The sequence below is a fragment of the Morchella sextelata genome (assembly GCF_020137385.1).
Source record: "Morchella sextelata strain SCLS chromosome Unknown scls_4, whole genome shotgun sequence".
Taxonomy (NCBI): domain Eukaryota; kingdom Fungi; phylum Ascomycota; class Pezizomycetes; order Pezizales; family Morchellaceae; genus Morchella; species Morchella sextelata.
The window spans coordinates 118135-247760 of NW_025408619.1; the positions used below are offsets into that span (position 1 = coordinate 118135).

Sequence of the window (129626 nt, forward strand, 5' to 3'; positions counted from 1 at the left end):
GCGGGGGAGCTGTTCGCTCAATCGCGTTTTAGTCCCTATATTTCTACCACAGAAGCCACGTGCGCCACACCATTTACGTGGAAGAACTATGGCCGAATAATAGATTGCAGGGATGGACCATAATCTAATCATTGCAGGAGAGGATCTAGGACCAGAACCCCGGTACAATTTAAAGACAAAACAAAAAGGGGGTGGATCTCACCGGCCTAGCTTCACTTATGCAGACTTCTAGCTGTTGATTGTCAGATCTAGGAGTAGTAAAGTCCAGACTCCCTTTCAGTAACACTTAGGTTCGATCATTTGAAAAGTTTTCTAGGACGGCAAATGCAAGGATATGTAGAGTACTTAGTTTACAGTACCTACTCGCAGCAGGTAACAAGTACCCGAAAATGCACGTCCTAATCTGCAATTTCCATTGGAGTAGAAGTCAAAAATACACCAAAAACTTGCAGCTGCATATTCGGGTACTTCATGCCTGTCGCGAGTACATTAACCTACTCCACTCTAGAGTATCCGCACAGGGGCGAACCAGTGGTAGTAAGTTAGCATATCTATCTCCAATCCACTAGCAGAGTTTATTTTGACCTACCACCAGAAACCAGGGAACTACAGAGTGACAGATGTACGTTTCTCACTAGAGTATTCGCGGACAGACATGCATTTCTTCTCCAGAACTCAACCCACACTGTCGGGCATAGCATCAAACCTTCCGCCAACCTGCAGCGTCAGTTATCCGCGTTCAATAAACTAGTCGAAAGCACCGAACAAGACAGAACACCCTACATACCATAAAAACTCGACAATAATGAACGGGGCCAGGCTGGAATACTGTACTATCACTGGTTGAGATCATGGAAATTTACTCTTTTGGCGGTTGTGATTGAGAACGCCGTGTTCACCCTGCAGTCAGTCGTTTTTGCGGCACTCTACTAAACTCTAGACTTATCAACTATAGCTGAGTATTTGCATTTACTCTACGTCATACCATGCATACGAAGGCCAGACCCTGCCTGCACTACAAAAAGCATTCAAAACCCACATGCCAAGACTATCCTGCAACTCCCTCCCTCCCGTGCACAACGCAACACAACTCCCGACAATCATGATGCATATGCACCGGGAGGATATACTATATTGATGATCCTGTATACATACATACTCTGTTTTACTCCTGAGTACTCTAGGTAGGTTTTGACCCCCATTGCTTTTAATCGGGATGTCAGCTAGTAGGGAACGTGAAGATATCGATGGAAGTCCCACTCCCCTGGAATTGGGGCTGGTTCTTATACTACTACCCAAAAGGAGTGATATAGCTCACAAATCATTAGGCATCTGGAAGGAGGATGGTAATTACGCAAATCAGAGTATTGTACGGTCTAGAGTATTTGCCTGGGTATGCATAATATCATGTTAGATGCGAATCTACATGTAGTTTTGAACCTTTGTCTCATCCATTTGCAACATAACCAAGCTGTGCGTCGTGGGCTTGCTGATGGTCATTTGCTAGGATGTCTTATTAGGGTAGATCGGTAACGGCATTGTGGATCCGCTATCCCAAAGTACTGGCCGCCAGAACGCCCCTTCACCACTACTGGCGCGTAATTCCCTCCTAAAGAGCAACCGTCATGAGACCTCTGCTTCCAATCAAGATGGTCCTTTTGAAAGAGAAAAGAATACCGGCTTTATTTCTTCGAAAATGGAGGAGTGAGAGCGAGTGATGAGCTGTGGTATAGAGTCAGGGTTAGGGTTACCAATAACTTTCTCAAATAAATCGGTGTCCTGACTTGTGTGCGTGGAAGCTCGGAAAACTCAGAGCTAGCTAGCTAAGGAATTCTCGGGCTTACCAATTACTGGCTGGTAGCATTGGCACTAGAGGAGAAAACCTCTTGGGTAAAACTCAGGGGGTTGAAATAGCGATAAGGACGCACGAACGTCGGCAATGGGCATCGAGTGTAGGACTAGGGCACACAAGGTAAAGAAATGTCCTAACGAGAAGCTTCTATGACAGCCAGGACAAGGGCTAGGCAGGAAGAAGAGCAGCAGATGGTATGACCCCCGGGACAATACATACATTCTCACCCCGGTCTACAGAAAGGAGGCTCTAGGGTTTAGCCCGACGCTCTGGGTTTCTCATCCTACCTAGCCCACAGATGTATATGCATACCATGTACTCTGCAGGCGCGATTGCAATTTGCAATGATTGTTCATGACTGCTACTTCGACCGCTAATCGTACTGCTAACAAAACCAGCGCCGTAGATTCTCATATTTCTTCTGGGACATCGAGAGCACGGACTAGTAACCCTTTCTATTGGAGCCAGCGGGAAAGGGTGTTTGACATAGTGAAATCTAGAAGATCTGTCTAGATCCGATATCGTGATCATTGGCTGGCTTGTCTCAGAACACGCATCGGTTCTCGATCCAGAGACCGTTTTTCTGGCAGGACAGATCGGCCGGGCCAGAGATGAATTTTTTTTTTTGGATATCTGAATGAATGCCCTCCTCCCCCCCCCCCCCCCCCACCTCCTTTCAGTCGATCATGCCCAGCATAATCGGAACTCTTCACGGAAAGGCAATTTATCTTCATATCTACATCTTGAGAAAAAAGAAATTGAGAAAAAAAAGGAGAGAAGCGGGAGTAAAACAAAAATAAAGAGATTATAATACGTACTAGCCGTACCGTGTGGTGCCATATTACCACTGCTACCACTACTATTACTGTTGCTACAATTGCAATGTCACTCCTCAAATTCTCACTTCTACAACTTCCTAACGAACTCATTCTCATAATAAGCCAACACCTAAACGCCAACGACCTGAATTCTCTTTTCAAAACGAACCGTCGTCTAGCAGAAATACTGTCCCTTCAGCTCGAAAATCTCCGGGACAATCTCCTCAGCCAAATAGCAAAACAGGATGGCAAAACTGGACTCTGCTCCGCAGTAGAGCGCAAAAACGAAGCACTCGTAAGGCTCGTATTGAAGAAATTGGCCGTCGATATCAATGAGAAAATTGATATCCGTGGCCGCACAACACTTCACTGGGCCGCAGGGAATGGGCATTCGGAGCTTGTAGAGCTGCTTCTTGAGCGGGGGGCTGATATCGCTGCTCAGACAATCAATGGATCTACGCCGCTCCACAAGGCGGTTTCTAATGATGGAATTGTCAGGATTCTCTTAAATAGGGGAGCTGATATCGCTGCTCGGAGTGGGTGGGGGTCGACACCACTCAATGCGGCGGCTGTGAGTGGGAACGAGCAGACAGTAAAACTGTTGTTGGAGTTTGGGTCAGAGGTGAATACTGAGACTTTGGTTGGGGAAACACCGCTTCATACGGCGGCGTTTCATGGATATGAATCGATAGCAGCGTACGTATATATCTATCATCTGAATTCACAATTAATACACCCACACATCTTGTGACCGGTCATGCTTACCGCAATTGCAGAATATTGCTGGAATATGGCGCCGATATTCATGCTAGGACGCGGGTGGGCCATACACCACTTCACCAGGCTATCCGTGGACATAATCCACGTGAATCTCTGGTGAAGACACTTCTTGAAAAGGGCGTTGACGTTAACGCCCAAACGTATAACGAGGAGACCGCCCTCCACTTCGCAGCAGGTGCCAAGCACGCCGCAATAGTCAAGGCACTCATTGATGCCGGTGCCAATATAACAGCTGTAGACTCACCCGGAAATACCACACTTCATTGGGCAGCCAGGCAAGGTGATATTGAGATTATGAGTATGTTGCTGGAAAACCATATTGACATAAACACCCCCACAATACCCCCGCGCAGAGTGGGACAAAAATCTCAAGAAGCAACATATCAAACAGTACTTCACCTTACAGCTATGAAAGCAGCTCCGTTCCATGACGAACAATGGGTAACCTTCCTCCTTGACCGAGACGCCGACATCACCGCTGTAGACAGTTACGGAATGACGGCACTTCATTACGCATCACAGACGGGGAACAAGGCTATGGTCACCTTACTTCTAGAGAGGGGAGCGAGCGTTTTTGCCCGGTCTAATGATAAACGTACGGCGCTCCATGTCGCAGCAATGGGAGGTCATACCGAAATCGCGAGACTGCTGCTGGATTATGACGCAGATATTGACGCTGTGGAATCAAAGAAGAGGAGGACACCTCTGGCACTGGCCGTAAAGGGTGGTCACGAGGGAACAGTGAGGTTGTTTCTAGAAAGAGGTGCCGATACGGGGCTTTGTGATGTTCGGGGGGTTACGGTGTTGGGTGATGCGGCAACATTGAAATTTGAGAACATTGTCAGGATATTGCTGGAATGGCGCGATGTCTCGCAATACTGACTCGATATCTTATTTGATGGTTATATGAGCGACATGATTTTTCTTGGATAGGTGGCAGGTGGAGAGCTATATACCATGGTGGTTCATGAAGTGAGTATGGGAGTTTCGATTGGGGCTGGGGCGTATGCGCATATTTCTATCTTATTCTTCTTTGGTTGGTTATGTCCTCTGGATAAAGAAAAGCTTTTGTTATTCTATCTTATTTTATTGCTATTACTACTATTACTAGCTAGTCACTCTACCGTCGCTGGAATGGCCGGTCGGGGGTTTTAATTCATAATCTTTTGTCTCTCTTAAGCTTTTCTGAAACCGGCATCTGAGTGCGGTGATCCACGGCCGATCCAAAAAGCAATGATCGATATCAAATGGGGTGGCAGGCACGTCATGTCAGCACGATCTTCAGCTCCTACAATCTAGATCTGACGATCCAACCAACGACGGCACAAAACACATAAACCAGTCAACTCCAAACAGCCTCTATCACAGCCACCAAACTCCAGCGATGCATCACTTTGTGGAGGTGTATTGTCAACATTCATCAGCCACTGACGTACATTGTACCCTTCATATTCCTTTCTGGCTTGATCTCCGTGACATATAATCGTATGGTAACAGTCCGAGGAGCCCGAGGAGCTAGAGAAGCTAGAGAGCTTGAAGGAGTAGTGCCGGTAGCATTTGAGAAAAATGAGGTAAACTATTTCAAGGCTCGCGAAGAGGAATAGAGTGATGATGGTGAAGGAAAGTAATACCAACAAGGGGTGGAATGGGTCGCAGTTTCGGGTGAGCTGGGTAAGAAGGTTCGGAATCATTGTCAGGGTTCGATGAGGATTGCTGTAGAATTTTTTAGTTGAGATGTTTCTTAAGATATATTTCTTTGGGAGTCTTTCTTGCGCAAGGTTCTTTGCGATAAGTGGTTTTGTTTTGTTTAGGGACGTGTCTATAAAGTCAGCAGCAATAAGTGCTTCTAATAGTGTTGTTCTTGAGGTTGGTTATAAATGGGAGCTGAAGATTTCAGGCCGTGTTCTATAAGCACTTGAAAGTTGAGACTTGATGCTAGCGTAGGCTGGGACGTTAATTAATTGAGGGTATCTGTGCAAACTTGAATTGTAATTTTGATTGTGCTTTGTAGAGAGCACAGCTCGCTAGTAGTCGGAAGATGATTGAGCGGGCAAACCTGTGCAGTGTGGTGCGAGTGCTACTACATGTAGCTGTAGAGAGCACCGCTGTTACTAGCAGAGCGGGCGCTATGGTGATCAGCACATCCCACCCGCCCTGGAGCGCTTTCTTGTTACCTGGCTAGTACTCTAGTACTCACCTCGCTTGGCCTCCATCATCTGGATACCCTTTCTTAGCGTTCTCTCTTCCTCCTCCTTGACGTGCTTCACCTCCTCATGAGAACATTTTCGACAACGCTCGTAGACCTCAATGGTACGCGATGACCTCCCGTGCCTAATAGGGAAGGGTGTGCTGTCGCAGTAATGGTTAACCTTTATGTGCTCGTGCTTTGTGTGGCCACAGCTGTAGTTATTGCTACTCAACGCGTTTTGATAAATTGATTTATCCGTAGAGTTGTTTGTCTGTTTGTCTGTCTGTCTGTTTGTCTGTCTGTCTGTTTATCTGTTTATCTGTTTATCTGTTTATCTGTTTATCTGTTTATCTGTTTATCTGTTTATCTGTTTATCTGTTTATCTGTTTATCTGTTTATCTGTTTATCTGTTTCTGTTTGAATTACTGCCTTTTAGAGATGGAATTCATGTCAGAAATTCGAGGGAAGGTTCCTTTATACCAAAGCGACTTGATTTTGATTCATGTTGGAAATTGAGAACGATTGTATTTAGGATTGCATGTTCAGTACTACATGTACGTACATGTATGTATGTCCTCTGGAGACACCATGGTAGATTCTTGAGATACATACACTACACGTACTGTAGACTCTTTGAAGAGCTGCATCTACTATGTAGTCGGGTACAGCTACCTGGCAACTACATGTATGATAGGTTGAACAGTGCTCTACCAGGAGGAATTACAGGAGCAGGTTAGCTATCTAGAAAGCTTGACGAATCGATATATTTAGTACCCGAATATCTAATCAGCTGGGCCCTGACTGGCTGGGGAATAAGGTTACGGCAAAGGCTGGGAAATGATAGCCGTACATACAGTATCCGGTAGAATTATTGCGAAAGTCAGAACTAAAAGGGTGGGTTTCTTGGCCCGTGCTCACTGCAAAAATTCCTTTGAGGGCCAATGGGACTATCGGGTCACGGAAAACCCACTTTCGCATTAATTCTACCAGAATCTGTACATACTCATGTCACACCGCACACGTAGCATTGGTTACGTATGTCACAACTGTGGTCAAACAATGATCTGGCCAGCTAAACAAAAATCTTAAAAACAGATTTAGAACCCAAACGTTCTCTTCTAATGACATCTATCATCACGATCTCTACTAGCTTCTAAACATCTCGACAGCATCCAATCCCAACGCCCTTGAACGATAAGAAGAAACAGAGTGATTGGCTGTGATGGGCAATGACTAGCCATGCATTGAGAGTGAGCAACGGTCTTTACTTGATCTAGCTAGTGAGGTTCGTTCGTTATTCATCACAGTCTTCTTCGCCAACAACCGTATTTACAGCTTGTCGATGTCCCCTCCCTTGCCCTTCCTCTCAGTGCAGGTACGGTGCTTGTATATTCGTGTTGAGAAAGCGGAAGCAGATGGTTTTCATCAATGCGTGCCGTCGGACCCTTTTACTGATTTGGGCTGGTTTCTTTCTCGATCTCAGCGAGGGGAAAAGTGGAGGTGCTACTTTTCACGCAGCCAGCCAAGTATCACTCAGTCAGTCAGCACCTCTTCAAAACCTTCCGACTGAACCCCTTTTCATCCCCTCTTCAATTGTCTGCTTCAGCTCGCATGATCACAACCTTACTGGAGTAACACAACCCCCACTTCACCCGTCAGCGATCCACGATAAACGCCTACGCCCTATATACATCGACCCATATACATAATAAACATGTACCTCTGCAACCACGCTCAAACCCGGTAAACATCATGATCAGAGGTGCATATCAATTGTGCTTTGAGGATGGCAACAAATCACGAATACCCGATACGCAACACCAGTAATTCGACATCATGTGGTTTGATCAGACGAATCGCGGGGGGTGTTGTAATCTTCACGTTGGAGACAGTCAAAGGCTGGTTATTTTGATTGAATATTCGGGTTGAGGGGGCAATCAAACGGAGCATAGTAAGTCAGGCAGACATTCATCCAAAAGTGAATATTAAAGATCGTATAACAAACACATCATCACTACAGTTTGTGGAATCCTACTAGCAATTGGTTGGATATTGGGCCCGTCGTATACCTGTCACAGCTGCATGAGCCCCCTAACAGGCAGAAAAGAGGGTGCTTGGGAGAGAGGGGGCGAAACCATACCTATCATCCATCTCGATACCTTCATCATCCACTATCCTCGTCTCATAATTGGCATAAATACATGCCAGTGTCATTTTCATTTCTACTCCCTATATCAGCTCACCATCATATATCAAGGATAGCAAAAAGGCGTACTCGGGGTACGTACCATAAACTGCCAACCACTTCCCCACACACCCCCTCCCCCCGCTGCCAAACATCCACAACCACCTCTCCCCCTCTTTCCCCTCTTCTTCATTGTTCAGCCACCTCTCTGGCCTCCACACTTCCGCATCCGCCCAAAACGCCCTATGCAAACTATACGCCTGTCCTCCTACCGTCACACCGCCTGGAACACAATACTCGCCCACCATACAGCCACCATCCGTCGTCACTCTTGGCTGTGACCCCGGAATCGGCGAGTTAAGCCGCAATGTCTCCAAGACAACAGAATTGAGGAATGGCAGCGCATCAACATCCTTAAACCGCCACAGATTCTCTGCCATCTTGAGTTCATCATGAAGCCGTGCCTGTCGTTCTGGCGAGACAGAGAGATTGTACGTGGCGTAAGTCAACGCTGTAGCCGTGGTCTCGTGGCCGGCACCAATATGGTCGAGGATTTCACTTGCAGCATCGGTTCTGCCAAGTGCACTATTGCGGCGGAGCCGGTAGTAAACACAATCGTCGTCCGCTCCCTTCTCGGTCGGCATGTCTGCTTCAGCGGCGTCGCACATCTGTAGACACCACTCCTCGATCTGATCATTCGCATCATCAACCCAGCTCGGTATAATCTTCATCTTTCCGGCCGTAAGCCTTTCCACCCACCTCACCAACCCCGGGAGCTCACTCGCCCATGAAAAATAAGGGCGCCGAATCTGATACAGATCTACTAGGAACCTCTTGCGTGCAGCTTCATCGCGGACAAAGTCAGTCCCGTGTCGTTGTGTGAAGAGGTACGACGTTATAAGGTCCAAGGTGAGGGCATTGTACAGCTCGTGCACATCATGAACCTCTCGGGTATCAAGGAGTGGAGTCATTCGCTCCTCGAGAATTCTGCGCGTGTTCGCTAGAAGGGTCGGGGAAGAGGAGATCGTGCTGTTGGAGTATATATTTGCGATCAACCTCTTCCTCTGTGAGTGCTCGCGGCCATGGATGAGCGAGAACAGCGGCTTGGATCTACATTTAACTATGAGCTTCCATCTATATCTACAATTGCGACATGGGATGAAATACCCGTAGTTTGTGAAGACGTAGTACCACGGCGACTTGTCAAGGCGGGCATAGACGGACTTGACAAGAGGTGGGTCGTTAATTGAGATCTCGGTAGGCCCAAGGCGTACGACTGGTCCGTGCTTAACATGCGCAGCGTGAATAGAGCGGTTGCGCCGGCCCGTGAGTGTTCGGCTAAGGATCCAAAGACGTGTGAAAGGTGCTGTTGGGTGTGCGGACGGGATGCGACGGAGAGGGCAGCGGAGGTAAGTGTAGAGGCTGTGCAAGAGGAAGAGTACAAGCAGGATGAGAACCATTGACAGTGAGGCTAGCATATTGATTGATATTATCTAAAGTGGGAGTAGGTGTCTGTTCGGGGAGAAATTATGGCAATGATAGGCTTTGATGATTAGCTACCTTCTTAGCTAGCTAGACCTGCTTACCATAATAATAGTAAGTACTAAGAAGCGATCGGAGTCGCAATTATGGGGGGCAGTGTTTCTACCCTGTCTATCATTAATGAGTGGTCTGATGATGACCTCCTGACCTCGCATAAAACGTTTACACAGTTGCGTTGGGGGGATGAGGTTCAGAGATGCATGAGTCTTTACGCTGCTGCGTAATAGTTGATATTCCGAGATGATGGCGAGATGAAGGCCGAGGGACAAGTGGCACTGGGTTAGGGTTAATGTCTGCCTGAACTACAACCGTTCTGTGGCGTTGTCTTCCCTAGGAGCTCAACAAACAAAGGGCCCGTATTCAAACATGAAGCTGAGTGGACGGGAGCCCGAGGATCTATGTATCTAGCTATATAGCTCTTTTTTCCCAGAATATAATCGTTATCTGCTCCGAGACTCTATCTCAGGCCACTCCCCGTTATCAAGCCACAGCTGTCTTCTTATCCATGTCATGTGATCCGTCCGATACCGTGAAAGCTGCAGACTCGAATACAAAGTAGTTAGTTACCCCACAATCATACCGCATGTCTTGCATTTTAACCATGTGCTCTCGCACTCATGTACGATATGTGCACCCTGTCAGATAGGTAACGAGCTTTCCCTACTTCCCCCTCTCCGCAACTCGGTCTCAGCCCATAGATACAAGTACCGTATTCCCCCGCAACAAATTACAGCAACCCACCCTCCCTCTACATACATCACAGTCATGTATCTCTACGACATTATGTACTATAATCAACCTTCATCACCGTACCAGCACCCAGCACCCACCACCACCACCACCACCAGAGTTAGCAGGCAGCAGCCCTCCTCGCTTATCGATAAGATAGAACCAAGACCCAGATTCAATCAAGATCGGAGATCGACGATGGAACCCTAGTCAACTAGGGATAGGGTTATGAGCTGGGGGGGGGGAGGGAGGGAAGAAGGGAGGGAGGGTGGTGGGTTACCATGGTCCAGTTGAAACAAAAAGAATAAAAATATGACCAGGTAGGTGGTGTAGAGTTGCACTTATGATGACATCTGGTGGGTGGTAGTGACGTAGAGGGACTGCGGGTGAACTCTTTTTGAGATCTCAGGAACGGTTTGTAGTATGTACATGTAGGTAGAGATTATGATGTTACTGTTCTGGAAAATTTAGTGATGTATCACGTTTGATGCTGTTGATGTTGCTGCTGCTGCCGTCCACCCCCATACGTAGTGTGATAGCAGGAAATATATAATTTTTTTCTTCTCTCTCTTCAGCTACTCTGGCCCTTCCCCCGCCTCCGCTCCCCCAGCCTTATTCTATTAGATTAATTGGGAAGAAGAAAAAAAAAGTCCACTCGATGGAAGCTGTTTTTTTGGCTCGTTTAATCGTGAACCATTTACCATATCCCGATCAACACCACTCGGTATGAAACCGGGACCTCCGAAGTGAGGTTTCCGTAAGTATATCCTCTCTTGTTACCAGCTCGGACGGTAGAGTAGTGTAATAGTCTTTTTCGTATTTTTTTTTCTCCCGCCCCCGCCCAAGTTCAAATATGACTTGCTCGCTGTTCATGTTCGTGAAAAGCGCAGCTCATTCCAATATTGCTTGCTTGCCACGATAACAACCGTAGCCCCGAAGCCCCTCCTCCTCTTGCTCCCTACGCCTCCCCCCTCCCCGCCTTCACGTGGGCAAGTGAGTAATTGAGCAGTTGTTTGGTAATGGCGTTTCTGTCCATCCAGCCTGCAGCTGTGCCTTGCAAGGGTTGTCTTGCAGAGCTCCAATGAGCATTATCTTGAAGGGGCCAATGCTCCAATAATGCCCTCCTTCCCCCCCTGACAAGAAAAAAAAAAAAAAAGTGAAAGCAACAGCCAGAAAAACCATGTGTCGGTAGACGTGTTGTTGGGGAAAGGCTAGGGAGCTTAACAGCAGTACCGCGATCGGGCTTCTGAAGAATAACGATCGAACTTTCTCCGGCTCCTTCGTGAAACTTAATCTGATTAAACGTGGGTTTGTAGGTACGACACAACCCCACCCCTCTCCGTCTCGTTGTTACTGCTGCTGATGCTGCTGGTACGTTTAATTTCCGCACTTTCAATATATCCTAACGAAACCGAGCTGACTGAAAGCTGCCTGATGCCTACTGCCGTTAGTTTAGTGACATGTCGTCGAAAAGCTGTCAATTACTTTATTTTTTTTCCCATTTTTTTTTATGTCAGTTTGTCAGTTCAGGTTCCTGGTTGATTCACGATGTATTCGCATGAGATGAATCCCTTTGGTTTGGTCACGTAACTAGCTAGGCAGCACAATGATGCCAACTGTCAGAAGGTTGGAAAAGGGTTTAGTTTCAACACGATGAAAATCTGAGGTTATCCTGGTCGGGGCAGTATAAATATCCGTGACTTCTGACCCTCTGTTTATGTGGCAAAAAGAATCTCGTTTTTATCGTCGAACACTCCCCCACCTACCCCTTCGTCGTGCTAGTCCCTCTGGAAGCTGTATTAGCACACATTTAGACTTTTCCGGTATACGTATAAACCCTAGCAAGTGGACAAGTCAAGAAACCGAAAAAAAAAGAAAGAAGGGAAAGTCAAATATATCACTCGAGACCCATCATACTAGCCACGCATACTACTCGCACACACAACACACGCACCCACAAAAGGAGATTTTCCCTCCCGAGGCATCTATCTGAATCTGCCTGCCCATCGAGACCTACATTTCTTTATTAAAGTCCCTGAGCTCAGAAAAGAAATCTCAGGCCGCAGTCCAAGGGTTATCAATGTGCCGTTACACTAAAACCACCTACCATTGTGGACACCCGTTCCAGTCAAGGTCCGCTACAGATGCCAGGTGTAGAGCGAATCCACACCCACCAACTATCGAGAACACACATGAAGTCACGGCGGATACTCCCTGCCCCACATGCTATATGAGGGACAAGGAGAAGAAGTACCACCAAGTTATGGAGTGGATGGAGGGGATCCCGATCGACGATGAAAAGGGGAAGTCGTCTGGAGGCGGAAATGGAGGTGGGAGCGGTGCCAGTACTACTGAGCGGGGGTAAAGAAAAAAGCGCAATGCCAAGAAACGAAACCGGGATTTGCGAGATCTCCGTATGTGAAATGCACCATGTCGTCGTCGTTTGCTCGTCGAGCTAGCTGTGGGGAATTTCGATCTGATATAAAAATGTGAAATTAGTGCGCACGTACGGATTAGTTGAAAGGTTAGAAAAATTGGACGACGCTTATAGGGGAGGGTTCACGTTTTTGGTCAGTTTTTGTGAGGGGCTACCAATTCTTGAGGTAGGTTGGAAGTGTTTACCAATGGGAATGATTCCACGGGGCAGCTAGACAGAACCCGTTTCTGGGCGAGGGGGCTAACAGCAGGCTTATTAGAAAGGACAATTCTGAAGAAATAAACGTGAATCCCTTCAACGAAGCACCAGTTTTGATCAATAACCTGGTTGGTTGCAAGGGATTGGAATGTAGTGAATTTATTGGTTGTTTGTCGTTAAGGAGATAGTAACTTGAGTCGCGTTTTACAGTACCTCATAAAAATTGTGGGCTTATCAATTGTTGATCAGTGAAGTGTTTTTTGCAGTGGTGTGGATAAGTTGATGTTGCTCCTCGTTCGTCGTCGTCTCACATAATCCGGCCGAGTGAGCTTCCATGAACGGCCAACTTCTTGTGCGACAACGATATACCGAGAGGGGAAGTGCATCGCAGCTCATTTCAGGGCATCTCGTTTTATGCAGGGGGGAATTGTTTTTTGTTTTTTTCCCGAAGCAGCTGATTAGTGCAAAAAGCTAAGCTAGGGCGAGTTAGCAGGTTCAAGAAATTTGGGTGAAGTTGCATTAATTATCACCTTATCTTGGCAATATTAATATTATCGAATCACTCATATCGTTTGACAAGATACATTTGAGACAGCTGAGGTCATGAGATGCAAGGGCCCCTGTCGGTGGAGAACAAAAATGATAAGCTGGCTAGAATTTTAACTTCTTGTTTGGTCTATCAGCCTATACGTTACTTCAAAATATGTCTTGATAGTTAGTAGCTATAAGTAATCATCAGCAGTGGTCATTCTATGGATGTCTAGGCGGTTATACAATAATATACCTTAGAATAATTATCATGCTATATGGCTTTCTAAACGATTCTCAAAGTTCTGAATAAAGGTGTGGAAGCTTATTTGATGTCTGGAGCAGGTGGCATGATCTACCTGACTTCTAGAGTTGGCCATCACCGTGCTTGCGAAGTGAAAATAGGAATGTTAATAGATGAGGAATATCGAAGCATTGTGTGATGAACTGGTAATGAGGGGGAAAGGATATAAAGATTAATATTAGACGATCGCGAGAGGAAAGGCTATGCTAGATATTGACCGACTGCAGATCCGGAACTCAAGGCTAGCGAGATGCTACCCATGACGAAAAAGGGACGACAATTATCCGGCGCATGATCCGGGGTTTAGCTTGTGAAGACCGCACTCGGCACGGAGGATTTTCTGATTTCAAAGTGAAGATACAGACCTTGGTCCAGCATCCTTGGCGGAATTGGTACTAGTTCGGGACATCTTGTGTTCATGGCTCGGCATGCCGAGACAACACACATGAACTTTTTCCACCATAAAACTTGGGGAATATTAAAACCTTAATTCTAGTAACCACAGTCAGAATTTCCAAGTTTTACGATATCAACTACATCTAGCAAAGAGCACATCAAACAAAACAAAATTATAACTAATAAATCTTTTAGTTATTTTGTCATCATAGTGGAATAAGCCAATGTTGTAAAAAGTGATGTTTGAAATTGGTCTTGAAGCTTGTAAAATTCATAGAACATGCATATATATATAAACTACATCTAGTACGCAAAATTCAAGTGCACGTGTAGTTTTGATAAGGGTATGTCATGGCCCCTAGGTTAATTGGGGAGTGATGTAAATTGCCCGGCTAGACATGCATGGCTATATTACCAGCACCAGATCATGGATTTTAAAGAAACACCGGACCCAATTTAAATTCGCCAAATCTTATACTTCGAACTAGTATATGCTAAATATTATCATAATTCTGTATTTCTGAATACAAGGTCACCCAAACAGTCGAGTGGCTTCCTCGGGCTGGGGGAAGACACGGTTTCTTTTACAGCCTAGCTCTTCCAACCTAAATTATAAAAGACACATCATATATGAGAACGTACCCAACTAACACACCCACGCCCATTCAGTAGATTTAGCATCCCATCGCTCGTAGCTCATTCCAGACTGCTTGCCTGCAACCATTACCTGCAACCCATGAAACGACTTAAGCTTGCGCTCCATGTAGCAAGGACTACGTTGATGTGCTCTGAAATCGTCTAGACAACATCCAGACGTTGAGAAACTAATAATGCCTGTTATCCGCCAGGGCTTCAGGGCCCTCTGCTACGAGCCATGGAATAACAGGCTTCTTCTCTCTCTTTCCGGGTTTCATTCATAGGGAACCTACGCTACTCCCCAAAACTAACTGCTGGTAATATAGATATATTCTACAGCTCACACACACAGCGTATATGCTAGCGTTGAAGAAGTTGATAATATATAACTGGAATCTAGAATTCCGGAAATAAAAACATCATGAGTCTTACTCAAGTCTACTCAACCGGGGGGTTAAGCAGTTAGGCGATAATCTCTAGCAACCTCTATACTACATCTAGATAACACCCTAGGTAAGTGTTTCTCATGATTTATATAATCACTAACGGTCACTCATCCTACTTATTTACAGCTATTTTTGGACATCGATGTTGAATCCATGTACTACGCCGTCAAACCAAGTATGATACACACACATGTCTACACCTAGCAACAGATAGAACCGCGACATGGCCGAACTTTCTACGCGGGAAACGTTGTATTTCTTCACCCCCCAACGTACTGCTGCGGCGAGTGCCTACTTCTAAGGCTAAAAACAGTACAACATTACCAACTCGGTATGGTGATGGTTATCGATAAAGCTATATCTACACAGGGCACAAGGCGCGATTATGGTAATACGGTTAAAGCGTGCTTCAATATATGCGAAACCATGTTCATGAGAGTGCTTGTGCGACTGATTGGTGCGGAGTTATGCAAACACTCTACTTTAGACCGACCCCACACGCATAACTCAGCCACACAAGGATTTGTTACACTGAAGTACATACATACATACATGTAGGTAAATACCTACATCATCATAGTAGAGGTGCCTATAGTGCTATAATCTCGCTTCTAAAATAGTCGGTATTGCCGCCAACGCGACCGAAAATCTAATCGGAGCGGACTTTTCCTGACCCCCGAAATCGCAGAACTTTATAAGATAGTGCTCATGCCCACTGGTGCACTTGATGGGAGGAGTTCGTGGAATACTTGGGATCGATGCAATAGAAGAATTCAACTATTTTATTGAGAACTCCCGCGGCCGGGCCCAGTCGATCACTTCTATCCTCAGGCTTCACTCACGCCCCATCTCCCCCGAACCTTCGGCTGTCCCAGTCCCATCAATTTATCTGTATAGACACTACAATCCTCTTTCGAACTATTCTCACTCATCTAAATATCACGATCGAGATGTGTCTTACCTACATATATACCCATCGCCTGTGCGGTCACACCTATAGTGTCAAGAAACGACAATCCTTCGCCTGCTGGTTCACAGGCTCACATAAACGACCTCTACGTCTCGTCCGGACGAAAACAAGATGCGACCATTGTGCCCGTAACCCAAGAGAAATCCCGGTGATCAAGGAGAAAACAGAGGTTCGACAAAGGCCTATTCGATGGTCCGAGGTTTCATGATTCATGAACGGGAATTCGGAGGCTGGCTTGAGTACACAGTTTCGGCGCGGTCTCCAGTCCTTGAACCTGGACTCCAGGCAAGGGTGATACCCGAACTTAATACTGATCCCAGCATATTGATGTATTGCACGTTTCGGATCACGCCTGGTGTAACGGTTCGAGTTGTCGTACATGGAAGCAAGGCAGGGAAGACGGAATAATCGGGGTTGAATTATGCCCTCGACTGCATCCAGGGAACTATCAGACTCATTTAAAATATTGTTAGTAAGTAAGATATTCCTCTACTTCTACCTCATCTGTATTAACACTTTCTGATGATCATCGCAATTTTCGCAGCGGGATAATCCTTGAAATTAGTAGATTGCTAGGATTTGTATCAATTTCCGCATTCTATGGGGCACAGAGAACTATGCCTGGGACTCGAGGAATTGAATGGTCAGTTAAAGCCTTGACACAAGAAACGTGATGTACATATACTTACACCTGACAGTATTATGATTCGTAGCCCATGTACGTTATGTCACGAAGGACTGAAATCAAGTTTTCTCAACAAGAGATGCAGCAATTAGAAATGACCACGATTTCGGCGCCACAAAGAACTTTACAATGCATAACTAGTCGCCAATCGAGACGTCCCTCGTGTTTATTCAAGTAACGCAGATTGCCCAGCAATTCAAGAAACAATATAAACCCCAACTTTGGTATATCAAAACTCTTGAAATATCACACAACTTTCAAGAACGTTTTTCAACATGCGTGCTTTAATTGATTTCCACAATATATATAGTTCAATGGATTTTTATTGTATTGAATTATAACCATACTACATCGAATTGCATCTTTCTCTTTCTCCCCGCATATTCAATCACAATCATAAAATTCAAGTAAATTTAAAGCTAATAATGTATATCCACACAATTACAACATTCAACTGCGGGCACAGATCTATCGACTTCTCACCTACTACATCACATTGTGGTCTAGGCTCATCGATCTGTTCTGCAAATTCGCAAGCGCTGCCACTCAAGGAGAGAGAGAACATGGCTTGTGATGAGTGCTACTGGGCTGGGAGGGATCCCAAGGCGTTTCTTGAAATGAGAGCAGAATGTCTCCGGATCGATTCAGCCTTCGACGCCGAGGCAGAAAAGAAGAAAGAGGTAGAGGTTATAATTGATAGGATTATGGATAATGATTGGGACTCAACGTTTTTCTTTTCGACAGATCTTTAGCTTTTATCACACCACGTTTACTAGCATTTCAGTTTGTATTCCGCGGCCGGCCCAAGAAATAAAATCATTAGAAATTCAAACGTACGCGTGTACACCGATGCTTTCTAATCTTGTATAATTTCCTTTAAACCCTAACCATTAACCACATGTATCCTACCCATGTATGTGATCCTTGTAGGTTATTTCGTTCACGCCGTGGGAAATCTTATCCGAGTGACTTTGTGTGACTAACACTCAAGTCGATCACCCACTTGATACTTGTGCGTGTACTTACCAGATTAAGATACATATTTCCTTTGCCCATTGCGGTGAGTTATGCAGCTCACCAGCATGATGTTATTAACTTTAGCTTATGGCTTAAGCTGAACCCATAGCTACATGTAGTTGTTTACTCTTTGCTTTGTTGTACATGCGTACATTACCGTCAACATAGGTGAAATGATAAGGCTTGCTGTAGGCTTATCGTCCAAATAAGGCATATTTGAACGTTTTTTGACGAAAAATTGTGTCCTTAGCCTTTTCTCCATATAAGGCCTAAAATTTTGTAATCATTTGCCGAGAAAAAGGAGTATATACATCTTTAGGTCTTTGTACACATTAATTTAGTTTAAGTGTTATCAAATAAATTAAGCCTTTATACCAGATAAGTCTTTTTATCAAATAAGACACTTTCGGAAAATAAGGTTTATATAAGATTTGTAATTTCCGATTTTACTAGCATTTCATCGGCTATCCTACTTATATATTACCTCCAGCAACGAAATTTCAGTTCTCCCATAGCTTAGTGGGTAGAATGAGGTACATTCTACCTACAATGCTCTAGGTTCAAATCCTCTCTTTTGCTTTTTTGAACCACCAAGGACATAATCTTATCTGGAAAAAAGTCTTATATTAGCCTTAAAAAATGCATAAGTCTTAAAATATGGAAAAAGTCTTATTTCGAAATAAGAATTTTCACCTATAGTTATTTGCTGTAGGATTATTCATAAAAAAGCAATATATCAAATAAAAGGTTTATTTTAGGCTTATATAAGCGTATCCTGAGCCTTCCGCAAGCATTATTATTTGACCTATTTTGACGGTAAAGTATACATGCTTGCGGACAATCACATGCCAGGCTCTGAACAATACATGTAAGTACCTCCCTTTCAGTATATTACATCTACTTGGATCACGTGCTACCGTGGATAACAGAAGTGGGCATCCGAAATATATGTATGCGTAGAATGGCAAGCCTTCTACTGTATACATGTTTGCTTAGATGTGGTGATATCTTCCCGAACCCATTGCTTCGTGAATCGGCGCCACAAGGTCGTGGGCGTTAAGCGAAAGAGAATCAACAGGAGCTAAGCTTGGGCTTTCTCGTGCTGTGTGGCAGGCATTTGGTCAAAATCATGCAGTCACACGTAACACTCGTAGGGTTACGATTGATATGAAATCAGTATTGATGGCCTTGAGACAAATCACATGTTGTATCATGGTATAGAGTAAGGTGTATACGTAGGGCTAGTACCAAGCTCTCTAGTACGTCTCTAAGTAAACTTGCTTGGCAATATCCGATACTAGGACGACGACCTCGAAAACTCCGTAATCAATCGCAGGGTATTTACAGTATTCTTCAAAACACCACTTGCTGGTAATTCGCATCTTCGCTCATTTTGTACACGGTTTTCAAGGTTAAGAATGCCATCGGGGACGTTGAAAACACTTGAGCTGCATACTACAGTGTAACCTTACTAGTAGAATGTCTTTCTTTACACGTAACGGGGAAAAGGCTAACCTATAATAGATGCCACCGTTGTTGTTCTCGGCGACGTCATCGGCACCCAACGTCAACTCTCAATTTCTCTCCCCGCTCTCCCCGCTCTTGCCGATTTCCTTCTTACGTGTTTCCTGTTATGGTCAAAACTCACCTTATCTTTATCACTATCCAACAAGATGGCTCCATGGGCCATCTAAAAGGGGTTTCTGACTAAGGCTTTTGGTCCATCATGATATATTTAGAGAGTGCATTCGTGTCTCTTTTCAGCCAAAAGAAACCCAAGATTAATCGGTTTATAATAAATATCTTCAGAACAGACTGCTCGCACAGAAACGGTGATAAATCACTCGGTTTCCGAATAAACCCCCCCCCCCTCTCTTTTCCCCTGGCGCTCTAGACTTCACCGCCAGGAAGGACATCCCCCAACCCAGACGAAAGAGATCAGATGAGTTTTTTATCCTCATCATCTCATCCGAAGTGTTACTAGGCTTATAAATATGGCTCGAATCCTGTCTATTGGATCTAGGACTTTACTTTTATTTTTCCATGACGTCGGACTTTTATCCTCAGTGTAGGTCTATAGAAACCTTTACCTATCAATGAATACTTCATTGTATGTTAATATATGTCTGCAGTTCGAGTCAAATAGGCAACGGGAAATAAGCCTTGGCATATTGAACCGAGTGATATGTTATGTCTGGAAAAGCTCCTGAACAATAATTATATTTCGCCTATTTGGCCCTAACAGCACGACTTCAAGGCCGTCAAAGAATTAATTCAAAGAAGCAGACTAGATGTCATACTGTTTCAGCTTCAATATATCCCACACCCTCCTTCCCCTTGCCAGCGCTGAAACTTGAAAAAGCCACCTCCGCATCTACTTACTACACCAAACCAGGTACAATAGCCGTATTTCTTTTTTCTTCCCCGCTAACGGTATCTGTAGATTTTGTGTTGGACTAACCGATTCGTGCTATCTTTTAGAGTACCATGGTAATCAGCCTTGCATGATGCAAAGTTTTATTGGACGGACAGGAACCCGGAGACGTGGGACTGACAGTCTACTCTAAGAAGACCGCCACAAGCCTGGTATAATCCATTTCTATGGATACGTAAATAGGTAACGTAGGTACTATCTTAGCTAATTAGGCGGATAATAATCCGTGCGACTATTCTAACTTGTGGAGAAAGTAGCCTTAACCTCAAAATGTGTTCTTGTTACAAGTGACGTGTCGTTTTCTCGAAAGAAAGTACATGTAGATACAGTATCATTATAGGGTGCCTAGAATAGGCTATCCGGAGGTTTAGTTCTAAGGCATTCAGTTAGTAAGATTTTTTCTTTATGATTCCTTGCAAGGCTGCTTAACATCTCAACTGACAAGGGTACACTAAGAACTCTCTAGTCTATGAGAATTTGAAGTATTGCTGATTCGCCTCGCAATAACATATTACGTGGCCATAACAAACACCCGTCCCATCATTGATATACCCGTAGGTACTGCTGGCATGAGTGAAGAATCTCGAGATTCCATGGGGTGCAAATTTCCCGGCGCTCTGACCCTCAAAGGATCTGTACCGTGCATCGATGCAGGAAAAGTCTTAAGAGTCCCCGTGATCATGTGGTTTTAATTCGATGATGCTCCACAAGATGCAATTCCAATAGGTAAATAAGCTCATTCTATTATTACTATGAAGTGCCGGGGGATTTCTGATCGGATATTCTGTGGTCCATGGTCCTGAGTACTGTTAAATATCCGCTGTGGTACACGATACGATTTAAGCCAATGTTGTACAAGGCCGTTCTTAGACTTGGCAAATCATCCCCTGTTAAGCTATGTCTTATAATTATGAATTACACTCGAATCACAGCTCCATCACACAGAGATGACATTGCCATGCCTATCTGTAGGTGCTAACCACCTAAGACCTTTCTATACCACAGTTACAAGCTAGTAAAATCCTCCGAACCAGTTGTTTACCAGGGCTTTGAACACACTTGAAGGGGGGAGGCTCTGCAAGAGATAGATTTTAATACCAGATACGTTAAAATGGTTTATAGGTAATTAGACGGCACAGATTCTGTACCAAGGCTTTGTCAGGTCTTATGGACGTTGATCCATAAATCATTGGTAGCGGTATTTGCATACTCTATGGGTAAGCTGAGACCAGACTGTCCGTGTACCCAGTGCTCAAATCACTCCCCCTCCCCCACCTTGAGTACGATGAGGTCATTAATAGAGCAGGTAGGGTATGTAGGTTTGGAGGCTAACCCTCGGGGATTTAGATTTGCCAAAGACATAATTTCCGAGTTTCTTATCAATTCGAGATGTTCAATGATCAATGATCGGGTAACTGAGGAAGCTAAGAGGCATTCCCGTGATCGCGAGTTCATCCAGTTACGAGTTAGCCGCAGGTAATATCTGACATGCTAGAATAACTGATTGTACAAAGAATCTAGAAACCCCCGATTTGATAATGCATCAGGAAATTCTCACCGACTTCAAGTCACTTGAAACTGGGGTCCAGAGTAATTGTCAATTCGATATTAGCATGAACGCGAAACAACCCGTAAGGGAAAATACCCAATATAACTATTAATGGCGGCAACTAAGGCTATATGATTTCCTTGTATAGCATTCGTATCCATACCTTTGTACCCTGCCCCGGGAAGTGGCGTTTACGCGATAGTTTTAACCTCGATAGCTTTAGATGGCAATTTTCTCATAGTATGTAGGCTCAGTCGGCGAAATATTTAGGTCTTTATCTATCATCATCCCTATGTTTCGTAGCTAACGAGAAATGAAAAAAGGATTAAATTGGGCACAACAACCGCTCAGCAAATCCCCCTTCGATTGAACTGGACACTAGGAAACGTCGCTGTTTCTTACTATGCACAGAGCCGTAGTATGGTTACTGACACGTGGACCAACCTTTCTCCTAGTGATGAATATCTTCTGATTGCCCTTTTCGGACACTCGCCCCTCCAAGTCGTGGTTCCAGGTGGGCGGTATTGATGACTTGATCGACCGCGTGCAAAAGTGAGATTTCCATCTTTCGCTCTGGGCGAACCGTAGAGGAGGAGTGAATGAAGGAAGGCAATTGAATAGGTACGGCTCTCGGCTTTAGATCGAGTGCCAATTATCGTTTTCTGTTTAGCGGTAAGTAGGTATACCTGGCCACGAAAACGTGAGAGGGAGTGCAGCGCAGGGAAAGTTGTGGTTGAGAATTGAACACATGTTGGGACGATAAAGTACGCCATGCCCTATTCAGTCATACAAGGAAGGAAAATAAAAAAAATAAAAGTGAGAAACAATTAACAGAAATTCTTTTACAATGGCTTATTCCATGACGATCGCTGTTATTTTTTAGAGCAGAAAACGGCAAGAGAGAAAACCGTTGGGTAAGGCATGCTATTTAACGGGATTTACTGCCCCGCAGCGCTACAAGCATTCGTATGGTACATACACATACATGTAGATGTATTCATAACGTACTGCTAGAGTAGGTACATACATGTATGTACAGGATGTACTGTAGGTACATACGTACGTATACACGGACTACTCTAAACACCAACATCTTTGGCGTTTCCATGGGAAGATACATACATTCATTATACAGTGATTGCAACAGAACTCTTTAGGTACGTGTCGCGAACATAGCTCAATGCGGGGTGGTAGCGGCCAGAGCTGATTGGCGCATCTGCGTCTCTCTTCTGGTTCGGAGACGTCCACGACAACACCAGCTCATCTCGACTCGGCAACCACCATGACTGAATTGCCGTCAGCTAATAGCAATCAGCGCTGATATAATCACCACTTATAAATATCAAATCAACTAGCCCTTTTAAGGACTACAACCAAATGGCCCTTGGTCTATATCTGGGCTCTGATTGATCGAACATACATTGGATGATCCGGGACGGTGGGAATTAGTTTTTAACAGAGATTCTATTGGCTGTCAGTTAACTCGTGAGAGATATGGACAAGCCCGTACCTGAAAAAATATTCTCTTAATTTTTAGCAGACGATTCAATGGCCTTTTTCAGAGATGAGGGCAGATTCTATACGTCTTTGGAGGCATCTTGATGCAAAAACCACCCCGCATTCTGTACGATCCTTCTTTATTTTCCCTCCCACTCACATGTGTTATTTCTTATTCTTACATTGTAGATCTACTTTGTGGGGAATATGTACGGGAAGGATAGTTCAGGATGGAGTTAAGCTGGAAGTTAAAAGGTAAAAGATGACAAACATGTGGCTCGTAGATGGAATATCGCCCTATCATACGCATTGTATCACTGTATAAGTATATATGTAAGTACGTACATGTAGGTACCCGCTCACAGGCTCCTACAAGTTAAAATACGTCACGTATTAGTTAAATTAACTATTTGTTTAGTCCAGTCCCAAGCTTCGACACCTCTGGCCGTACATTTTCCATGAACATTCTTCTCGGTGGAACCAAAATATAGCTCCTTAATTGGGCCACTTGATTTTTTGTTTACTCAAGAAACGCGAATCTTTGCCTATTTGTGCGCAGTGCCCGGGTTTTACACCTTGTGTCTGTTCTTGTTATCGTTTGAGGGAAGAATCCCGCAACATGTTGATCTAACTTGCTGAATGTCCAAACATGAACTTCAGGCTCTATAGCTAGTTTTACAGGTTCTATGGTTCACGAACACTCACTCGTTCTGCATAAGTCTAGAGTATTGCGTTTTCATGGCTGAACTGACAAGAACGACATTCACTATCAGGTACCAGGGACTGGCAGGTGCAGATACGTACGTCGAATTCCAAAATAATGGAAACAAGGGGTCTTCCCTGTTGAAAAGATCCGGATAGCATATTTTGTGTCTCTAGACAAGCTCCAACAGTTCATCCAGAATTTCTGGAGTCGGAAGATGAAACAAACCGAAAAAAAAACCCTTCAAATAAAGCGCAGTCTTTTATACTGTCGCTCTTTGACAGGCAGGGGTCCAGATCAACAGCCAGGTGGATATTTGGAACCGGGCGGATCGAGAGAGGCGACGCGGTGAGGTCTTTCTTCGAAACCTCATGGCTCCAGGCCAATCGATATATTATACTAATACCAGCCAAGATCTGAGGTTATGCATCAAGGTAAATCCAAATCTGCACCGTTAATCCTTCAGGGGAAAAGAACAATTCTCTAACAACATTACCCCTTTGCTGCATACATTGCATACTTGCCTGCTTTCCTTTTCCCTTGTCATTCCTCTTGTTTGGCACCACGGTACTTTCTCAAACTTGCGTTTACTACCAGGTCAATGTATTGTTTTAGTTGTTTTCTTTTTTTCCCGCCTTAACCTAATTGACAAACTAACTAACTTCCTAGCTATGTATTATCCACCAACCCAAATGTAGTACCCACCTACCCGTTGATTTCGATCAGTGAAGGGAGAGTACGTGGTGTGAGATTAAACAGATTCGAGTAGATGAGACGATGTCTCTTACTGTGGAGTACCCGCCCAACTCGTACTTTCCAGTAGAAAGTAGCAGCCCATCGGGAGCCTTTGGAGGATGTAGTTGTAGTTGTGTGAGCTGGCAGGTCATCATATTTCAGCAAGCAGGCAAACGACGAACGAGAAATTGAGAACAAGACAACAGTACCAACCCATTGATATGTACTGGACGTCACTGCTTCCCATGGAAGCCTCGGTCGAACAATCTCTGCAGACCGAGCACCTGCGGTCCACCGTGGTAGCTTACTTACAACACAGTATCCATACCCCTTGCTCATGCAACATGCACGCCCCCACCGGGACAGGGTCCCTTACAGGTCTCGTCGACTTCATCACGCATATTTTTTTGGGAGCATACCATACCTTTCGACAGATTGCCTTTTTTTACTTTCAGCCTCCTTCCTTCTGCTTTCCTCCTCAAGATAAAAAGCATGGCGATCAAAGCTACTTTAACAGCCACTTCTTCCCCACAGTACAGACAGTATCAACAAGCAAGCAAGGCACAGAAAAACAAAGTCCATAATCAGAATTCGGTAACATATATATCAATCGCCAGCTACCCACCACCGCATCGACAGAACACCGCCAGACTCAAACACAGATTAATAAATCTCAATAACAACACATCCCTCTAGTCCAGTCCAACTGCTCCAAACTTCATCGAGATTTACTCTCGATAAAAAATCTACCACAACGTCTACCTTCAATCTAGCAACCATTACTACCCTCAATACCTACAGCATGTCCTCTCCTACCTCCCCAAGCTCTCCAAGATCGCCACAAAGTACCGGTGTATACTTCAATTCGAATCCGCTACCTTCGCCTTGGCAAAATAAGCTCAACGGTTAGCTTCAAACCCTTACCCCCCACCACGCAATTCCGAGATACATGGTTCTAACAAGCAAACTTTATAGAGCATTGCAGAATATATAGGATAAAAACCCCAGTCTGGACTGTGATGTCGGATAAACGAGGTAAATCAATCCCCCCAGTATCCCTGGCCCATCAAATCTGCAGATAACTAAAATTGCTTGATTACAACTTAGGTGGTCGAACAGCCTGGTCAAGCTCCGTCGCAATCGATACTAAAATTTTTCCCGCCCGGTACTGGTACGACGGGCAGTACCTAAACAACGCGAAGGAGGACGCCGCAGAGGTCGCATTACAGTGGGTGCAGAAGTATTTGAACTCCTCTCCATATGGACACAACTAGATCATATTGCGCCAATTCCACACCCTCACGTGTTATACTACTCCTGATCCTACTACGCTGGCTTGAATCTTTTCGCAAACCTATTATGTTGGCATTTTTTTATTTCACGACCTACCTTTACCTTACCCTTACCTTTCAGGGTGTTGTTTTCATGATGTTAGCGCGGGGTGTCTGAGTTTGGGCGGCGTGGTTAGTTAGATATGGGAGGGCAAAAATTCTTTGGGGGGGTTCTGATTCTTGATTCTTGATTTTTTTGGAGGGTATCGATTCAGTTTGTTCGTTTATTTTCATTTTCACATTGCACTCGCAAAAGATTCTTGGCGCTGGGAAAATTTTATTCGGGAGGATTTGTTTCTGTTTCTTTTCTTCTTCGTTCTGCTGTTGGCTATTATTGTTTCTTATTTCTTTCTTATTTCTTTTTACTTCTTCTTTCTGTTTACTATTATATACATCTCTGTATCATTCGACTTCGTTATTGCGTTGGGGGGGTTCTGCTAAGTCGGTTTTGTTTTTGTTTTCATGTTTCATGTTGTTTGCTTTTTTTTCCCTCCCCTCTTATTGCATGAAGATTTCTGTGCCATTATTTCAGATCACAGCTTGTTTGCTTGACTGCGAGTACTCCATAGCTATATAGATGTGCCGATTTTTAAATTTTTATTTCCACAGATATCCGTTTCAAAATTGAAGTTTGGACGTTGAAATGGGTTGAAGCATGCGGTGCCGCGGTAATGAAGCGATCTATACATTAGGTATGTGCAGTCGCCTTATAATCAAAGTGCACGTACGCTACATACATCCTTGGCCCGCCGGCAAACTGCAGGTGTGCATGCAAGCCACGATCCAGTTGCAGCTTCACCACAATTTTGGGTATTTTTGGTCTGAAACTGCATTCCTCAATGTGTTGAAGGATGTAAAACGCATGCAGTTAAATTATACTGCTCTCGTATGTTACCGAGTGATATCTTATGATCCGGTCGGAATCGCCGGCGGCAAGAGACCAGCCTCTCGGACCTGTGTTCAGTTTGGGGTAGATCGAATTGAACATGAATAGATATGCACATACATATACCCATACACATACACATACACACGCAAACCTTCCTTTAGTTGGATGTGCGTAGAATTGTCTAGGTTAGTTAATCCTAACAGTGCACAGAGAATTGGTACTCCGGGAACTCCACCATAACACCTGGACAGCAATCCTCTACATCCCAGCATTCCCCTGGTAATCAGTGGAGATCCCGCGATCGGATATCCGCGAAGTCGGGAATTGGGGCCGGCCCGTTGCTATGCTGTGCTAATCTCTGATAGGAAGGTTGTGAGCTGTTGAATATCCCGAGATCTCGGTAACCCGAATGTTTTCTCAAGAAGGAGCGCCATGTTGAGAAACACTTACTCAGACATCCCGTCTCTCTGCTGCTTTTGTCTCGTCTCTCCGCGGTCCGAATTGACAGCGAAAAGCAAGTACAAGGCAATGTAGGTATCATGGATTGCTTGCTTGTCTGTATGCAGGTACCTCAGACCAGGATTGAGAGAGAGGAGTACATACACATGTGGAGTGCTTTAGACGCCGCTCTCATACATCCCCGATCTTATCGAATTCGGTTTCCCTTGCACAAACCCGCACCCCCTAGGCGCATATGTATGTACTCGGCATGTACAAGTGGCTCTGAATCGAATAGAGTGCTCTTGAAAACCCCCTTGTGTTTCGAGCAATGCATCACATTTGTATTTATTTTTTGAGCGGGCCTGCCAGCGGAGACGAGGCAAAGAAACGTCGCTTCTGGTTGAAAAAGCAATTCTTCGGGGTAGTTTGGATGCGCGGTGTAAACAGCAAATATTCCAAAGCTTGTTACTAACTCCAAAAGGAACAGAACAATTGCCACGACATTGGAGTCGTCTGTTCTGTTGAAAATCAAATATAGCCAGCACATTTGTGATATGATGTACTGATGAGAGCCCTCATCCTCCGTTCGAGGACACCTGAGACTTTTCGGTGAAAAAATATCTGATGCTGTTTTAGATCAGCGGTCTACAGACAGGTTGGGGTTCTGGGTCTGCCGAACCAGATCGGGCGAACCGTCTTCGGCGAAAAAATTCCGAGCCTTTCGTCGTACGTAACTCTCGGTTCAACTTCCGGAAACTCCTTACTAACTCAGCCTTATGTAGCCAGACTTAATGGGCAGCCAATTATGTCCGGAAGGATCCGCAACTCCGTAGCCTATATTTGTACCTGGATTTGCGGGGTTGTACTGAAACCAAAGTTGCTGACTGTGACAAGCCTGGTCCAAGCTGTAGCAAAATGGCAATACCGTACTATCGCTTCGTTAGACGTCTATTCGTTTGGCAATACTTATTGGCGGTGTAGGGTACTGGGGCTAAGAGGCTGGCTAGGCCTAGTATCTTAATTTCTTATTGCTTGCCTGACCTCTTGTCCGGATCTACCGTGGTTTTGGCCCCCACCCGAGAGGACGTACCAGCCTACCAGTTGATGAGGATCCATAATAATTGTTCTGCCTCGAAGCGAAGACTCGGATAGTTTAGTTTTGACGTTTGAGGGATTTTCCTAATTCCGTTATCAGAGAACCTATAAACAAGTATACTGCTGTAGGGACCTACCTCCAGACCGATGAATCATGGCTATCAACTCATACTGTAGATACATATAGTATTTATTTACGTGGCCGAATGCAAGTAGTACCTTCTATTTCGTAAAAACTATATCCGTCCGACTGGTGCCCAGTATTAGTGTCCCAAGAAAGCCTATTGGGAACACTTAGCTGCCCGATATCGTCAATTCTGTATCCATATATACTGGCCTCGTGCTCATTTCATTAATAAGTACCAACTGAATGTAGTAATAGGATTGATTAGACTTTGCTTGATATGTGCTGGTAATGCATGTGGCCTGAAAATCCAAGATAATAAGGAAGATGGAGAAAAAACCAAAAGGATAACTAGGGGGTTGATGAAATTAGACAAAGTACGATGGATGATGATCATGAGGGAAAGGGGAAATTTTCATTCTCAGTCGTCTGATGTGTACGTGCATTAAAGGGTGACATCACACATATTTTTCATGGTCGAACCTTAAATTATTCCTGTTTCGTAATTAATTATAACTCTATTGTCATGCAACTCCAGCTCTGGATCCGTGTATGTGTAATTTTCTTGTGATATTATATGTAAGGATGCATAGGACCGGACACATCAATATACATAAGTAAGTACATGTATTTTGAAGGTTTCTAAGCCCAACTTGATATGTATATATTCGATCATATATTAATTTATGTAAGTAACATACATGTAGTATCAAGGGCCCGTTGATACATGTACTTACATGTACATATAATAAAATACGAGATATAGAAGTACTGTAGCGTTGCAAACCCCTCGAGGTGGGGCTTGGTTGGGATGGCCTCGAATTAAGAAGATATATATTACTCCAGTAGCTAGCAGCCTTTATGTAAATTTGGCGAAGATCAGAGGCCGAAACAAAAACGGTATGATGTAATCATGTTTCTTTTTAGAGACGTTAGATACATGTACCCTATTAGCTCCAATGTCTCATTATGAAATCGGTATTAAACTAACTAAATTTACTGCAGTACACAAATAAACCATCAAAATAAACCAAGTAGGCCTAAGCACCCGCCCTTAACGGGCAGATCAGCCCTGCACTCACCAGGGCCGCACCCGTGCCCACTACTGTTGCCAATATTCTCCCACACTCCCGCAAGCTTCCATCTCCACGCCAAACTCGTGAGCCCTTATCACCAACCTGGCAGAATGCACTTCCATCCAGAGTCTCTGCACAGTACTCCCTCGTCACTACCCTCGGCATCGCATTACTTTTTAGAGACGTGTATACCCGTCTGGCGCACACTCGGCCCATGCTACTATTTGTGTGCACTATCTCGCCCGGATTTAAAGTGGTGTCATAGATAGCGAAGGAGATTGTGAGATGGTCAGCGCGCATGATTGTAGATTCCAGGTGTTGAAGGATTCGTAAGCGCAATTGCGGTGTATGGTTATAGGGCCAAGCTTCGTCCTGGTAGTAGTCTGCAGTGAAAATGCTGTCTCTGGAGTTTTCTAACACCTTCACTATTTTAGTCTCCATGAACGGTTCGGTATCTGTATCGGATTCTTCATGATGCTGTTGTAGCTTTGTCAGCGTCTTTGCAGCATCTAGGATCTTCTGATCGTTTTCGTTGTGCTGCTTGTTTTCGTTTGTTTCCTTATTTCCAGTCCTACTAGTTTCGATCGTTATCTCCCCCGTTACCTCCGCACCCTCCACGAGGAAAGGCCACCCTCTGAAGTCTATCCTCGCCGCCAGTTTAACATCTGGCAATACAACGCCTACTCCGGCAATTTTGAATCTGCCGCACGAGAAGACCACAGGCATGACGGCCCACCCACCGATGGTATCTGCAACACCTACTTGCTGCGTAGCATCATGGATCTGGAGAGCTATATGGGTTAGAGTCTTGTCTGAGGGCTGCGGTTGCGTGAAGCCTTGGGGAAAGTGTTGGGACAGGGAAAGGCGGGCGCCAGTCGAGTGGTTGAAGTATTTCTCGAGGCCTTTGTGCACGAGAAATCCTATATCGGTATGTGATTCAGTCCCAAATCTTGAATAACAATTCCAGGGATAGTTAAGAGCATACCGTTCTTGAAATTGGTCTTTGGCACCAAGAATCTATCATCGGCCAGCATGCGTCCTCGTACACCTGATATATCTACTTAGCAACTAGATCACCTTCTTACCATTGATGAGTTCCTTACCGCTACCACTACTAGGGTTTGCATTCCTTACACGCTCTAGCAAGTTGTACGGTTGCGACATCACGATCACATTCTCTCTCGCAAGTGCTTCGCCGGCTGGGTTGTCTGGAGTCCGTGGTAGTGGCCTCTTCCCCCCAGCTTTCGGATCACCATTAGGATTCCCTTTTTCTGTACCGGAGCTATCACTGCCAGCCGGTTTTCCTGCAGTCACTTTTGGAGACCCAACCATGTAGATAAATCTCCCTGGCCTATTCTCAGAATCGGCAGGCAATATTCTCTTGAGCCTTTTTATCAGAGAAGGGTTATTGGGGTTATGGTCAATGAGGTCCCGAACTACAGCTTCTGCCATTCCGCGTTTCTGCGAAGGCGATGCTAGTTTTACCTTCTTTCTACCAGTCGGGAACGGAGTTGGTTCAACGAGCTCCTCGGCCCCTTGAGTGGGGGAGGAAGGGTTTTTGCGCTTCCGGATCGGAGACGCATGAGCGTCAGAATTGAGGCGAGGATTAGTGTGCGGTACTCTCATGGTAAATGTAGGTATGGCCCTGGCATTAGGAATTTCCTGGCGCAGTGTTTCCTTCTGTACGATCATTGGCACCTGAGTTTCTGCCTTGTCTGGAATAGCCTCCTCCTCCTTTGCTTTTGGAGCTTTAATTTTCTTCATATTTGCCATCTTTCTAACGTAATCCCCTAGGATTCTTGAGGACTCTGCCTCCACCATCGCGATATCTAGAACCCTTTTTCTTTGTATAGCCGGGGTCCTTGTGATACCATCACTCTTAGCTAGACTAGCCACTCCCGCTTCCTTGACGATGCTCTCTTGTAAATAGCTGCTTTGAGCAGCTGGAGTGACAAAAATATTGTCATTTACCAGGGAATTTTGACCCTCGCCTGGAATAGTCGCCTCTACACCAAAAAAGCCGCTTTTGTTGGTTCTAAACGCATCATAATATTCCTTTTTAGTATCCCTTTTCGGCGCTCTCTTTCGGCGCTTCCTACCAGGAGACTCAGTTGGTGTAGCCTCAATTTCGGCCATAACTGGGCGATTAACCTTCTTATCTTTAGGCTTTGGCGGATCTGACTGCGCCGCCAGCTCGGGCTCAGGAACGCTTGTTTTTGACCTGTGCTCCTCCCGTTTCTTCTTCTTTGGTTCTTCCTGTGTTCTCTGTGAAGGCACGGCTAGATACTTCAATCAGCTAGGAGGACAAGTAAGGGTTGAATTGTTGGTTAAAACATACCATCGATATCGACATTCGCCGTGCTCCTCTTGGTTATTCTGGGGACGGTACGTTTGCGTTTGGTGATTGGGTCCTTAGTCGACATATTTTCTATGCTACCACCCGATATTTCGGTAGTAGATGAATGAACAAATGAGTAGAGGGGGAGAGGTTACATTGTATACCCAGCTTCAGGAACAAAGGATTTTCAGAACAAAGGACGAAACAGATATCGTTCGACAAAGAGAGTGATAACTGCTTTGTAAGGATCTCATAGTATAGGCTATGAATCTTTGGACGAATAGCGACAATAGAATTAAAGTGGACAGGCGGGTAGAGCTTGTGTTTAATCATGAGGAATCACTCGGAGCGCCAGGGTTAGGGTTTATGGAACCAAATAGAAAAGGTTCAATGGGTTTTCGAGAGGAAATGTCCACCGTCTAGAAATATAACAGGTGGCTGGTTCGTGTGAAAAATCCAGGTATCCTGTGATTTGGCCATATTAGTACATGTCCAAACTATACGGCCCGCCCCCGCCCATATCCTCATTTAAACTGACAATACCGTTCATCTACATATTAGCCAACCACCGCTACCACTCTCCGCGAGAAAAAAAACGAAACGAATACTACCAAAAAGCTCAAGATTGCAATCGATGAAGGTAACGATTACTGCTTATTTGATAAAATCAGATATGATATGAATACTTGATACTAAAAGCAAAACAGATAAGAATATCAGAGACAACAATCAAACCAAAACCGAAAAGGAAAGAGAAGAGATTGGGACCGATCCCCCCCCAGCATAATATGCACCCTGGGCCCAGCAGATAATCCCCACAGGATACCACTGGGCCTCGTGCACGCTCATTGAATGACGACATGTACCTCTGCTTCGTCCTCAAAACCCAAGCCCAGATAAGTAAGCCAAAAATAGAATAACCAAAAATGTGCAATTTCACGATACTAACGTCAATCAGTCCCATCCCAGCCGGTACGAGCCCTTAGTACAGGTCCTCGGGATCCTCATGATCTTCGACGTCACCCCCATCCCACCTCATTCTCCGCCCCCTCGCTCTAGTTCCCTGTGGTGCATCCATCCACCTTGTCCTTCCTTCCCCATCATCAACCCTAAAAAACACTTCTTCCTCCCCAATTTCCCCCAAGACCCCCAGCAATTCTCCAACATCCCATACCCCCTCACCCACCGCTCCCCACTCCACCCCATCACCCTCTAATATCATCTCAATCAGCGCCTGTGTCTGCGCCCTCCCAATCGCTCCCGCACCACCACCACCGCGACACCTCCGGCTTCGCCGGTGCGATGCCAACTCCCGCTCAGAGAATATATACGCGTCGTGCGAGTAGTGGCAATCATTACCGAACGGGCAGAAGGGCCGGGGGCGCGTCTTAAGAGAGTCGTGGAAATAGCGGCAGGGAATTGTGGTCAGCTTGTCCAGATACCGCTGCACAATGATTTCTTTGGAAGCCGCGGTGGGAAGAATGGAGGATGGCACGATAAACTTGCTGCGGACGCGGCAGAGGGGACAGGTTTTGGAGGTCTTGTGGAGGTCATCGGGGGCACCGGGGGGAAAGGGACTGGGGGCATTATTGTTGCTGCTCCCGGAAGAGCGCCAGGAGCGGATGCACGCTATGATTATTAGTAAGTTTACTGCATTATTTTGGGACATGTGGGATATTGTTTCATGGTGAGATTCGAGGGGTTGGGGGTTTTATACTGGGTGTATCATGAGTATTATTTTTCTCATGGTTTCAGTAGAAAACCCCCAAGCCCTGTAGAGTCCCACCAGTCGACAATTTTTTTGGCCAGATGAATATATGGAGAACAAGACTAAGACACCTACAGAGACAAAACACATGATCACAATTCGTCAACAGCCCATAAGTCGATGGGACCTCAAAGCAAATGGCGCAGCATTCCTCGGTGTCCGTCTTATCGTCTTTGTCACGCCACTCAATGATCAGGACCGATACGACAAACAAAATAACCAGAACAATAATCAACGCCCGCAGACTCACCAGCGGCAGAAGCTGAACATTTCCCTTTCTCGTCCACGGCAGCAGTAGTGTTTATAACAACGTCCTCCACACCCGGCACCGCGGCGACATCGTGTGCGTACCAGCACGTGGAGCCGCGGGAGCAGTACCCCTTCAAGAAGAATCTGCATGGTACGGAGCTGGGTGGGAGGTTTACTCTCTCACCTATTTCGGGGGTGGCGCCCTTGAAGGTTGAGGCCGATGCCGATGAGGATGGAGTAAAGGGGGCGGCGGTGGGCGAGTATGGTCCTGGTTCGTCTGGCATGGTGGAAGAAGACGAACTGGAGGTATGTATGGTATGTATGGGGTGGGGGGAATAACTGTACTGAATAACTGATTGGGAGAAACACGCACAGGCAAGGCAAGGGGATTCACAGGATGGAGAAAGCAAAATCTCAAAGGGCACAGAAGACTATCAAACAGGGTCAAGCACAGGTACTATGTGAAGGATAGATTCTTGAGGTACATGTAGTTGCGTGGTGGAGTAGACAAGAAGAGGGGGGGGTATGGTGAGAGGATAAGGCGAAGGCGAAGGCGAAGAGGGTGAGTGTGAGGGAGAGGGTGAGAAGAAAGAGATAAATGGGGTCGTGTGAGATCAAGAGATCAGATCAAGAAGTAGGAAGTAGGTAGGTATCCTATCTATCTAACTATCAGTTGTTCGGCCGAGGGTAAGAAAGACATGAAGGTTAGGTACAAGTAAGTAGGTAAAGTCGCAGTAACTGGGCCAGTGCTTCTAATCAATGCGGGGGTCAACCGGACCAGGGTCGGCGAATAAGCCCGCGCTAAAGGTCACTTCGGTAAATAACACGTCCCCAGCATGTAACCACGCATAACAGGCCTTTAGCACTGTAGGTGAATTTGTTTGACTGACTGCAGTGATGCTCATCTCTTTGCTCTACTTTATTTCTCTCCTTCCTCGAATTTCCTAGTTATTGCTATTGTTATGATTATTACGGCCATCCTTTGTTTGCAGCTTCTCCCGTGTTTGCAATCAACTGCCAATATGCAGGAAAGAAAGCTGTCGGTCGGCAAGCTAGGTGTCGAGGGTTCTTTCTTTTCCCCAAGCTCTTTCGTCATCGATCTCCTCTGGGTATGATTCTAACCGCTTACAATCATGATTGTCCTAGCTTGGCCGGTCCAGTGCCTGAACCTGAATATCACAACCAACAAGTTATTAACAACCTGGATGCGCAATACCGCCGTTGTGGCTGGGGAGTACGCAATTGACCGCAACTGAGCACGTAGTATCGTCACGGATGTGCTAGGTTGCGCGATAAGGCTGCTGTTGTGTTCTTGTGGTCACGATGGGGCGCGGGAACAGGGCCGTCTACCTATTGTATTTACCTGACTGTTCAGCTCAATATGATGTCAAAGCCGCCCCTATCATGGCACGCGCACTGAATGCACTTGGAATGAATATTAGATGGCATTTCCAATCATGTCTTGTGTTTCCAGGCCCCAGGACTGACTGGCCCTGCCATAAGATTGCCTTGTACCATCATAATCAACAGGATGATATTAATACATACATGTACTCGGGGATCTCCTTGGGACAGGCAGGCAGACACATGCTGCACCGCAAATTGAGTGGAATGGTCTCATAAGAATCGGAGAGGACAAGTGTCCAGTATCACCTCACTGTTCAGCCTCAAGCAGGCAAAGCAAGCAAATGTTTCCTGATATGGACACACAAGCAACATTGGAAATGAGGCTCTATCTCATGTAGTTACTTATCTGTCTATCGCATATCTGCAAGGAGTTGCGCGAGTGATGGCCTATGATTTCCTTCTGTCAATTATCCTACTTCCCAAAACTCGCTTTGTGTAACATTCAGAGTAAAACCAGCGCTCTCTCTAGAGTACATACATGTAGTTACTCCCGTATCTTTATAGACGTGCAACAGTACGCCTAGTCGAGTCACCCAAGCGTCAAAATATATCGGACTGCACCTTGATCAATTCCTCAAACACTTCATGAATTTTGCGAAAGAATCAATTTTCAATTTTGCTTCTTTCCCAACATGGGCCCAACAACGCCGCGCCCAACACCCAAATGCGTACATACAATCAACCGACTTCGTACCACTAATATTCCCTCCCACCCAAACCCTAAAGCCAGAACAAAAAAGAAAACAATAAAAGAAAAATAAATCTTCCTTCTTACAATCCATCCTCCTCCTAAATATGCAGCTAGTTGATGAGAAAATGAGACCACGTGAGAGAAAAGGTCAAACAGACATCAAAACACGAATAGCTCAGCTCACCATAAACTGCTCAAGGTAGAAACTGTTCAGCTAGATATAGAATCAAGCGTACCAGTGTCCAAGAAGGAAAATCGTAAGAGAAAAGGTAAAATAAGTTTGCACAAGAAAGAAAGATACAAGAAAATGAACCCCCAGAAATTGATAATAGGAAAAGTGAAAAACAGCAACCAAGGAATCAGGAAACTTTTGTTCACCCACACCACCACGTTCAACAATCAATCCCCGAAACCCACAAAGACATGCCCCAAGGGAATAAAAGGAAAACAAAAAAACCAAGACAACCCATTTCTATTTCCGTTTCCAAGAGACGCCTTACTTTCAACATTGTTTACTCCTTAGCCGCATCACCCTCGGCCTTCTCGTTATCATTAGTGCTGGCGTTAGCTTCAGCGGGAGCGTCCTCCTCCTTGCGGGCCTTCACGTATTCATCATAAACACTAAGAGCCTCGTCAACCTTGGCACGAAGAGCAGGTTCATCATCAAGACTGCGAGAACGGTTAGCTATAAATACATTGGAAATCAGAATCAGGGGTAACAAACAGTGCAAGCAACTCCATGTTATCCATTTCCAACAACATTCCAGTGATCTTTCCGGCGAGATCGGGGTGCTGCTTTTGAATCTTGGGGTACAGCGCCTCTCCGAGCAACTGCTTCTGATCCTGGTGACTGCGAGAAGCGAACATGTTGACGTCAATTGAAGATACCTGGGGAAGAGCCGCCTGTGAAGCGGGGATTGGCTGGCGAACAGCCTGCTGAGGAGGAGCATTGGCGCGAGGAGCACCACGACCAGCAGAAGCAGGTCCACGGGGACTCATTCCCATAGGCATTCCCTGTGGAGGAACACCCTGCATGCCGGCAGGAGGAATTCCACCACGTCCACGACCAGTGGCGGAAACTTGCGCCTGAGGAGCCATGGCCTGAGGATTAGGGTAAGGAGGGAAACCAGGGCCGCCACCAGGAACCATGGTAGGAGGAGGGCCGTACATTCCCTGAGGAGGCATGCCCTGAGGCATGGGCTGAGGGCCACGACCACCATTAGGAGGGAAGTTACCACCTTGAGGACCCCTACCGCCCGGACCACCCTGTGGCATACCCTGTGGCATCATGCCGGGCTGAGGAGGGAATGGCATACCACGGCCACCACCGGGAGGAAGGAAACCAGGCTGCTGACCGGGTCCGTAGAACATTGGAGCGCTCATATATCCTGCAGTGGGTCCCATTCCAGCAGCGGCAGCCTGCTGCTGCATCCTGATGTGGTTTCTAGCCTGGATGCTAGCCTCAAGCTATATAGGTTATCAATAAAATGCTCGTAAGATAAGGAGACGCGTTCACAACATACCTGACTCTTCCTGACATCCTTCCTCTGGGCCAAAGCAACGTACAAAGGCTTACCATTCACCATTCTTTGGTTCATTTCGGTGACAGCCTTGCTAGCCTCCTCTGGGCTAGAGAAGCAAACGAACCCGAAACCCTTGCTCTTTCCGAGCCTCTTCTTCTTATCTTCACCTTCCTTCTCCTCAGCCTCTGCCTCCTCACGGGGAAGCTCATCACGCATAACCTTAGCGGAGGTGATAGTTCCGTAAGGGGTGAACTCCTGGCGGAGACGCTCATCATCAATGTCATCGTCAAGGTTCTTGATATACCTGTATACTTGTTAATACGGGAAATGCCTCGAACAGGAGGTACCTTGGACTTACAAGTTAACGCCCTGGTACTTGCTAGCCTTCTCCACGCGGGCAGCCTCGTACTGCTTCCTCAATTCCTCTTCGCGTTCATACTTCTTCTGAGCCCTCGAGACGTACAAAGTCTGACCCTTGAAGTCACTTTCATGAAGCTTCTCAACGGCCTCGTTCGCGTGACCATGCTCCTGGAAGTTAACAAACCCGAATCCCTTGCTGGCGCCAGTTTCCGGGTCCCTGGTGAGGCTTGCAGAGGTAATAGGCCCGAAAGCCTCGAACAAATCCCTGAACTCTTGGTCGGTGCACTCGAGATCAACGTTCTTAACATAAACGTTGGTGAAGTTGGCCTTCATCTCATCAAATTTACTGAGACGATCCTTCTTTGGGATGTGATGACCGACAAACACCTTCTTCTCGTTAAGCAACATGCCATTGACATGCTTGATGGCATTGTTAGCAGCCTCGGCAGTCTCGTAGTGCACAAACCCATATCCACGAGAATTACCGAATTCGTCCTGAGCGACCTTGCAAGAAAGAATGTTTCCGAAGGCAGCAAAGGTATCGTGAAGAGCCTTGTTGTCAATTGCGGTATCAAGGTTCTTGATGAAAACGTTGCCCTGGCCAGTCTTGCGAAGGGCAGGGTCACGCTGGGACCACATGATACGGCAAGGACGGCCCTTAATCAAAGTGTAATTGAGCTCTTCAAGAGCACGCTCACCATCGGCGGTGTTGTTGTAGTTGACGTATGAGTACCCGAGAGAGCGGCGGGTGACAGCGTCGCGGCAGACACGGATAGACGCAACGCTTCCGATGGAGGAGAAAAGCTCGAAGAGCATGGCCTCGGTAACAGAGGGGTCAAGTTCCCCAACGTAGAGGGAGGCGGAGGTGTGCCCGGCATGGGTGGTAGCGCTGGGAGCGGCGCTGGAAGAGCCATTGTTGTCGCTGTCAGAGGCAGGGTCGTTGGCCGGGGAAGAACCATTGACGGGCTGCTCAATCTGCTCCTGAGGAGGAGGGGTGATAGCGGTGGCTTCGGTAGACATTTTTATGTGATGCTATCTTGGATGTCAGCTTAAGAACGTGGGAGCAAGGAAATATATAAGTGGGAAAATAGCGTAACAAACATTTATAGTCTTGAAAAGTTTTTCTTTTTTCCGGATTTTTTTTTATATTTCCTTTGGTTCGATTCTGTTTGTAAAATACCAGCAGCAAGGCAGGATAGAAATAGTCAGCCAAAATGATCTCAGTCACTCTCAAAAATAGACCACAACGCTTGATTTTTGAGGCGAAACGTGCACAAGAAGCGAGATAAGCGGAATGGAGGGGCAAGGGGTGAGTGAGGTTATGAACGTGAAAAAAGAATCGTAAGATCGTGGAAACCCACCAACAAAGACGACCACTAGTAGTATTGGTGAACTGTAGCAGAACTGCTTTGTTTGTGCCTTGCAGGTGAGCGAAAGGAAAGAGGGTATAGATGGAGGAGGGGTGAAAATTGATGTGGTGGGGTAACTTTTCAAGCGTTCCAAGGACAAGCCTAGTAAAGGGAGCGAAAAGAAAAAAAAAATTTATTCGCGGGGGTGTGTGGTTGGATGAAATTTGTGAGCTAACAGAATGCGAACCAACCTTGGATGTATCGAGAGAAAAGGACCTTTTTTTGTTTTTAAAAATGCCAGGAAGGGTTTTCGGATTGTTTTCAAGTTTTTTTATGATTGGATTGGTTTTATGGGGAAAGAAGAACGGTGTCGTGGAGGTTGATCCAAGACGAAGTTGCGGAAGTTGATGAGCTCTGATGGGAGAAGGGGAAGGAGAAAGGAGAAGAGAAGAAGGGAGGAGGAAAATATTTTGAGGAGACGTGTGCGAGAGGGCAGGGCCCTGCACAGTAATTGAATGCAGCTTGCAAGGTGACGGAGAGGCGATGGCTGATACCATACTACGTAGCTTCTACTGCTGCTTCTGCTGTCTCTTCTTCTCTCCTGATGCCACTTCTTTTTCCACACAGTTCTTTACCTATTCGCTCAGTGCATACTATTCTAAATTACTCCCAAAGACCTGGCATACCTTCCCTTTGATTCTGCAGAGAATGGCTGCCGGTCCTCTTTCTTGCCTTTGATGGTTTGAATTTGCATACCTAGGTTCCCTTGGTTGGCTGATTGATGACTACGTGCGTAACCGACCGCTGACTGCTGCTGACTTGTGCAGCACCCACCCGTGCCGCCACCTCGTGGCAACCCCGAATGATTTCAGCCACACCGCACAGATGATCTGTCAAGGTCACAGACTCACAGTCACAAGGGGCACCTTGTAGCCCCTATTCCCCTTTTGATCAATCAAAAGGGCATTGTGCCTACACATATCGTGCCAGAAACAAGCTTTTTAATCAGATTGCTCTGTTATCTATGAGATGGACATCCAGGGCTGTATATTATTAAATCTAGTAATCACTTTCGTAGACTACTAGTGTCGCAAACCCACACGAATTCAAATGTTGAGGATAGAGAATCGTTGAGCATTCTTTAAGAAGCTTCAACAACGTGACAACACGTCATTCGGCATAGACACTGAACGGCCAGTTCAGACTGCGTTCACTTGGCACGCCTACGTGCAGGTTCGGCTATTTTCTCGGTTTGAAGGGGTGTTACAAGTGGCAGTTAACTACGGTTGATAACTCTGCCAGCGGCGACGAGATAAAAGTGCAGATCTTTTTCAAAGAGCACAAGCTCTCACTCGGAGTAAGCTGCACTTTTGTACTTTGTATATTTCCTTATTGAAATAGAAATCCGGTCACTTCCATAACCTCAAATAGTATAAATTACATGTAGTGCCCCACAAATTCAACATACTAAAAATACTATAATTGCAATGAATACAGTCCATATAATCATCTTGTTTGGTTAAGCGCGATCTTACTGAGCTGCAGGAGCTCGGATTTCGGGATCTGATAATCTACGAACTCTCATGCTTCATCATGGATCATCACGGAAGAAATTTATATAATTATGTAAAGCGAAGAAATAGGGAATTCAATGTTTATGTTCGAAGCTTAAGCAGTTGAACATAATAGAGCGTATTTACTAACCGTCAATTCTGACAATTGGCGCTTCGCCACTCTCCAAAGTGGCGTCCACAAGTGTCATTTTGCGGCTTGTGCATTTCATATCCTTATGAAGGGGAAGTTTCAATTTTGCATTTTACAACCGTCAATTTCGAAGTGTCAATTGTCAAAAATGACACTCAGTAAATACGCTCTAATATAACCTATTGGGATTAAATTTAGATTGGAGTTACATAATCGAATCAGCTCGGCTGGGCTACTTATACAACCTAAGTTTTTACTATTTATTAAATAGTACATAAGTATTATAGGAGACTGGGAAAAGGGGATGGGACTGAAAAAACAGGGAGTTGAGTTCCGAGTGATGGGTCATGACTGAACACATGCTCCATCGTCTGGATACATGTAGTATATGTTAAGCTATATGGACACATAGCCCTGGATTAATACATGTACTGTATGTGATAAGAGCAGCCATGCTGGTGGTATCAGGTACATAATACACTTATGATCGCGCGCGATCAACACATTACTATATGTATGTGGGAGTCTATGGATGAATAGTCTTGCACTGGGAGAAGCAGTTGGTTCGCCGTTCGACACACTACTTAATTCCTAGTATCTAAGTGCGTATTCAAAGCTGTACACACAGGCAATCACTCGTATGGATATTTATATTCACAGCCAAAAAATATTCCGGGCACCCAAAGGTAAATGAAGAGAAACGTGACCAGTCGTTATGATCAATAAATTTACTTTTGATTTAGTTCCAAACTTATCTTTACCATATACCGGCCCCAACTTAATCCTACACATGGCTCTGTCAATTTTATAGAAGAATATACAAGAGTTCCCACGCCCCGACAGAAGCCCAAACAAACCCCAAGAGATACCTACACGCCCGCTAGTTGTATGGGAATCTCCTCGTGTTCTTCTTAGATTGCCTCCTGCCATCAACAACAACGTTCGCTCTCGACTGGATAGCAGTCCTGTGCACTTGGTTTCTCTTGTCCCACGCGGCGCTCCTTCCCTCTACGACAGCAATGATCTCATCGGCAAACCTCTCCGCCAACCCACTCCTGTCCTGTTTCTTATCCGCAGCGGCCACAATCCATTCCAATGCCATCCTTCTCCTCTGCCTAATATTCAATGGGCTCGGAATCATATCCTTCGCTCCTCCTGCTCCCTTGACAGAGATAATCTTCATGAGCGGAGCGACAGAGTCAATGGCAGTTTGAAGATACAGAAGGGGGTCAGATGGGAGGGTCGAGAGAGGAGGTGTTCCTGGAATGAGGGGGGTGTATATGACAGATGGCTTGGGCGCGGGCTTAGTACGCAGGATGGAGAGGACATGGTCCATGACAGACTGCGCAGTTGCTTTCTAGGAGGTGTCAGCCGGGCCGCTAAAGAGGCGAAGGGGGGTGGCAACCTTTCCGTGTCGCATTAGGAAGTTGGTAACCTGTACCATCAGAGGGGAATAGCGATATTGCAAATGTCCCCGAGCGGGAATGGGGAGTGTCGGCAAAGGAAACTTGGCGCCGGGTGGAAGGGGCTCTTCGAGAGACATTGAGAGGATATTGGCGGGGACCTCGGGGCCGGCGCCAGCGTCAATGGGTGTGACCTCCGTAGAATATGATCTCTTGTTGGAGGGAGTCTTGAGTACTGAGGGAGCGTTCTTGCGGGCTTCAGCACTGCGGTTGATCATCTAGGCATGTTAGTACAGTTGTCGGTGCTGGCCAAAACAAGAGATCGAAGCACATACCTCTTGAATAGGTGTGCCTTGCTCAAGCTCAGGCTTTGTCTCTCCGGTAATACCGGCAGTAGCGGCGGCCTCCTCGCTGACATGCGGAAGGGCATCTTGGGCAGGCGTTGCGGGGGTCTTTGGTGGGGTCGATTGTGGGGAAGTTTTGTTTGAATAGCACCGTAGGAGCGCTGGCTGGTGGATTGGGCGAGTGGCAATCCGGAGTGTGGATGTTCGGAGGAAGAGAGCGCGTGGTGGCGGCATTGTGAATTGGTGAATTGGTGTTGGTGAGGTTGAAGTTGGTGATGGAGGTTGGAAACTTGTACTAGTGGTGGGGCAGGGAAGACGTGAGTTAAAACCTGCAGGGTGACGAGAGAAGGAACATGTATGCACAGTCTACATATGGCGATAACTTTATAATATCAGGCGTGGGAAGAGTCGGTGAATTTATTTTATTCAACTAATACGCGTGAGAATAACTGGAGTTGATTTTTGCGAAGTTTTGCACTCGATTATAAGAAGCGCTGCGCCACAGAGGTATTTGTATTTACTCTTTAACGACTGGTATCACAAGTACCTACCTCATGCACTGTGGGATTATCCCGAGAGGATTGTCTTGAGGAGGGATACAGGATCTAATCCCTGAGACTCTAAACTTGGATATGGTCATTGTTTCTGGTGATACCGTACATAATGGCCTCATCTTATAAATCAAACGCCACAGCCATATTTGCGGGCGCCACACAAGCACTGATAAGCTAAGCTTTGGGTTTCTCTGGAGTAGTTCAGCGTTTCCCTTGCTCTTTCTATCATCTTCTCTATCTCTTCCTTCCTTTAAATTTAACCTCATCATCTCCATCGACACCCTTGTAGTTTCTTTCACCCCGACTTTCGATCCTTCTATCTGGTCCGGCCCTATCATCTTCTCGTCTATCACCGCCCCCCCCCCCCCCCCCCCCCCCAGATGCTCTCTTACAACCACTGCCGCCGCCATCATCCTAGCTTCTAACTACTTCTAAACCCTTCAACTCCGTCTGTTACTCCTACCTCGGTGGACTATCTTCTCTGAACTATCTCAGCTCTCCCGCACAATAGCTCTATCGTTACACACATATCCAGAAGTTACCCCACACTCACCCCGCAATGTTCACCTTTAACGGGTCTTCCCGCAAACCCCGCGTTGTCAACCTCTCGGGACGTAAATCCACTGTGCCGCCTCGTGGTTCCAAACCCTTACAATCAGCATCCCTCGCCAATGCTCAAAAGGAGCGCGCCGAGAGAGAAGCCGAGCGTCGCCAACTCAAAGCTGCTTCCAACATCCAGCGGGTCTGGAGAGGCCGGAGAGTTGTTGGCATCCAGAGGGCCCAGTGGAGACGGGAGTGGGACGAGGAGTTTGGCGGGGAAACCAAGGGCAGTTGGATCAAGGGTATCGCCTTATTTATAGCCTTCAACCAGAGAGGTTTTGGAGTGCGAAGGGACCCTAAGGACAGAATAGATGAAGTGGGGTTTGGCGAAAGAAGAGGTGGGTCGATAAAAGTTGCGAAGGGATGCCGTGAGCGAATACAGGATCCTCACGATTTTGAGAGAATCAAGGTTCTGGTATCCCTGGTCATGGACGCTATCAAGAATGGAGATAATATGGTAGGCGAAGATCCGAAGCGATCACGGTACCTGTTGGGCCAGTTTGCCAAATTACTTGTTGAAACTCTATATGACGATCCCGAAATGGCCGATCTGCCCGGCAAAGCTATGAATGATGACTCTTTGAGGAATTACTCTCTGAGACTGCTTCCATGGCTGGCGGAGAGACTGCCGACGCTTGTCGATGCAAAATACTACCAGGCCCTCTCTCGAGTCACGACTGCCTGCGAGGCTGACTTGGAAGCGCTTTTGAGGGCTGTATTGACGCCATTACGCTCGAAAAACGAGCGCACTGCATGGTCTTATACGGCCTTTGCTGCAAACTATCTCACTACCCCCGGGCTTCCGGAACGCCTGGGAGTTAAAGGGTTCTGTATGCTACGGGAAGGAGTGGATATAGAGAAGCTCTTCAAAGCTATAGAAGCTACGCCGGGCGCTTGGCTAGGTGCAGAGGTGGAAGAGCGATTATGGCTTTTGGCATACATAATCGATTTCCTGTTTGCTTCATCGTCACGAAAAACGATCATTGACCTCACAGGAGATGACCCCTTGAGGTTCAATAGAGACGTGGAGCAACAAAGAGTTTTGTCACTATTACTTGCTTCAGTTTCTGCAGAAGCCAGCAAGAGAATTGATATCGAGGATGTGCCAATGGGCCAAGAAGAGGAAGAGGATTCAGATGAAGAGGATTCAACCGATATAAAATCCCGCTCCAACAAGAAACAACCGTTACCACCGTTTGTCAAGTCTCGATTGGAAGGACTGGTACAGCAATCATCTGTTTCAACCGTTTTTTCACAAACAAAATACACTGATTTCAATGATGCTAAAGTATTTGCCGGGTTTACTCTCACCCTGCTATTGGTATTTCCCCGTAAGAGCCAGGACGTTCGCATGTGGCTCTGCCTAGCCGAAACCAGTGACGGTGCATCTGCTGTGCGATTTCTCTGGGAAGCTGTGAGAAGAACAAGCCTTTACTCGGGGATCAGCCGAGATTACAAAGTTGCCGTAGAAAGCCTCAAAAAACGCAATAATTCCGAGGATTCAGCGCAGACTGATGATGATGAAGAGTGGAATTTGATTCTTCTTTTTGTCGAACTATACGGATTCCTGCTCATGGTTATGGACGATGACGAGTTTTTCGCCGGCAGAGGAATCAAAGATAGGCAGCTACCGCTGAAGGAGGTGGGAGAAATGAGCGTATTTCTTAAAAGTATGACATTCGCGATGTATTGGGCAGGTGGAGAGATAATAGGTGAAGATAAATCGAAAACAAGTGGTGGAGAAATCTACTTTAAAGATCAAAATAGCAAGGGGTGGAGCGTAGATTATTTAAGGGCACAGGCGACTACATTGCTAAAGCAACTTTATACTAGAGAGTATGTTCACTTCCAAATTCTTAAGGCTTTATTAACTGGTGTAGTTCTCGACGAAGTTTTCTCCCTAAAGGCCACTGGCTCATGACCAATCATTTCGATATGGAAGGATTCATCCCTTCAGTGGTTCAAGAAGAAGAAAACAGACACCAAATGGAAGCCGATGGCGAAGATGTTGAAGAAGAGGACGAGCGCGAACTTGACCCCGCTGCTCTAGCTGCGATGAATCCGATTGAGCGGCGTAATCTTCGATGGGAGCGAAGAAAAAGGTCCCAGCGTAAAAAGCAAAGAAATAACTACCTGGCTGCCATTGCTCCCCGCTTGGAAATTCTTAAGAATCTACCTTTCTTCATTCCGTTTGCAACTCGCGTTCAGATATTCCGCCAATTCGTCTCTGTGGATCAGAAAAGACGCCGCGGAGGGTTTGTTGATCCGGATCAATGGCGAGCGGCGGTTCTGTCACGGTCTAGACGTGGTACAATGCCGAGACATGATGAAGCCCTGGACGGCCACGACATGCTTTCCAGACATCATGCCACGATCCGTAGAAACAGGGTATTTGAAGATGCATACAAACAGTTTTGGCCTTTGGGCGAGAGACTTAAAGAGCCAATACAAATCACATTTGTAGATCAATTCGGGACTGAGGAGGCAGGAATTGACGGTGGCGGCGTTACGAAAGAATTCTTAACCGGCGTCTGTGGAGAGGCCTTTACACCTGCTGCTGCCGGCGATAGAAATGCTGATGATGTCGATGACGATGATGATGACGACCACTTAGAACCCGGAGAACCGGATGGTTCCTCCGGCTATTCAATTCGTCCGAAGCTGGGGAAGAACTTGTTTCTGGAAAATGAACAGCATTTGTTATATCCCAATCCAACCAGTATCGAAGTACTGAAAGAGGAGCTATCGACAATTAATTATCCAGATCTCGACAAAGGCGTCAGACGCCTCCTCCGCCGCTACGAATTTCTCGGCCGTGTGGTGGGGAAATGTTTATATGAAGGAATCCTCGTCGATGTTGCTTTCGCTGGGTTTTTTCTTCTTCGGTGGTCCCAACAAGCTAGCGCCACCGCTAGCGTTGGGGTCAATGATCTCCGAGATCTCGACGAGGATCTCTACCGTGGTCTTGTCAATCTGAAGAACTACAATGGGGACGTCGAAGCAGATTTCGCCCTCAATTTCACTATAACTTCAAGACTACCCAGCCAGAAGACTATCACAATAGAGCTAAAACCAGGCGGCGAAAAGATCCCAGTTACAAACACAAATAAATTAGAATACATCCATCTAGTCTCCCGCTACCGTCTCTCTGGACAAGCGTATGAACAAACTGCCGCGTTCCTGAAGGGCCTCAACTCAATCATCCAGCCCTCATGGCTCTCCATGTTCAACCAGAGCGAACTTCAGACGCTCGTCGGAGGCGATATAAACACCCCCATTGACGTAGAAGACCTACGCAGAAACACAATCTACGGCGGCGTATATCAGGTTGGGGACGACGGGAAAGAGCACCCAAGCGTGCAGCTATTCTGGGAAGTTATGAGGGAACTTGACGACCCCGAGAGGAGAAAAGTTCTCAAGTTTGTGACAAGTGTTGCGAGAGCCCCGCTGCTGGGCTTTGGTATCCTGAGACCCAAATTTAGTATCAGAGACGCGGGAGAAGACCAGTCGAGGCTGTGTAGTGCCAGTAAGTCCCCCCTGTGAGATTCGGTGCTACCGTTGTTGACGATTGTTAGGTACGTGTGTGAATTTGCTGAAAATGCCGAGATATAAAGACTTCAAAATACTGAAGGAGAAGCTATTGTATTCGGTGAACTCCAATGCTGGTTTTGATTTGAGCTAAGGCTTGGGCGTAAGGCGGGAGTGCAAGGGTAGTTATATCTATATGAAATTGGAATCGGACAGCGGGTTGTCGTCGAGGGAAACGTGATAGAGAATGTCGCCTAATAGAAGCTTGGCTAGCGATGTAAGCTCTGCATCATTAGGCTCTGTTTGGAATGATTGTACTGGAGATCGAGATACCGTGGGCTGGGATTGGTAATTGGAGTTTTAATGGGTATTATTTCTCTTTTTTTTTATTCATAGCTAGTATCTCTATATAGTTAAGCAGCTTGTGAAAGCGATAACTCACTCACGCTGATGATGACAAGCGAATCATCCTTTGTTTCTCAAGTCCGCCGATGAGGGGGACCGGACCGGTATGAGTATGTGTATGTTTAGTTAAATAAGGGTCCCCATTAAATCGCGGCCTGGGGAAGGATAATACGGCGGTGGTCGCAGGAAGATGTAAGGCATGTCAAGGAACTCGCGTCGTAAAGCTTATCTACGGACACCTGCGAATGCCATTGGGCTCGACTTTCGTCCTCCTCGGCTCTAGAGAAACAAGGTTTCCCAAGGGCTGTTACTCAGTACGGCATTTTCACGATATGTCTCACCTACTTACTTGTAATTTCCGAATTTGGAGTAAAACAGTCAGCCCCAATTTCCGGTGGATGCAGCAGCCAATCACAATTCATCACTCGAATCACTCGAATCACTAAGCATTCCCCACGCAACGAACGTTACTGGTTTCCCAATTATTATTGTTGTCAACTTCATTAATTGTACAAACCACTGGTTCCCAATGGCCATGGCCCATGTTCGTTATCATATCCCAGCCTTCACATATACACCCCCCAATCATCCAAACCCAAAAGCTTAATTGACATAGCAAGTGCCAATAGTGCCACTCCCCGTCAGACACACAGACTACACCCCACAACACCACTATCAGCACGCATCCCCCCGCACACCCAGGATCAAGAATACTCACGCAGTCCACAATCGAGCAATACGACTGATACGGCGCACAGTAGTAGCAGTTCAGCCCCGAGTTGCCCCCCGACGGGTAGCACTGGAACGAGGATATCTGGTCATTGATTCCAATGGTCCTCAAGTCGGCCGATCCGGGGTTACTGATCTTCTCGAAGAACTGTCCCTGGCTGCAGCCGCTGTTGCGGAAGAGCAGGCAGGTGGTGCCCGAGTCGGGCCCGAAGGACGAGATCTTGTCGTTCCAGTCGCTGCCCATGTTGATGCAGGTGTAGAGGGGCTGTACGGCGTACCCGCAGTTGCCGCCCCAGTTGATGTCGTCGCAGAGGTAGATCTGGAGGGATTAGGGTTAGTTTCTTGAGATCATGGGGAGATGCGGGGGGATGCTGGGGAAGGTTGGTAGGAGGGGGGGGGACTTACACCACCGACGGTGCGCTTCGCGAGTGAGACGCCGGGTTCGGCCTCTGCGATGGCGTCTGGGAGGGCGGCGCTGGAGACGAGAGAGACGAAGGCGGTGAGAGCGGCAAGGGTGAACTTCATTTTGGCGGTTGGGGGATCTAACGGAGGTTTGATAGATTGAGATTGAAGATGAAGGGCCGTGTGAGCTTGCTGGGTGAGGAATTGATACTGTGGGGGGGAGGAAGCAGTAGGGTTTTTATATCCTCAGAAACCTCATGACGGCAGGTCTGATGCTTGGGTTTTTCCTTCAGCTGGTTTCTGCTTCTGACCTGCTGGATTGGATTTTGGTAGAGGGCGGTTTTTTTTTGCACTTTTGGCTAGGTTTGCTGGGAACCGGCAGCTCAGAGGGAGAGTAGAGTGTGTCGAATGGGCTGTATTCTGTACGGTGCTTGGTGATGTAACTACATGGAGAGTGTGTAACTACATTCTAGCTCTTATTACCCTGGAAGCATTGAGTAATTAGATACTCCCAACGTGCTCCAATGGCTCAATCGAACGGTCTGAAGAAGCTGCCTAGTACTAAAGTCGGCCGAAAGAGGAATGTCATTAACAAATCGGGCTGCTGAACACTGAACAACTGAACAACTGATCCGGCGCCCTGCCCGCAGTATCAACAACCTACTAATTTTTCCATGGCTACACAAAGCAGGCGATCCGCGCTGGGCCGGAACCCTAGCATAGCGGAGGCTCTTTAACTCCAAAAGAGAAAAGAGTTTGAGCCCCAAGCTTTTGCTTTCCCCCTTTTGAACACCGAGATCCCTGCGGCTTCGGCTCTGGTTTAGCCGGCGCTGGAGAACTTAAGCTTGAGAACGGGAGATGCTGTGCTTCGGGTCTGCGGCATCCATGGTGAGGTTGCTTCGTGAGCGGAATATTGGGCTGGTGGTCATGCGGTGGTGATGGTGGTTATAGTACTGGTGATGGTTGATCGACTGTCAATAGGCGCTGGTAGTATGGTTGAGCTTACATTAATGACTGGTCGAAGCTGACAACTTGAGATTAAATGATTACTGTCTCGGGAGAGTGACATTGAAAGGTTCCTGCGCCTACATTTCGATAGAGACAGTGCTTCTACGATTGCTGCTTTCGGCACTTGAAGCGAGAGGTCAGTAAATTGCTCTATTCATAACTTGTGCTCTACCGGGCCAGATTTGATTTAGGTACTGCGTGTAGGCTGGTGCCTAAGTATCAATACGAGCAGCAAGCTACATACTTAGCTAACTCAGCTGGTACATTCATGAAGTGAAGTTACAGGTACTTCCCAGATCCACAAAGTATGTAATTTCGTTACATGATTCAATCCTAGCTTATCGATAACGTTTTAGACCGGGTACCGTGTCAGACCTAGAAGAGTGTCAATCCCACACAAATTTGTATGGGGATTTCCACGGTGAAGGCCACCTCCACCACCAGTCGAGACACTTACTACCAAATTTTTAAGAAATGAATTTCATTTAAAAATACATACATTTGAATAGTTTCCGGATTAACTATCCTCTATTATGGTGATTGTAGAGTCTTCGTTTTTCGAAGGCTTTATGTCTAGTTTCAGTGCCGTTGCCATGCGACACACTTCTAGGTCTGACACAGTACTGGGTCGAAAACGTTAGACCCCTACAAGCTTTAAGGCGTTCCGAAGAGGGCTATCCTGATTGGGGTGCACGGGAGTCGGTGGAGCCATGGCCCATAAACTCATCCCTGGGAAGCATGATGACTACGCTACATGTAGGTACATGTAGGTACTTGGTACTCGAGAGAGCTGCTACATGGGGACTGGAGACATCTACCTGCTCATTGCCTGCATAACTGCCTTTTTGGGGAAAAGGTATGTACTGAAAGTCATCACTCAACCTTCACACTCTACGTAGTAATATTTGTCAACACTCACTTTGGCTGACATCTAGCCTGAGTACCCGCATACGTAGATGTAGGTACCTCTCGTTACCGCTATACAAATGGAGGTACATGTGCTTACTCGTGTCTCAAAAAAGGTTAAATCGTCTCTATCCTTCAATCTTCCGGTACGTAGTACAGACTGTTTTGCAACGCTCGTATATATGCCGTCAGCTTATTGAGCGAATCAATATGAGAGTGTTAGTTATGAAATAGCTCATGGGTAAAGTTGGGGCAGATTAGTCAAATGTGAGTTGCTTATGTTATGTTTACTGGATAGATTGAGCTGGTCAGGCAAAAGACATCGAAATCAAACCTTTGGCGCACAGAACGTTGTATTTGACAGTATACAACCCCGGCTTCATGCATTATCATGTAGCCCTCTTGCATGAGCTTAAGCTCTAGACAGCCCTAAATGAAGTCTGTACCACGGAAATGGGACTTCGACAGTACATGTATTTACAAAAACTGGCATTTCTTCCCTATCTTCCACTTGTCCAATTGCCGAATTTACTCATAGAGTCTGCGTTCTTCCGCTCTCTTACCCCGCTTGCTCTTCAACTAATCTGTCCTGTCTTCTTCTTCTCTTCCAAGTCTCCACTTCCCCCTCCTTGTAGGCGGATGAAATTCTTCACGTCACACGTCGTCGCTTCTCACTCTCTTCCTTTCCAGACCACACAGTTGATCAACGACATCGCCTCTACCCTCCCTCACATATACCTTAGGAGAAGAAGTCCCGTGAGGTATATGTGGTAGTTGGTATTGTAAGGCCGCTGGGTTTTTGGCTTCTACATACTATCTCACCCCTCCTGCTCTTTATTCTCGTTTTTCGTCAATTTTATCTGGGTAAAGCCATCGAAGGACTGCATAACGATTACAGTTAGACAGAAACAGGAAAGAGGACACGAGAAGTCATACCAAGACTAAGATTCGACTCTCCATCAACCTCTTGACACGATTCTTGAATGCCCTTCTTATCTCTCGATATATGCAAGATGTCTCCCGCTTGCTGAATAGCAAGTTCAGTCGCATGGGCTCCCGTCTCGATACCCCTCGACATATTTTCCGCTCCCCGTTGAATGCTTTGTATCGCAAGGTTTGTTTCATACGCAATCCTCTGCAAGAACGTCCTTTTACTAAGTCAGCACACAGATACTACGCCTGGCTTTGTCGGCTTGACTCACATATCCGGCTTCACAGCAGCCTGGAATACTCTCGTCTGCTTCTCTATCCACCTAGTGAGCTGGAAGGTTTCCTCCTGCGAAATCGGCCATTTCGGCTTCCTGAAGATCGCCCTCAACCCCCGGGCAGGCTTAAGTCTGTTCAAGGTCCTCTCTAGTGCCTTCCCACACCCCAGGAATGGCCCATGCGAGTTATGAAGTAGCGCAAACGCCTTAGACTTGGGGCTCCTACTAGCAAAGTCTTTTAGGTTCTCAAGCGCTGTTTTGAAGCCTTCGAGCGCCTTGGTGAAGGATTCGAGAGCATCTTTGATGGTCCGAAGGTGCTGTGGGGTTCTGGCCCTCTCAATGTATATCTTACTCATCTTGACAAGCTTAGCGACAAGACTGATGATACTAAGGATGCTGGCCACAAGGCCAATGATTGACGCGGGATCCATGGTGCTGGGTACCCGCAAGGGGTTTGAACATCAAGTCCCGCCAGTAACCAGTCGATCCAGTATGGAGCGACAAGTTATGGTCAAGGCTGCGACACCTAGCTATATAGTAGCGGACTGTAGTAGCCCTTCAGTACCTCGCTTGTCGAGTCTCTTATTCCCGAGCCTCTAATGATTCGTGATCGTGGACATGTTTCCCACCCATGTACTCCGGTGGTGTGAGTTGTGCTTCAAGCCAGCTACACAGCCATCAGCATGCTCGAGAGTGCTCCGATAGAAATATTCTTTCTAATTGGCTGCTAAACCTCCACACAATCGCTGCCTTTCCACTACCGCGGAGCTAGCTGGTGTACTCGTAGTTTTTGGACGTTTCCGGACGCGACCACTATTGCATGCCATACAAAAGATAGCATTGGCGGGTTTTTTCTGTGTATGCAATAGCAGTTGCGTCCGGAAACGCTGTGAAATTGCGAGTAGATACGCAAAAACCGCACTTTGCAAAGGGGCTTTTAGCACTTCCGAGGTGGATACATAGATACAAGTATGTTTAGTGGATTGACCTTCAGCCAAACGAGAGCGGCTGCATACCTACATACATATACAGCAGCCACCACTTAATTGCGAGACTCCACTCTGTAGCATAGCCTTTGATCACGAACTGGTGTGTACGTGCAAATTTACAAATCTCATAAAACAAAAAAAATCCTTATGACATGGGTCGATCGATTCCTCTTCTTATCATTCTCGTTACCCGAGGGAGGGAGGCAGACGGCCGGCCATATATTAAGTCCAGCAATAGATTTGGTGAGTAATCAACCATCCGGGAAGTAACAACTATGGAGTCATGGGTTATCACTCGCATAGCTAGTCGCTGGCAGGGTTGCGGTGTTTATTCATCAAGTATAGAAACAACCTTGTGGTTGTTATTATTACGGTATGGATTGGTAGTGCTGTGCATTATGACGCGTGTACATGTTCGTTTATGTCCCATGAAGCTTAAGTCCTGGGCTATAGGGTGGGAGAACAATGAGGCGAATTTGAGACTTCATGAAGCCGTGGTGCAGAATCCTATATATAAAGCTTATTTCCAACTTCCGCTCGATTTTCTACATAGCTGATTTTGTAATCAATAATAATCAACAGTCATAACTTATTGATAAGCCAGCATGCGAAATCCACTTCGAAGTTCTGCCCTGCGATTGTATTTAACAAACACCTTCTTTTTTAAAATGATTATTGCACACAAAAACACCATGATTTGACACTGATTTTTTACAATTCCAAAACGGGATATCTAATCATACAGACGTAAGTAACCCTAACTCGGTTTATCGTATTTGAACTTTCCAGTGTCATCCGATATTTCCCCCTCATTTGGCGCTGATAGTTATCTTACAGTCCTCCTCTCAATAGCCACGGGCTTTTGCTGAGGCCTCAGTTTGAAATCCGCAAGATCGTTGATAACAGCCCCACAGTCAGAGTTCTCCACCCACTTCAACCAGTCGTTCCACGGGTTCCTATCCCAGGTGCCCCTAAGCTTCTCGGATTTCTCCATCTCCTGCTGGTTGCCGACCACATAGACTCCATTTCTCGCACGTGTCATTGCAACCACGAATTTACCATGGTCTGCGTACTCTTCGTATGAGTTCTTCCACAGGGGTACGTGTATGATAGCATAATCAGCTTCATTATTAGCGAAAGCTTCAACCGTTGAGACTTCAATCTGCGCGCGGAGGGGCCTTTCGAATTTGCGCCTATGGATTAGCTCGGCCTCCATGAGCACTGCTTGAGATTTGCAGTAGGTAAGAAGGATAAGGGAGGCGTTTGGTGAAAATTGGACGATGCTGCTCAGCACACAAAATACAAGATTTTTCTCCCGGTTGTACGTCTCAAGCTCCATTAGCTCTTGATCATACCTGGCAAAGTTATATTTGGGCCAGCAGATACTCGCAGTATTGAAAAAACCCATGCACAGCTCGGGACCGACCAGACGAGGAAACGGAAAATTGAGTGCCGTGGTGATGGCGCCCCCGAAGTAGACATCGTTGATTGGTTGGTATAAGTCCTCCCTACAGCGCATTTGCCTGGTGAGACGAAGGGGATTTAGACGGAATTCGGGGTGTCTGAGGAGACGTTTGAACCATGAGTTGCATATCTCCATTTGCCTAAAGTCTTCAATCAAGTATATCGGCTCAATACCCTTTGAACAGCCCATGACTAACCAACGAAACGAGTTTGAGAAAGGTAGTCTACTGAGCCTGAGTGCAAGGCCCTCATCAATCGTATTGGCGTCCTCTATGACAATGAGATCGAAAACCTGCCTCGAAATTCCGCATCCTTTATAGCAGTTGAGTGCTGTCTCCGTCGTCATGAAAATGGCATTTGTCGCGGCGATCCTATCCTTTTTCCTTCGCGAATTTTTAGCTGACAAAGGATGAATGCCAACGCTGACCCTCTTGAGGATGCCCATCCCAGCCCAGGTAGGCGGTTCACGACTCCACGACTCAGGATGTGAGTATACTCTTACAATATTCCTAGCGAACCAGCTATCCTCTCTTGGTAGAGCACCTAAAACAGTGGCTGCCGAAAAATCCATGGCCGTCTCGCTGGTCGCCATTACAAGGACTTTCTTTCCCTGTTGAATGAAATCAGAAATGATTTTTGTAGCCAATGTAGACTTTCCAGCTCCCGGAGCTCCATCTACGAGGGTGAAATCGTACTTTATAACGTGTCTATAGGCATCAGCCTGTTCGGGCTGAAGATCACTGCAAGATGGTGTGGTATTGAACCTTTGATAAACAGTCACCGGAAGTAGCCGGCCAAGCCGATGGCCTAAGAAAATTTGTTGGATGGCTATGAATTCAGAAGGGTCGAAGCTGGGGGAACAACCCTCCGCAAAGTCAAGAGTCGAAAGAATTGTTTGATCCAACTGAGAAGTTTCAGGGATAATCATGACGTTAACCTTTGAAGGTTCGAGTTTCGAAAGATGCGCCGGACATAACAACTTCAGACACCAATAATTCTTCCCTTCAGTACCGCCCAACCATTCAGTCATTTTTGATCCCCTAATAAGACTCATATAGTAGTCTTTACGGGCTTTGGCGGGGAGCAACGGCTCCCGAAGTATCCTTATCGAATGATCTTGCACATCCATCTCTACCGACCCATGAGCGGAATCCCCAGAGTAGATTACGCGGGCCTGCCACTGTATTCTTTTATACTCGAGGATTTTACATCCATAGATTTTACTGTAAGGAATAAAAATCTCCCAAATGAATGGATCCTTGACGCTTCCGTCCCCATGGAGATGACACTCGAGGTCTTCCAAGGCCCTTTCTTTAAATAGTGCTGTCAATTGAGCAATCAGCTGAGACCGTTTGTACGCCAGAGACGCCGAGATCAATTTAAAGTTCTTCGGGCTTTTTATAGATGTAGCCGTTGCCCAATCATTTCGTTTAATTGTATCAAGACTCTCCAAAGGGAGCGAAATACTCCGATGGAAGAGGGCTTCATTGAGGTATTCTTTCGCTGCTTTATAACTTTGGTTAGAACTGTCGAAAATACAAAATCTATGTTCCCCAGTGAGAGGATATGTAACTTACGTTGACGACCGAATGCCACACTCCAATGATTGAAGAAACCTGTTTTGTCCTTTTCGTTCTTAAAATAAAACTCCAACGAAGGATATAAATCCTCGTTCCTATCTTCTAAATCAACCAAGGCGTTGTAGAAACCACTGGAAACATTGGCAGCTAGCGATTCTTGGCCACTGGGACACTGCCTTTTGTAAAACCCTAACATTTTGCCTTCTACACCCTTCTGACGCTGAAGGGTGATGTAACGGCGCGCTTCATCGCAGACAGGAATGAAGAATGAAGAGGATATAACAACTTTTTCTGGAGGATTCTCGTCTTTGCTGCCCGAATCTGTGGTTACGGTATGATTGTCGTAGAAGAGTACATGGATTTCGAGAGTTAAAGGGTCGAAAAGTGCGCATACTCGAACGAAATTGCGGTCGTTCGAAGAAGGGAAGATTTTTGCGTTTTCTCCATAAATCGGAATGACCTTAACGGCGTAAAGATGGCGTTGGGTGTGCGGGTAGGTTGGATCAAAGGAGGACTTTCTCTGCCCCACAGCATAGGAACCCATGTTTTGGACCAAGAACTATCTAACCAAATTTTCCAAAAGATCCAGTATTTACTCTTTCAATAGACTTTCCTCCCTATGTTATCTAACGGGCTTAAACATTAGTAAGTTGATGATAAATTTTAAAGAAGAGATGAACCCCAAGGGAGGAACCAATCTTCGGAATGATAGATTGCGGGTAGAAAACATACTGCAGCCGATGAAAAAGCAGGCCAGTTGAGTGCCAAAAATCCAAATTTCTCTCAAAATCGCGGAAACAGCAATGGAAACTGCCAAGAGGATGCGAATAGATTGATTTACAGCCAATTTGAAGAAAGGATCGGGTTACGGTGACTTTTGTGATGAACTGATGGATAATTCGTGATGGAAAAGGGTGGAGGAGGTGGTGGTGGTGGCGGATGGTGGTGAGTGGTGAGTGGTGGGGTTATCGTAAGGACTTGACGCTAGAGGTACTGTCTCGAGGCATTTCTCCGAAGTTGCTCCGCAAAACTATAGTTCTTTGAGATTGGAGAGCCCCAAGTTTACTCCAGGATCCCACTAAACCATCTTTTATCTCGAAACCATCCCAGAGAAATAATCCTTTGAGCCAAGAATTCCCGGCCCCCTCCCTCGTGGCTTCCCAGCCATCTACTCTGAAGTCAATATGAAGAGAGAACCTAGCAACCTGACTACATGTATTACCAGGCTTGTGAAGCTCTGCGACGTTATGGATAGGTGGCTTCTTATCCATTAGGTGCGTGATTCGAGGTGGTATATTTGTTGCCTGCCTACAGAATGTGGGGATAGTGACCTTTGATGCCTGTACCCATCTCTCCAAGGGCAGAGAAATTAGATCTAAGAATAAGAAATTAGGTTGGGAGCTAAGACAAGAGCATCTTTGTGCTTGCAGATGGGGATGCGCAGAATCTTTCTTATCTCACCACCAGGCTCGTTGGCCTTCGAAATGACCCTCCGATACTAATTAATCAACTTCAATCATTCTATTAACGATATATATCCTTTGAGAATGTCTAGATGAATAAAAATGCGGATCATAATTCACGATAGATAAATACCAGGCACATTTGATTTGCGTCATGACATCTCGTTCGTCATCCGAGTGATAGGACATGACAGTATAGTTAGGCCAAGCTCGGTATGTATCCTGATCCTTTACCGGCCTTAGCTGCATTGTCATACCACAGTTTGAAACTTATCCCGAGATCGAGGGGAAGCAACTTACGTGTAAGACGAGTCTCCCGCTAACTCAAATCTCTCTCGTTAGACATGCGCCTAGCTATAGCCCTCTCACTAGTTAGGTTGACCCCCTCAATAAAACTATATCTCCCAATGAAAAGCGCTGGCTAATATAATTTTAGCACCTACTTCTGATGTTTCTAGGATGAAAACGAACTCACAAAATCTACGTCTATCGACAGCGATTCTTATGGCCAACACGGCATTTCCTTCGAGGTGTTATAGACTATAAGGGTGTACTTCGAGGGAATCACAGTAGGAGCGGGCGCTTTTACCGGAGGCGTGACTGATCGGCGGGAAATTACGTTCTCAGGGACAGCCGGGATTTATATTTAATTCCTCTGCCTCATCATCAGCTCGTGCTAGCTTTGGTAGCACATGAAACTACACATTCTTCTCTCTCTCTCGGAATTTAAGGACTTCAGGATTTCTCCCCGACTGATCGTATATATCGGGCAAAAGTACAATACCTGCTATCGGTACTGTAGGCCATCTCGAAGGCCTGGCAGCAGCGGTTATAAGGCCAGTAATTCAGAAGCTGGTTGCGATTTTTCTCCCACACACTGGCTGTAAGTATTTACCTAACACAGGTAACTCGCTAAACCTTCCCATTACTCGAGCTATTTTTAGTCTCATCTCTTTCTCCTAGAAAATTCATATCTCTGACCACCTTCCTAGACCATCCAACGGGTATTACCAAAGAATGAATATTCTTCTAACGTTGATATATATGTTTCATCTCGATTAAAGGTATGTCTTCTTGTTTCAATTTAATGTTTATGTTGGAATTAGGATCGATAATAAACTCGTAGTTTCTATAGTTTATCCATAACTACGTCGATCAGAATTAGGCTAAGCGCCTAAAGCAAGCATCATATTTTTTTCGCTCCAGCAAAGTAAGCCATACTTTACAGAGGGTAGAGTTAAAATACCCCGAGGTATGATCTTTGCTCGCCTCCGGCGATATCGAGCTCATGAATCAAGCCCATCTGAACGATACAATGCTCATTATTGAGATCATGGAGAATTCGGTATGGGGCGGTAAATGTATCAAAAGTAATTTTACCAACGGTAGTAAATTATTTTACCACCGGTGGTGAAAATAATACCAGTATTTATACCCTATAATGCTAATTTTTATGATAAAAGCACAGACCTTTTGGCCAAAAGGGGCCATATAATGCCAATATATATGAAAATTGTCCACCGTGGGGAATCTCACCATCGGTGGCGGTATTTCACCACCAGTGGGAAATTTTCATAAGTTTTGGCATTAATGATTGAACATTTACTTATTTAGTATAGCGCAGCATAAAGACCGAAACTCAGTGTTTATACCGGTGGAAATGTACTAATGTAGGATAGCGTGCAGATACAATGACTGAAATTCAGTGCTTATACCACAGGTGGTAAATAATTTACTACCGTTGGTAAAATTACTTTTGACACATTTACCGCTCCATAATTCGGCGGCTAAAGTATCAGGTCTACCGGCAAAAGCTTACGCAACTCAGACAATCCGCTGCTATTGCAATGTTCCGAAAATGCGGATTGATAGATTCCGCATCTTCAACCAGGTGATCGATACTGACTGACGATGTCTGTGTTCCATCGGCTCGCCCGGCTGAAGGAGAAGAACCCTGTCGAGATCCTTGGAGAGAAAGGCTTAAGTTGAGCCAAACTCTTTTGAGCGAGATCCTGGTACATGGACTGGGAGGCGTACTTTGTGCCATGATAGAAGCATTTGATTCCTCGGTTCAATTCTGGTTGGTTGTCGAGTGACAGTTAGTGATTGGTGTATTGATTCTGGTAACTAGTATAATAGTACAAGTGCAACCCAGTATTATTGAGGCACCAGAGAATCTAGGAGGCACTGAATAAAAAAGCCTTTCGCTCTGTTGGTGAGATATATTTCAATACTTGTTGAGAAAATACCGGCAGCACCAACAACCCTTTTAGCATTTAGATCTTCGTGGGCATCATCACATTAATAACAACCAGTAAAGATCGGCCGGGTTTGGTGCCTTCTATTCCGCTTCTTCGGACGAAAAAATCCGATCGGCGAGTTCAACAAAGGAGCATCATTACTGTGACTATCCGACAGTTAAGGATTATAAAGACGGCTACTTTAATCTTCAAGCATCATTACAGGCGTGGTAGCACTTTACACTTTACTTGAAAGCTCGAGGTTCGGCCAGTACTGCGGATGAACAGGGGAAATGGCAGGGATCTCCCTAATAATCCCAGCACTGGCCCAAGTTCGGACCACGGCAACATGCCATTCTGCTTCCACTTCAATCTTCCATCCGAAAGCGTGCTAGCTTGGTAATAGTTGTTACTCTATCTGATACCAAACAAGCTGTTATAACGTACGGATTATGTAGCCCCGACAACCCGATGACCAGATTAGAAGAAGCTTGAACTCGCGCGGTGAGCAATTTCTTCACGGAAAGCACATTATCCCAGAGATCTCGGAGCCGGTAGAATTGGTTGGCGCAGGTATTGTATATACGTACCAGTGGTTCTTGACCCCACACTGATCTGGGGTACAGAATACTCCGAAAAGACGGACTTGACGGGCCATTGATATACCTACGTAAGTCTTCTGTGGGGAACCTTGGTCGGTAACTTCCGAATTTTGGCTAAATCCCATGTGTGCTTCTGTCTCCTGAACATGGTTTCGTAGCTAACAACAATCTAGCTGTAAAAAATAGATTGCTTGTTCGGGATATGTGTGTAGTAGCAGAAGTACTGAACAATTAATTATACTACCATCAGACTACCAACCTCGGGCTTCTGCAGTGGTAGTTAACGCTTTGTTTCAGGCCGTTTAATCTCTAACTACATTTTATCTGTGCACTCATGCTGAGCTCTTTGATATAAATTCGGGGCTTCCCTCCAACTACGTTTTGATTCTCCAACCCGCATAGCATTTCCCCAAAGAAAATTGGTTGTTGATCACCACCATGCTGTTCTCTACATTCTTTGCTACCGCTCTGTTGGGCGTGTCTTCGCTCATTTCCTCTGTCGCTGCACAAACTCCTGGAGCTTGCTCCGGAGACTGCAATGTCCACGATCCTGCCTTGATCAGGCGTACCTCCGATGGCAAATACTTCCGTTTCTCTACAGGAAACAAGATCACCATTGCTACCGCTTCCGCGTTGGCTGGACCATGGACCAACCAGGGAAGCGCTATAACAGACGGTTCAAGCATTGCCCTCACCGGAAACGATGACCTCTGGGTAAGAAACACCAACTGAAAAGACAGAGGATACAAAACTAATTCTAACATGATCAAACAGGCACCCGATATCCAAAAGGTTGGAGACTACTACTATCTGTACTACTCCGTCTCGACCTTTGGCTCCCAGGCATCCGCCATCGGTGTCGCCCGCTCCACCACCATGGAGGTAGGCTCCTGGACCGACCTTGGTTCAGCCGGCATTGCATCCTCCTCTGGTTCCGCATACAACGCTATCGACTCCAACCTCATCCTTGCAGGAAGCACCTACTATGCGACGTTTGGTTCTTTCTGGGGCGACATCTACCAGGTCCCAATGGCCAGCACGCCCACCAAGACCGCTGGCACGTCCATCCAGGTGGCATACAACTCCTCTGGATCACACGCTGTCGAGGGCTCATTCACATACTACCGATCACCGTACTACTACCTTTTCTTCTCGTCGGGAACCTGCTGTGGTATGTATTCTCCCGCGCTCAAGGATGAATGGTACTGAAGTTGCTGACATTCATAAAGGTTTCGATACATCCCGCCCCGCCCAGGGCGATGAGTACCGCATTAACGTCTGCCGCTCTTCATCTGTGACCGGACCCTATGTCGATGCCACCGGCAAGTCCTGCACCGCTGGTGGCGGAACCACCGTTTTGGCGTCCCACGACAATGTCTACGGACCTGGTGGACAGGGAATCTACGCCGATACCACCCAGGGAGGAGCTGTGCTTTACTACCACTATGGTACGTCCATGCCGAATTAACCAGATATACATATGAGGATCTGTTAACTAACGGGTGATTTTGATTTAGTTGATACCAACATTGGATATGGTGACGGACAGAAGCTGTTTGGATGGAACTTGCTTAGCTGGAGCACCGGATGGCCCGTTCCTACTTAGATAATTTTTAGTTTAGTTTTGGGAGTAATATAGAGAGGTCACTGGGGGGGCTTTGTTTCTAGAATTGTTCGTGCATGATGATGATATGTGAGCTGTTGGTGATATCGGAGCATAACTGTGATATCGATGATTTGTTAATAGTGGACCAGCTAAGCTGCATGCATGTGCTAATCGCCTCGCCTTACCTACTGACAGCGAAGATATCTAAAAGAGTGGTATACCTAATTAATTAAATAGGACTGTCCAGTTATTCAACGAATCTCACACAGACGGTGAAACCCTACGCAATATTTCTTGATTGACGTTATGGCGCCGGCGGAGCCTAACATCCACACCTGAATTCGAACTCCATGAATCAGAATCTCGGCGCCGAGATCGAGAGCAAATACTACTAGTCCTCAGCAGCAACACATATTCTTAGAGGGAAAAAAAACTAGATTCCATCGGGGACAGACAAAAACTTCATTAGAAAATCGTTTTTTTTTTCAATTATTAAGTCGTGGTGAAATGGGTTAGGGATTCGCAGTTTGTACCAGATCTAGATCGAAGTGTGGGTTTCAGACTCTGGGCGCCAGGAAACCAAATTATTGTCTTGGCCACGAACCTACTAAACTGCAGGTAAAGCACTAGTACTTACTAATCAAAACTACACCACCCACTACCTGATCAGAGTGTTCCTACTTGATTCCAGAAAAGTTAGCTGCACCGATGAAATTTTGCCGTTCAACCCGAGAGCACCTAAGCACTCCGCCCGGACTCTACACTCAATATAAAGCCATCTGTACATGCACCATAACCACTTAGCTTGGCACCATTGACAAGGGTCCGCTCATTCACTGCACCCACCCCTAACCCTGTAACTATATCCATCTTATATAAACCGCCAGCGAATTAATTTCAGCCCACATTAGAGAGACCTTTGACTGCGCTCTGACTTCCAGGAAGAATCGGACCACAGCTGCTCGCTGTATTGAGGCGGGTCGATCGGATGTTAAGATATATTGGTTCAGATACGTGAAGACAGGGAGAGGGAACTAGAGCGGAGGACTATATACCCAGCTGCGCCGTTTACGTATATGCAGGTACAAAATGGCCATGCTAAATAAGTGGTTGTTGATGAGGAACTGGCAGATAATAGCCGGTGGGTGGGCGTCGTAAGGTTGATGGAGATGGGCTCAGGCAAGGACGTACAGTTTTCAGATCTCAAATCTCAAGAACCTTTGGCATTGGGAAAAACAAGGCTACGTAATTCGAATATAGCACTGACACAATAGCTGATTTACTAGCTACACATACGTATAACCAGCCCCATTTTCATTCTTCCTAGGGACCTCCGAAATCTTCATAACGACGGGCTCCATCAACAGCCACATCATCCGTATTCACTTAATACAACGCGAAAGTAAACCTCCGAACGGGAATCTCTTGTCCATGCACATTCCTTATGTGCGGCAGTATATTATCTCTGCGGGAAAAGCCGCCACTACCAACCCTTCTGCACCCTGTAACCGAACAATCCAACAATCTAGAACGCCTATGCATATGTCTGACCATGGAATGGCGGTTGAAGTCGTTTTTGGTGGCGAATACGCGATTGCAGCCATTACTGAGGTAGGTGATGTGGAGCCTTCGTTGGAGACGCTGGCATTTGTGAGGGCCTCTGTGGAGATATATGTAGGTTAACATGCTTGTACCAATCGTTAGGTAGTGGGGATGAAGATAGGGCAATATGGGGTCCATAAGGGTGAATAATTAACCCTAGCTGTCCATTGCACTTTCCGTCACAGGAGATCTCTATTTGCCCGCTATGAGCCGGCCTGGGGTCCTCATAGATACTTAAGACGGTTAGGTAAGTAGCACTCGGCGGTAAGATCGGCTGTTCGGGCGAACAAAGTAAACCGTTGGGTGGCTCGGAGCTGCCTGTATGGCCGTGGGGAGCTGATTGTCGTGGGCTCTCTTGGAAATGTTCGGGCGTAAGTAGGAAATATGGGTCAAAGTACGATTGATCTACTAGATCAGATGGTCTGGAGATTTGGTCTCCAATTGTATCGGGTAGTCGCAAATGCTCGAATAAATCATGCAGTTCATTATCAGATCCAGCGCTTGACGATTGCGATCGGCTATAAGTACTACATAATAACCATAACACACATCGACGTTCAATTAGCAGTGTCTAATATATGAACCTAAATATTTTTCGTTTGATATAAACTCTAATCAATCCCCCGTCATAATTTCTAGCAAAAATGAAAATCATACTTATCCTGTTCCATATTTCTTAGCTAGCGACGATTTGCGTGAAGTACAGTAACAAGTGCTGCAACGGGAAATGTTTGGTTGGACGTGGGATAATTGTAAAAGGAGCGCAGGTATGTAGTTAAAACAAGATGCAAGGCGGGTACATACCAGTTTAATCTTCAGGCACCCTCATCTTTGCTTTTTCAATGTCGAGCCTGGCCCTCAAGTGCCTGAACCTCTCACTGGCCCAGACGAATTTATGATCACAGCCTATCACTCGATAGTACTCATGCCAAGCAATGACTGCATGAAATTCGAGAGCCTTGTTGTTGAGCTCAGGATTCCATGAGAAGAAAAAAATTTGATTTGAGGGTCGAGCCACAAGGGTGTAATTTGAATACTAGATGTCCTATGTTCGAATCGCCTGCAACCGCCTTCAAAGTCTCCGGCCCGGTACTGACTGCAACACTGAATTCAGGATCATATATAACGTATCCATTTAAATTTAACCGTCAGCCTCGATTGCCATAATGACTACTAGCCTTATATATATTTCAGTAGTCATCTTATTGTAAACGGCGCGACCCATGAGGACGATTCGAAGTATGCCCGGCCTCGAGCTCTACAGCTTTAGATGTCGGCAGACAATGATGAGCAGTTGCATGTGAACACCATACGAGTATTTGGCACATCTTTACTTCTGTATGGCTAGTGGTGATTATGGCCGCTGAGCCTGGCGGTTTAAGGGATACGTTTACAACCAATTCTCATTACAATTACCGCCAAATCTCGAGGATCTTCACCTTTAGAGGAAGCGATCTTTAAGAAAATAAACTAAATGTAGTTTAGCAGGTGGCCTTGGCAATCCCCCGAATAACTCGAGATTTTGCGGTATATCAAGACTTGAGCTCGAAAGGCTTGCATATCGATCTTATGGTGAATCCCCATAGGCACCAGGTAATGCAAATTTACGCCGGGACCAGTTGTAGCTTTTATAATAAGCGTACTCACCAGGAGCATGTTTTTATCAGGAGTAGCCTGTACAGCCACATTCGAAAAGTTTTGGCACCTCCGGCCAGGCCAAACTCACGAGGCAATCCTTTCTGCTTTGCAATTCTCATATTCGAGACCGTTGTCAGAGAGAGCTGCAATGTCTCTATTGCGGTCATACCTGTCAATAAGTTGAGTATGCGCGAGTGCCATGGTTGTTGGTGGGCTAAAATTCATGAACGACTCAATATAGTAGGGTGCCAGTACTTTTCGAATGCGGCTGTACAGTATCCAATCTAAAATAAAGTGTTAACTAATGTAAATTCAGGATAGTGAAATATAAGCATATAGTCGAAGATAACAAACCTGTACCCAAACCGCAACCAAAAGAAGAGATAAACGAAAATGAAAATGAAATAAAAATAAATGCCGAAGGGCGAAACTGAAGCGTATAAACCAACCATGATTATGTACCTACATGTACAGTATCCGGTAGAATTATTGCGAAAGTCAGAACTAAAAGGGTGGGTTTCTTGGCCCGTGCTCACTGCAAAAATTCCTTTGAGGGCCAATGGGACTATCGGGTCACGGAAAACCCACTTTCGCATTAATTCTACCAGAATCTGTATATAAGGTCCCAAGATGTACAAAAGAAATTCTGGGGTATTGTGCGGTTTGGATGCTGAACATGACAGTAGATACCCAAATGAAACAAAGAGAAAGAAAAAAAGAAAGAAAAAACCAGAGCACCATGTCTCATCACTATAAAGTGAGCTCCGTACCAAATCTCCACTTCTTAACTGGGAAATCCACCTTGTGCACCCTTCTTAAATGCTGCAACATGTTGTCCTTGCGAGAGAATCCCTTTTTACCAGTTTTAGAACATCCAGCAAATTGACAATCATACAATATCAAACTTTTGGTTTTTGTAGAATGCCTCGTTTTGCAATGACGATTGAAGTCGCTTTTCGTCTTGAATGTGCGCATACAGTTGTTGCTAAGACAAGTAATGTAACGCTTTCTTTGGAGATATTTACACTCATGATCGCCCCTGCACGGGTTACAACATTAGTGCCAGGGAGAGGCAAAGCGCGTGAAATAAGCAATGTTACACTAGATCTCCCTTACACCTTCCGTTACACACCATATCTGTTAAGATACCTTGTTCTTCGATCTCGGGGTCCCCGTCGGCCCTAAATAGATTTCATTAGTATCAAGCAGAGGATTGAGTACAAAGAGAGGAAGTTACACTATGCCTCTAGATCTATCAAAATCGCCCTTAGATGGATCAATCTCTTGCAAAGGGCTGCCTGGGGCTTTGGTCGTATGGGTCTCTTCGGCCATTGGTACAGAGCCCTGGAGGCTTGGTCCGGAGGAATTGAACTCTGCCAACTGATTTGGTTGTCCTGATAGATCTGTGAACTGGTAAAGAACAGATGGTCTATCAGAGTGACTCTCAGACGGATAAATTCCTTGCGAAACACTACCTAGAGCTTTGATTGTAGGGGTCTCTTCAGCAATCGGTACAAAGACGTGGAGGCTTGGTCCGGGGTAATTGAACTCTGCAAACTGATGCGATCGTTCTGATAGATCAGGAGATTCAGAAAGATTGGATGGTTCGGGAACCATATCGAATGATGGAAACTGCTCAATTGTAAAGGATGGATCAAATGGCCTTTCTAATTCGCCTTCTGCAAACCAACCAGGGGTGATAACAACGTTGTGTGTGAAGCCATGGGGACGTATTTCTACATCATCCGGAACTATTGTGCCTAGATAGTCCTGAGCTGTTGTGAGACTGGAGGGTAAGGACGGGTTCGCTTTTTTTGAACATCCATATAGCCCGGTTAGTTGAGGAAGTCTAACTTCTTTCAATTGTCCGAAGCTATCAACCAAAGTTTGGTCATGTTGTTCAAATGTATATGCACCAAAATAATTCCCGGGGGTAGTATCGCGATCGGGTGTTCCTCGTAGACTTAATTCGAGCGGAATCTTATCATGCTGGGCGGTTAGGGTGTAGGAGCTACATGTAGTATTGCAACTAAGAAAATAGCTATCATCAGTTAGATCATTCTGCTCTTGTCTCTGAAAATATTGGTGCATCGTGTAGTAATATCGCAGCGAGCCACTTACTCTAAACTTTAAATTTTCGCGGAACAGTACAAATATTTATAGAATTATGCCTAAGAGGAGCATAACTTCGTTGCTTCGGACTTTGAGAGGGGATGGGGGGTCGTTCAATATTTAACAACTGAATGTGAGTGCTTGAATTCCACAGCTTGAACTGAATGTGAGAGCTTGAACTGAATGTGAGTGCTTGAATTCCACAGCTTGAACTCAACGGCATCTAAAACACTTGGTTGTGCAGCGCAGCTTTGTGTTACCAAACATACAACACATCACATTCAAGCTCAGGCTTGGTAACACCAGATTCAGGCCCAGTGACTTCAAATCAGGCTGTTACCCATTCACCTGCATAGCTAAATTCAGAGTGCATCGAAGTGTAGAATTATTGCCCAAGGCTCCCACCACATGCGTACGCTGAGCCTCCTCCAAGGAAAATGTTTTATGTGCTGGCTTTGGACTGCTTGCATCTCAGGATCGGCACAAGGATAACAACGACTCCTGGACCCTACGCCTGTCGATGTTTTGATGGTTATTGGTTGTTTCTGCAACGCGCAACGGTAAAGTAAAATCCATCAGTTAGGCGCTGGTGCTTTTACGCGAAGACCATGATTTTGTAGATTTTGATGCATGAATGAACAAAGATTCTAGAGCTTTCGGCGCTGCGTGACTGGATTAATACCGAATGGGCTTATTCTTGACTAAAACATATATGTATCTTCAAGACAGTAGTTAACCTTTTTTTTTTCTTTTTCTAAAATGCACAGGGGGATTCTATTTCACTCATCCGATCGAGAGACGAAAGGATACAAGAATTGGCTCATTAAGTGTATTGCTATCTTGAACTAGTAGGTTGCCGACCTCAATTGACGGATTGAAGCTCCTTATGACGTAGTGGGGATCCATCAGCGTGTCTAATCACTTTGTCCATCAATATTTTTTTAAAAAAAAGGGGGGTAAAGCGAGTGTAGAATTGATAGCAGCAGCGACCTAATAAACCACACATTAATACAAAAGAATACTTATCCTCCAAAGAGTGTAAGCTAACGGACGGACAAAAGAAAAAAATAGAGCAATGTAGAAAGTAGAAAACATGGTTAAGATTAACATGGAGAATTCGGACATCATTCGCCCCCGCCATCGGGAGGGCGAATTAAACTTCTTCAAAGCCCCAGTTTGACCCATGAACTTTGAAACACTTCTTAATGATCTCCTCTCCATGCACAATTCTCAAGTGCTGCAAGAGGTTATCCGGCGTGAGAATCCTTTACCGCCTCTCTTGCACCCGGCAACAGTGCAGTAAACCAACGACTGTTTAAGCCCGTGGACTGTCTTACAGTGACGGCTGAAGTCGTTTTTGGTGGTACATTCCTTCATGCAGTCGCTGCTGAGGCAGATGATTCGGAGTCCTCTTTTAGGGCGTTGGCATTGATGGGGGCCTCTGTGCGTGTGATAGTTTAGTTAGTTAAGGCACAGTAGGGGAATATTGAAGGTAGTTCGAAGAGATGAGGGGGTTACACTAGGTCTCCGTTGCATTTCTTATTGCAAGGAATCTCTGGAGACAGATCTCCGATATGGCCCGCATTGACTGGAAGAGGACCGTTGGCATCTGCTGCTGATCCGGGGGGGCTAGACGGTAGGTATACATGAGGGTTCACCTGTTCCGATTCATGAGTGAATGGACCGGGTAGCTCAGAGAGATATTGGTTAAGTGGCTGCTGATATGAACCCGAAGGATTGGTTACTAGGAGTGATCCTGGTGTTCAGACTCTTCTTGGGATATGTCGAAGAACCCGGGCAGATGGTCCGCATCAGCTACAAGAGGATTGTTGACATTTGCTGCCGATTCAGAGGGGCTAGACGGTAGGTGTGGGTTCACTTGTCCGTATTCAGGAACGATTGAACCAAACCGCCCGTAGGGGTATTGGTCAAGTGGATGCTGGTAAGAACCCAAAGGATTGGCTGCTAGAAGTGACACCTGGTGTTCAAACTCTTCTTGGGATAGGCCGAGAAACCCGGGTAGATGGTCCGCATCGACTGCAAGAGGATCGTTGCCATCCGCTGCTAATCTAGCGGGGCTAGGTACATGTAGTAGGTGTGGGTACACCTGCTTTAATTCATTGGCGATTGGATCAAACAGGTATTGTTCAAGTGGCTCATGTTTGTAGAAATCCGAAGGATTGGCTCTTAGAAGCGACACCTGGTTTCCAAATTCTCGTATTGGTGATCGACTTCTTTACCCACCGGAGCGAAGTTCGTGAATATAAATTAGCAAACATCAAAAAAAAAAAAAAAAAACTACCGGTTGATTTGCTCCATTTCTGATTGTCGATAAGGAGGAAGATTCTTGAAATTAAGGCTCGATAGATCTTTTGAGAGAGGGGACGGGGAGACCCTCAACTATATACTTTTTACAATCAAGCTGGTCACCCAGCTAACCCACACTACTATCTATGTCCTCTAGGTAATAACATCGTGTACTAGGCCTAGGTACGCAGACACTTATATTCTACCTAGAGAGCCGCACCATGCACTACATGTTAAATGTACATATTTGTGGTCTTTACACATACATATACATAGTATCATAACTGATAACACGAGATAAATATTCTTAATCTTTCATAAATCGTGATATATGTTTCGACGAAAGTGAACGTAAATGATGGTTTCACAGCAAATATACAGATCAAAATCTCCAAACACCTTGCGCTTTACTCCCCCGACAGTACCGATACATTTCCAGGAAACCTAGGTATATCGCGAAAGCTATGAACTAAATTGTTTGTCTACCATGGCCTCTACCAGCTACCACCATACCTACCTCCTCCCTCGTTTGATAACCTCATAAAAAGCCTTGGCAGGGGTGATTAGGTAACGAGTGATATTTTGTGACCAATCCTGCAACGCCTCATGATCAGTGTACTACACTCTATTCATCCTAGCTGTAGCAGCGAATCAACCCGCTCCTAAAAATCTGTGACTTCAGGCCCGGTGACCTTAGTTCAGGCTCGGTGACCTCAGTTCAGGCTCGGTGACCTCAGATCAGGCTCGGTGACCTTGGTTCACGCCCATGACCTCAGCCTCGATGCCAAAACATATATATGCAACATGTAAGTGTGCAATGTTGATTCGATCGGATCTCGCCAGTATATCTCAGCCTCGGGCACCGAAATTCGAATAGCCTACCGGTCGTGCAGATACGCTCCCGCAGGCGACAGGTGTTGTTTGCTGTTAGCCCTCGCGAGGTCAAATCGTGAATAATCTCTGAGCGTCATCTTTCATGCGAAGCCTCCGTCCGCCGCCGATGAGCTCACTTGGCCTTCCGAGAGAACTATTTTGTGTGCTGGCTCAAGGATAGTTAGCATATGCGTTTAGTCTATCACACTTCGAGTATGGTATGTGCCTAGACGATCCATCACATTAACTTAATCAGATAGTTGTCCAATACTCGTATTTGTTAGGAGGTTTATCCTGGACGTTAATTGGGGACTCGATTCGATTGGATTGGTGAAGAAGTTTCGGAAGGAAAGAAGAGATCGTTTAAACGACGGGCACGAGTTAATTGTTGATACTTCAGTGGTTACTATACTACATGTAGGTTGATCGATTGATTAATTTCGAAGTGATGATTAAGATATATTTGTTTTAAAATGTTTGTTATTTATTTGTTGATTGATTGAAAGAGATTTAGTTTATACCGGATACGAAGAAAGATTTCTGATTATTTATTATTTTATATTCTATTTTGTTATTATTTTTCATGGAGGGGTCTCGGGGTAGTTAACGTTAGTTGACAGAGCAACAAAGAGGGAGCGAAGCGACCGTCACTCTAAGAGTGTGCGTCGGTTTGCTGTTTTATGCCATGGCTTCACCACGAATGGGATAAAGGCAGGTTCCAAATACCATATTATATAATCCGGTACTAACTAGGTGATTCAGAAGATAAATACCGACTCGGAATCAGATGTGGGGATTGTCAAGGATAGTTCCATGAGACTCGGCACACCTGAACAGGTAAGACTTTGTGATTGAATATTAACTTCGGAATATGTTAACTGTTTACAAGGCAGGTACCAAGCTCGAACAAAGACTTGATAAGCTTGATTCCAAAGTGGATGGCTGGGTTAAATGGGCGGTTCGATTCGGGATAGGAGGAATCCTTGTTGGTTTTGGATTAGTACGTTCTTTTGTGAATCCTACATGGTTTTTATTCCACTAATGCGCCTGCAGGTGTTTGAATCGAGAAACCACATGGATAAGAAATTCGACATATTCCAGGCGACGATCGCGAAATCTATCAAAGATTCTGAAGAGAGACTCGAAACAAAGATCAAAGATCAAAGATTCTAAAGAGAGACTCGAAACAAAGATGGCATTGGCTTTTGAGAGACTTTAAATAGGGATAGATCGTTTTGCACGGGGGTTTAATCGGAGTTTGCAAAGATAAATGAACCTGGTATATCGAAGAATCGAGAATGGTTTTAATTCATCACATGCAACCACTCGGTGGCAGATATGGTGATATCGGTGTTCTCACGTACAACACGACAGTAGGCACGTTTCTCCATACCACCTACAGGGAGGCTAAACACCTGATGGAGACTTTTGAATAAAACATAAGAACAAAAGTGAATATAAGATCGGAGTCGGATAGCAAGATCGGAGCCGCTAACCAAGATGGATTGTGTTTGAGCGTTCTACGCTGGTGTTTCTTGCTTGACGTCGTAGGTGCCTGATACATCTAGCTAGGCCCACTGCGCAGGGGTTAGGGTTGTTCAAGGTTAAAGCCACTACACACGGTACCTCCGTACATTCTGTGGACTGCGTACACATACATATGGGCGTGTAACTCAAGCCAAATACTTGTTTCGCTAAAGCAGACAACTGGCCGGAGAGTGTGCTGCGCGACGTCTCTTTGCCCTGCTTTGTAACTACTTCTACGTACCAATATAACCCAAACACTTTCTGCAAGCAAACCTTTTGGCGGCCCTACCTATCATGCCCAAAGAAGGGATTACTATGTGTTTTATCCTAGCTTTCACAAGGAATACTTGCGGTATGTCGCCCATTTTGGCAGCCACCGACCATGTCAGACTGAAGCAAACGCCAGTAAGCTCCTGACTCTTCTCCAAGCCCATGAAAGCGGGTGTCGTCCTTTTAGATAACCAGTAACTACTGGATATCGAAAGGTCTTTAATGTGCGTAGATATTCAGTACCGTCCGTTGCCTAATCCGTCTGTTTACCTAAATAGATCATCTCAGGAGCAAATCGCGACAACCACCGAACCGCCGATCCGCCCTCTCAGCAGCTACGCCACTGTACATTCCAAATCAAGACTCATTTACGCCTGGGGCTGGTGACTTTAAGCTCTGCAGCCCAAGGATCCTGCGTGTGTCAAGTTTAACTCTAAAACTCGACCTGCATAGCCGAAATGCTTGGCCCTCCCTAAGCGCCGGGGGCTCAAACTTGGGGAAACTCTGTATTGGCTCACGAACCGAGCAGAGCACTATTGATAGAGGATGTTCTCTCTCTCTATTGGCTGTGGCCCTACAGGAACAACGGGTTAACCGCTGTTTCAAGGCGCCCTGGGCAGGGAGAAACCTTATTCTGGGCGTTTTGGATGTGTGTATATATAGGGGGAAGATTTCCACTGTTGTGTTGCCCTTTTTTTTTGGTTCATAGTCAATCTTCTCCTTGTTGCTCATACAGTTCTTTTCTGTTGTTTGCGGTTTTTGGTTGTTGTTTTCCTTTTCTCTTTCTATATTCATTCGTAGGTCTTGAAGATCTATTGCTTCCTTTTTTTTTTTATATTCTTCTTTGAGGCAGAGCTTCAATCTCTTTGGCACATCAACCCTACATTAGCAATGTTTACTTCACTACTTCCCTTTCTTCTCCTCTCTGCCCAAGCGCTGGCCCAGATTCCCGAGGCCTTCACTAAAGGGTTTGACCCAGAGACCATCGAGCTCGTCGTAAGATACCCAGACTCCGGCAAGATCCAAGACGGCGAAACCCTCTCTGTAAATGGTGAGTAGAATCTATATACCTCCCATCTTTAAAGGAGTAAAAAAAGACTGACAAATCTTTTACAGAAACCTCAATCCTCCCCGAGTTCGCTCTTGGCGACTCCTCGGCCATCAGCACATCCACAAACTACATAGTCGTCATGCTGGATCCTGACACCACGCCCGACCCATCCACGCAGGTGTTGCACTACCTCCGGACCGACTTTGCCGTTGAGGAGTTCACGAAGCTGTCGTCCGCGAGCAGTGCGGTGCCTGTGCCATATCTGGGGCCGGTCGGGGAGGATGTCAAGACGCACAGGTATGTGTTTTTGCTGTATGTGCAGCCGGACGGATATGAAGGGAAACTGGTCCCGAGCGCCGACGGAGATCGGAGCTTTAATGTTTCGGCGTGGAGAATCGAGAACCAGATGAAGCCAGCTGTAGCCGGAGTACATTTCGTCTGTCAGCCAGACGGTGGGGAGGGCGATGTTGGTGGGGGCGACGGCGCTGAGAGCACTACTACATGCTCCGAGGGAGCGTCAATGACCAGCAGCGCGGCTTTGACCTCGATGCCCGCCCCAACAACCACCTCGACCCCAGATGAAGGGGGCGAGGAAGGTATCTTGACTGACACCGTCGCCCCTCCCGAGGCTACGTCTTCTGCGGCCGCCACTGCCACAGGTACATCCCCCTCGACCCCTGCAACCACCCACACCGTCCTCGTTGGTGGCCCCGGAGATCTCCTCCTCACCTACCAGCCCCCATTCGTCAACGCCCTCCCGGGCGACCTCATCACCTTCGACTTCCGCGAGAAGAACCACACCGTGACACAATCCACCTTCGACACCCCCTGCGTCTCCAACCCCTCCGGCGTCAAGTCCGGCTTCCGCCCCAACGCCGAGGGCACCGCGGGCAAGGAGATCTTTGAGTACCAGGTCGTCGACACGGCGCCGAAATGGTTCTACTGCGCGCAGGGAACGCACTGCAAGGCGGGCATGGTGTTTGCGGTCAACCCGGGCGCAAAGTGGGAGGCCTTTGTGGAGAAGGCAAAGGCGGGCGGGACAGCGCCTGCTCCTTCTGCTTCTGCGTCTGCCTCTGCGTCTGCCTCTGCGTCTGCGTCTGCGTCTGCTTCTGCGTCTACTTCTGCGTCTAGATCTGCTACTACTTCGGCGGGTGTGATCGCTACCTCTACCTCTACCTCTACGGCTACAGCTACGGCCTCGGCTACACAGAGTGGTGGTGCGGCGGTGCCGAGCGCGAATGCGACGGCGCCCGGTGACGGAGCTCCGCCGGCGTTTGAAGGTGCGGCTTCGGCGGGGGCGGTGGTGAGTTGGGTTCTGTTGGGGCTGGCGGGGGTGGCAGCGCTCGTTATGTAGAATCCCTAGCCATGTAGGCAGTGGTCTTGCAATTAGGACGATGTTATTAAAGGTGTAATGGCCGGGAGATGATTAGATGCGTACATGTACCTACTAGCTACATTGCTTTGTTTTTTTTTTATATCTTATTTTATTTCTTTTGTTTTTTGTGTTTTATTATTATATGTTGGGTTCTGTGTAGTTGTACTACTAGTAGTCGGTGGTTAGTTAGAGCTGGTTCCTAATAATACACAAGCTGGAGGGCTTTGGTCCATGATCCATGAAACACTGCGTTGCGTCTTGGAATTCGGTGAAGGTGAAGCTGAAACAATACACGTAGTATGCAAACCAAACAAAACCAAACAAAACCAAACTAAAACAAGCCAAGCCAAGCCAAGCCAAACCCCAAGAACGACACAGCCTCCGAGTGATATCCCATGATGCGCAATATCCCGACCCGTGAAAAGAGAGAACACACGACCGCCAAGCACCCACCCACTTATCCACTCTACTATCTACTGGTATCTCACCCCACCTACCAGCACGAGGCCAAAAAGAAAACCAAATCGCACCTACTACCGGCACCCAACCCAACCGACCCACCAATAGGGAAGTATCCACCCCTCAAAAGGCACAGCAACAACCCCAACCCAACCCAACCCAACCCAAATGCGGCAGCAGCAAGTTAGGCGGCACCCCGACTCCCAACTTGCCAGTGACGGTACCAATCGTGAGATTACAATGTAGGTACATACTTCTCCAGTTAATTGCAACCGCTTTAGAAACCTGCGCTAGTGCCATTTCGGGGCATTGTTGGGCCGAGCAAGGGGAGTTGGGGGGGGGGGGGTTAATGAATTAAGCAAAAAAGGTTTTGGGGGGGGGGGGGGGGCGGTTGTCGAGTCTTATCACGATTCACGGGATGTCACTCGCACTCCCATGCACGCCCACAACCAAGGACTGGTTGATGCCCACACAGCTAATGTTATGTTATGCTAGATTCGTAAAGATGTCTATTCGCACTGCCTACTCCTGCGTAACTTCATGGCTAGATAAGAGAACACAAATAGATCAGACAGATCAAAACATATCAAACAGAACAGAAGAACAGCACAGAAGAGATCGGAAGAGATCCGCACAGATCAGGTCAGAACAGCACAGATCGAACCGGATCAAACAGAAAACCAGAACAGATCAAACCAGCTACAGTAGCTACCAATGCAAAAAGCGAAGCAAGTGCAAATAAAAAATATAAAAAAAACCTACAAAAAAAAAAAAAAGAACACCGCAAAGAAAAACACCCACCACACTACACCCTCCGATACACCGCCACAGCCCCATAAAATCTCTCACCCTGCTCTTCCCTCCCAACACCCGCATACGGAATGCCCACCACCAGCGCCTCCTCAGTCACCGCCAGGCTGCCCGCAAACCTCGCATTCGCCTCGGAGCCCTGCATAACCAACCCCACCGCCACCCTCGACACCTCCTCCACCCTCCCTCTCCCCTCGCTGCCCAACACGTTCTGCAAACGCTGCACAAACCCGACTGGAGCAGGGGCAAGGAGCGCGTCAACATCAACCCACCACACGCCCCCCCGCTCCCCATCCCACAACTCACTCCCCACCCACACACCCCCACTGCCCTTATCCGCAACAATCGTCCGCCCAAACTTCGCGTACCGCGTCAACTCCCCCTCTCCCTCGGCCACCAGCTCCGCGACCAGCCTTGGCTGGTCCCCTTTTGCCAGGGCGTACAAGCGCACCACCCCCGCCTGCACAATGCCATCGACGTCCTCATCCGGACTACCAACCGCAATCCATTCCACCCCCGTCGCTGAGATGCCGGCGGCCAGCGAGGCGGTGCGGGAGAGTGAGGGCGAGGGGATGGTGAACACCAGGCTGGGGGTGTCGTCGACGATGCGGTAGGCGAATGTTTTGCCGGTGCCGGCGGCGATGAGGAGCGTGTGGGATTTGGGAAGGAAGGAGAGGGCTGTGCCGAATGACTCGTAGGTAGCGGTTGTGGAGCAGGGGAGGGATGTTTTTTCGGATGGTGGGAGGGGGATCTGGTGGGTTTTGAGAGAGAGGTCTGCGGTTGTGTGGAGATCGGTGGTGATTGTGATATTGGATTCGGGGGCGGCAGAGGAGGGGACGAGTTGGAACAGCCCGACTTCGCCTTCTCCCATCTGGACCTTCTCGCGGCCCTCACACACCCGTCTCCCGTCGCTGCGACTCCCGCTCACGACTAACCACTCATTCCCGCTGCCGTCCAGGTCCGCAGCTATCATCTTCTCGCCCCACCATCTGCGCCCAATCCCGCCGAGCTCTGCGCCCTTGATCGACAGCGAAACCCACCGCTCCGCCTCACCCGGCCGAAACACATCAATGCGCCCGGCCACTCCATTCTCCGTAAACGGCAGGCTGGGCGTAGTAGCCTCATACGAAAGTGGCCCCGGCGCCGACACCGCAAGCAGCGTCATCCCCTGTGTCTTCCACGCCGTGGACGCCGTTCCGAAGCGCTGGTCTACGGCCGTGTGCCCGCCGGCGGCCTTCTCCACGCGCTGCGGCGTGACGTATTCCGGCTGCTGAGCAGAGAAAGGCGTTGGCGTGGAGGAGGAGGAGAGGAAGTCGGAGAGCGGGAGGACATAGACATTCCCCTCGCCGGGGCGCGACGAGTCTTCGGATTCGGTGGGCGCGCCGACGGCGAGTGAGGGTTTGGAGGAGTCGGGCGTGAAGGCGCCCACAGAGAGGGAGCTGCCGAAGCGCGCGTAGGGCGTGTAGGTCGCTATATATGTCGGTGCTGAGAACTTCGGGGCTTTGGCGTTTGGGTGTGGGGGGTGCGCGGGGGCGGGGCCTGGCGGGGCAGCCAGAGGCGGGAGGGTGTATGTCTCGACGCCAAACTGGTCGGTGTGCACTGTGATGTGCTTGAGCTCCTTGTTGCTAGATTCCGTGATGAGCGGGAGCTGCTCCTGGGCGTGCGAGTGACCAGTATCGCCCGCTCCGCCCCGTGCTTTGATGGCGCGGAAGAGGTCGCAGATGCCCCAGCCGTTGCGGATCTTTTCGTCGGCGTCGATGCCGTTGGCGAACCAGCGGGTGAGGTTTGACCAGCAGGAGACAGTGCGCGAGGTCATTTCGTCAAGGCCGCCGAGGTAGTAGCCGTCGAGCGAGTTGACGAGCATTGGGGACTGTGAAGCCATTGAGTCCAGCCTGTACAGACATATATTAGAATCAACACCACCGCACTACTCTCCACCTTCACGAATCCGCTACAGGAAGGGCAGAAGAAAAAACTCACAAGCTCGGTCCAACAGCAAGATCGCTCCTCAACGCCGCCAATCCCCTCATTGTGCAGTATCTCAGCACAAACTTGTTGACCTCCCTCCCCATCCTCTTATAGATCTCCATGATATCGTCAATAGGCACCTTCCACTCGCCCCCAATCCACGCCCTCGACACCTCGCCCATCCTCGCCAACCTCGCCGCCACCATAAAATCTCCCCCAAAATCCAGCACGCGGTGCGCCTTCTCCTCATCACCACCAAAATCCACCGCCGCCAGCGCCGCCAGAAATCCACTCGGCAGGCGGATCGCGTGCCAGCTCGCATCCTGCGTCTGGTGCCCCGCGATAGCAAAAATAAACGAAATCAGCCCCTCCAGGTGCTCCTGCTCGGCTGCGCTGCGCAGCGTAGTGTCGTTGAGGTAGCCGTATTTTGAGATGATGTGCTCGACGCTGGCGACGAGGAAGGGAGGCCAGTGGGCGGCTTCGGCGGCAGAATCGGTGGAGAGGCATTGGTATCCCCAGTCGGGGAAGAAGGCGCCGGATTGGAGGAAGGGCGCATTGGTAGGCGAGAGGAGGAGCGGCGAGATGAGGGGCGTGATTTGTGTCAGGTCCGGAACGCTGTTGGGGAGAGAGAAGAGGTGCGTCGAGCGGTGGAGAACTTCGTTGTGTACGCTGTGGAAGAGGTTAGTAGTGGTCGCGTGCCTCACCAAAGGGGAGGGACAGAGCTTACAGGACCCCGCAGGAAAGGGCGGTGCCCCAGTAGAGTGTCGAAGCGATAAGGTGCCGCATCGTAATTGATTGCTTGCACTGTTCAGAATCAAAAGAGGGGAAGGAAGGAGAAGAGAAAGAGTCAGGGCAAAGGGGTGGGGGGGAGGCGAAGGGATTAATACCCGCACCACTCTATTCTACTCGGGATATATATCCTAGATAACCACCCTCGCTCGATTCACGGACCTTGTTGGGCATAAGCTGACTGACTGACTGACTGACTGACTGACTGACGGACGGACAGACTCGGGGATCTGCATGTTTTGTTTGTGTACATATGAATCTGCAGCTCATGCACTCCATGCAGCCACCCCAGGACCACAAGGATAAAGAAGGTGCAAGGACAGAGCAGAGAGCTCTCCGTTCCAGATGAGATTCGTGCCAAGGCGCCTCCCGGCGAGAATGCGGGGAATGCCGACCGGGGAGAGCCCTGCAGCCGAGAAGGCGTAAGCAAATCGAGATGCGAGTGAGGGGCTGTGATATATTATCCGGGTTTAATATATATCGCTGTCTACTAGAGGAAGGTAGGTATCTCACTCACAATACTCTCTATCTCCTCCAGCTTGACGGTGGTGCTGCCTGCTGCTGCTGCTGCTGCTGATGTTGTCTAGATGTTCTTCACAGCTTCCTTCCTCTCTGCATGCACCCTCGGAACAGGTTCGTGCAGAGCCTCACTCACAGACGATGCTCTCTCGGCCAGCTAACGCAGTGAGGAAAGCTCCCGTGATAAGCATACGTACCATCCAAGACTTTTTCTGTTTTGCACCGTAGAATTCAGCTGGTCGTGCGGTTGCAGTTGCTGTTATGAGTGTGAGGATACGGATCCTAGACAGGCATTCAGAGTAAAATACCCGGTGAGGATCTTGGTATCGTATCGTGTTCTCGAAGGAATGGCCTGTGCCGATCGAAATGTCCTGCCTGCTTCGTAACAAAGCCCAGGCTCGCCAGGGGCTGCAGCTGTTGGCTGGGAAACACTAATCGGGTGTGTAGACTTGTAGAGGCCCAAACAACGATTGGATTGGTTTGGGCTCGATGTCGGCCAGCCAGCAGAAACAATGGATTGATGGTGGAGGGAGAGTCCTCCAACCATGAAGATACTTATACCGGCCAGCCTGGTATATCTGTTCTCCTTGTCTACAGTGCTGGGTGTCCTCTCCCGCTATGAATACGTTGTTGCCAACTACATGTATTGACTAATTAACCATCCTTACTGTGACGACGCGTAATGCAGATATATGCTCATGTTAAGCTTAACTCCATCCCTGTGCTGTGCTGTGCTGCAATTGCGCTGTGTCCCCCAGACAGCACAGCACCGGCGTTCATCCATTCACGAGTAGAGTACTCTACATGTAGCTAGCACACAAAACCCGTCAGAGAGTCAAAGCCACGAGAAACAGCATACCATCTTATCTCTTGGCGCCGCGCCGCGGAACACTGACTGGCAAGCTGTACTACTAACCTGCCAGGGTCAGGGCTAACGTTCTCACACAGCTACCGGACATCAAATCTTCCCCTTATGCTACCTTGGCGACATGTAGCGGGGAGGATATAAACAAGAATTGACTTTGGCCCAGGTGAGGTGTTGTCGCTGCTGTTAATGTTGTGGGGATTTGGTGGTTCTGTACGTTGCTATCACTCCGTAAGTGCTGGTAAATTCTCTATTATTTTCTGCGAGTTCATTGTTCTACAACTACTATTCTCGTGGGCTATCGTGCTCGCTCAAATAACCTCAAAGTGGCTTTAAACAACCCTCGTATACAACTCGGCAAGATACATATTAGAAAGCAGGGCGCCACAGCAATGGCTTTTAGGGTCTTTTCATATCAGTTGATAACGTTTAAAGTTTACACTTTGCTCCTGTGGATCATGCATTCGGGTGCCTAGAATGATGCACCCAGATCTACATCTGGAACCTCAAATAGAATACGCACCACCACTTGAACGTCCCCGCAAAAGTACGAAGCTCGCCAATAGAATGTCAATGAGTTATGAGGCCGTTTGTTTTATATGTCAATAACACTAGCCCGGCGGGCTGTATACACTATATATATGCGGGAATAATAGTGAATGACAATGTCAAAGGCATACGAGGCGAGTCCCCCCGGAGTAGTCTCTCCCACTCGACTCAAGCTGCTCACCGTTTAAGTATTGCGGGTTACCACAAGTAAGCGTTGCAACCAAAATTGGTATGGGAGTGCAACTTCAAACACCTATTTCTCCACAACCACAAGGGTATAGAGCAAAAGAATGGTAGATATGGATTCCCCGGCAGTGATAGTACATATTGCTCAAGTGTCATTTCGAGAGTGTGACTTTGAAATTTTGGTCTTGTTAGGTGGTTTGTATGGTTACTTACTACATGTATCCCTACGTTCACCTACTTATAGTAACGAGCAATAATTAATTACGCTATTATCAGTGAATCTGACCGATCCAGCGATTCTAATGGAGGTTTGATGTCTGTCCCAGTTGATATGAATTCAATTCCCTACAGTTACAGAGACTTTCCTCCAATCCAGCGGTCAGGCTCATGAGAATATATATATACTCCCAATATATCTTCGATTCCTTCTAAATATCACAACCCAAACAGCCCTAACCCAACCCAAGCAAACACAACGTTAACAACCATCTCCAAGCAGTGTGGTCGTAGTGAGTTAGTAGGGACAATTAACTCGAGATACCGCTCCCGTTATCAGATACACCTTATCCTACTCAATTAAGGTAAGCAAATACCTCGAAGCATCCGGGAAAGACACGGACGAAGTATCTGTTGGGTAAGCCGGCCAGAATCAATACCTTACCCAGTACTAACTCAAACCCCACGCAAACTGAAACACACCAACCTCCACTAGCTAGAAGATTGCTACTAACAATAAGAACACTATGCGCAACGCACCCACCAGAAAATCTAAACCCAAACTACTAAAAGTCCAAGATCACGTGCTCGAGTGATAATCCATGACCACAATACCAAAACAGCAGATGAAAAAATTAGTATTGTGGAGCGAATCGCAGGATATTTATTCGTTAGAAAAAGAGCGAAAAAATTGATACTTAAAGCGAATTACCACAAGATATTTACCCCTTCACTGATAAAAGAAATAAAAAGGAAATAAAAAAAAGTTCCCAACTCCCATCCCCTGCGGCCGGGGTGGAAGCTGGTAATCTTCCGCCGAAATCACCACCGGATGGTGTGAAGTCAGCGTGGGTTGAACGCGCACGCATTATTTAAGACACAGCTGGTATTGAGACAATGGCTCGGCCAAATACCGCTGGGACATCCAACCCAATGTCGATAGCATGTTCTTTGATACCTTTAACCTGGATCTTGGCCCTTTCCTAGCTTATCTCATCTGATTGCGGGTGGGTGAAAGTTTAGATCTTTGGCATACGCGGCCAGTTCTGAAAAGTACTCCTTGCTGGGGTATTTTACACGTTGCTCCGAATTAAGCTTTTGATCGTAGCCCGACCGGCTCCAGTAACATTGCACAACCCCACAACGTCTTCTGAGTCACTTCATCACCGCCTCCTGTCCGGTGACGAGCATACTACGAGTCTCGAGACTTGTATCATCACGAAAGAGCAGTCGATCAACACCTTTACATTACCTGCTTTAACAACTAGAAGATGCAGACTACATAGCTCACACCGAGAGCAAAGGCTATGTAAGCCTTGAGACCTTGAAAACCAGAAATTTTGTTGAGTCACCGGCTCCAATACAAGTCTTAAGACATTCTTCGAGCAATACCAACTTCTATCGTGAGAGATAACCCATTTCATCTTTATCTCCACCATAGAAAGTGGGCTCCTTACCCGCATATCTACGGCTGACGTATGTACTCGGCTTCAGTTCCTTAGGCAGCTCCATCTACTCTGGCCACAACAACTTTGAAGTAGATCATTTAGATAAGAGAAAACAAAGAGCACGTATGGGAGATACAAGCACCTATGGCTCACAGAGAAAGATCTTCCAGCATTTTGTCTCGAAACTACAGCGACCTACAAAAGTATCGATCCCCTCTTGTCGTTTTTGCCCCGCACTAAAGGAAATTCGAAAATTCGCAAAACCACATCACACCCAGTTGAAGCCAAATCTTTCAGATACTAGTGGTAATTGAGATGAGAGCGGCTCATAGAAAGACTGGAATACTTGGAACTCCGGTACTCCCTGTCTGACGGGTTTGAGCGCCTTGGAGATGAAAACACTCCGCTTTTTCGCCGGAACCCGGAGGGAGAAAAAGACGAACACTAATATTATCACAATTTCTTTGATTCAACAATCCCTTAACCTCTACAACCTCAAAAATCTATCTCTCGAAACCGACGATGCATGAGCTATTTTTGTTGATGTTCCAATCATCAAAAACAAGTTTGCTGAGGTATTTTTCAATACTAATACAGATGAAGGTTTCTATCAGGTATAGAGCCTACATCAGAAGTTAATATCTTAGAGATTAATTACAACCTTCTATCCTTTCAACTAAGGCAATATGGACCTTAGCCACCCTTAGTTTTGGTTTCCCCGAGTGTATCCCGAGTGTATAAGACGACATACAGTCCCCTACATCTCCCATCGCAGAAACTCCAATAACGGTGGGAAAACAGAGAATTATATAGGACGAGATACCGCGAGATATTTCATTTCCTCGAGACTGTGGGAAAGCCTGCGGTGATACCATCGAATGACGAGACAAGTTTTTGGCGAGGGTAAGAGGCATAGGTTTTAGGACACTGGAATCTGGTTATATGCTTGGACAAAGCAGATTAAGAACCAACCCGTGGCAATACGTGTTAAGTCATCTTTTCATCTCCAATACATAATGGTCAAAATACTTACAGCTACGTAGCTAACGTAGCTAACGTATTTTTCGAAACAATCAAGTATCCCAAGATATAGAGACTTTATAAGAGATCAACATTATTTCCAACAATCTACGTACTATGCCCTACCGAAATCGAGTCAACGCGGGGCCACGGAAAAGTTTACAATTTTTTGTCTCATGACCTTTGCTACTAAACGTTATTTCCGTCACCGATGATCACTCGGTGTGCTTCGACCTCGTGGTATTTATCAGCACGCGTCGCTTTTTGAAACCGCACTCATAACTAGTCCTATTATCAAGTGGGCCCATCCCTGCCGTAATACCATAATCCAAAAACTAATAACAGGGATTTCAATATTACTATTGAAAAAACTATTAAATTTCCTCCAACCAAATCAACTACACAAAGAATGTTTTTCCTTGATAGTGATGTTTATTGACCTCACCGTTGCGATCGTAAGCGAGGTTACAATCCTCAACACATTCAAAACGCGACGTCTTGCCCCCCCAAAACTTACATCTGAGAAAAATTTTCTACACCGAATATTCTAATGTGGTAGGCACATACATCAGCCGCTTTCTCGCAAGAAAATAACTTTCCGCGGTATGTACACACAGCAAGCATAATAGTTTTGACAGTAACCCTGACGAACTTTTTCCTGCGCATACTGCAGGATCCGCCATCAATTCCGAATAACACCGGTACCGGCGTCATTCATTCCTCAGGCACGCACCACCCGCGACAGAAACAGACATGCAAGGTACCGATCATCTCGCCTGTTTTTAATCGTAACTTCACACCTTAAGTAAACGCTTCCAGTATTGAGTTTCAAAACTTTGTTACCCCTGATGACTTGGTCAATGATCATCAATGTACATCCCGCGTCACCAAGGGAGAGGGCACCAAAAAAGTTTTTCGCACGCACGGACCAGAGGGTATCGTCATCGGTCGACACGTAAACCCCTGCCAGAGCAGTAGCAGAGCCGCAGCCCTGTGTCTCTCTCTATCGCTCTATCGATAACAGAAATCAAGAGCCTACTATACGGCAACTTCCGGAACGAAACAGCTGACAAAAAAAAAACGGACATGAGGAAACTCACGAGAATTCGAATTCCTGGTCAAGGCGCCTCGGAGAAATTTGGTCGAACCGAGAGAACTCAAAGGATTACTAATAACGATGGATGAATGAGTGACGATGATGATTTAGGCGACTGTCTTATTTGGAGATCGTGCAGCTTCAGTCGCAACGTCCATCCCTAAATGGGCGATGGTATTGTGGCTTTCTTGGCGCACCCTCTCATCCTCTCGTTAGACGCCCGGCCCCCATCCATGGGCCAGCAACACCACCTTCAGCCAGGGTTAGGTTTGAGCCATCGACACATAGTTACATGTTTTTCTTCACTTTGGCTTCACGTAAGTACCCCGTTTTTTTCAGAACAGTATCACATCATATCATTATGGCCTGGGTCGATCATTCAACTTGTAAACGTCATAGACTTATTATTCATTGCAACGAACAACTAACTGTACGTATGTAGGTACACTCGTGGGGGTTTCGGTAGAGTATGATGTTGTTCTCACCGCGCGAAGCTGTGATAACCCGTAATGCACATAAACAGAAAGTGCACATTCCCTTCCTTTTCCTAGCCGTATGGTAGGCTACTGTTCCGACGTCAAAATTAAAAAAGATCGTCTCCGGAAATTTTTTTGTCGCCTGATTTGTGCGAGCTACCGACATGGAGAAGATGAGAGACTTCACTCTTCTCACGGATCACGGCTTCACTGTATATCACTCGGTAAATACTCCAATATTGAACAACCCAATCCCAGGACGGATAAGGCTAGGTTTGAAAGAACAAGCTTTCTTTCTCTTAAACACTTATGTGCCACCTGCGTCGGAGTTTAGAACAGCCTTTCTTACTTTGCCTGCTTCTTCTCCCTGCATCTACCTACTAATGTACCTACACTCTTTCTAACCATCACCATACTCTCACCTCAATGTCGTCACTCCTCTACATATTTACCCCTGTCACGGTGAGCTTTAACTACCACACAACAGGAAGAAACACAACCGACTAATATTACTCCACTTATTACCATTTCCTACTCCTTATTTTACGTTTCAGGATGGAGGAAAATAATAAGCTTGTGAGTACAGCTCTGCTTTGGCAGATGTGATACGCCCTAGCTTCTGCCCAACAGTTGGCAGAAACACATCAGTATGCAATGCATGTCTCATATTTTTCATCTGTCCATCCGAGCGAACTGCCGACACAACTTACACTCCTGTGTGTACCCTGGAGCACTGACCTACTTGGGTCACGGCGTTACAGAAATAGATTTCGGAGCAAGGCTGGCTTCCAGAAGACCTTTTCTTTCTGGAAATCCTTGGCTTTCGTGGAGTTGAATTGACTTGGAAGCTAGTGTAGGGTAGCTACTAGCATGTCTCAGCCGCTCATGTCGATGATGGCGGTTGGGGTTGTGGTTAGCTTAGCTGGCACACCACCCCAACGTCGGATTCGATGAAGACAGTCATTTCTCCGAATTTCTTTCTTTATTTCGCTAGGGATACCTACCGAGAAAGTAAGTAAGCTGGACCAAATTAAATGAGACGAAACAACCCTTTTACAGCCTGTCAGCCAGCCATGGCCAGCCAACTACATAACTTGAATCCCATGGAAAAAGAACCTCGTGCTGATGACTGAGGTGAGGTGACGAGGCCATCCATCCATCATCGCGATGGGATGGACTGATAGACCAGTCTGAATCTCGATGTAGGGATGGGAATCCATCTCGGCCTTGTAGTTAGTTAGCTGTGTAGGTTAGCTGGTTTTCTTTTCTTAGCCCGGTTCTCAGATGTGCAGGGTGTGTACATCTCATACCAGGACTATGTTCATAGTAGGCTCATACTAGTCCGCACAATTGCTCTTCCGGAGCGAGGAGCAAAAGGTCATCATGCTTCTCCTCAGGCCAAAAAAGAATTGCATTTAGGAACGAATTCGAGTAATTTTCCATCTCCACGGCAAGACATTGGGCATTGGCCATGTCCCTCATCTTGATTCGCGTCTACGTCCAACGCCCGTTTTATGCAATTATTTTCCAACTAACTACATCGAATTGAGTAGCAGCACTAGCTCGCCTAGATTCCATGCCATGTTATGTGGTGTAGAGTAGGACTTTGAGGAGGCAAGGAAGCATGAAAAAAAATTATATCGACACGTATGTTCGTTGCCTGCCTCTACGCACAACACGGACCCCCCCGAAATCCTCCGCCGTGCATCATAGTAGATGTCCAGAATAGGGCAAAAGAAGAAAGAAAGAAAAAGAGGAGATAGAAGAGTTGGAAAAAAGAAATAACCTCACGTTGTGGTAGAGTGCTCGGTCTGGGTGGGGATCTTTTGGTACTGGATAGAGTAGATGAGCTCTCAATTGGAAGAAGCGCGCGTATGTAATAGTAGAGCCCGGTATTGATCATGCAGAGCACTCAGTTAACAGTTCAAGATACGCCCCTCCCAATGGCAAACTTATGTAACTGATTAACTAATGTAATCCCCACCTCCCATAACCCATAACGTCCCCATGATATATATATCTTAACACAACCTCACAAACTAAAACCTTAATTATAAGAGGAAAAGAAAAGAAAAAAAACCCACCAATATTAACCCCACTCCTCAATTGCAAACGTACCAAAAAGGGAAAAGGAAATTTTTTCCCTCTTTATCGAATTGATTTCGACACGGGCCAACTACACATACACTAGGCGGCTACCCATACCATACTTTCCCAACCCTGATACATATTCCTACTCTAGCGCAAGAGCAACCATATGCGGTCCCCATACCCGCCTACCTAGTGGCAGCATTAACCTCAGTGCTACTAACTCTAGTTCCCGCTAACTAGTATACCTAGCTGGCTAGAGTAACGCCGCTCCCCTCCCCCTCCTCCTCCCTCACCGTCTCCCTGTCCGCCCCATTCCACCCCCATCCATCCATGTATGTACATACGTCGAGGGCAGTTTTCGGCACGGTAATTGTACATAAGATACTAGGCATGTATGTATAAGCTAACGCACATCTCTCCGCTCAAGTGCCACGAAGTGCGCGTGACTACTGTAGACTGCTGCTGCTCCTGCTGCTCAATTCTACACTCAGGCCGCCACTGTATCCTGTATCCTGTATCCTGTATGTACATATGTATGTAGGTGGAAAGTGTGCGTAGGTAGGGTGGATGGGGGGTAGGGTAGGGTCTGTGGGCTAGATATACTCAAATGGTTAATGATGTGATATGGTGATAGTGGCCGTGGTGCCGGCGGTGGTGGAGGCGATGATGATGGTGGTAATATCGGGACTCAATATAAAGCCCGCTTCTACAGATAAGATATAGTGCTTGGGTACTAGCCGGTGGTATGGCTTATTCGTCATTGCCCGTTGGTGGAATGGATGTCTATCTCATCGCAGCCGGACGTCCATGGGTTGTCTGCCCTATGGGAGTGGAGTATGGGTGCATAATCGGGATTCGTGCATATGTCTGGAAGAATTAATGAGCCCACAAAGTAATTGTTTTATCCGTGCACTAGTGAAAATGAAAAAAGAAAAAAATCTGTTCAGTAGAATAACCTGTAGCTTCCAATTGATATCGTCTATGCAGCCAGAGATTTATCGCAAAGTAAAGTAAATTCGGACAAAAAGTCTTTCCAATACTAAGAGATAGAAAAATAGATGTAAAGTACTCCGGTAATAACCCCGTATCGCCCAATACCCAACCGAGGTAACCATCCTGCCAAAGACAAATGAAAGTCCAAAAGAAAAGACCAAATGATAAGCTTTCAAAATCTATCATCTACTGTAACTCCCCCAGATTCATTCAAGTCGTAAAAAACCTCTTTCCCAATTTTAGACATGTCGTTCGTAACTTCATGAGATTTGTACTTCACGGCGCCTGTCCGCTGAAAAGTCTCGAAACACCGGAACCAAATAACAACCAAACTCCAAGCAACACCAGAAAATAAAAGGAATGTAAAAACAAAATGTCGAAAGCAGCGAATTCCGCCAAAGAATTTATCGCAGTGGCCAATCCTCTCGATTTCCACGTTAATCATGTAATATAATAGCGCCAAACCGGAAAGAAAACACCGAGGAGGGAGAAGAGACACCGAATCCAGATGTTCCAGTAAAAGAAAAACAGAAATAAACCCAAACCCCCAAATGCTCCTTAACCCCAAAAAGTATCCATAAAAATAGAGTAGTAAACAAAGAAAATCGTGTAAGCATAAGACATTGATGGACCTTTAATATACCAAAACACCAATCGATCCAGGGCAGGCGAGTTGTTGATCTAATTAAAAAAAGAAAAGTATGGGTTGTGGTCATTGGCCGCTCATTGCCCATCCCAGTTCTGGCTGCGAAGCATTCTTGAGTCGGCGACCGGGGACAAGCCCGAGTTGTGTTGCATAGGTTCTAGCCATTTCTCGGACCTCAACTTGGCCATACGGTCGCAAATCTCCTTCTCACTTCTCTTGCTGAGAAGAATATTGACTTCATTGAATGAAAGGCCTTTGTTTACCAAGATTTCATCCTCAGCGGGTGTCCAGGGCTCGAGGTATCGGGAAGAGGACGAAGCCGGGGATGGAAGTTGTGGAGCTTGATACGTGTGCATTGGCACCGAATAGCCGGAATGACCCCATGGTCTCTGTTGAGCCAATGATTGGTAGTAGTGATTTTGGCGAATCGGAGATTCCGATGTAGAAAGCGCATAATGGGGCATCGATGGGGGGATCGAGTGATGCATCTGTGGTGTGCTGGGATTGGTCACAGGAGCCGGTGATTGGTTGTTGATACAGCTCATTAGTAACTTTGGGCTGTTAGAGATAGCTCCGGCTGCTGCTGTGGATGCCATCTCGCTTGCGAAAGAAGACGAAGTGGTTGTAACAACGGGAGGCCGGCGGTGTCCATGGTAGTACTTCAAAGTACCGGAAGCAAGACGGCGCCAGCGGAACTGGCAAGCATGGGAAGTTCTACCGGGAACTGTGAATATGTTAGTGATATGATATTTTGATAACCTAATATTCTAGACCTACAGTGTGTTGCGATTTCCTTCCAGCCAAGTCTCTGCTCCTCCTTCAATTGCTTGAGCAAGATATCGTCTTGAGGGTCCCATGACATGGGGGTGCGAGGAGTCTTGGGCCTAAATAAAAAAAATTAGTATTGTGAATTCAATATAAAGAAGATATATTGCTTACTTTTTCCTTCCAAGAACATCATATTCATCTCCGCCACATCTAGTAGAGTTGGTACTAGTTCTGGGAGAACTGCAGCCACAAATCAGTTTTCCAATGCTCCTCATTATTATACGGAGTACCAAGTTGGACTAACCTCCTGCTCTTCCTTTTTGCTCCGTTGATATCTGCACCAACTTTCTGGTCGGTCATCATGTCCATGTGATCGAATCCCAAGAGGCTGCCCCTCCTCCTTGACAAATCAACCTCAAATGAATCTCTGTAGTTTGTCTGTGCTGCCGGTGTCCATGGGCTGCTAGCTACAGAGCTACTGCGAGTACTAGTTGAAGCAGTGGTGGGTGAGTTCTCTTCAGACCACAATGCCGATGGCGAAGAAACCCCAGAACTATCACTAGAAACTGAATCCGGTGAAGATAGAAGGGAAGAAATGGAATGCTTCTTCACAACTGTAGACCTGGTGCTCCTGCGTGTTGGCTCAGCTGAGGCATCTACTGGAAATCCAGCTCCAGCAGGTGTCGATGCTGCTGATGATACTGCAGAACCGGAATTCGAGTACGAATCTGGGAAGTATGAACCCACTGACGGAAGGGGGTACTTGGAAGGGGCGAATTCTTGCATGTGGGGACGTCTGTTGTATTGGTATGGAGGGGTTGGAAGGTTGGCTGTGTTGATGGGAGGTAACTGAATTCGAGAGTCGGAGGTAGGAAAGGGTGAGGGAGAGGTCGAGGTAGACATGTTTGTTGATTGACTTGTAATGAATTGAGCTGGGGGCATCAGATTAGCTTGATGAGGTCCAGGCTGGATGAAGGTTGTATGAGATGAGAAGCACGAAAGCATGAAAGGGAGGGGAGGGATCGGAGAATTAAATGAAAAGAACAGAGGAGGGGAAGAGGAGGGCTACTGGGAAGAGGGACGAAGAGGAGGGTATGAGGAGGAGGGTAAGAGAGACAAGTAAGGTAAGAAACTAGACTGCACAAGCAAGCTAACAGATGCAAGCACACACTAGGCCCTCTCACAGTCTTCTCACTCACACACACCTTTGAGGAAAAAATCGGCCACCACCCACAAACTAACCTCCACTAATGTCTAGCCTTTTCCTGGATCACTCAATCTCACTGGATGGGCGAGAAGTAAAAATAAAAATAACCCCCAACTTAGGCCGACCAGCGCCGAAGGTATGTAGGTAGGTATGTAACGAATTGAGGCAATTGACAATACTTATTTTATTTTTTTATTTTTTTTGTAATTGCAACCGGAAAAACCAAGTTCTCTGAATAACTGAGTGGGAGCGTGGGAGGCAAGGAAGTGTGGAGAGGAGGGGGTAACTTGAATGGTAATCAATTGATGATGATGAGGGGCCGAAAAGGCAAGAAGGAAAGCCTGAACAAAGAGATGTACTGCAGAAATCGGAACCCAAACAGTTTCTCCGAGGCTGTACTTATTTGTTTCCGCACGGATGTGACGATCTCGAGCGGAGGCGTGGGCTTTGTTAATGCAGACGTGGAGGTGGAGAGGAGGGATGCTGCAGGGCTTGATGACGCTCAGGGAAGGATGGGTGCATATGGGAAGATCAGGACGTCCTGCTAATGCTCATGCTGCTGCTGCTTGTTGCGCGAAGACCGGATGGAAGGAGGGGTCGAGAGAAGGACAGGCGTAGAAGAAGGGAGGGGAACGTTGGGAGGAGGTGGAGGTCGTTGTCGACAAGGACAGCAGCTAAGCACGCAGGCAAGAAACGACGAACTGCTAGCTAACTGTAGGCACTAGGAGTGAGGAGAACCAGAGAAATCGAATTATGGTAGGAGGAGTTCATGCAACTCGGATTGGATACTGCGTTATATTCCCGACTGGCCGCCGTCTGGCTAAGGAGTAGGAGGAGTAGGATGCATCATGATCAAGCAGCAGCATGGGCAGGCAGCAGGCAGCAGCAGCAGCAGCAGGCAGCATGAGCAGCAGCAAGCAATTGCGCAAAAGGAAAGGCCCCGGCCTGGAAAGGGGTGGTGCTGTCTGTCGGTGATAATGCGTTGAAGAATGGCCAGGACGAGAAGAATGGCTCTGACTGGTGTCGAAGGATGAGAAGCGAGAGACCTGCAGCTCTCTAGGTCCTGGTGCGTGGGTGGTCTAACAACAGAAGAGCTTGAGGTAGTTGGTGGATGTGGATTTTGTGGTTATGGTGGTAGTGGTACTGATTCTGATGCTGCTGCTGCAGCTGCTTACAGCTTGTTGGTGAGGATAAGCTGGTTCGTCGGTTGATGGTGCTAATGATGATGGGTGAGGTGATGGATGGTCGCCATCGTGGTGATACTTTTTTTTGATCTCAGTTGAATGTAGGTGCACGGAGCCCTCTTTGCTCAGCACCACCTCTCTTACCTGCCTACCTAAGCTACCCACAAGCTACCACAAGCTGCCAACCAGCAAATCATCAATTCGTATAATTTTTCTCCTCCAATTACGCGTATCTAGTTTATCCCCAATCTTCCCCACCCACCATTTATTTTTTATTTTTTTCGATTGAAGAATCAAGATAGTATACATCTATGTACTAGGACTCTCTCTGCTCTACCTACGTCAACTTTTTGTGATATGGCTATAAGCGTTCGCTATAATTGCCGTTGTTATCAAAGGTTGTGGCCTGTAGGGTATTTTGAATTTTATTTATTTATTTTTTATCATTTTTTTAGTGGGAAAATTCACTTTACCCTTCTTTTGGATCTTCCCCGATGAGAGTGAAAAAGTGGAAGTAGGTAATGTACCGGTACATGTACATGTACATGGAAAAGAGAGTGAATGAGCGGACTACAAGAAAAGGGTCACCAGTTCGAGGAATTGGTAACAAAAAAAAAAAAAGAATAAAAAAAAAAGTAAAAATCAGGACCAGAGGTGTCAATCCACGCGTGTAAAAGCGCCCTCTAGTACTCTCAAGCACCCCTCACTTTGCAGTTAGCCACTTCCCCTCCCCATTGCACCAAACAACCCCTGGTCATTCCATCCCATCGGATCTGCTTCCAACGCAGTCCTATCATCGATCCCGCTCATCTCTTAGCCGACTTCTTACCCCCCCCCCCCTTCCCTCTTCCTCTTTACTGATACTTACGGTCTACTCTACCTACCACATACCATACGAGTCTACCCTACCTCTCTACCCTTGCCCCCTCACCCCGAAGCGGTGTTTGTTGTCACTTTCCTTTTGCTACCCTTCTTTCGTCTCAATCCCATCCAGCCGGATGTGAACCCCACCACACCACTGCACGTTCACATCCATAGCCCCTCCAAAAAAACACGTTGTGTCGAATGGGCTTCGCTGAAGCGCTGAAACGAGACTATCTTGAGCTAATCCGTGTCCTTCTTCCATTCGTTGTACTGTGGGGTAAGAAAAAGTGTAGGGGTGGGGGTTTAGATGAACCACCCAATTTTGACCGAGAGGGCTATTAGGGAATGAGATGTGCAGGAGGCAGGAAGAGATGCAGTGACGACTGGACTGCAGGGTGCGCTGGCATGGGATCGAAAGAGAGGAAGTCTCCTCCCTCCGCTACAATTACAAGCCTACGTTAAAACCCTTCGTACGAAAAAAAGGAGTACAACGTTTTATTTTTGGTGATGAGAGCACCTGCCCGGCAAGGCCGGGTAACGGGCCCGCAGGATGTCGTCTCCATGAGGAAAAGCATGGTCCAAGCTTTTTTCTCGCTCCCTCCTCAATTCTCCTCCTCTCCCTGACCCTCGCCTCCTCTTCTCCAGTTTCTTTTAGCGTTTTGCATTTGAGCATTTCTTCTATGTGCGCATGAACCTCTCACGAGGCCCGAATTTCCTCTGCAGCGTCACTACGTGCTGTTGCCATGTAAAGCACCTGCTCCAGAGTACTGTTGATTATATCTGAATGTAGCTAGCTAGGTTATACCAGTCCAGTACCACCACCACCGTACATACATCCTACTGTACCTCCAGTACCACAACCAGAGTACTAGCATAGCATAACCACCACAACTGTGCAGCAAGTCGTCAGTTAGGTAAACTCGTGATGTATTTTTTATTTTTTAATTTCATCCCCATATTTCTTTCTTTGCTTTTAGACCAATTTAATTGCGCGAAAATCATCACGCAAAGAAAAAAAAAAAAATATGAAAAAGGAATTTAGTAGAAATATCAATCAGCAAGAAGTGTCAATGGCAATGGCAATTGTATCCAGCCAAACAATGAACGAGGACATGTTCACTTTAGAATTAAAGACGCATCATGCCTACGTCTAGTTATTTCATCCCCTTTAAATTGGAATTTGCAATTGAGTGCGGCTGTTGCTCAAGCTCTCCTCACGGTGGTGTTCCTGTTCCTCCATTGCCACGTATTCCGCCGCCCCGCAGTATCCAACTCGAATTCTCAGTATAGTAAAGCTTCATAAAGGCAGCGGTCACGGTCATCGTGAGATTCTAAAAACTACCATTTTAATCCAAGCTGGAAGTGCATAATGGGAGAGCACGGGGACTGGTGGACGTGGCCTAGGTTGACGGTATGGAGAACAGAAGGCTTTCGCTTGACTTGCAGTTGACTCATGACGGGCCGTTGCACTGTAATAACCACCGAAAGCTGCGAAAGCTGGTATCAAAGTCCCGTCCCTTTGACTTGACCCGAACGACGAGAAAATTCGGTTCTTTTTTTACTTTTATTTTTATTTTTTCTTACTATACCACCGGCACTGGTCCTCGATCGCCATGTAGACCTGGGATCCTGACGGGAGTTGCATCATCTCCAATTGTTCTAAACTTCACCCACAAATACAGTCTCAGCCGCATCCAAGAATGGCAATGTCCATCGATAATCAAAAAGCCTTCCCCGCCACTTTCACCGCTCACTTGTCCACCAGTGCCAGGGAACAACAGCAACTGCATCAGTTACAATTGCCATGGAACGCCTCAACGCCAACAATGTACTTCTGCCTCGCCGCAAGATCTACCACGTCAATTGCAGATTGTGTGATGAATAATGTCAAACTCTTTTGAATCAGATTTTTGAGCGTGAATCCGACAGATTCAGCAATGACAGAATTGAGCGCTTACGACCGAAACGACAGAAAGTAGTAGTGGGCGATTTTTTTTTGTCCCGTTGAAAAAATTAACGTTATCCGCGATAGCTTTTTTACTCCAAGGGTTGTGTTGCAACCGGGGAATTGCGTTTGGTGACTCGGGTCAATAATGATGATCTCCGTTGTTTCGCAGAGTTTTGGTTCATCCGATAATGTTCGAACTACCTTGAAAACCTACCGGTCGCCGCTTTCTCGGTGTTCATCGATCATCTCTCGATTTATTCAAGGCGATCGCATCAGATTGGAAACTTCTGCGCAATGCCTGTTTCTTATTGCATGCCCTACTTCCTTGGGAGAAACAGGTGTCAATATACTTGCAGATCAATTTGTAGTCTTCCCATAATAGTTTCTCTAGCCGGCGGCATCTCCGCAGTTACCAAAACAAATTGAACCCGCAGAAACGTTAACCGAAATCATTGCTTACTCTTTATGCGAGAAATTTTGCCCGTTAAACAGGCAGAATAACTAGAGTCGCCCGCCGCATCGCCAGAACACACACACCCTCCCACAGTCCCTTATCAAAACGCGATAAGCATAATTGAAGCTTTCACCCAGCGCAGTGACGTTCTAAGCAGCAATTGCTAAACGGCTCAAACCACAACAGTACTCAATTGCTGGCCCGCGTTGCATGCCATCTAATTTCCACCCTGCATCTTCGTTGTAGTCGTTGTTCCCATCCATCGTATCATACCGGTCGCGTTCGAAATAATCGAAACGATGAGTTGTTCCGTCTTTAATTTTTCTCGGTGAACCTTTGTGGACTCCAATCAGGCGGAATCCGTTTTTGAACAACTGCCAACGAGAAATAGAGGCATCTAAACACATCCTAGCGAAACATCATAAAGGCTTGCTCTATGTAAGACGCATAGAAGGTCAACTCCGGGCTTTCCGGCGGGGGGATGTGCAAAAATGCTACAGATTGGACCTGCGCATACTGCTGAAGAACGATGCCCGTCTAGAATGCCCATTTTTCTTTCCTTGATCGCCACCCTAAATGAAGGATTTTTCTCATCATCATCATCGCGGAAAACAGATGTAAAACTTCCGCTGCAGGGAGCTGGGGTAGAAAGGTATCTGACTCGGAATGTTCTTGTACCTGGCTACATGGATTAGCCTACTAGTCACCACGATAGAATATTGTACCGATACTTACCTTTGTATTCAGCCAGCCAGCATTATCCATTATGCGGACCCGGTATCCTTTTTGCTGACTCTGAATATTCTCTCATGATTGTCCTTGTTGGAGACATCAAAGTAAAGAATTCTAGATGAAGACTCCTATTTTTGGTTCGTTGATGGGGTACGTACCGACATGAGACGTAAGTATGTTTAGCATACAACGGGGGAAGGATAATGCAGGCCAGTGTTGGTCTTCTCTTCTCCTTCGTTCCGGCAGCTCGATGTACCCGCTTCGTGGCAATCATGTCTATCTCTTGCTGATCAATTGCCCCTGAAGGTCAAGAGAGTCCCTCTGTTCTACCATCTCAACGGCAATAGTACCTAAGTATTGTTACAATGACTTGTTGCCTCATTCCCAAAGGTTATGATATACCACCTGACCAGGGCATGGCAGCAGTATCCAGACACGTGTGATACCGGTTCTCCAGTAGAAAAGGTTTCTCTATCCGCTGTACTGCATTGATCCGCACGATCATTGAGTCCAAAGTCAAGGGAGGCAGGTGACTGATGACCATAGCACAGTCGAACTGGCGTATAGAATGGCAGGAGAAACGAACCTCTATCCCGACTTGCGGACTGATTTTCTTTTCCGTACTTGTGATATGGAAAGCCAATAAGGCTTTGGCGAAATGGCGCTGTACGAGCAGGTATCACCAGGAAAATGGAGCTATTATGGGATTCGCCAATCCATAACGCATCCATTTTGATCGGGGAAGAACTTCCGCATGTTGAGGGGAGGCAACGCTGGTCCGAGAGATATGATTGCCTGTTATTGTTGCCCCTCTTCGACCCCCCATGTTCTCTATGCACACAACGTCAGCGTGGTAGGTACCTGGGATCTGATAGGCGCGCACTAACTATCAATGTATTAACGTTGGTGTTAGGCTAGGTTGGTTTGGGTTCAGAGTACTTCCATCGGCAAGGCGATGTACATACATATATCAATGTGCATGTCAGCGAATTGAATACAGACGTTTAAGAAAAAAAGAAGAGCGTCCCCCGTGAGGGGTCGTGGCGGCAAATGGATGCGACTTCTCCGACTTGCATATTTAACGATTTTCTCCCGTGTGCAGCAGCTTCAAAGACGTTGAATTCTGATTGAACGAAGCGCGATCAAGCGCCTGATGGAGGAGCACTAAAGCTGATCATGATCATCAGTGTCTGCCTGCTCGCTAAGCAAAGCTTCTACCACTCACATTCTTTACCGACCACTAGCGTCCCCATCCTTTCATAGGAGGAATGTTTCCATTTGTTTAAAGAGTGTAATATTTGAAAGGGCTGATGAGCCTCCCTTCGTTAAGTTGTTGTCCGGCGATTGAAACAAGTTGTTCGATCCAAACGAAGTTTAAGTCCCCACTCCACGTATAGCTATCTGGATCACCCTGGCCTCCACATCGGCACCGGCGATAATCCACCGTACATATCGCACGAAATCCCCATCCAACTGCAGGCCCTTTCCTTTCTCAATATTCCTGACATTACTGGCCAATGGTATGTGCAGTGGCAGAAACAGCGGTAATCCAAGTGGCAAGACGACATAAGTCCTGACAGAGCATCGGAGAAGTTCCAGGCTCTCGGGACCGGCTAATAGGGTTAGCTGATATCTCCCCCTAGTGAAAATCGATTTCTGTCCCAGGTTTCTAAAGAAATAAGTCGTATATTTCCTTCGTATCGTCGGTTCTGCAACAGTTGTTCCGGCTCCCGGAATAATTTTCGATTAATCTGGTTTCTCCCGATCTCGGAATAAATTGATGTGGCATCTACGAACCGCCCCAGGACTCCATAGACCTTTTGACCTCTTCGGGCAGAATTTGGATTAAAAATGTTTGACTTGTTGACCCGAGTGAGTGTCGTGATTGTGGATGATGTAAACATGCATATCCCATCGAGAACTGGTTGGTGTTTTTAGAACTCCTGTCTTGCATAGAATACGTGCTAAAGATTATCAGCACGACAGGATTGGCCGGAGATCGCCGAATTATTTTACAGGGATTGGAGGCAACAGCATACACTCGTTGACTTGTTCGAGGCCTTATTTTTAAGATTTTTACTATTAGCTAGATTTTCCGCACCGGAAATCTCAAACAAAACATTTCATGAAAATCTCACCAAGATGAACATCTTGATTGACAACAAAGTCTCGACCCTGAATGCCAGCGATCCTAGGATCAGGTCCAGAACCGACAAATCCCTGTCAGCATCCTCTCCGACAACAGAAGTAGCTACAGTAAGCTTTCTGGTATCTCCGACTCCAGATTCTCCAGCATTTTGACCCTTTGCAATTTGTAATCTGTCCAGAATTCTACTTATTTGAATCTATTAGCCTAGCCCAGAATTGAATTCCAATGTCGAGGGTTTGGGACTAAGCAAACCAGCAAAGGAGGACAAATATCCCAAATTCCAGGTAAAACCATGGCATTCGATCGTTCCAAGCTCCGATAATTCGACGAGTATTCCCGAGGAGGTTGATTCTACAGGTGTATAGAGGTCAATTTTTTTGGCACGGCAAAATTTACCAACATCAGCGAAGCAAACCGCTTTAACTACAGCAGTACCCGAAGGCTTCGAAGAGCAGTGTCAGCTATTCCACTGGCTGTGTACTACTTTATAGATAGCAGGTTGGTCAAACCCAGACATCCCCTTCCCGTCCCCCGTAATCCTTCTGGTGGGACGATCATCTCTCGAATCCTCGATGGGGGATAGCTAAAGATTCCAGATATCGCTGTTCACTTGGTAGCTACCCTACCTTCGAACCGCAGAACCACGCAAGCCCTTTCAAAACCTTACTGAACCCGTGTTTCAAACATAGGTTCCTAACAAGCTGTTTTCCCCGTACAAGCCTCCGATAAGCCATATATAAGCATGTTATAAGGCCTACATAAAAGTTGTAATAACTCCTTGTATCCCCAAAAGAATGTTAACAACCTATGTTCTATGAACGTTCAGGCAAGACCTATGTGGCCCCCGCGGTTCGACGGTAAGGTATGTGGGATTCAAGATGAACGAAGCTTGGAGGAATCTCGAGGTTGCTCGAACGATGACTTGTACAACGTTGCAGGTTTCATCCAGGATCAGGGTTTTCTGTACACGGGCTGAAAGGCGTCCGGGTAACTGACCAAAGGAATTTAAGGTGCGGCTCTGGTCTATCACTGGGTTAGGGTTCGGGAAGCTCCGGTCCGCTCCCGTGGGACGTTAACGTGGGATTTGAGCCTATTCTTTCCTTTTTCCTGACGCAGGAAAAGTGACTTCTAAAAATGACCATTATGTGAACACTTTGCAAATTTTGCACCAAGATTTTCGCCCACTCCATTTTAGATCGATTGAATATCCACGCATAAGGCAATCAATTCCACGGGTGCATTAGGAGGCTCCCCACACTTGGTATGCTTGCCAACGTCGTCTACTGTACACACATGCGATGTTCCATACTAAGAACTGCATATGACTGGGGAACGAAAAAAATATTTTTCAAAGTTTATGTAATCGCATAATTCATATGTGCTGATGTAATCTTTGAAATTAATTTAGCATCTGTCACATTATGACGATATTTATCCGTATAGATTACCAGACAGAATGGACAGCCTTTCTCCCATTAAACCCCCTTACTATTACTGCACAAAGAACCTATTGGCCACCGGCTTTTATCTTTTACGGGAAAAAAGTATCCCGACATGGAAGAAGATGATCAAGGCCGAAGAGAAAAATTGAAATCAAGCTCCTTTTGAGCGTTTCGTTCACATGTGGTTGTTAAACAGCCTATAATGATCGTCCGTTCTGCGCAGAATGCATAGTTAAACTTGAAATTTGAGCTCAATTTCAAGAAATTTATTTCCAATCGCATCGGACCGTAAAAACGATGCGTTGTTCAGTCTGCACTAAACAATATAGCTCCGATTTCCCGATTCTTTCAGGTACATGTACATACGTACCTCAAGTCTTTGACTTCTCTTACTCTAGTTTTCCTTGTGCAATCAAAGTCAGAGAACAATGTTGCTTTCCATTCTTGAAAGGTTTCAGAGTAGGAACCGAATATACTCAGACATTGTCCGAGTGCTCGGCGGTGTTTCGGCCCGTAGCAGATAATACCAATAATTAATTGTAAAGTCTGCAACCGAATACACACGGGGTAGTTCAGAAGTATGCAGATAAGTACTATCAGTATCCCTTGATACGTACTCCTGTCGTGAAGGCGGACAGCTCATACTTTGCAAGATCGTGAACGTCTCGTGGACGATCTGTTTCTTACTACAATCAACGCGGGCACAATCAAGCCACGCCTTCCCTAGCCCAGGAGTTCTCCTACGTACTGACTTGTCATAATACAGCGCTAAACGCGGGGTCAATGTCAGTTAAACCAAATAGTTCTCATGATAAGTATGTGCGTACAGGTTTATCAAATCCTCAGCGACCAATGGCGCATATCTGGGTTGGGGGTAAGTAGCTAGTTGCCATAGTCTGTAGGGGACATCGCCGAACCTGATTCACTAGGAATTGGTTCATCGGTATCAATCTGAAGACCTGCTTACTTGAATAACTGCAAGGCTGCCCACTAGCCGGGGATCCTTTTTTGTAACCTCTTGAATCGCATCAATGGAAGGTCTCCTAGTTACGTATTCCACTTGACTCGCGCGCCGGATGGGGGAGTAACTCTACGGTGGGAGAGTGGGGCAAAGCAGGTTTGTCCGCTAGGCCTCGTATGATCATAGAACATAGAAAAAAAGCATCGACCGCCCAGTTGATCTTGTGTACAATATTATTGCGCTGTTTTAACAGCAAGTCAAAGCTGCAGTCAGTCTCATTACATCCCTGGATCCAGCAAGAAGGAATTGAAATAATCCAGCGAGTGAAAGGTTAGCTCGGTCCAGATCATTGAGGGGCGAGCAAGAAGGCCCTCAGGCTCCCGATGTCCATGTGACCCCATCTCCGCCGGGCCCACCGAAATGTTGCCGTATAGAGGCATCAGTTATACGGAATAGCTTGGTGGCCCGGTGAAGAGTTAGTTACATAGTAGCATCTAGACTGGTGGCCCGAAAAATCACTCAAAAGATTTCAACCCCAAGCTTGCTTGCTCCGTCGTGTTTAGAAAAAAACAGTTCTTTCCTTTTCCCTTTTTTTTATTTTTTTGCTACTATTTTCTTTAGCTGCAAATCCCCCACATCCATCATCATTTAGTTGCCGATGATTTTCGGTAATGCCTAACCAGTAGATAGTGGCAAAATCAACTACGGGATTTGCGGTACAGCTGGATTAGTGGGTTGGGGATGTTTGACCCGCGTTAATCCCCCACATATGGCGCAGGATCCCAAGCTTGTCAGGTAGCTAGCTTTCTTAACGGTGAAAGATCGTATCTCAAATACATACCAAGTGCATTAATGCCAGCGATTTAAAACCATGTCGACATATGGGGTTCTCGAATCTACCAACAAAATATACAGAGAGTGAAAAATATAGTTTTACAATCATGCAGGTGAGAGTATAATAGAGGTGGTCCATCAAATGAATTGAACTCACGGCGTCGTCCAGGAACCCTCGGGGCACGAATACATTTACATGGCCCAACGGAACTGCAATTGTCGGTTGTCTTTACGTACAACTTGGACGTGGCCAGGCAGTAAACTAATAGATATTCATTGATCGTCAGGAGATTTTGTTTCAAAACGTTTCTGTAGCGTGTCGCCAATTGTCTGATTGAAATGCCCTTAGAATCATCTCCCGACCTGGTACTCACCATAATCTTTCAACTTTCACGTCCCTTGATTGGAGATCCACGGGTCTAAGATAATGGTATATATGATATCGAGATGGATCACCCTGTAAAGGAATTTGATAGGCGCCTCTTCTTGTAATTGGGTGCACCATGGAATGTAGTCGCAGACAATAGTCTTTTCCATTCAAATTCCGCCAGCAACTCCGGTGAGCCTTTCTGAAACCGTAAAAAAAGTCGGCAATTAATAGCACGAAAAAAATGCGGTATATATTTTTCCAATACTGTAGCCGTCAATAGTTGTTTTTGTGGAAGTAACGGCAGTGTTCTCAATGCTTGAGGAACTGCGAGTGATGATCCGTGAAGCCAGTGAAAGCTTGCAGCAAGGCATCATATGACCTCGACTGGAGCCCTATTGTCAAATGTAATGATAAGTGTGCATTTCGAATGATTTTGCCGCTTTATCCAGAGGGGGATACCAAGTGCTTGTGCTCCATCGGTGGAATACTCATTCAGTAGAAAGCCATATTACTGGCCCAGGCGATGGTCGAAGCACGTTCACGTGCGCGAACAAAGCCTTTCCTGGGCCAGATTGACGTATAGAATCTTAGAGATCTGATTGATCTAAGTACTAACCCCGCCCCCAATCTTTCCAAGTTGATCTCCGTTACTCTTCGAAGGTTGAAAAAAAGGGCTACCACCAAAAGCGGAGCCGTGTCTATTTCAAGCTCTTCCCCGTGTATTTATAGCCCACAGCGATGCATAGGGTATCATGATCGTTGATTCCCTAACGGCATACTACAGTCAGTAAACCACTCTGTCCTTATCAAAAAGAGTTAGATACGAAGGGCTACGATGCCATTTTGGTAATACATGTCTGACGGGGTTCGTATGTAGTTCGAAGATACTGCGGCCTGACGCCGAGTCGTTGAAAGTCACGACTTTGAGTTACTTCGAGAGGCTCTGTTCTCACTGGCCGCTCTCTACCTGTAATGTTCCACGTCGCGGGTGCCGGGACGACCGTCGGGTATGCATGCCCGGAGCGGAGAATCAGTGCCGTTGTCCAGACATTCTGGACAGGAGTTCGGGAGATGAAACATAAGAACCTCCAGACTCAGCCGCGGGCAGTCCGTAAATTCTATCCTCACCGGTCTCCCGTTTCCCGTGTCAACTCTTTATTTCCCGACCAGCGTCTGTTGTTTGCTTGAATTCCGAGGGACACTTCCCTGGGGGGGGTTGGTGGGCCAATAGAAGAAAAAAAGAAAAAAGTGAGAGAGAGGAACCAGCCAGGCGGCCTAGGGCTAATACACCGCTTCAAACAAGTATTTCAGGAGGACTACGGGTGAATGAAATAAATCCCATGATACAGGGCTCTTATGGCTTGTGTTGCGATCTTCAAGATTACAGATCTGGCGATTGTGTGACCAAGCCTCAGCAGGTCTTGGGTTCGTCTCCTCCACTTGTGTGTATTATGCGCTGTTGTGCGTTCCCTGGGGTGGTTTAACAGGAGCTGACATGTTTGCTGTAATAGTGTATGATTCCAAAAAGGAAGGCGTGAAAAGGCCCTTCATGATTCAGAGTAATCAAGCTAGGTTGTAGATGTAAAACCTCCGCGTTGTTGGTTGGGAGCTGTCTCAGAATCTGCTAATTTACCAGGTTCTGAAATGTTTCGCATCCCGAACGTATGTATGTCCTAGCCTGCCTGCCTGCCTGCCTTCCCCAGTGCGTAACTGAGTGCAAACGCAAGGCCCTTCCCAAACTCTACCAACTTCCTACCCAGCATAGGAGAAAAAGTTAGCAGCAAGACGGCCGGCAAAGTGTTAACCCGATATAATTGAGGAACTTTGCTTTTATCAATACCACAGCGAATGACTAAAGTTCGCCCTCCACAAACGTTGAACATGCAACAACCTAAGCAACAACCTTGGCGCCATCGATTTTTTTTTTTTTTTTTTTTTTTTTTGCTTTTTGAAAATCGTTACTGGTCATTCCCAATCACTCGAAGTGGCCGGCTCTCCAACAACACGTGATAGACGGCACATATCTCGTGCTGCCCCTTCATGAAAACTTTTTTTTCCTAGTGAATGATAGTTTCTGAAGTGGCAGATAGTGCCTTATTGGAGACTCAAGTTGCCGGCCCGCGGTCCTACGTATGCCAGCGTCTTGAGTCTCATGAGCGTGACTTGTACCAATTAGGTACATTTCTCCCATAACCAGTGGGTTCACGCATGCATGGCCAACCAGGGGGTGGAATAAATCCAGAAAGGAGTGATCACTGATCCCGCTTGGGTATATTTGATCCTAGAGGTCCGGGTGATATCCCATGAGTTCATCAACCTCTTTATACAGTGAAGATCTAGACTAGACGTCATATGACGTTCCGCCGCGGGATTGATGATAAACAGATCGGATAACCAGAAATCTAATTCTGGAAAAGAAAATCTGCAAAGCCCTTCTAATCCCGTTAGTAATGGAACCGAGAATCTGGTCTTACTTCTTAGCTAGAAAACCGAGTGACCATCAATGAACAAAACACACTTCCTCCTGCGTGGAAGAGAAAGCATCAAAATACATGAAATTTCGGTATAGTGAAGCACTCCTCAACCACTCACGTGACCCAAGCGTAGAATAAAATCTCACCCTCATTATCATTTCACAAACACAATTCTCGAACTTTCTTCTACCACTAGGCGACCTATCATACCTGCAGCTGACAAGATATGGTCCCAGGATCTTGACACAGTCCCCATGACCGATAAACTCACCTCCATGGATCCAATGTCTCCTCAGACCCTGCACGACCTCAAGAACACTCAGTCTCGGCAATCATGACCACATCCCGAGTGCTTCGATCATATCTCTGGAACAAAAGCCAATAAAACGCTCAAATGCAAAAGTTTGCAGATGGCCTGATGAAGTCATATCATTCCGACGAAGGCACCTTGATTGGTTTACAGTAGTACGGGGGTGCAAGAATAGTGGCGGTGCTTTTTATGCCCTCACAAAGGCAGATTCCATCACCGTAGCTAGGCTTTCTCAAACCCTTGTGGGACCGCACCAGTTATCGTATCGAGAGAATGGTCAGTTACACCGACTGATACGGTGCATCTAGCTTCTGAATGGCAGTTAGTCAAGCATCTGCGCAGATGGCTTCTCCCGATATGCATATCCATTGGCCTGCTCTCATGCCAAAAGACCAATAGCCCCACCACTAATCACATGGCGAGAAACAAAACATCGAAACATCGAAACACAAGATATCACGCAGCCGAGTGATACCCCATGACCACCGAGGTCCGCTTAACTCGATATCGCTGGCCATGGAATTGAACATATACCATGATCTAGAGATGGGCACGAGACAAGCTGTCTTGAAACTTGGGATAAGACAAGACAAGTCTAGGCGGTGAGCGAGACAACACAATCTGGGCTAAAAGCTTTGATATGATTCTCAAGTGTAGGTAGTATTTCGATGGAAGTGTCATAGATGATGGTTCGATTAGGAGGTTTAGAGGAGACCTCGCTAAATACATGGCTTTCGCTTAGCGTCATGCTGATACCACGACACCCTTGACCTCTATTGTACTGCTCCCTACGTATACAATATCATGTGCATCAAAACCTTTTTGACTTTCCTTCATCGCCCGATTTGTTTTCTGGATTGGCGTCAAGAATTTGGGCATTTATTCCAATGATTCAAACACAAAATCATCAGGAGCCCTACTACCGTTGCAAAGTTCCGACACTAGTCCCTTGTCTCGAGTCCTTCAAGTTTCGATCCAAAGAATACGTACAATGTACTGAGACGAGCTCGAGATCTGGAAAGATCTCGTGCCCATCATGTCACTAAATTACTATTAGCTAGGAGGGAGAAACCTAGCTACGGATACAGCACCTGAATGCCAATGCTTGGACCGCACTTTATTCCGTTTAAGCTTAAATGAAACGGCCTGTCGGCCCTGGTTTTCCGGCGCGGTGGAAGGTACCACAGGCTCTTATATCCCCGGATTTACTTCCCCTGCATCTGTATACATATCATACATCATCTGTTCCTGGAAGCTGGTATTGCTAAATCCCCGGATACCCGTCGTGTAGTTTCCCAAATGACTTTGAGCTGATTTATATATTAGCGCTCTAGGTACCATTGACTTTAACCCGGAATCACGCGCCGTACTATATAGCTATACCTTGGGCGTGGGGTGAGTTCAATATATTGAATACGAGCTTCTTAAATATCTTTAAGAGATATTCACTATAAAAAGGCCTCAGTAATCCTCCCAAACACCTCAGGCAGCAGCATCTTCTCTGCAAAATCGAAGCTCGCCGTCCAAACCCCCAAGATGCATTTCCCTCTTCTCTCTGCGCTCCTTGTACTCTCTCCGTCCCTGCAAGCTCTTGTAGCCGGCAGCCCCCTCCTGACCGAGAAAAGGACGACAGAACCAAGCTGCAACAGCGACAACCCCTTCCTGAACCACGTGCAGTACGCAAACACCGGTTACGCTACAAAGCTCGAGGAGACAATCCAGAGCTTCCTCGCCGATGGCGATGAGCTCAATGCGGCGCGCACAAGAACCGTGCAGGGCGTTAGCACCTTCATGTGGGTTTCGAGCTCCGGCGACGTAAGCCCTCCATTCTCCCATATCTATATCAGATAATTGTATAAAGAAATTCTAACACCTCCTCAGATCCCCAGCCTCAGCGCACGCCTCGACGAGGCAATCCGTGCCCAACGCCGCCCACCCAACAAAAAGCTGATCTTCCCGCTCGTAATCTACAACCTCCCCGACCGAGACTGCAGCGCCAAAGCGTCCGCCGGCGAACTCTCCCTCGCCGACGGCGGCCTCGAAAAATACAAAACCTTCATCGACACGATTGCCACCGCGCTCTCGGCGCCACCCTACGACCGCCTCGACTACGCCATCGTCCTTGAGCCCGACTCCCTCGGTAATGTCATCACCAACCTGGCTACCGCGCCGGCTTGCGTGACTGCTGCACCTGGTTACCTCGCAGGACTCTCGTACGCAATTCAGAAGCTACAGCGCGATAATATCGCGCTGTACATTGACGCTGCGCACAGCAACTGGCTGGGGTGGCCGTCGAACTTGGAGCCTGCTGCGAAGGTGTTTAAGCAGGTTGTAGATGGCGCGGGATCCGGCGCGAAGATTAGGGGCTTTGCTACGAATGTGTCCAATTATAATGCTTATAATGCCACCGTTCCTGATGTCATCTACGGGCCCGGCCCGGATAACCCGAACTGGAGCGAGCTGAAGTATGCGAAAGCGCTCGCGCCGTATCTTGAGGCAGAGGGCCTGCCGAGTAAGTTTATCATTGATCAGGGGAGATCTGGAGCCCAAAATATCAGGACGGAGGGTGGACACTGGTGTAATATTAAGGATGCAGGGTAAGTTCTATATTGCTGTGACTGCGGCGTGAGAGCTAGTGTACTAATGGGTTCTATAGGTACGGAACGCGTCCGACGACGGATACGGGCGAGTGCATTGTGGACTCCATTGTGTGGGTCAAGCCCGGCGGTGAATCTGACGGTACCAGCGACACGAGTGCGGCTAGGTTCGATGCCAACTGTGTCAGCGAGGATGCGGATGTCCCGGCGCCGGAGGCGGGTAGTTGGTTTAATGACTTTGTCAAGAGGCTGGTAATCAATGCGAACCCGCCATTAGAGCCTACTTATGTTTGAGTCGATTGTATATGTATATTTTGGTGTCTTGTATGATGGGTATAAGTACATGTAAGTTATGTAGGTAAAATAGTATTTGAATGTGATGCGATGTGTGTCATAGGCCCTGCACGCTTTCCGAAAAAAAAAAAAAAGCTAATATCTGATTGAAAGAGCTAGTCAAGTGCTGCAAAACCAAAGCAATACATGTACATGTAGTCAAACAATCTATCCTAGCCTCCTGCGTGCCTATGCCCTGCTTTGAGGTGATGTATAAATTACAGTCAGTATAGGATCCGATAACGAGGCCAGTACTAACCATTTCTTCTCGAACCAAATTATAACCCCAAATCTCGAATAAATTTGGCATTGTAGCCTCCTCGGATCCGGGAGTAGATCCTAGCTAATGGAATCAGTTTATGATACGTGTGTAAGATATAACTACAAAACTGTATCTTATACTCGAGCTTCATAACTTAACTCAACCTAACTCCCCACTGTTGCCACCCAGGACCTGCCAAAATTCGGGCGCCCTATATCAAAAGAATACGGGATATTTGGATCTTCCAATGAGATGATCTGTCGATCCGAGGCTATCATGTTGACACTTGTCACTGTCGACACCTGCCATTGGCCATGTCGACACCTGTCCAATCCATGACTATATACAGCTAGTTGGACTCCTTGCCGGGAAAAGAATCAAGTCACTTAACTATCTCGTCCTGCCTTTTCAACAAGGAAACCCAAATACGAATGAATCAACAGAGGAATTTTGCATGCAATTAATGACAAAAGAAAAAAAGAAAAAAAAAATTAAAGAAATACGGGATACACCGAGTGATATTTCATGATGCGGCTGTGCCAACCGATCCATCGCAACACCAAGATTTATGACCAACCTTCGACAGCGATCATTGATGCCCATCAACGTCACAAACACACCCGATGATCGGTTTATTAGTCCACGGCTCCCCCACGCCTACGCCCACGCCCACCCCCCACATCACAATCACAGATTATCACTCGATTCCACCACCTCCGCATCTTGCCCTGTACCACCATGGCCACGGACGGACCATACCGGGACGGGACTGGATTGACACCCTCGGTAGCCCGAGCCCTCGGGTCCCATGCGGATAAGCGGCACTATTCTACTCTAGCTACAATGTACTCTGACTACATGTCACTATGTAATTAACCATCTCCCCGTCCGTCGGTCCTGCCTCCGCGCGCGTTGCTGGGGGTGCGGACGGATACCCACCAACACCAACACCAACAACGATAGGAGGGAAATACAGGGACGGAGGGGGGGGGGATCCCTAAAGCTTTCCTGTCTGCGTGCACTTTTCCCGAACTATCTAACGTCTAGCTAGCAGCACCATGATCTGAGGGCGCGCCTTCAGCACCCCCCCCCCTCTCCAATTCTCAATATCCATCAGCCCTCTCTAGCAGCAGTTGATTACGCAGAGAAATCTAGATCCTCATCTTTCCTGCCCTACATGAGAATACCACTCACCTACCTCACATAACCGCCATCCCCCATGGAAAACACAAGCACGCCAAGGCATCAAACCAGGTCATCAGATCCACGGCCTTGGCAACACCATGCTTCACACAAAACCGCACACGCGCACCGCGCACCACTTGACCTGACAAGCACAGGGTTAGGGTTCCCCAATCGCGAGCCAACTTAGCCCGGGCCAAGACAGCCCAAGCCAAGACAGGATCCGTGCGTGCGTCAGCCAGCAGATCCGGGATCGTCACTTTTTGCAGGGAGAAGAAACGTTTCACACGATAGAGATTGGGATATTTGGGACGGTGACTAGATATTTTGATGTGTTTCTTTAATTTTCCTTTTGGGGTAGCCTTGTGGATGCTAAATAACTACAGAACTACATCATAGCTAGCTTTGGCTAGCTTGCTGGCTGGCTGGAGCTAGCTTCAAGAGAAGAGAAGAGAAAATAATAATAGATGAAGAGAGAAAAAGATAAAACGCCGTGATCGTAAGGGGTCGTTCTTCTAGCAAGCAACGCAGAAAAAAGAGAAAAGACAAAGAAGAAAAAGAATGAAGAAGAAGAAGTTCGTCATAATGCCAGAGTTAATACACACAAAAAACACCGTCCAGCCCCCAATGAGAGAAAGAAAAAAAAAACGCAAAAAGAAGAGTAAAAAAACGCCGTGCTATGTTATGAGTTCCCCCGCCAACCGGCCCGTATTACAAAAGGAAACCATGATCAAGAAGAGGAAGAAGAATGAACCCCCCAACCGCGCGTTGATGGATGAAAAAGGAAACGAACCCCCCCCCCCCCCCCCCTTCCGCGCCAGCTCCTCCGATAAACAAACAAGTGGGGGATCCTCATGTAAAGACTAGTTCCCGCTAATAGTAGTAGTAACCGAGTCGAGTAGTGGTGGCTATCGATCGATCGTTCGTGTGTTCGTTCCAAGCTGAAGGTGAAAAAGCCAACCGTGCATCCGAAAGTAAAAAGAAGCCCGCCCAAGAAAGAAAAAAAAAAAAGAGGAGGAAAGAGGAGAGAACCACACAGAGAGATAAAAAATAAATAATAGAAGAACACCCCGTTGCAAAATCCGGATCCCATGACAGAAAAAAAAAATATACAAGAGGTTTTTTTTAAAAGGAAAAAAGAGAGAGAGAGGAAAAGAGAGAAAAAAACAAGCTTTTTTCTTTTCCTCCCCCCCCGTAACACACCGGCGCCGTTGTAAAGGTAAAACAAGTAATAGAAAAAAAGAAGTAGAAATATATATATATAAACAACCTCGGACAAATAATATAAAAAAAAAAAAACACACATACAATCCAAGGTTCTGGTCCCGCAGGAGAGTGACAAGGAGCCGAGCCAGCTCTTCGCCCCCCACTATAAGCTCATGAATGGGGTGGGGAAGGTGGGAAGAATCGATCGATCCATAGGTGAAGAAACAAAAAAAAAAAAGAAGAGAAAGGCTGTGAAGAAAGGAAAAAACCAGACCTTACTTGAGATCGTAAGAGTGATGAATGATGTGACGATGCTGGTTTCTCCCCTTTCCTTCCAAATGTCTTTCCTTTTTTGTTTCTCTTTTCTTCAGGACTGCGAAACCAAGGAATTAATATAAAAACCCCCCTACGGAGAGCAAGAAAGGGAAGGGTAAAAAAAAGGGCGGAAGAAGAAAAGAGGCAATTGAAGACCTTTAGATATCTCCCTCCCCCAGCTAAAAGAAAATAACGCAACTCCGAAGTGTCCGTGATATGCAGGTAGCACTGGGTGTGGTACTAGCTGTGGTGGTAGTAGCAGGCGGTATATAGCAGGTGAATCGGTAGGTATGTAGGTAGAAGTAAGATAGGCAGGACATGTAATTCCGTTCCCTATACCCCAAATCTAGTCATAATCCTCATCCACGACCCTCCCCCCCAGTCCCACGCCCCTCTCCTGCCCGACCCCCCACGCCGTCGTCATCGGCCGATACTCCGCGCCGGCCATCACCACATCGCCGTCCCCCTCCCCCTCCTCCTCCCCCGCAGCAGGCGTGCTCTCGCGCGTCAGCTCCGCCATAAACTCGTCGTCCATGTCGCCAAACATGAACTCCATCTCGAGGCTCCCCTGCGCGGGCCGCCACCCCACCGCCACGGCAGACTCGTCGGACGAGGAGGACGACGACGCGCTGTCGTAGCCCTCGTCTTCGAACTCGAACTGGTAGTCGCGCGGGAAGTAGGCGCTGACGGGGGCGAAGGTCGTGGGCACCATTGTGACGCGGGCGTGGCGGCGGTGGTGGTGGTGGTGGTGGTGGTGCGGGTGGTCGTGGAAGAAGTTTGGTGAGGGGGAGGTGGAGGCGGAGGTGGAGAGTGTGGAGGAGGAGGAGGTGGTGGAGGCGGAGGTTCGGGATCGCGTCTTGCGGGTGTGTTTTGAGATTTTGCGGGTGGAGGTGCGGGGATGCGAGGCGGACATTGGGATCGTTGTGGGGGTGCTCGTGGTAGATGGGGGTTGTGAGGGTGGTTGTGGTGGTGTTGTTGTGGGGGAGCTGCTGCTGGTGCTGCTGGGGGTCATGCGTCGTGAGGTTGAGGGGCTGCGGCGGAGGAAGCCCATTGTGGTTTGTGGTGAGAAGTGGAGGGCGTGATGATTGGTTCGTGGGGAAATGATGGGTTGTGCGTGTATTGTAGGGGAGAAAAAAGGTTGTGGAGAATGGAAAAAAAAAAATTGGGAAGTTATCCTTTTTCTTCTCTCTCTTTCCTTTCTAGTGGGTTTTTCTTGTTTCTTGGTCTTTTCTTGTCTTGTCTTTCCCGTATACTTGGTCTTCTCTTTTCTTTACGAGGCAATTATACGTGGAAAGCAGCAGAAAGATCGCAAAAAAGGGGAGTATAAGAAAATGGAGCAGCCCCCGTTGTTCTGATGATGTATGGATAATGTTGCAACAACCAAAAACAACCCAAAGGAAAAATAATAGACCAAGGGGTGCGGAGTGTGGGGTGTGGGGGGTAGAAGGGTACGTGGGAATAGTACACAGAGAGAAGATTTGATAGTACTGGTAGTAGAACGAAGAAGTCTCAGTAGTAATGCAATAGCGGACGATAGTAAAATAGCAGCAACGATGTACTATTACCACTATCCAAAATGCGACCGAACAGATATGTAGAAACCCCGAAACCGAAACCGAAACCTAAGGAGAAGGAAGAGGAACCGACAACCAAGAAAAGAAAAAGAAGTGTGGTGGAGGAAAGGAAAGGTAAGGTAAGGTAAGGTAAGGTAAGGTGGGTAGGTAGAAGAGTAAGTGTAGGTAAGGTGAGGTAGGTAGGTGTAGGTGAGGTAAGAAGTAGTTAGGAGAGAAAGAGGATGTTAGGTTAGGTTCGTAGAAGAGTAGTGTGGGTGGTGTGGGTAGGTGCAAGCAACACCTAGTTCGGGTGGAGAACGGGGGGGGGAGGAGGGGGGGGTGTGGGTGGGGAGTGAAATTGTTGTGTGAAGTGAAAGAAAGAGAAAGAGAGAGAGGGGAAAGAAAGAGGAAGGGAGGAAGGGAGAGGAGACGCAGGTTTTGCGGGTGGTATTAAGCGGGTGGCGGGGCGGTGCCGTTGCTGACTACGAACAGGAACAAGCGAGTCACGAGCAGCAGCAGCAGCAGCAGCAGCAGCAGCTGGCCTGCTGCTTTGAAGAACGAGGGAAAACTGAACCTAACCCAAGGATGATTGATGATGGGACTAAACTGCTCTGGTAAAGAGCAGAAGGTGAGGGTGAGTAAGTGTGGTAGAGTGGTGGTGTGTGCAGTACAATCAATCAATGCTCGATGCACTCTGGGGATCATGCAACCAAGAAGGAGGAGGTGTGGGAGAAGCTGTAATGTACGAGTATGTGCCTTACTACACTAAACTACAGGGAAAGGAAAAAAAGTGGGATGGGAAAGATGGATTTCGGTGTGGGCAAGCAGCTAGCTGGAGAGAATTGGGCAGAGCAGAGTGGACGAGGGAAGTGACTTGTTCGACACTGACTCAAAGTTGTTTCTTCCGGGCGTTTTTCGGATTTTTTTTCCCGGGGTGGTTTATGGATGAAATGCTTCGTGAGGGTTGCCACGTCGATACGTCCAGAAAATCCTTATATTGGGTGAGGCTTTAAAAAATAAAATAAGGTACAAAAAAGACAATAGAAAAGAGGGACAAAAAAAAAAAAAAAACCTCCTCCTCCTCCTCCACAGCTGAAAGAGAAAGCAAGAGAGCATCACATCATGCCGTGCTAGTATGTACTCACAGTTCTACTAAGCTACCTACATACATTACATACGAAGCTAGATCTACGTGTTCGTGAATAAGTTTCGAGGTTCATCCGTTTGATTCGGGCCATCCAAAGACCCCCGGTCCAAAGAAGCGGGGCGAACCACACAGGACGGATCACACACCCACCATTGGATACCACCCCCAGTGGCACCTGTGTACCCGTGAGAACGCCCTCTCCCGAAAAAAGACTCCCTACATTACAGGTTACCCGGCCGTCCCTCATGTCAGATCCTACCCCTAGTCCGTCCTCCTTCCTTCCCCCCCCAAACAAACTAACCCGCTCGGACCGGCTGGCTGCTTCCAATCGAATCTTGATCTCGTTTTTTTTTCGGTATCCCGCCCGTCGGTCGCTTTCCGGCCGGCATCAATCACATCTCCCAGCCGCCCATCCATGCTTTGGATACGAATTGCGTGTTTTCCGGCGTGCTGGGATTGGCTTGCTTGTTACCATACGTCACAACTCCCCTGCTCCAATTAACTGGCCGAGCTAGTGCGCTGCAACGGTTCATTAATCCCAAAGCAGCGAGCTACATGCACTAGCACGACGAGAGAAGTAGAGAAGTAGAGAAGAGAGAGCTCCCAACGCGAAGCGGAGGGAAAGCTCGAGGAAGAGGGGGAAGGCAAACATCAGGTATCACAGCTCCAATTAGCTAGCTAGCTAGAGTAGCTAGCAAGGTACTGTGATAATTACTCCCCGGGAACAAACACCGAAGCTTCCTTCCTTCCTTCCCTCTTGCTTTTCCAGATTAGCTAGGTACATGTAGGTGCTAGCCAGCTTAGTAAAGTAGTCATTTGCCTGCCTTCTACCTACTCTACACTGCCCGTGCGCATGTCTTCTTTGTAGAGCAAGAGCAGGCAGGTAGAGTACTCTAGGTAGTAGATTTAGGAGGTAGGTACAATACAACATCTAGCTAAACGAACTGCCCCCCCCCCCCCCCCATACCCCAAATTAAAGAAGAATCAACCCCCCGTGCCTTTGTCGCCATCGGTACCTGACCGCAGCCTTGAAACAGCATCAACCAACCTGCCAGCCTGCCTGCCTTCCTGCCGCCTGGCAACAGGCAACTTAACTTGCAAGTTATGGATGTATGTAGGTAGGGCCGGAAGGGAAGGGAAGGCAAAGCACAAGCACAAGCACGATTCCTTCCCTTCGGCCCTCTCTTCCCTTCATTGCATCTGGCTGGAGTAATCCCCATTACTCTACTTCCACCTCCTCCACCATAGGTGCCGTATGTACCCAGAGCAAAAACGCACCATTCCTACGCGTTGGCAACCCAGCGCCTCCCTCCCCCAAACCCAAAAAGGGATCGAAACCGTACCGTAGCCGGTAGACCACACCGTAGACCGCGAATGTCTCACACACTCCCAGACACTCACATCCGCCCGGCCACGATCCCGCCCAGTGCCACACCAAAGGGTAAAAAAAAAAAAACCTGGGGTTAACTTTTGTGAAGCGGGCACGGACGCGCCCCAATCGAATCATCCAACCTGGTTTTTGGGGGGTCCCCCGGGGATTTTGGGCCCGTTTTTCTCGAAACTGCATTTTGCCCCCCCTTTGCTTTTGCACCCCCCCTCCCTCTTCTTCACACCGCGAGGAGGAAACGCGACGAGAACGACGAGTAGGGTTTTTTTTGTTTGTTTGGGCGTTGCGATCAGGGCTGGTTAGAGTGGAGTGTTGGGCGTTGTCTACATAACATAACCTATGATATGGTAATATTTGATGGCCGGCAGCCTGTGGTGTTGATACAGGCAGGCAGGCCAGTAGGCAGTCTCCCTCCCAATTTCTTCCACTTCACATCCAATCCCTTCAAATCCAACGCAATCCACTCCACTCCAGAGTCCATTCCCGCACTTTCTACACCTTTCTCCTCTTCTGCCTGCATCTCTCTATCTTCCCGTCCTTCTCTGCCATGGACGTCGTCGACGAACGAGAATCCATGGGCCCAGCTGGCGAAGGCGGGACTTGCCGCTCCACGGTGAACGGAGTTGATGAGTGAGGTAGACTGCTATTATTAGTGCAGGGTCCAACTAGAGCTAGAGTCGTGTAGTAAGCTGCTAGCTACATGTAGCTCTGGGACAACGCTATTGTTGGAAGCTCAGAGCTATGAGATGATGGTGATGGTGATGGCGGATCGAATAGACTGCCGCTACCTTACCTACATGTACCACGGCCTGGTGATGGCGATGATATGATGGAGCGACGGGATGTTTACCACATACTCTACACATTGCGACACCCTAGGCTTCGCTTTTTTTGGCAGAGGGTTTCTTCACTGATGCCCATTACGGCCCAAAACTAACCCTAGTAGAGAAACAGAGCGAGGGAAAGTTTATTTTTAGCTTTTAGGTTAGCTTTTAGCTTTAGGTTAGAGCCAGTCAGCTACATACCTTGGGGGGGGGGAACCCGGATAGTGGACGCCATCCACACGCCACCCCGTGGCGCAACGCAACGCAGCGCACCGGTTTTGGAACATGCGGGAAACGAGTGATAGTTCGTGCGGCAGGTATTACTGGTGAGATGATTAGTCAAGCAGGACCTGAGTGAAAGTGAGTGAGTGCACCCAACTTATAATTACCCTATAACGGGTGGGAGGGCAGAGGTTCCTGCAGATGGGTGCGGATCTAAAAGGGATGCATGGCTCATCGGGGGTGATGTGATGAGGTAGATGGCGTTGGTGCGAAGGCGCACTGGCGCGTGGCCGTGGATGGGGCTGGTGGGAGTGGGTGTGTGGCCGTGGGTGATCATGAGTGTTTGTATGTACATACTGGGGATAAACATACATGTATCTCTATGGAGAGATGGGAGTTTGTGTTGATCTTGAAACGAAACATGTTGGGATCTAGGGGATTTGGGTTGAATTCTGCAATATTGCAATGGGCGTCCGTAACGCACGGTGGTGCAAATCTACATGTAGCTACATGTACGTATGTACTTTACGACGTCCACCCTAATTAGGAACTGCCAGGTTTGTATTTGCACTGTTTGAACCATGGAGCCTTACGGTGCGGTGCAAAAGTCGATTGCGCTCCTACGTTCCTAGTGTCTTGTCACAGATGCCGTGCGTGGAGGGCTACATAGCGTAATTGAATTTCTAAGGTTCCATTTTACTCAGAATATTCGAGAAGTGTGTTTTCGAGGTTGGGATGCATATGGGTCATATTACTGATCAGGTGCAAATGTTAACCGGGAAGAGAAGAGTAATCGATGCATGGCAGGGCTAGAGTAGTGAAACAGTGGTGACTGTTGATGACTGTTAATAACCTGGTCCCAAGATGGAAATGTAACTTAATTCTTATGTGAAGCTGAAACCGAAGCTGAATATTCGCGATATGTTCTGTTCCTTCAGTGTCACTATCAAAAAATGAGCATGATGTCGAGTGCGGCATCGCTCCGGCCGGCACCACAGCGCGTAGGTAGCCAGGCACACCGGACCGGGCGGGATGCAAATCGCAAAACGTGCAACCCGCGGCTATGTAGGGATAGATTGCGGGAGTGCCGATAAGGGCTAGTCAATACAATAGTTAGCTACATAGCAACACCGCATTCACAGCTAGAGAGAGCACTCAGCACTGCACCTCAAAGTAAAACAGATATAACTACCAGAATAGCCGGTATATCTTAACGGTTGGAGGACTCTTCCTCTTCTCGCATCAATCAAGTCATCTATAGCTACGCTACATTAAGCGTGGCTTTCAGGCTAATTTAAGGACGTTCCCCGCGAGTGCAATCAATATATGCAATCAACTGGAAACATTTGGAAATTTGACCGTTGGTTGTGAGGCGCGCCTCCACGGAGCACTGGAGATATATAGACTTTTGAAATTCTCTGCGCTCTGTGATTTTTTTTCTTTTTTGCAATCTTCCAACTCTCTGGCGCTATATCATCCAAAATGTTTTCCAGTTGGCAAGAAAAAATAAATAAAGAGTTCTCTTTTTGGAGCGCTATCCGCCCGGCCAGCCAGCCAGACTGCGCAGATAGGGCTGTTCTTGCTCTGGTGATACAAACACATCCCCGCCTCATGGACGGACGTTGCTTCGAACCCATCAGCTGAAGCCATAATTGTGTTCAGAGCAGCATACCTACCGGCCGCGCCGGGCAAGCGTACCCATACCCAGCAGCACCACAGCGTAGCGCACACCGCCCAATCTGACAGTGGGCGTAGTGCTAGGTATCAACACTGTGCACAGCGAGGTAGAAAGTTGGGTGGAGGTGGATCAGTAGGGTGGAGCAGTAGGTGGATCAGTACAGTGAGTGTTACCCAACCCTGGCTAGCAAAGCTATCAAGAGAGACGTTGGGCCGGTTCTTCCTCTCACGTACAGACAGACGGTAACAATACGTCTTCTTCCCCGGCCCTCTTCCCCCCCCCGCACCCCGGCTTACCCGCCAAGTTACATACCACTGACATGCGCCCGATACAGCACCGATCACCACCATCATCCAGCAGCAGAAGAGGGAGAAGTAGAGTGAGACAACTCGCTTCATTCCCGGTATCTATCTACCTATCTATCTATACATGAGCTGTATGTGCCTGTCATGTCATGTCACTGAAGTTGTGCACCCAACCAACCCACACACCATGCACCGATCTTCTTTCGTCACCCATATCTCGGAATCAGATCGGATCGCAACATCTCGGGACAACCGGACCACACACACACAGAAACAAACTTCCGCAGTATCACTCTATTTGATCCGGGAGAAAACAAATGTCCCTTTTTTCCCGGCAGAGTTGTGGTGATTGGCGCTCACCACCCACCCCTCCCCGTTAATACCGCCTAAAACCCCCCGGGGAGGGGAGGAGGAAGCACTGATTGGCTGCGCCTGCCAAACAAACGGGTTCCACGTAAGCAGCCATCAACGGGTCCAAACCGAGTGATTGGCCGTGATTCGGGGTACCCACCGGTCCGGTTACCACATTGCGATAAAGCGTTCCCGACATTAGGCGGATGCACTCAGTGGGTTAGTAATCCCAGCAAGACAAGCAAACGAGATTTGAATCGTACGAGAACCATTGGCCTACATTCCATCTATCGTACTTGCACGTTTGGCCGGCCGCGGTGTCACTAGCTTGCAAGGTGGCTGGCTGGTTCATCTATGGGCGAACGGTCTAGTCCAGAGATCACATCACTCTACCTATGGGCCTATGATGGTACCTGGACCAGTCCTAGACCGCAAAACGACCTATGCGCTGTCAAACGGGGGGATATATATAATCACGGCCTCTAACTCGCCCTTTAACTCGTCCTTGGCTGGCTGGCTAGATCCCCCCATACAAAACCTGCCTTACAAGATCTAGCCCCCCTTGCGTTTCATGATCTGAGGGGGGGAGTAGAAAAGAAAAGCAAAGAAAAAATGAAATTCTTCTGGTTGGGGGATGGGGAAGGGAGGGGGAGACAGCTAGAACCCTGGACAGGACAGGGCCGGACTGGACTGGACTGGGCCAACGTGGGTGAAACCCAGCGTTCTGGGACTGAAACAATGATCAGCGAACATAAGGCACAGACAGCAGAAAAAGCAAAAAGCAATAGAACGAGAAAAAAAGAAGCTAGAGGGAGATTGATTGTTGGTTGGTTTGCGGGGTTACACAAGGGGCCCTTGAATTTCGAAATGACAGACCAGGGGGGGGGGGGGGGTTGTTGTGTTGAGAGCTAGGAGGAGGAGGAGGATGGAGGGGACTAAAATAAACTGTTTCCCGGAGGATGTTTAAAGATGGTGCAAGAATTCAAAAAGTAGAGTGCACTTTTTTATGTTGTTTCTTCTTTTCCCCTTGGGTTTTCTTTTTGAATCATTGCTAATATCAGAGTAAGCTATCGCTCATTTCAACTAAAGTCGTTTTCGCAACTGTCGAACCGGAATTCTTTATATATATATATACACTTGGCTTTTTGTTCACACACAGCTGCACTGCACAGCACAGAAGAACCTCCATCTATCGATATCTCTAGCTCTCTTCACCACCACAGATCGTATCACATTAAAGGAACACCCAAGAAAACATACCTACATATCTTACTACACCCACATACTACACCCACACACACCCAATATGTCCCTCCTCACGCTCCCCAACGAGCTCCTCCTCCTTATCGCCGACCACCTCCCCCTCCCCTCCCTCCTCCACCTCCACCTCACCAACCACCGCCTCCACCACCTTACCACCCACCATCTGCACACCCACGCCACCCTCGACCGCCACAGCTACGGCATGGTCCTCCCCGCCCTGCACTGGGCCGCCTGGTACAACCACCTCTCCCTCGCACGCCTCCTCCTCACCACCATCTCCCCGGCTCCCCCAATCGACGCCAAAACGAGCGAGCACGGCAAAACCGCCTTACAGTGCGCCGCATGGCAGGGCCATATAGACATGGTCCGCTTCCTCCTCGACCACGGCGCGGACATCAACGCGCGCGACGACAGGTTCGGCAAGTCGGCGCTGCACCAGGCCGTGGTCCGCGGGTGGACCGAGGTGGTACAGCTGCTGCTGCAGCGCGGCGCGGACGTGGCCGCGCGCGATCATGGCGGCATGACGCCGCTGCTGTGGGCGGTCAAGTGTCAGGGTGCTGGTGAGTCGCTTGTGGGCATTTTCCGGATGCTGCTGGAAAACGCTGCGGCGACAGCGGCGGCAGCGGCGGCAGCGGGTGAAGAGGGTGATGAGGGCGGGGATGGGAAGGGCGGAGAGGGTGTGGTGGACGCGCAGGAGTATGAGCGCGGCGAGACAGCGCTGCACTGGGCTGTGTGGCGGGGGCAGCGGGCGACGGTGGCATTGTTGACGGAGTTTGGGGCCGATGCGGATGTCGCCAGTGTGGATGGGGAGACGGCGGTCGAGTGGGCGGTGCGCAAAGGGGATGAGGAGATTACGAGGATGGTAGTGGGGAGGTGTGAGGTTGCTGAGATGCTACTGGCGGAGGAGAAGGCAGTGGTGGAGGGCGGGGCCGGAGGTGAGGGTGAGGGGGACGGAGCCGGTGATAAGGAGGAGAAGGGAAAGAGGTGGGGGAGGAGGATTAGGAGTATTGGCAAGGTGGTCGGGAGGATGTCGCTGATGAGGCAGTTGGAGAGGAGGCAGGTGAAGGAGTTGGGGGAGGTGTGAGTGGGGGTTTTGGAGTTTTGTAAGTATTGAGTATATAGCTATCAGTGTTTTTCTTTCTTTTCAATTGGAGTTATGGGGTATATAGTTATAGTTAGTTGGTATATAGTCGAATGTACGTATTAGTAGGTTTTTAATGAATCTTTCAATATTCATCTTACTGTTCATGATCTTGGGATAGCTAAAATACCTATTGCTGAGTGACACCATTCAATTGCCTATCCTCACTCAACAGATCACTCGTGCACAACCACTCCCGGCCTGACCACGAAACCGAGTGACCCCCCATGACGCCTATTCCCCATCCCCACCACCACAACCCACCACAAGCGAGAAACCCCAAAACCTCAACAACTCTTCCTCAGCTTTCCACCGCCGAGTCTAGAGCCACGAGGATCTCTCACCAAAATCCAGAACATCTTGTTGCGACTCTCGGTTCTTAAGATTAGACGCCCCGCCGCGCCCCAACCTACAACGTCTTGTTGCGAGATCTAGATCTGGATCTCTGTTTCACCACCACCACCACCACCGGCCGGCTATTAGATCTAGAGTAGATTAAAACACTCCACACGCCTTCAAGCCGTACCTGGTAATGCGAATAATCATCAATATCGATAATGTAGTAACAGGATTTGAAAGACTCGGGCTCCGAATGACTCATCCGGTATCGACTATCAAAGGGGGGGGGGGGGGGATGGGGGAATGTGGACTAGCCGCTAACTAAATGTAGATCACAACGCTAGCCAGTTTGGAGACTGCGTACTAAATAGTAGGGAGTGCTAGCGTGCTGGGGAATGCTCATCTGCTGGTTGTGAGTTGGGCCCAGCTTGGCATGGATCTGCGGTCTGTTGGTCATGGGTTGAGCTAGGTGTTAACTGCCTGGCTAGCCTAGGAACAGATACATATTCCAGGTTGATTTTCTGCTCGGGCTGCTAATTCTCGGTGCTAAATCTGAGGGGGGTTTGTCCAGAGCTCTGATCCTTTGTCCGGTATGTATGTCAGTAGATGGATGTTTTAGCAATGACCCATGGAAGGCACAACTACAAGCCGTACGCGTATTATCAATACGTATACAAAGAGCTGCATACAACTGTACTTTACAGTAATAAGGGGGAACTGGAACGAACTACATGTAGCTAGTCCGGGGATAAAACTGAAGCGGGTCATTTCATTAATATAGAGGTTATCCCGCATCTTACCCCACTGGAATACGTGCTGTACGGACGCCTAGTTGCTATGAATCTACGGGTATGTACGACTGGGGAATACATCCTTCATTATCGATATATCCTGAAGGATACGGGCGGCATTCCCTCTACGTAGCAGTGATAAAGGCTTTCGTAAAATCAATACCATTGTTACCGCGTATTAATACTAGATAGGATTATTTTCTGAGCGGATTCTGAGGCTTGAGGTACTTATATCCTCACTTCGATGAAGAAATAGCTAGTATTACCAGTCTCGACATGACATATATAAGCTTTGTCTCTGTCGGCATTGGGGGTATCCTTCAACTATTACTCCTCATATCAGTATTGGATTCTCAAATTTTGACATACCGGTATCCTGCATGTAGGTCAGGATACATTGCTACTCACGTACCCAGGCATTTGGTAGCCTAAAATCCTGGACTGGGTCGTTAATCCAGGGAAGTAATAGGTGCAAACCCCCACCTTTCCTTACGCAATTGAATTGATATCGCTGTGTACTAAGTGAAAGAGAATTTATCGAGAGAACTCAGTCAACCGAATCTCCCCGGATACTATTGAATATCTTTTTTAGTAAGATCAAAGTCTTTGGGGATTGGAAATCTCGAGCTCTCAATACTGGTTACGTTGGAATATATTGCAATTGCATTTGTGTCTAAATATTGCTCAGTAGCCTAAAAAATCCCCTAAATACTGGCATGTAGGCTATCATTAACATTTTGATACTAATATTACGAGCTCGGACCAGCCTCATTTGTGAATTTAACAGGATTCCCAGCTGTCTTCTCTGACGCAGCTGCGTCTTCTGGCTTCTGGCCGATAACCACAAACCTTTACATCCTTAGTCTCGAATCGGATATATAGTCGAAAGGGTGGCAAAAAACTTACATCCGATAATATGAATGCACCTTCCTATCCAAAAACTCCGACCTCACTCTCGCCAGCAACGCATCAACATCCGCAGTATCCCACTCCAAAACCCTCGTGAATAGCGCCAACGAAAATCCTTCCATACCCTCCAACAAGTTTGCTAGATTTTGTTTCCCAATCTCCTTCAACGCCGGGAGGACCGGCCACGGCGCTGTAGGGATTTTAAAAACTCTTTGTGATACGTTCACGAACCCCTGCTCCTCCATCCAAGTGCTTATATTCGTTGTATCGAATGTTTTACCAACCGTTTCCCCAGACTCGGAGAGTAGCCGATACCATTCTGCCACGGCAGATTCGGGTGGTACAGAGTTGTCGTCACTGAGCTGCTCTAGTGTGGTTTCGACGGACTCGAACCAACCACCAGGCGAGAGGGTGCGACAGGCGCGGGAGAGGAACGTAGGCCAACAGGGAATAGAGCCAGCGAGGGCGCGGGCGTGTATAAAGTCAAAGCTACAAGGAGGATGAGTCCAGTCTTGCGTGATGTCGTCCACCTCAAATTCAACATTTGACGGGACCCTATCATGATCATGCATTAGCACACTGATTCAGATGCGATGATTCTGTGTAACTACCATGATGGCTGTGTAGGCGATAAATCATTCCCTACAATTCTTGCACAGGGAAACTTATTCGACATTTCAATAGCCCAGATCCCGGTGCCGGTGCCAACATCGAGGATACTTTTTACGTCTTTAGTGAGGGGTGCATCGTAGAGCTCGCCTTGTAGTACCAAGGTATAAACTTGATGGCTAAATCGGTTTGAATCAGCCTTCAGTCTCTTGATCTATGCGGAGAAACTTACAATAGATTAAGCTGATCGTTTTGTTGGGTATCGTTGGGCGCCCAATAGGCGCCTTCTCTATACGAGTGGTATCTACCTCATGATATTAACTAACGATTCTCTATCGAGGAAGGAGGGGGAAATAATTACCTGCGACCATTTTCGTACTTGTAATCGAATATGGTAGTTGCGAATGTCGTTGTATCACTCACGCTGTTGGGGGCCGTAGAGTAAGAGGTCAACTCAATAAAACAATCAAAGTCATAATATAGATATATGTAGAGAAAAAACGCACTACCCACTGGTACTGGATGAACTACATATGGTGTAGTCATCATCCTCCGAATCGACAGTAATAGGACCTGCATATTTTGATTTCATGGCCATTTTTTTGAGGTTTAGGTAGGTTTTGCTTGACAAAGCTGTAGAGAATATAGCAAGCCCGGTGATCGATATGCACTCTTGAAGGGATGTAGATTATATACTTTTAATAACCCCTTTATAGAGTGGGTATTTTTAATTGAGGATTCTGGTGTAATGTAAACTTGGAATGAGGATGCTATTGTTGATCATGTGGTAATCAAGATAGGCTCGTGTTTATATAGGTAGCCTAGTACACCCAATTGCAAGGATCGATTGTTAGAGAATGACCTTGTGTAGAGATGGTGTTGGTTCAAACCAGTACGTATGATGCGAGGTAAATCGGCGGGACAAACACATGCATTGCATGTAACCCATCCGGGCTCCGCATACAGGGATATAGCGTTAGAAGCGCTTGTTTGTACATACCGGTCTGACATCATTATGTGAGAGATTGGTCCTTGCAGTGTAACAGCACACAGCATCTCACGCTTCGTAATCCTGCGCGTGTTCGCGGGAAATCAACAACCATAATAAATTCCAGCCATGTTCGATAGAATTTTGCTATGCAGGAAAGTGCTGAGGTCTCCAAGTCTCTACTGACATTAGCCAGGCTTTATGTTGAACTGGGATTCTCTTAGACTTCTGTTGCCGTAAGGATTCAGGCTTAGATGATAAGCGCAGTTAGGATCGTACTCAATGAATGAAAACCCCGCCAAAAGTCTGCGCAACACGGGTACTAGGGTTACCGGGCCATTCTCCCTTTCTGACGTCTGTACATCAGATGGAAGGCAAAGTGATATCAATATGTAATCACATCACGTACATGGCCTGTAGGATTGGCGATGGGTTGGATCTATGGGATAGGAATTGGAAAGAGGATCATGAGTTCATGCATATATTTCACGCCTGAAAATTCAACGTAGAGTAGCACCAAACTGTCCTTACAGTTCAACGCAACGTGCGCACATTCCACGCTCTACGGCAGATATGAGCTCGGTCCGAGTGTTTAGCTAACCATTATCAGTACTCGATTAAGCTACTTTTACATTGATCTGATTCAGATTAGGTATCGCAGACAGCTTACTACAAAAAAAATCAAGTTGATGAGAAAACACCACGTACTCAGCACATTAGTGGCCGCGATGCACGTTCCCGCTTATTGCCTTGCAGGATGGGTACGCGCTACATGTATTTTCGCAATTGACTATGAGTGACACTTCCAATTACACGAGTACTTACTCCACCAGGTACTCAAAGTCAACTGTAGGTACTCTAGATAGCCAGCTCGTTAAGCTGACAAGCCATCAATTAATGTGACCTTTCTCAGTTAGCAGCTCCTATTAAGGTACCTGCATAGCATAGAGAGATAGAGTACATGTAAAGCGGCGGAGGGTTGGGTCATGTATGTCGAGACTTGGCACTAGTACTGTATCCACTAACAAATTGATGCCGAGCTTTTGATTGGAATCCGTTTCTCGCTCTACAGGCAACTGACTTCACACGGTGCCTTACCCTTGTTGAAGTTCCCCCCAGCCCAGCTAACCCACCAACCTCTCAACCTCATGTTTCAAATGAGCTCTATTCCCTTGGTTTTGACATTAACATGGGGCCCAACACGGGCCGGGCACCAAAAAGAAAGAGAAACACCATGCACTGATGTTCATCCTACTCTCTCTTGATTTGACTCAAGATATCACCGGATGCCAAGCTTGTCAAACGATGCAGGTTGATCTCTTTCTGGATATAAACATACGCGGGTTAACATCAGTGAGCAACTCCCCCTCGGGATTAGTGAACATTCGACCACCCCCCCCCCAATTTCGATGGCTACTTTTTGTTCTACCACAAAAGTGCAATTTCGAGTAAATTTACCATCGGAAGAAAAGAAAAAATGCGTTTCTACAGGTGTCATTGGGGAAGGCATGCATATCTGATGGTCATTCAAAACCGGGTCGTTGTACACGACGAGTATAGATCGTGATCTCGGCAGATATTTCTCATTACTCGCAAAGTCTTGACATTTTTGAACTGGGCCACTATTGCATACACCAAAAATCAGAAGCTTGACGTATTTTTGTATGGCATGCAATATCAGCCGCGTCCACAAACGTCAGGACACTGCGAGTACTTGAACAAAGATGCGTACAGGCTCCGGTCTCAAACTAGTAGTTAAGGTTATTTCCTCCCGTCCCCGCATTTGCGTGGACCCTGGACATCGGGTGCTTCTGTTCCATGAGAAGTCCCTGGGTACCAATACTTCAGATACTGGGTCTTCACCTGGCTCCATCTGGAGACCGAATATGTGGGAATCTGGATCACCGCTGGTCATACCTGTAACTGCAGGGATGGACCTGCCTGATGATGGGCACGACAGGACGAGACCATTGTGGACTGATTTTCGTCTTGTCTCGTTCTATCTTAGTCTTGAAAGTCTCGAGACCTGAGCTAAGGAAGAATTTCATGACCAAGGAAGTCCAGATTCAAGATAAGAACCTTTACGAATCTGTCTTTTCGTCATCAATAACTCCTAAAAGTAAATGGAGGCTAGTATCGTTGGCAAATAACGGCTGATTAAATTCAGGGCCAAAGTGTACACCCGGTTTATAACTAACCTGAAGAAGGTTGGGCACCAGAGAGGGCCAGACAAAGCCTATTTTTGGATCATCGAGCATCACTTGGAAGTCTCGAGACCTATCTCGAAACTTTTTAAGATATTGAATCTTGTCCCAGAGTCGTTTCGTTAGGTTTTGAGATAAAGTCTCGGGGCATTAAGTCTCGTGCCCATCATTAAACTCGTAATTCTAGACTAACTGCAGGATAGCAGAAACTGCCCGCGAAGATCGGAGAGATCCAGGCACTAAAGAAATAGCATATTTGAGTAGACGGCAGGAATATTGGACTTATGGTTCCGACTGTAGTCTCGGGTAGTGCGGTCCAATAAGCCGGCCGACTTGAAAGAGCGAGCATATATCCCTTGATACGGGCTGTAAATCAGGGCTATTCTAGCACTCCCGAGACAAGAAGAGACAATTATCTAATGATACCTATGCGTTACCTATGGGACCGGAAGGTATGCCTTGCTCTTGAATAAGGAGGGATGATGCTTTGAGCTGCTTGGGATATATCAGGCAAATATAAACTGCTTATGGATGATATCCTCGGCCCATAAACATTGAGTTGATTAAACTTCCACATAGAGATGATGAGAAGACCTGTAAATCTCCGAGCGGATGTCAAAATTAAGATAAGATTTTGACCAGGGCCCGAGTGATTTTTCATGCAAAGAGGTAACGATACAGGCCCCCCCCGATATTTTTCGACTTGTACTCATGCGTTTATTAAATGGTCGGAATTCTTAGTAGGGATTTGGTTGCAACGATATCCGACCATTTAATGAACGCCCGAGTATCATTGGTGAAAAAAAAAAACCTGCTGAGGTACATGGTTACCGATTAGAACATTCCTTGAGTTGGGCTTTTAAAGCAGAGACCTATGGCTGGTGCCCCTACAGATGTGGCTGCAATGTTTGAGCTTATTGGGAGGTTCTTGGCTATTTATGTATCCGCGCCCCTTATGAATTAAGAAATGTTTATGAGTTGATAACTCAGAAGTTGCGTAATCTAGTCCTAAGAGCCTATACATACCGGAATTCAACCTCCCAAATAGTCCTATGGCAGGTTGGAGAGGAAGACCCCAAATAAGTCGGGCCAATGGTGCTAATGAGTGGTCGTAGGTAGTGAGGGCCGGGGGATTATTACTCTTCAATCAATAGCTAACAGACTACACACATTGAAGTGAAGGGCTATCCATCATAGTTAGATCCTGACTAAACCCGCTTAACTCTTCACATATGATCACCGCATTGATACCAGTGAGTTGGGAGTACTCAAATTATTACAAGCCGCCGAATTGTCCCCCGAACATACAGAAGGGCGGCGGCGAATACTATCACTTTCTCAAACTGGGAAAATTAAATTTCGAATGTGCAGATATTCCAGTGTTCCAACAAGCGGCCGTCTTTTTTTTTTTGGTGTTTCTTAATGACATAAAGGAGTGGAAGGAGGGGTAGATGAAAAAAGACAAATCATGGCAAAAGAAAGGGCTTGAACAGCCGAGGGGCTATAAGTGGATATTTCGAAATGAGAGGACGTGAAATAAAGAGGGTATCAAAGAAATAACAGAAGTGGAAATAATACTAAAAAGAAAGAGCCTAGAGAAGGTGGGGCCGCGCCCCGGGGGGGGGGGGGGGGCAAAGACAAAAATAACAAACCAGGAGATGAAGGAAGGAAATCCTCGAATAGAAAAGAAAAGATGGAATGATAGAAAGCCCAAGTAAAACGGAAGAGATCCACTAAGAAACATCATCGAGGGCATCCTCCTCTTAACCATCACCAGCCAACTTCAAACCTCAACACCACACCTCGAACCCCGAATCCTAAAGCGTGTTCTCTGAACCTCTGCGCCGTGCACCTCTCTCAAATGCTGCAATATATTGTCTCTTCGTGAGAACCCACTGTTACCTACCCTGTTGCAGCCAGCGAAAGTGCAATCCAGTAGCGACTCCCTGAGCCCATGTCTTGTTTTGCAGTGACGGTTGAAATCGTTCTTGGTAGTGAACACATGGGTACAGTCGTTGCTGAGACATGTAATGTGAAGCCTTCTTTGGAGACGTTGACACCTGTGGGGGCCGCTATGTAGTAGTGCAGAATTATCAAGTTAATATATAAGCACGGATATATACAACTAAAAGGAGGTGCTTACATCAGGTTCCCTTTGCACTTCCCGTTGCAGAGCTCGAGGAACGCTGGGGAGGGTCTTGGCGCTCAACGATAGGGTTATTATTGATTACATGTATTCCTGCTGGCGGTTGATCCTCTAGTCTAGGGGGATTGAACTGTTCGGGCCTAAGCGGTTCGGGTAGGTCAAGTACATGTAGTCCAAGTGGGTCGAGATATTCGGGCCGGTGTAAATCATCCCACTGGTAGAGAAGCGGTTCGGGTAGATCAAATAGCCCTGGATGGTTGAGATATCCGGGCCTGGGGAAATCGTCGTAGAGAAGCGGTTCGGATGGATCCAATAGTCCATCCCACTGCCAGTAGATAAGCGGTTCGGGTAGATCGAATAGTCCAGGTGGGTTGTGATATTCGGGTGCATCTGCAAGTGGCCCAACTTGGGCCACTTGGGGCGGTATGTGAAGAAACTGCTGCCTGACAAGTTATTAGCACCGCAAAAAAAAAAAAACCCTCACCCGTTGGTCTGATCCATGGCTCTGGTTGAGACAAGGATGACCAAGTAAGACGAGTGTAGAACAAGCATTTTCCGGCCTTTGGCCGGAGTAGGAACTGTTATGGCTTAAACAATATCAGTTTACCAACGCTTAAGATCACTGAAACCCCAAGATGCCCTGTGCATATATCTGATATACTATTTGGTTGACTCAAGGTATGTTGGAACCAATATCTACTGGCTGACTCAAACATATTTGATAGAATATCTACTCGCTATCATCCATAAGAACCTGAAAATGCAGGTGAATAAGACAGGGATAATTTCTATGGGAGAACGGCGCCACTACATACAAATAATCCTTGTAACTGTCACTTGCATTTTCAGGTTCTTATGGATGATAGCGAGTACTAACTCCAACATATTTGATAGAATATCTACTTACTGACAAACATATTTGATAGAGAAAAAGAAAACCCCTCAAACCTGGCCAATCAAAACCTTTAAATAACACATTGCATATCGGTATATCTATATACTTATTAGATATGCAAGATCCAAGGCTAAAAGATTGTTTTTAGCAGATAAGCAGTTATAACCGAGCAGTCGGGGAAGAATTTGGCAGCAATTCGGGAGAGTTGATGATACAAAGACCGTGGGAGGGCGTGGGCTTTACATACATCTATCTGGCCCCGTCTATAGTTGCTCTTTTTTGTCACCGAGCCTGCATGAATAGATGTTTGAGTTCGTCGAGCCTGCATGAAGATATGTTTTAACTCCTCGAGCCTGCAGAATCTATATGCTCATGATGGTTTAATTGGCTTTAG

The 129626-nt window shown here is 46.9% G+C and overlaps 27 protein-coding genes across 27 annotated transcripts; 11 read left to right on the forward strand and 16 right to left on the reverse strand.

Moving 5' to 3' along the window:
• Positions 1-2734: 2734 nt before the first annotated feature.
• Positions 2735-4332, forward strand: H6S33_009955 (uncharacterized protein; the record flags this gene model as incomplete). Its single annotated transcript, XM_044841546.1, has 2 exons — positions 2735-3366; positions 3447-4332. 2 exons carry the CDS (start codon positions 2735-2737, stop codon positions 4330-4332), a joined length of 1518 nt encoding a protein of 505 aa, XP_044697098.1.
• Positions 4333-7729: 3397 nt separating this feature from the next.
• On the reverse strand, positions 7730-9301 carry H6S33_009956 (uncharacterized protein; the record flags this gene model as incomplete). Its single annotated transcript, XM_044841557.1, has 3 exons — positions 7730-7860; positions 7927-8933; positions 8991-9301. The coding sequence occupies 3 exons, from the start codon at positions 9299-9301 to the stop codon at positions 7730-7732; spliced, it is 1449 nt and encodes a 482-aa protein (XP_044697099.1).
• A 6897-nt stretch (positions 9302-16198) lies between these two features.
• H6S33_009957 (uncharacterized protein) lies at positions 16199-16835 on the forward strand (the record flags this gene model as incomplete). The annotated part of the gene is made up of 5 exons (XM_044841568.1): positions 16199-16384; positions 16462-16481; positions 16554-16652; positions 16708-16727; positions 16780-16835. The coding sequence occupies 5 exons, from the start codon at positions 16199-16201 to the stop codon at positions 16833-16835; spliced, it is 381 nt and encodes a 126-aa protein (XP_044697100.1).
• Positions 16836-17257: 422 nt separating this feature from the next.
• Positions 17258-17446, forward strand: H6S33_009958 (uncharacterized protein; the record flags this gene model as incomplete). Its single annotated transcript, XM_044841579.1, has 1 exon — positions 17258-17446. The coding sequence occupies one exon, from the start codon at positions 17258-17260 to the stop codon at positions 17444-17446; it is 189 nt and encodes a 62-aa protein (XP_044697101.1).
• A 7985-nt stretch (positions 17447-25431) lies between these two features.
• Positions 25432-25903, forward strand: H6S33_009959 (uncharacterized protein; the record flags this gene model as incomplete). The annotated part of the gene is made up of 3 exons (XM_044841591.1): positions 25432-25534; positions 25605-25664; positions 25737-25903. The coding sequence occupies 3 exons, from the start codon at positions 25432-25434 to the stop codon at positions 25901-25903; spliced, it is 330 nt and encodes a 109-aa protein (XP_044697102.1).
• Positions 25904-29549: 3646 nt separating this feature from the next.
• Positions 29550-32008, reverse strand: H6S33_009960 (uncharacterized protein; the record flags this gene model as incomplete). The annotated part of the gene is made up of 4 exons (XM_044841602.1): positions 29550-30505; positions 30571-30633; positions 30671-31864; positions 31924-32008. The coding sequence occupies 4 exons, from the start codon at positions 32006-32008 to the stop codon at positions 29550-29552; spliced, it is 2298 nt and encodes a 765-aa protein (XP_044697103.1).
• Positions 32009-32905: 897 nt separating this feature from the next.
• On the reverse strand, positions 32906-34224 carry H6S33_009961 (uncharacterized protein; the record flags this gene model as incomplete). The annotated part of the gene is made up of 3 exons (XM_044841613.1): positions 32906-33552; positions 33767-33862; positions 33942-34224. 3 exons carry the CDS (start codon positions 34222-34224, stop codon positions 32906-32908), a joined length of 1026 nt encoding a protein of 341 aa, XP_044697104.1.
• A 2326-nt stretch (positions 34225-36550) lies between these two features.
• H6S33_009962 (uncharacterized protein) lies at positions 36551-38941 on the reverse strand (the record flags this gene model as incomplete). Its single annotated transcript, XM_044841624.1, has 4 exons — positions 36551-36707; positions 36763-37505; positions 37562-37865; positions 37920-38941. The coding sequence occupies 4 exons, from the start codon at positions 38939-38941 to the stop codon at positions 36551-36553; spliced, it is 2226 nt and encodes a 741-aa protein (XP_044697105.1).
• Positions 38942-41854: 2913 nt separating this feature from the next.
• Positions 41855-42955, reverse strand: H6S33_009963 (uncharacterized protein; the record flags this gene model as incomplete). The annotated part of the gene is made up of 3 exons (XM_044841635.1): positions 41855-42331; positions 42380-42655; positions 42713-42955. The coding sequence occupies 3 exons, from the start codon at positions 42953-42955 to the stop codon at positions 41855-41857; spliced, it is 996 nt and encodes a 331-aa protein (XP_044697106.1).
• Positions 42956-43834: 879 nt separating this feature from the next.
• On the forward strand, positions 43835-47557 carry H6S33_009964 (uncharacterized protein; the record flags this gene model as incomplete). Its single annotated transcript, XM_044841646.1, has 5 exons — positions 43835-45097; positions 45165-45196; positions 45322-45711; positions 45756-47401; positions 47451-47557. The coding sequence occupies 5 exons, from the start codon at positions 43835-43837 to the stop codon at positions 47555-47557; spliced, it is 3438 nt and encodes a 1145-aa protein (XP_044697107.1).
• An 854-nt stretch (positions 47558-48411) lies between these two features.
• Positions 48412-49062, reverse strand: H6S33_009965 (uncharacterized protein; the record flags this gene model as incomplete). Its single annotated transcript, XM_044841657.1, has 3 exons — positions 48412-48462; positions 48527-48856; positions 48943-49062. 3 exons carry the CDS (start codon positions 49060-49062, stop codon positions 48412-48414), a joined length of 501 nt encoding a protein of 166 aa, XP_044697108.1.
• A 2625-nt stretch (positions 49063-51687) lies between these two features.
• Positions 51688-52489, reverse strand: H6S33_009966 (uncharacterized protein; the record flags this gene model as incomplete). Its single annotated transcript, XM_044841668.1, has 3 exons — positions 51688-51734; positions 51790-52001; positions 52056-52489. The coding sequence occupies 3 exons, from the start codon at positions 52487-52489 to the stop codon at positions 51688-51690; spliced, it is 693 nt and encodes a 230-aa protein (XP_044697109.1).
• A 1384-nt stretch (positions 52490-53873) lies between these two features.
• Positions 53874-56635, reverse strand: H6S33_009967 (uncharacterized protein; the record flags this gene model as incomplete). Its single annotated transcript, XM_044841679.1, has 5 exons — positions 53874-54225; positions 54403-55121; positions 55207-55218; positions 55293-56017; positions 56089-56635. The coding sequence occupies 5 exons, from the start codon at positions 56633-56635 to the stop codon at positions 53874-53876; spliced, it is 2355 nt and encodes a 784-aa protein (XP_044697110.1).
• A 4199-nt stretch (positions 56636-60834) lies between these two features.
• Positions 60835-62002, forward strand: H6S33_009968 (uncharacterized protein; the record flags this gene model as incomplete). The annotated part of the gene is made up of 4 exons (XM_044841690.1): positions 60835-61110; positions 61171-61567; positions 61626-61844; positions 61914-62002. The coding sequence occupies 4 exons, from the start codon at positions 60835-60837 to the stop codon at positions 62000-62002; spliced, it is 981 nt and encodes a 326-aa protein (XP_044697111.1).
• A 3990-nt stretch (positions 62003-65992) lies between these two features.
• H6S33_009969 (uncharacterized protein) lies at positions 65993-67708 on the reverse strand (the record flags this gene model as incomplete). The annotated part of the gene is made up of 7 exons (XM_044841702.1): positions 65993-66281; positions 66343-66423; positions 66480-66540; positions 66581-66652; positions 66718-67283; positions 67364-67369; positions 67695-67708. The coding sequence occupies 7 exons, from the start codon at positions 67706-67708 to the stop codon at positions 65993-65995; spliced, it is 1089 nt and encodes a 362-aa protein (XP_044697112.1).
• A 2750-nt stretch (positions 67709-70458) lies between these two features.
• H6S33_009970 (uncharacterized protein) lies at positions 70459-71707 on the forward strand (the record flags this gene model as incomplete). Its single annotated transcript, XM_044841713.1, has 8 exons — positions 70459-70467; positions 70733-70752; positions 70819-70864; positions 70935-70951; positions 71155-71245; positions 71297-71371; positions 71424-71534; positions 71588-71707. 8 exons carry the CDS (start codon positions 70459-70461, stop codon positions 71705-71707), a joined length of 489 nt encoding a protein of 162 aa, XP_044697113.1.
• Positions 71708-72025: 318 nt separating this feature from the next.
• Positions 72026-73126, reverse strand: H6S33_009971 (uncharacterized protein; the record flags this gene model as incomplete). The annotated part of the gene is made up of 5 exons (XM_044841724.1): positions 72026-72111; positions 72169-72346; positions 72409-72511; positions 72777-72905; positions 72960-73126. The coding sequence occupies 5 exons, from the start codon at positions 73124-73126 to the stop codon at positions 72026-72028; spliced, it is 663 nt and encodes a 220-aa protein (XP_044697114.1).
• Positions 73127-73222: 96 nt separating this feature from the next.
• On the forward strand, positions 73223-74736 carry H6S33_009972 (uncharacterized protein; the record flags this gene model as incomplete). The annotated part of the gene is made up of 2 exons (XM_044841735.1): positions 73223-73382; positions 73448-74736. 2 exons carry the CDS (start codon positions 73223-73225, stop codon positions 74734-74736), a joined length of 1449 nt encoding a protein of 482 aa, XP_044697115.1.
• Positions 74737-76021: 1285 nt separating this feature from the next.
• On the reverse strand, positions 76022-78780 carry H6S33_009973 (uncharacterized protein; the record flags this gene model as incomplete). Its single annotated transcript, XM_044841746.1, has 3 exons — positions 76022-77918; positions 78007-78663; positions 78722-78780. The coding sequence occupies 3 exons, from the start codon at positions 78778-78780 to the stop codon at positions 76022-76024; spliced, it is 2613 nt and encodes an 870-aa protein (XP_044697116.1).
• A 7710-nt stretch (positions 78781-86490) lies between these two features.
• Positions 86491-86640, reverse strand: H6S33_009974 (uncharacterized protein; the record flags this gene model as incomplete). Its single annotated transcript, XM_044841757.1, has 1 exon — positions 86491-86640. The coding sequence occupies one exon, from the start codon at positions 86638-86640 to the stop codon at positions 86491-86493; it is 150 nt and encodes a 49-aa protein (XP_044697117.1).
• Positions 86641-88965: 2325 nt separating this feature from the next.
• H6S33_009975 (uncharacterized protein) lies at positions 88966-90559 on the reverse strand (the record flags this gene model as incomplete). Its single annotated transcript, XM_044841768.1, has 4 exons — positions 88966-89612; positions 89666-89772; positions 89828-89896; positions 89961-90559. 4 exons carry the CDS (start codon positions 90557-90559, stop codon positions 88966-88968), a joined length of 1422 nt encoding a protein of 473 aa, XP_044697118.1.
• A 7628-nt stretch (positions 90560-98187) lies between these two features.
• On the forward strand, positions 98188-98559 carry H6S33_009976 (uncharacterized protein; the record flags this gene model as incomplete). Its single annotated transcript, XM_044841779.1, has 2 exons — positions 98188-98301; positions 98398-98559. The coding sequence occupies 2 exons, from the start codon at positions 98188-98190 to the stop codon at positions 98557-98559; spliced, it is 276 nt and encodes a 91-aa protein (XP_044697119.1).
• A 7562-nt stretch (positions 98560-106121) lies between these two features.
• H6S33_009977 (uncharacterized protein) lies at positions 106122-107476 on the forward strand (the record flags this gene model as incomplete). The annotated part of the gene is made up of 3 exons (XM_044841790.1): positions 106122-106400; positions 106467-107182; positions 107242-107476. The coding sequence occupies 3 exons, from the start codon at positions 106122-106124 to the stop codon at positions 107474-107476; spliced, it is 1230 nt and encodes a 409-aa protein (XP_044697120.1).
• Positions 107477-110826: 3350 nt separating this feature from the next.
• H6S33_009978 (uncharacterized protein) lies at positions 110827-111531 on the reverse strand (the record flags this gene model as incomplete). The annotated part of the gene is made up of 1 exon (XM_044841801.1): positions 110827-111531. The coding sequence occupies one exon, from the start codon at positions 111529-111531 to the stop codon at positions 110827-110829; it is 705 nt and encodes a 234-aa protein (XP_044697121.1).
• Positions 111532-115506: 3975 nt separating this feature from the next.
• On the reverse strand, positions 115507-115950 carry H6S33_009979 (uncharacterized protein; the record flags this gene model as incomplete). Its single annotated transcript, XM_044841813.1, has 3 exons — positions 115507-115544; positions 115593-115714; positions 115781-115950. The coding sequence occupies 3 exons, from the start codon at positions 115948-115950 to the stop codon at positions 115507-115509; spliced, it is 330 nt and encodes a 109-aa protein (XP_044697122.1).
• Positions 115951-119253: 3303 nt separating this feature from the next.
• On the forward strand, positions 119254-120294 carry H6S33_009980 (uncharacterized protein; the record flags this gene model as incomplete). The annotated part of the gene is made up of 1 exon (XM_044841824.1): positions 119254-120294. One exon carries the CDS (start codon positions 119254-119256, stop codon positions 120292-120294), a length of 1041 nt encoding a protein of 346 aa, XP_044697123.1.
• Positions 120295-122230: 1936 nt separating this feature from the next.
• Positions 122231-123597, reverse strand: H6S33_009981 (uncharacterized protein; the record flags this gene model as incomplete). Its single annotated transcript, XM_044841835.1, has 6 exons — positions 122231-122330; positions 122388-122945; positions 123002-123178; positions 123232-123303; positions 123361-123423; positions 123506-123597. The coding sequence occupies 6 exons, from the start codon at positions 123595-123597 to the stop codon at positions 122231-122233; spliced, it is 1062 nt and encodes a 353-aa protein (XP_044697124.1).
• Between the last annotated feature and the right edge of the window lie 6029 nt (positions 123598-129626).